Source organism: Elgaria multicarinata, chromosome 1, assembly GCF_023053635.1.
Source record: "Elgaria multicarinata webbii isolate HBS135686 ecotype San Diego chromosome 1, rElgMul1.1.pri, whole genome shotgun sequence".
Classification (NCBI taxonomy): domain Eukaryota; kingdom Metazoa; phylum Chordata; class Lepidosauria; order Squamata; family Anguidae; genus Elgaria; species Elgaria multicarinata.
Window position 1 is genome coordinate 9668799 of NC_086171.1, and position 102077 is coordinate 9770875.

A 102077-nucleotide genomic window follows, 5' to 3' on the forward strand; every position below is an offset into this window, starting at 1 on the left:
ACTACTCTGTTTCAAATGCATGGTTACAGACTGCCACCTGTTGTCTTGGAAAGGAAGCTGAGCTAAGGTTGCTGAAATTCATCATCAGTATGGCTATTAAAGGGCTTGGAAGGAGAGCCCTTCCAACTCTACTGTTCTATGATTCTATGATTCTCTTTTCAGTTTTTGGAGCTGTTCAACATGGCAAAGAGTGTCGGCAAAGTGACCTGGGCCCTGAGATAATATTAACCTCCCTGCTCTCCTCCCAATTCTATGGCTCATTCACAATGAATTCTCTTCCAGCTGTAAAATTCTAGGATTCCATGATAATGGAATGCCTGGCCATACAAAGAACACAGGGAGCTGCTTTATACTGAGACAGGCCATGGTCCATCTAGCTCAGTATTGTCTACGCAAGCTAAGAGGAAGTACTTCTTCACACAACACAGAGTTAATCTATGAAATTCACTATCACAAGACATGGTGAAGGCCAACAGTTTGGACGGCTTTAAAAGGGGGAAGGACAAATTTGCTTGGTGCCAAAAAGATAACAATGTTGATGACAGGCAACCCTCCATGGGGAGGCAATTTCACAGACATGGAGCATGATAATGGAATAAGGGAGTGGGGTTCCAGCTGACTTGGAAAGAACTCACTTCACTTTCTGCATTAGTTTACTCACAGGGCCTGTCAATAAACTTCTGGGCTAGTTTTAAAGTTCTGTTGTGAAATATCAACTTGGGACCAGGTTTCCTTAGGGATCACCTCAGCACTTATGTCCTGCCCAGTCCTCAGGAGGAGCACTCTGACAATGCCACATACTCCTGAGATTTGCCTCAGGAGCACTTGAAGTAGAGCATTTGGTGTTGCAGCACCCACCTTCTGGAATGCTTTACCAGCTGTCATTAGACAGGCCCACACAATTCTGGCATTTGGACATCTTCTCATGGCCCATTTCTTCACACTGGCTTTCCCTGAGGGGTGACCCAGCCAGTACTGTTATAGTCAACCAGTGATTATTTTATTGCATTTTTGTTACTATATTTTAATCATTTCTGTTAACTGCTTTGATGATTTACTGGAAAGTGGTATATACATATATGCAATGAATAATAAATAATAGTTATTAGGGAGCAAGTCCCATTGAATTCAGTGGCACTGAGGTAAATAAGCTTAGGACTGCACTACAATTTTATTCAGTCACATGGCTTTCTCTCAATGCAATCCAATATAAATAACAAAACATCCTGGTTTTGAGCAAAAATGCCAAGATAAATTCAGTGACAGATGCCACATTCTTCTTGATTGTTATGAAAATGTTTGCTTCACTAATGCAGACGCTCAGACTGGGGCTGCCTGGATCTTTGAAAAAAATTCCATGACTGTACTGCAGGTGCAGTTTAAAATTCACCAGTCAAAATACAAAAACCCTTCTCTTTCCGAGGGGTGGCAGTCTTCACTTGTATTTCAGCCTAGAGAGCAACATTCTTTGCTTCTTGGAGTTTTGTAGTAAGTACCATTTGTTTTAAATTTTGCATGTATTTTTATTTTATTCATTTATGACAACTGTATGCTGCCTCATGACATGAAGTTCTCTCAGCAGCTTACAATAAACAAATATGAAAACAATTAAATACAAAATAGAATATAAAATACAACATGTAACTAAGGTACTGTATGTGTGACTATTTCTCGCATGAACAGACATGGGTGCAGTTGGTACACTAGCCAGAGTTGTGCGAAAGCGCTCCTGGCCACTGTTGAAACTTCAGTTAAGGGCTGAATCCAAGACTAAAGCTAAACTGCAAACCTGAGTCTTCAAGGGGAGCACGATTCCATCTAGCACAGATTGGATTCTTATTCCTAAAGAGTTAGAATATGCTAAATGAAAAATAAACCCATGGCTCATTGTTTTATGTTTTTATGAGAGACTAAAAATGCAATCTCAAATCGTTACACATCATATAATGTGTAAACATGTTTACAATGGCTTTGCCATGGTTGAAAAGGCCTTAATGATAGACAAAGGAAATTCTCCTGTAATGAGGATATTTTTGAGAGTTATTAATTCCAGCCAAAAGCAGCACATGTTCATACTGCTTTGCCAAATTTTTAGAATATTTTGCAAATAAGGAGGCAATTCTTGATATTTATTGTTTTTTTTTTCTTACTCTTGTGATGAGAAAGCTCCCCATAAAGTTTGAGGAATTGTTTATCACTTGAGAACCTTTCAGTAATTTTTTTTTAAAAAGGTATTTACATAATGTAGTACAGTAATGCTCATGTTTGTTGAAAATAGAGCATGACTAGGAACTAAAGAATTTTTTTATTTCCAACAACTGAATGCAATGAAGAGAGTCATAAGACATGCTTGTGTACAAAGAAACGGCCTTTCTGGCTTCTTACTGAATGGGGCATTATTTAAATGAGACATCAGTGGGAGTTTATGAGAGATGTGCCTCAGGAACGGAAAAGGTACTATAAGGAGGATAATGTAGCTTGGGCTGCAAATATATGTACACTGTACAATTATTCAAATTCAGGTATTGTCTACTGAAGAGAAAATTGAATGAACTATTTTCTAATCTCATGGCTCTCAAAGGTGTAAGACAGGTCTCTATAAGCAGGCTTACACAATTATAAGGAATAGCTCAAATTTTTACTAAGATTTTGAGTATGAGTTAACTAATTTTGAGTTGCACAGGCATAGCTCTCTTCGATGTGGGTTCTCTTCGATGTGGGTTATTCTTCAAGAAACATTCACTTTCTCCTGTTCATATACTTTGCCTCCCTTTTGGCTTTCCATGTCCCAAAAGAAATGGACAATATCACATTGAATGACTGAGCTATTAGCATACCTTGTGCCATGATGACACATTTATTAATTTGAATACATTCACGTCATACTTGGACTTTGATTTTATAGTGTTGCTGTATTACTGCATAATAATTGATAGCATCACAGCAAACAAAACACTATGTAATTTGTTTTATTTCAGTGTGGCTTGACAATTTAGAGGATATGTTCAGCAATTATGGTAATCACATAAGCATAGCTACTGTAATGCACACATTAAGTTTGATTGTTTGCATTTTCCTTAAGTGTGAGTACTCCAATAAGTGAAGCAGCAAAGGGCAGGAAAAAAAACCTAGCAGAGAAAGGCTCTCTCCCTTCCCTGCTTTCTACCCACTGCAGTCTTCTGAATGTTGCTATTAAAATTCTGCTAAAGCATACTTGATTTTGGCCACCCTTCAGGTCTGCATGTTGTCATGTGAGTGCCCAAAAAGAAGACCCCAAAAAATCATGAATTAGAGCTTCATCAGATAAGTGTTTTATTGCACACTTGTTACTAGGCTTGTTTTATTGCACACTTGTTTTAATCTTTCTCTGTCCTCTGGTTCATTTCCTTCTGCTTTTAAACATGCTACAGTCTCTCCCATTCTCAAGAAACCTACTCTTGATAGGCTATCTCTGTCTAACTACCGACCTGTCTCTTTGTTGCCGTTTGTTTCAAAGATCCTGGAGCGTGCGGTCTACTCTCGCTGTCTTGACTTTCTTTCTAGTAACTCTGCTTTGGATCCATTTCAATCTGGATTCCGTCCTCTGCATTCCACCGAAACAGCCCTTACTAAGATCACCAATGATCTCCTTACTGCCAAGTCTAAAGGCCATTATTCCGTTCTTATTCTCCTTGATCTAACTGCAGCCTTTGACACGGTTGATCATGATCTTCTCTTAGATTCCCTTCATGACCTTGGATTTTGTGGCTCTGTCTATAACTGGTTTGCCTCCTATCTAGCGGGTCGCTCTTTCAGCGTGTTGACTAATGGCAGCTCGTCTTCCTCCTTTCCCCTTTCAGTAGGGGTTCCGCAAGGCTCGGTGCTTGGCCCGTTGTTGTTTTCCTTATACATGTTGCCCTTGGGCAAGCTTATTCAATCTCATGGTCTCCAATATCATCTGTACGCCAATGATACACAACTATATCTGTCATCTCCGGAACTTTCTCCTGATGTTCACGATCGTATCTCGGCATGTCTTTCAGATATCTCAGCTTGGCTGCTTCATCGTCGCTTGAAGCTTAACATGGCAAAGACTGAATTGCTTGTTTTTCCTCCTAAACCTTCTCCTCATCTCTCATTCTCTCTTACTGTCAATGATGTTACGCTTACTCCGGTCAAGGAAGCTCGTAGCCTTGGCTTTATCTTCGACTCCTCGCTCTCCTTTATTCCTCATATTGAGGCAGTAGCTAAATCTTGTCGATTTTTCCTGTATAATATTGCCAGGATTCGATCATTTTTGTCTGTCTCTTCTGCCAAGACGCTTGTTCATGCACTGGTTATTTCACGGTTGGACTACTGCAATCTTCTTCTCTCTGGCCTTCCTTCTTCTCACATCAGTCCATTGGTTTCTGTTCACCACTCTGCCGCAAAGATCATCTTCTTAGCTCGCCGCTCCGACCATGTTACTCCGCTTCTGAAATCTCTTCATTGGCTTCCAATTCACTTCAGAATCCAATATAAACTTCTCCTGTTAACCTTCAAAGCTTTTCACGGTCTAGCTCCTTCCTATCTCTCCTCTCTCATCTCACACTATTGCCCCGCTCGTGCTCTTCGCTCCTCTGATGCCATGTTTCTCGCCTGCCCAAGGGCCTCTACTTCCCTTGCTCGGCTTCGTCCATTCTCGTCTGCTGCCCCTTATGCCTGGAACGCTCTTCCAGAACATTTGAGAACTACAAGTTCAACCACAGCTTTTAAAGCTCAACTAAAAACTTTTCTTTTTCCTAAAGCTTTTAAAACTTGATGTTGTGCAGACTTCTACTGTTACTTTCTACTGTTAGTTTTTCCCTACCCTGTGCCTGCTTACCCTTCCCTGTACCTGTTTGCATTCTCTTCCCCTCCTTATTGTTTTACTATGATTTTATTAGATTGTAAGCCTATGTGGCAGGGTCTTGCTATTTACTGTTTTACTCTGTATAGCACCATGTACATTGATGGTGCTATATAAATAAATAATAATAATAATAATAATAATAATAATAGGCACTCATGGATTTTCTTGGATCCCTTTCATAACATCACCTGCCTCCTGCATGCCTCCCACCCCTTCTAGCCTTCTTTGCGCCACAAAAAAACACCCCAACAAGTCCGACTTATTTTTAAAGACAGAAGTTGCCACAGCAGGATCAAAATGGCCCACTGAATCGGCCCCATACACGTGGTTTACTTCCTCTTCAAAAGAGGAAGTAATGAGGGACAAACATACTGGCTGAGAAGCAACAGTAAGCAAACGCGATTCCCGCACCTCCCTTCCCCCCCATGTGATGACGCTCTCTAACTCTGATTGGCTCTTGTCTCTGCCTATGAACAAACCTCAAGGAGATAATAAACATCACCTGATATTCTAAAGTGCAATACATAGCTACCATTTCTTGTATCCCCTCATCACTATAATCCAGAACTTTAACTAGCAGTGTTTGCATCTTGAGTGAATCCTAATTTTACAACAAATTGGATTGGCGACGGCAGCAGCAGCAGTCTGTGCAGGACCTGCTCCATCGTTTTCAATGGGACAGTCGCAATGTGCAGTAAACTTCAGAGCATCTCCCATGCTTTTTGAGCTTTATCCCGCTCTTAAAAAGATCGGAGATAAGCTGATACAAACGGTAATGTGTATTGACAGCGTGGAGCTATAGCACAGCTGCTAAATGGCCTGTATAATGAAACGTATAGAACGTTGCTGAGAAAGGAAGTTTTCAATTTAAATCACGTGTCTGCCATGTAACGATATCCATTGTAGTCCCGCAAAGAAACAAGAAGCAGAAAATCCCAGTGGTGTGGTAAAGAATCAGCCAAATGCTTTAAGAATTGTATATAATTTCTGATCTCTAGGGGTGAGTGCCCACACTTATGTAACCAAAATGGCAGTGCCTGCATGTTTATGGGGGGTGCTGTAAAATTGGGTGGGAGGAGGAATGGAATAAGGAGACTGGAAAGAAGCATTACAGAGGAAGAGACACATAAATATAAGAAATGTAGAAAAAACCATCTCATTGTCTGAACAGGTCATTTCCTGGTTTACATGGAAAAACTATTTTGAAATGTTGCCAAGACCAGAAGTGAGAGCTGCCCACAGAAATCAACAGAAAACGCCAGTATTTTAATGTATGTATTTTATGTAAATCACAATCTAATCTAAGGGCTCAGAACAGTTTTGGGCAGGTATCCTAAATATGAATATGAATGACTAAATTCAATGGGACAGTTTCTCCAATGAGTTTGGGACTGCAACCTCAATTCTTATTGAGTGTGAAACATCTTTAAAAAAAATAACCTTGTTAATGCAATTTCCAAAGCAAATGCAGTTCATTCTTATTGCAGGCTGGAAGGGCTACGGCTGGAAAAGAGTGGCTTATTACAGCCCTGAAGTACAGCTTGCACTGAATACTGCAAGCCAGACTTTGAGTGATTTACAACAACCTTGCTGTGCTAATAGTATTGCACTTTGTGTGTTGGGCTGTTGCTGTGAGACTCAACCCTGAAATGTTATCCATTGCTTTTTTCCCCCCATTGCAGATTGAGCTGAGAATGTAGTATACAACAACCCTGCAGCATAGTCCACTATTATAATACTAGTACAGCCCTGCAATGTAATTCACTGTCAGTATTGCAGGTTAAAGGAGAAGCTGAGGCTGCCTTGGATATCCAGTCAAATCCCACCTCTCAGGCTGCAGCAACCTAGGGCTCATCTACACCAAGCAGGATTTTCCACTATGAAAGTGGTATGAAAGCAGTATATGGTATGTGTCAATGGGCCCCAGCAGTTGTCAGTGCACTTCAATACCGCTATAAAGCATTAGTGTGGCTCCTGCCTTTTATATACTGCTTTCATAGTGTACATTAGGCCTAAATTGCCCCCTCACACCTCTAAGGTCAAATCAAGCCCTCAATTGCGTGCAGAAGTTTCATGCTCCACTGACTTGCATGCAGACTGGTTGTACCTTTAAATGTTCAAAAGCATACCAACCAACAAATAAATAACATTTGCAGGGGAAGTGAGACCCAAGTCAGAGCAGCGGCTCCTTCCTGTCTTTGATGCTGTTTTGTTTTTTCCACCTCTTCAGCCACAGGCGAAGGTAACACAAGCATATTGATATAAATAATAGTTAACTGTTCTCTATCAGGACACAAGCAGTAAGGTAATCTTTGCCTTGTCAAACATGCAACCTAAGCGAAGAGACCATATACACAGCTGAGGTCAAGAGGTAAGCGCGTTATCTGGGAAGACCCAGCTCAGTAAACAGACAAATACACAATGAGTTTCTGCTAAGAGTAGTATTTGCAATGCTATGAGCTTCCTGTGGAAATATACCCAAGCATGACACTGTATGACCTAATATGTAACTTGTTTGCAATACAGTATAAAAGTCCTGGATGAGAAACATTCAGGGCTGCTGCTGCTATTCCTAAATTTGAAGCAGGCAGTCTTTTCGCTGCGGTAAGATCAGGCTTTGATCTTACCCCCTGTCTATTTGTTATTTGGTTCCAGCGGCTAGACATGATCCTAGAGAGAGAGCTCAATTTGAGGGCTCTTACCACAATATCAAGGGTGGATTCCTGCATTGAGCAGGGGGTTGGACTTGATGGCCTTGTAGGATCCCTTCCAACTCTGCTATTCTGATTATTGCAATGCTTCATTGTGGTCCCACTGGAAATAATAGTTTTACAGAAGTCAGAAAGGATAGTCAATTTCTAAGGCACTGGTTTAAAAGGAACAATTCTGCGACTTCACAGCACCAACCCAAGGTTTTTGCTACCTGAGGCAGTGAGCAAATGGTGCCCCCGCAAGTCAAGGCGCATAACAGTGCCCAAGGCCGGGTAAATTGTTTTTTTGCACCCGAGGCAGAAAATCCCGCATAACTATTTGTAGCCGCACCTAAAATCAACTGCCGGAGGTGGCTGCCACGTTTGACCTTCATCCACAGGTGTGGCGTTAGCTTCGCCAGCCCAGCTGGTTAGGCAGGAGGAAGAGGGATAGGAAGCTGTTGTCGGGTTAAATATAAACTACAAAGAGAGAAACCAGCTGGACTGGGTAAGGGAGTAGACTGAATGAAAGAGTTCCTTCTTTTCTGAGTTGTTTCTGTCACGCACCTCCACATCTTTCACACAGTCCCAACTGCAGGTCGACCCAGTTTGCGTGTGAGAAACGAGCTGATGTCTGCGGTAGAGGAGGGGCTAGGCGGAGGGGCACCGCGAGGGGCGGTAGCGGGCGAGTCCCCGCAGCGGGAGAGGGGCGCGGATGGCTCTTGGGGCCAACTGCCGCCGTCGCTGCCGCCTCAGGAGACAGAAAAGGCGGGCGCTTCCCTGGCTGCTGAGGTGAAGCGAAGACGGCCGGACGAAGAGGAAGGGGAGGGGGCCGCGCTGCTGCCGCTGAGTAAGGCGGAGGGAGACGACGCAGCGGCGGCAGGGGGCGGCGACCACGACGGCGGCGGCGACTCGCCCCCAGCCGCGGCGGTGTCGTCAGCCTTCTCTCGCTGGTGGTGGCGGCGGCTGAGGCGGCGGCACCTCTCCCCTTCGCCGTCCCCACTGGGGACCGAGTGCTGCCCCAGTGCACCCGCCCGCTCCTTCGTGCACTGTTGTCATGGAGGAGCCAAAATGGCGGCCCTGGCCTACAACTTGGGCAAGCGGGAGATCAACCACTACTTCAGCGTGAGGAGCGCCAAGGCGCTGGCACTCGGCGCTGTCCTACTGCTCGCCGCCTGTCATGCCGTCTCCCGTCGGTACCAAGGTGAGGAAGGGGCGGCGCGTAGGCGGCGGCACAGCGAGGGAAAGAAAACGTGGCGTGAACGCCGGAGGGGGGAGGCTGTGGGGAGCCCGGTCCCAGAATGAAAATGGCAGAGTGAGGACAAGATGAGTAGAATCCGACAAATAGGGGGCCTTGGCTACCCCAAGAGCAGGAACATGGTTCCCCTCCCAGGGATTGAGGCGGTTGCCGCCGCCACAGTTCAGGCGAGCCCCGCCTTCGAGGAAAAGTCCTGAGGAGCTTCCCCGGGCTCCGAGGGGCAGCAAAGGGGGAGCGAGCCTACGGTCTTCTGTCCAGGTGTTTTGGTCCGGCCCTCAGGCCGGTGCTTTCTCCCCTGTGGCGGCGGTGGTAAAGCGCCGCTTAGTTGGGAGAAGAGGCTGGCTGACACCTGCTCGACTTGGCCACTGTATGAACATCCTGCTCCTCGCCGCATTCGCCTCTTGGTGCTTCCAGGCGCACCGTGAGATAAAAACAAAAAAATCTCGAGATGCGCAGGTGGTTCTCCCGCTGCAGGAAACGTATTTTTACCTGCCCAACTCAAACAATCCAGGCCTGAGAGAAAAACACGTATGTGTGTTTAATTATTACCGACGCAGGAAGTTCTAGCGGATTCAAGGCTGCAGATTAACTACTTTCCTGCCCCCGAGGTCAATGCGAGCTAATTAGGGCTGTGCGACATAAACAATGCAAGTGCGTGAGAGTGAGGAGTGTAAATCGTGCAACTTGGCAGCTTTGACATGCCATTCAGATCCTGTGGATAGGAAAGAGAAGGGCCAAGCCTTGTGCTGTGTTTCGGATCTTAAAATACATTAAAACTTTAGGGTCACTTGCCACCATTGATACAACCACCATTGTTGACACTGTAAATATAAATGCACATGCTTGTTTTTCAGAACAGCATTGTTGGCAAAGATAATGACCAGGAAGTAGCAGGGCTCCCTGGACAGTCCTGGGGAAGGTAGCCTCCATGTGAAACCCAAGTTCTGAATTAAGTTCCTGAAACCCTATTTTATTTGCTACATTTGTATCTTGCCTTTGCACTCTGTGGAAATCAGTTAGTTGTGAAGTGTCTTGGTAACAGCCACCTGGTGACTGTAATATTTGACAGGTGGGATACTTAAATCTGAGTTACTTGCATCCTAAACCAACTATTTGGCTGGATTCAAATGTTATGCTAACCTACCATGGGTTGTGTTTGGGAGCCAAGTACCCACCTTGGATACCCACCCTCTGCATTTGGGGTAAGGGACCCTGGAGTGGGCTACACAGAGGAGGGCCAGGATCTTTTCTCGATCCTCCCAGAGTGCAGGACATGGAATAACGGGCTCAAGTTAAAGGAAGCCAGATTCCAGCTGGACATCAGGAAAAACTTCCTGACTGTTAGAGCAGTACGACAATGGAATCAGTTACCTAGGGAGGTTGTGGGCTCTCCCATGCTAAAGGCATTCAAGAGGCAGCTGGACAACCATCTGTCAGGGATACTTTAGGGTGGATTGCTGCATTGAGCAGAGGGTTGGACTCGATGGCCTTGTAGGCCCCTTCCAACTCTGCTATTCTATGATTCTATGTCATTTGTGGGGCGTTCAGTAGGTAAATCTGGCTGCTCCATGTGAAAATCCCAGTGACCAGGAATATGGCTGCCTGGACCTTATAGCAACACTAGCACATGCAGCGGAATTCTATGGTTGCCATCACATAGCGCTGACTGAATCAGCCAGCGTGATCTGATTCCCACTACAGCAGCCTTGGGATACACAGCTACCCCTCTGGGACAACGAGGGGACCACCCTGCTCTATGTGGTTCTACAGTTGTGTGAGGGGCACACGCCTCATAGTTTTCTTTCCCCTTCCCCACATCATAGTTCCCCCACCCCATGGCCCTTTCTACACCTGAGGGTTATCCCAGGAAAATGGAGGGATCATCCCTGCCTGCTCCCGGGATCACCTGTGTGTCATTTGGATGCACAGGGACAATCCTGGGGGGGGAAAGGCAGGTGTAGGAATGGCCCATGATTGTTTGAATATGGCCTTTAGCTGTTGCACTACTGACTACCTTAAAAACATATAACAAAGACCATGTGGTAAAGTGGTTTTCAACAATAGTCTTAAGTTTGTAGGAGCATTCAGGTACTTTTGGCCAGTGCAAAATTAGGAGAATAGGAAAACAAAGGAGCAACACTGGGCTTTTCTCTGTGTGCAACCCAACATTCCCTATTCCTGTTATAGGATCAGATATTGATCACTACATATTATGTATTTTGCTGTGAGTTAGATATTGGTGAATTGTGGGGATTGATGTGTTGTATTCAAGCACTGAAATAAATTTCTGTTAAGAATCTACAGCTACATAATTTTTAAAAGATTTTTTCCTCATCTGGGATCCTTGTCGTTCCACACAACATGCCTTCCACTTCAGCATTAAGTGGTTCTCTTCTGAAAGGAATGTTTTCATTACTATTTGGTTCCATTGATCTTAAGAGAACCCAGTATGCCATTCATCCTTAATAAATTGTTTCAGTGAATGTACATGAGCACATTTTTGGGACTTGATATTATTCTGACCTCTAGTCTATACTATGCATGCCATCAGTTTTTACAAAGGCAACAAAGAGTCTTGTGACAAGATTAACAAGTTCATAAGCTTTCATCTAGTTTATTAGATACAAGTGTTATCCTCATTTGGCAGTATACACAACTAAGCATTTCCCAGCCAGCCATAATGGTTTGGGAATGCTGGGAGTTGTAGGATTCTTGTTTGTCCAAACATGCGTAAGATTGGGTTCGTACAATTACCACAGAGCATCATGGTTTATTTAAGTCACAGTGGGGTGCATGCCAGCTGTTTTAGGCTGAATTCGGATGACATATTAGGCAACGGAGGGGGTAATAGCACACTCACTGTGCATTATTCTCCTGGTACTCCTCCCACAACATGTTGCCCCTCCCCCGTTGCACAGCTGAAAGTCCCGGAGTCCTTCTGGGCTGCCAGTACTCCCTCCTCCCTCAGTCTTCCTGGTTGCATCCCAACAGCCATTGCGAGTTCTGCCACCTGTATAGGAGCAGCGGGGGTGTTTTAGGCCGCTCCTGCCAGAGAACTCAACGGCCAATGGAATAATACATTCGATGGAGGTGTGGGGAGCCCTCCACACAACATCATAATCAATTGATTATTTGATAAGCAGCAGAACAGCCCATTATTTCCCCTGTTGATTAAAATGGTGAAATAGTGCACTGTCAGTTGTGTATGCGTTGTGTTTCCCCCCCCCCCCCCAATAATAAACTCGACTGGCAGTTGCCTCCTTCCCCCCTCCATTGATTATCGTGTTATCATTTTAGAGTTATCTGAGTGTTGTTTAAACCTCGCATAAACCACGGTTGCCAGGTTTGTTTATACAATAAGCTAGGGTCACCACCGACCATGGCTTGAATATTCAAAAGGGTGGCTGGCACACGCCGCAGCCTGTTCCTTGAGAAAATATGGGGACAGAGTTTGGGCATCTGGGTTTGTTGTAGGCTCTAGTCCCTATGTCCACATTTCTGTTGGTTGATCTGTTGTTGCTGTTGAGTAACAGCTTTAGGTTAGGGGCTGTACCATCCAAGGCCACTGGATCCAGAAGTGCTGTAGATCATTGCTGATATATTGGAATGATATTCTGTCATTTTCTCTTCTGGGTTTGCCCTGAAGAAGTTTATTTTGGGGTACCCTTCTGGCCTTGTTCTGCTTTTTCACTTCATTGGGTGGGTATTATAGTCTGAGAAATGTCTGATGTTGTGAATCTTTCTGGCAAGCTAGAAATGATGTGATTGTATATTATTTATAATTAATAAATAATAGTCTTCACTTTTAAACACAGTTATCACTAAATGTTATTAATATCAATAAGGGATGAATGACTTGCTATGTACAAATGGTTTTTATTGATCCCATTACCATTTAATAAAAAAAGAAAAATGAAGAATAACTTTGGGAGATGGAGATCTTGGAAAAAGCATTTCCATGGGGGATGAGTGGATTGTGGTTATGTACAGTCCAATTTGCATTTTGAACCCCATGGGTGGGGAGCTATTTGTACAGCTGAAAAACAAATGGTAGGGAAAGGGCTAAGCTCCCTCTGCTGCAGTGCTTTTGCACTCAGAATTTGTAACCTGTTCATCCTGTCCTCCCCCCTGCCCCAGCTGCTTTTAAAAAAATCACAGTGGCTACATGTCTTTCTACAAACTTTTGTTAGCTCCTTAGTTAATTCAGTAATTGCATTTAAGACCATATTTTCTTCTTTAACTACAAGAGATAAGTTATTTCATTTCTATACTGCCCCATAGCTGAAGTTCTCTGAGCAGTTTACAACAATTCATAAAAATACAAAATACAACATAATAAAAATACTCTAAAATGTTTAACATAGAAAAACAATGTAAATACCTAAAAACAATTTAAATTAACAACATTTTTCTTAATAGACCTGTTCTAAAACAGCAGACATAGATGCCTCATCATTAACATTAAATGCCTAGGAGTAGAGGGTGGTCTTTACCTGACACTGAAAAGATGACAGTGTCGGTACCAGTTGGGTTTCAGTAGGGAGCTCATTCCATAGTGGTGGGGGGGACCACTGAGAAGGCCCCCTGACTGTACTTCTTTCAAATATCTCCTGAAGTTGTGCACTGCTTGGGAACTCAGGGGAAGAGAGCAGTGCAGCCGAAGTTGTGTCCAAGGCTTGAAAGGCGGTTCCCATATGGGCAAGAGAGAAAGCATAACGTAAAGAGAAAGTGTAAAGAGGAGAGGACTTACTCTGCCGACATGTGAAGATTGTGGTAAAAAATCAGGATCTGATAAAGCTACAACTAGTTTAAGTTTACAGCTTGTTTTTATAGTTTATTCCATTAAGATGAAATTCATCATCTTATTGCAAATCTACTATAAAATTGTAGTAATGTTCTTACTATGTAAAATGTATAAGTGTTTTGTTATAAATGGTATTTTTCATAATCTGCTTTTACAAATGTTATTTCTGCCGCACTTACTCTTATCATCTGACTCTAATAAGATGAGATAATTAAAAGTCCACAAGTCCTGATTCAGTGACCTCATGTGTAGCAATAGGCTACATATATCTGCATATGATAATTTCTTCTTCTGATTATTTGGGCAATGCTGTTGATCACCTGTTTAGAAAAGAAGGCTGTGATGGCAGCAATCAGTTTCCTGTACTTCCAAACAGGTGTTGGGTCTGGCAGGATAATCACTTGCAAAGTGGGATTTATATACTATATCTCAGGGATAGTGGGGCTTTCCCTATGTAACAACGCTTTAGTTTGTGCAGAATTGTATCCATAGGGACTGTGTCTATATAGGGAAGTCTGCTTCAGAATATCACAAGATCATGAAAAGATTTATTGGTATCATTTTATCAGTAATCTTTGCCACTAGATATTTCATTTTCTAAAAATGAAAGTTAGTTTCTCAGAAGTTGAACAATATCTATTGACAGTGCAATCCTGAGCATAAATACACAGAAGTAGGTCCCATTCAGTTCAATGAAACTTACTCCCAAGTAAGTCTTTTTAGAGTTGAAGCCTTAACCTTTCATTTCTTCCATGGAAGCTATATGTGAAACAATAGAAGTTCAAGTTAAGAAAGTGTTTTATCTAAAATATGCCTAGTTTCAAATTATCTTTTGAAAAAAGATAGCTACACTTTAAAGTACGATGTTATACAAACTTGATCAAAAAGGGATTATTAAGTAAACAAACCTATATAAATATGTTTCAAACCAGTACAAACACATTTTCCCTAGTAGAATGCCTATTTATTTCATTGAGCTTCATGCTGTTGCAGGACATGGAATCAGGCTGATAACTGATTAAACATGCCTTTAAAAAACTTGCAACAGCTGCAATTACATGGTTCTGAGATCAAGTGATGCTTCCTTGTGTGGGAAGACAGAATTTGTTGAATGTAGAGCCCCAGATGTTTTTTCTGATGAAAACAAGTTTACATCAAGTACACTTCTTTAGGAAGTTTTTTTTAAAGTGTTTATCTTCTCTATCAAAATATGGTTACCTGGGATGAGTTTATTTAAAGTATTTTTTACCCCACTTAAAAAGGCTCCTAGAGCAGCTTGCATATCAATAGAAAGGGGGAGGTGGGGGGAAAGCAGCCACCAGCTCTTAAAGTTATAACAGTTGAGATGGAAATGGTTCAGGGACAGGAGAAACCAAAAGGAGCTGGTCTTTCATAGAGCAGCCCTGCACTCCTTTCCTCTACTTGAACTTAACAGCCCTACAAATACAGGACTGTCCTCTCCAATATCAGGCCCATAGCCACCCTATGCCCTGCACCCTTATGGAACGGCTGCTGATAGAGGAGTTGAGGAAGGGCCAAAAGCTGTTCTAGCACGTTATGCACCGAGATTAAGTTTAGTTAGAATGACAGCATTGTTTAATAGCCATGGGGTATATGTTCATTCACTATTCTTTAATTGATTTGTCTTTGAACATCTTCAATAAGTTCTGTATTTTTATATTCTAAGCAGGAAATATCCTCTCATTATTTGTGATTGTTCTTCTCTTCTTTTACATTAGTAAATAATGTAATAATGTATTTAACTAAGGCTAAAGTTTTGATTATAGGGCACCAGTTGAGGGAATTAGAACATTTTCAAAGTACACAATGTAAGGATTGGATTACAATTTAGTCCTACTGAATTCAATGGAACTTAAATTATTCATAACCAACTTGTCCCATAGATTTCAGTGGGACTAAAGCATGACTAACTTAGAGTGATCCAACACTGAGAGTTGTAATTTATTTATTTATTTATTTATTACATTTATATACTGCCCCATAGCCAAAGCTCTCTGGGCTGTTTACAAAAGTTAAAAACAGTAAACATTAAAAGTATACAAAATTTAAAACATAATAACAGTATAAAAACAACAGTATCCATTTAAAAACAACAGAACAAGGAGAAGAAAAAGGTGGGAATACTTGAGGGAAGCTGAAAAGCTATAATTTAAAAAAACCCATATTGGCAATATTTTCAGCTGGTTAATTTTTTAACGTTATGAGCAGCTTGCCTGTGTTTTTAGTTAAAGCAGAATGAATAGTATTAAGTGGTTATATGACTCTCCAGGTATTTCATACACAAAAAATGTCATTATTTGTTTCATTTGTTGACAAGATCCAATTACAATCAATAAAACATTGCTAACTTTAGAAGCATTTATCTTAAATATATAAGTCCTTTGATACACAGCTTTTATTTATTTTTTGTTATTTACAGAAACAGTAAAATAATGAGTCAGTTTCAGCTGAAATGGGTGTTGGCCTTTATGAGATTGTTAAAAGCTGCAGAAACTAACATATTGATTCTAAACCTAAATCCTAGGGCACATGTGTGTGCACACTCAGACCTTTGCGCAAGCAGAGGCTGCCCTGTTCCCTTCAGTGTTGTGGAGGAAGGTCACATATATAGATAGGTGCTAATGTCTTTCATGTGATCCCATATCTTTCTGGACCAGAACCTAACAGTCCATCTTTCAGTCCCTGCTGTATGAGTCAAGTCATAATCAAGTCTCTTAATTGGGTAACAGCTGTTACTCAAATGAATCCTACACCAAACATATTCTCTTACCCACACTATTAGTTTTCAGTTAGTTTAGAAGCAGGCCAAGAGCAGGGCAAACATATCAAAATTGTTGCAACTGCTTGTGTTTCACATGGTTGCTAGGCAAATGTCCTTTGTTAGTTTTGTAGAGTTAGCTTTCCTTTAAACTACACAGCACAGGGCAGAGTAGAAGTAGTATAACTGTGTTTCTATTAGGATTTCCTAAACAGTGCTTTCCTGGCTTTTTTGCACCTTAGTGAAAGTGTTAATTGTTATGCCATTGCAATTTCATGTTTGTTCTCAAAGCAGTATGTTCTAGTTTTCAAGCAACAAATCAATCTTTTTAGGGTGTGTTTTGATAAATAAAATACACAGTTTGTCATCATTGTAAGTTTAAAATGTTTTTGCACAACTTGTTTTTGAACTGAAAAACAAGTATTTATTCAAAATATTTGTAGTGACCCTGTTTAGATGACACACTAAGCCATGGTAGTTAAGCATTTCGAGCAGTGGTTCCCAAACTTTTTCAGGTAACCGCCCCCTTGGTTCCACAAACTCATGCCCAGCGCCCCCTACCCTACCCTATAAAAATCATTATTCAGGGGTTGTGGCCTAACCATGGCTTAGCGTTTTGTCTGAACAGGCCCAGTATTGTGAAGGTATAAAATAAGTACTGTGGTGTGTGAGCAGCAATAAAAGACTAATGGATCGAAGTGCTCGTAGAGTCCGTGGTGCCTCAAAAACCAAATAACAAAAGTTCCAGGGGAGTCTTGGTGATTCTTGTCACAATAGACTGGAATTTTCCTCCTCTGACCTTGAAATAGTGCAGGTTTCCTACAGGAATCTAGAGCAGGGGCTGTCAAACTTCCTGCAGCAAACCTTAAATCAAGAACAATCTGTTTGAACGCCCTCCATATAAGTAGGGCAGAACAAAGAGGCATTTGTGGTTAGTGGCTATTTGCTTTAGATGGTCCCACAGAGGCATGGCTAGATGGGCCAATATCCTGGGGATCACCCTGGGATCACCAGGACATCCCGGGAACAAGGAGGGATGATTCCTCCCTTTCCCCGGGATATTGCCCTACCCTCCCGCTTTTTCCCACAGTCTTGGGATGATCCCGAGACCGTGGGACATGTGGCCTGCCGTTGTGTTTCCCCCCCCCCAGCTCCTCGCAAGTAACTGAGGAGCCGGGAATGGGGCACGGAGCTCCTCAGGAGCTATGTGCCCATCGGGGGTTGGGTGGGTGGGCATTAAGTTTTTAAAAAAACAACTCATAGTCTCGCTCTTGCGCTCCTTTTCCTTTTTTAAAAAAAGCCAAAATGGCGGCCGTGACATCGCACGACACATGTAGATGAGGGGAATGATCTTGCAATCATAAAATCGTGACATCATCCCCCTCAACCCCCCTTGTCTAGCCATGCCCAGAGCCTCTAAAAGTACAGATTGCAAATCAGGGATTCTTCCTTCTTCAGCACAGTCAGCACGTGACAAAGCTGCACCTAATTGATCGGTATGGAAGTCACTGGGCATGGGTTGTGCATGTGTGAGGGCCAAGCAGAACAATTGAAACTGGGGTACTCTATTTTAAAATACAGGTTAGCAAAAATATTTGCTGTCCTTATTGCTATATAGTTATATGTTAACGTAGGAATGATAATAAGCATTTTGGGGTACCCAAGTATTTTTTTATATTGAAGTCAAATGTTGGCCATTTCCTGCCTGTTAGCAAATTGACTCTTTTTATAATGTGGCTTGTGAACACAGGTGTTGACTAAAAGGCAATTTTTTTTTATTTTATTTTTTTATTTATTTAAGGATTTTTATGCCGCCATTCAGCCAAAAAAGGCTCTCATGGCGGCTTACAAAAGTTTTTCTTGACAGTCCCTGCCCACAGGCTTACAATCTAAAAGACATGACACGAAAGGAAAGGGGATTGGGAGGGAGGAGGAGGAGGGGGAAAAGGAAAGCAAATTCAGGCACTATAATCTTAGTTGCAATGAATTATAATGTAATGCATATTTTAATGTTGGATTCCAATATCAATCTTCCTTTTCCTTTCCTTCCCTTTCTTTTTTTTTCTTTTTTAGGTGATGATAGTTGCGATTACCTCCTCTCTAGTGGAAGATTTCTTGGAGAGAAAGTATGGCAGCCTCACAGTTGTATGATGCATAGATACAAACAGAGGTCAGATTCTTGTAAATGTGCACATATATATGTGTGGATGCCCTTTGTTTGATCCCATTTCCTTATCGACCAGAGCCCAACAATCCATCTTTAGATTCTTATCATGAAATTCAGTGGGCACAGAATGGCAGCATGTGTTTTGTCCTGTTTGTGCATGGTGGTACTGTCTCTGTTAGTGGTTTCCATTTATTAGCAGAAGTGAAACAGATAGTAATTATATCTTGCTCAATATGAAGAACCAGATAATCTTTCATATAAGGCTGCATATAATTGCAAACATATTAAGTCAGTGTTGAAAAATGATTCAGACCAATCTTTCCTACCTCATTCATTAGTTATCCCTCCCTCCCTCTCCCCTCTCTCTCTCTCTCTCTCTCTCTCTCTCTCTCTCTCTCTCTCTCTATATATATATATATATATATATATATATATGCAGTGCTGCATTAAGGTGGCTGTCAGGGAGCATGCTCTTGTGCTCTCTTGCCATTAAGGCTATAAAAGAAAAAGTGAGGGGTAAAACATATACTGTACACTCTATCAGTTTTGATCACACACTTTATTAGTAGCAACTAATGATTTGGTGTGATGTGGTGTAGTGGCTAGAGTGTTCGACTGAAGGGTGATCTAGGTTCTAGTCCCCATTCAGCCATAGAAGCTCATTAGGTGACTTTGGGCCAGTCTCAGACCAAGCTACCTCACAGGATGGTTGTTGTGAGGATAAAATGGAGAGGAGGAGGAGGATTATCTACACTGCCTTGGGTTCTTTGGAGGAAAAAAGGTGGGATATAAATGTAATAAATAAACAAACTAAGTATTATGTAAACAGGAGTCAGCTCCTTCTTTATCCAAAGTAGCTCTGTCTGTTTACATTGCCTTGGGGGATGGATATACCAGAGAGAAAATGCACCACTGGCCCTTCCTTCTTCAGTATAGCCTTACTTTTTTCATTATGTAATTAATAAGCTGTACCTACTTGAGTTGGGTTGGAGGCCCAGCACAGACTTCTAATGTTCCAGTTCTCTTTTGTTCCCTAAGCTATAAAATGTGTATAAGAAATGTCATTAGTTAATTGAATGTAAAAATGGTAGAACTTCATATAACTTAAAAAATTATTAAATGTATGTATTTGAAACATTTTCTTATTGAGCAGTTCTTCCATTAATATGGAAACAGATTTCCTTTTTCTGATTAATTAAGCAGATATATGAGTTTATTTTTATTGTATTTAAATACTACAATAAATAATGCAGTAAATAATTCAGATTTTTAATAACAACAGTCCTATACACCAGTGAGTTCATTATATGTAACTGGGGCTTCATAGTGAGATTGTTTGGAGAGTGTCACCTTCCTCTTGAATATAGCATTGATTTCATTAGACTTTCAGAGAAAATGAGTTTAGTATCAACCTCTTTGAAGAATCCATTCTATAAACCCTCATTTGAGTGAGTGGGATTTTCACATCAGTATACTCTACCTTTCCTTTGAATTTTGAGTCTGTATGTTAAGAATATTCTATACTACATTACAGATTTTTTGTGTGTCGATTACTTTTGTTCTATTACACTTAAAGCAAATTTATATTAATGTTTGTTTTTTACAGTGAAGCAAAAAAATGCCTTGAAGATAAACATATTGCATTTATAGGCGATTCTAGAATTCGTCAGCTATTCTATTCATTTGTAAAACTCATAAACCCTCAAATTAAGGAGGAAGGAAACAAGGTATGATTTTCATCATTTCAGCCCTCAATGTTACTTTTAGCTAAGATTGCATGTAAAAGCATTTCTAAGGAAAAGATAATGGCCCAGTTCAGACATCACATTCCCAGTTCAACAAATCACTGCTCATTGGATTAGGAATGTGCTGCATGTACTTCCTCTCTACAAGACTATCTGGTTTGTTTAAACCACAGTTTGATGTGATGTCCAAACCAGGAAACAGTGATTTTGAGCATTCTTACAAACCAAAGTTGCTAATCAAGGCAGCCTGAGAGGCCACAAAGGCCTGAACCTTAGCTGAGGAGAAAACCTTCATAGTGAACTCCAGTGTTGTAAGTAGGGTGACAATGGAGGTTCCTTACTAAGAGCTGGCCCTTGAATATATGAATCTGACAACCTTAGCTGCTATTTTATCAAAGAAGACTATACTTACCTGGGGGGAAATTCAAATATACATGAAATTGCCTGAAACTGGCCTGAGTAAAGGTGAAACTACACTTTTGGTTTTATGTCTTAATGTTTTTGTCTTTAAATAGCCACAAGGGGTCTCAATCAGTTTTGGGACCAAAATGAGTGGAGAAGGGTTTTTAAAACCTGTGCTGCAGTCCTGGATGAAGACCTTACACTTCCTCCACTATCTGCTGCTGTCTTTGTCCGGAAGGAAGCCTTCATGTGAGCCAGTGGCAACTTCCTTCCTGATGCAAACAGCAGCATCTAGGGGAGAGAGTGGTTTTTTTTCATGATTGCGATATGAGAGGATAGGATTAAAAAACCTTCCATCCATACAATGGTTCTGATACTGATTACTGCTCTATCCTCCACAATTGCTATTTAAAGTTTTAAAAATAAACATGCTAGACTAAAAAATAAACAAGCAAAGCTTAATTAAATGTTTAATGTAATGTGTATACCTCCATGGATTTCTAGAAAATGGTATAATTTGTATTTCTTATTTTCACAGCATGGGAACATCCCTTTTGAAGACCAATCTTCTTCACTTAAAGTGGTAAGCATTATCTGGTTTTTGTCTAAACAATTAAACAGAAAGGAAGTTCTTATGTTGATGAAAGTTGTACTGGTGTGTGTGTGTGTGTGTGTGTGTGTGTGTGTGTGAAGGGGGGACTATATGTTTATGAATAACCATGGAAACATATTCATTTCTTCAGACTTGTTTCATCTGGCTATATTCTCCTTGGTATCAGGAAGACAGTAAAAACAAATACTTTGAAGATTTGAAAGAACTAATCCTACAGAAACATAGAGCTAAATGTAATAACAATAAAAATGAATGTATTTTCTACCTTTGAAAACAATTGGGGATACAGGCAGATTTAGGTTTCTTCTTTAAGCATACTCATATTTCCCCCCAGCAAATTCTCATAGTAAGAGTAGCAGTATTTTCTGCAACGAAAGCATAAATTGTGGAAGGAAAATATGCATAAACATATGTCAGGGAAATATGAGAGGCCGAGGTTTCCCAAATGTGAAAAAAGGAGCTTAGAGCAATGAGTACATGTATATTTTGATTTGCATAGTTTCTGCATTTGCTATGGAAAACACTGATGCAACACTGCTACCATTGCAATGTTTACTTTTGCTTTTAGTCAAATGTATTTCAGAACTGTATCTTTAAAGCTCCTCATTATTTTTCCCTGGCTTATCTAAAAACCTTGTTTCAGAATCAATTGAAGTGTGCTTCCACTGTATGTTACACTTTGTGTGATACCCTCCCATAACCTTTTTCAGTCCCAATATAGTGAAATATCCCCCCTGCACATTAGATCGTGGTGGTAGTGGGGGGAATACAATTATAATAATTTTATAATGCCCAATTTTTATTTTAGATTTGAAAAAAGGAATCCTGGTGTTTTGTTTTTTTAGTATCTATTAATTTTCAAATCCTGAAACTCCATCTTGTATAATGGGGGTTGGAAAACTCAGGCCCATGAACCAGATCCAGGCCTCCTGGAGTCCCAGTACATCTTCCAGGGTTCCCCAGAAGGCCATGTCCACTTTCCTCCACCTCTCCTAGGGCTTAGTTAGCCAGTAAGAGCTTTAAGCTACAGCATTTTGGGGCCTACCCCTTTTGCCTTTAGCCTTGCCTGCTTTGCCTTCAACCCCACCTATCACTGAATTGTGATCGCTGAGAGCTTGTTTTCATTTTCTGTGGGGACAAGGAAAATCATGGCGGCAGCTTCAAGGCAGCCCTGGCCATGCATTGGGGGTGAGAGAGAGAGAGAGAGAGAGGAAAAAAACAAATTTAATTTGTTTTGAAGTTACCTCACAGACCTAGCATCAGCCTACCTTGCAGGGTTGTTGTGAGGGTGACAGAGGGAAAAAATAAACATAATTTGATTAAAAGTTAACTCACAGGCCAAGCACCAGTCTACTACTTTAATATGATAACCTCACAGACATATCCTAGGGGACCCAAGCAACGCCGGGTATATCAGCTAGTGTTGAATAAAATCAAGAGTAGGGGATGGGGACTGAATAGTGGCTTGCCTATAGTCACTGAGTTCATGACAGAGGTAATGGTTGTGCTCAGACATAAGTTTAGGCCTAGCCTCCCTCCAGGCTTGCACACTCCTTCCTCTCTTGTCCTCCAGCATGGCCACAGGGAGGAGATTGAAAGCCTCTGCTTCCATTTTCGATTAAGCATGGTTGACTGTCTTCTAAAGTCTAAACTGTGGTTAATAATTATGAAACTATTTTCATTAACATAAACTCTGGTTTGCCGTTGGTTTCTTTCTGTTAACCATAGTTGAGATTAGTCACAGTTTGTCTGGGTTCAGATGATACGGCAGCCTGCAGTTAACCTAAAATGGAAGTGAAGGCTTCTGAATCCTGGCAGAGGATGGTAGAGGGGCAGTATACAAGCCCAGGGAGAGGCTAGGCTCACTCTCGTAATGCTAAGTTATGTTTTAACATTATATCTGAACATTCTATTTGAACATTCTATTTGAACCAGGGGCTTCCTGGCTCAAAGTTCTATTTCTTAGCCATTAAACTTTACTTATTCCATTGAACTTGTGCATTCTTGCCAACCTGAGAGATGCATAAGCTGTAGCATAGCTTAGAGATGTGAGAGAATAGGAAACACAAGCATTTGAACTTCAAACCCAGGTTCAGGTTCATAATCTTGGAGTGCTCATTAATCATTAATTTTATAGTATTTGTATCTAATGTTGTTCCCTGCCTCGATCCAGAGGGAGAGGCGGCTAAAAAATAAATACATTATTATTATTATTATTATTATTATTATTATTAATCATCATCCATCTTGGGCCATAGCTAGACGAGGCGGTGGAGGTGGAGGATCTCGCGATATGATGATCATGAGATCCTCCCCCTCAGTCTACATGCGGTCGCAGCCCCCATTTGTTTGTTTTTAATTCGAGACGAGTGCAGTTGCATCCTTCACAAAGGCATTTGAAAAAACAAAAAAACCTCGCGCTCCCCACCCCACCCCTGATGGGCATGGAGTTCCTGGAGAGCTCCATGCCAGGGTCCTGGCTCTTCACGGTTACTCATGAGGAGCCAGGACAAAACCGCGATGGTGGGCCAACCTCCTGCGGTCTCGGGATCATCCCGAGACCATAGGGAAAAAACATGATTAAAGGGTAGGGCGTCATGTGGACGCACAGGGACAATCCCGGGGCAATCCTCGGGATATCACCCTGTGTAGATATGGCCTTGGTCACTGGAGGCAAAAGTGGTCTCTATGGCCCAGAATATCTTTTACCAGTTTAAGCTGGTATGCAGACTATAACTCTACCTGACTATAACCCTATCTTGCGTTAGTTATCCATGCCCTGGTAACCTCCCATTTGGGCTACCATAATTCATTATACATGGGACGATCTTTGAAAACAGTCTGGAAACCAGCTAATTCAGAATATGGCTGTGAGACTGCTAACTGAGACTGGTGGAGATAAGCACATCACTCCAGTGTTTCGCCATCTTCACAGGCTCCCAGTTCTTTTCCAGGTCAATTTCAGGGTCTTGGTTTTAAGGGCCTTCATGGCTTGCAACAAGGATTCCCAAAAAAACTGCCTATCACCTACCTGAACCTTGAAAACTTCAGAGGGCCTTCTCCAAGTGCCCCACCAAGTGAGAGAAAAGGCCTTTTCATCAGCTGTTCCTCAGCTGTGGAATACCTTCCGCCCACATTGGTTTACTTTTGGCACAAGGCTAAGACCTTTTTATTTCCCCAGGACTTTTAGTGTGTCTTAGGTTTGAATTGTTTTTAAACCTGTTACTGTTTTTATGCTGCTGAATTCTAAAGTGTGTTTAGAAATTCTAAAGTATTTCTTGTTGTGAGCCACCTTGAGAACTATGTTTAAAGGTCAATCTAATTATTGTTGATAAATAAGAAGCAAGCAAATATTATCCAGAGCAGGCCAGAGGTATTTTACATCACTCATTAGTTCTTCACTGTAGCAACAAAATGAAATTAAGCCTGGGTTCATTAACCAATGCAACACCTGTGAACGAATGAGAAGATAAACAGGTAGCTTCTTATAACGTACAGTTTCAAGTTTCCTTACACTTGCTAATAAATCTGTATCTTTTCCCACAGGATTTTCTGTGGTATCCGGAAGTCAATGGCTCTATGAAGCAACACATCAAGTCTTGGACTGAAGTGAGTTAGTTGTACTAACAATATATTCCAATGAGCCAATGGGAGTGTATTTCAGACATTTCTGGTCCTGAAATTAATTTCAGTATAGTATAAATAAGTAGTATACTAACCCTCAGTTGTACACATGTTTGTTTTTAAATATGCACTAAGTGTTGGTTATGTATATTTATTTATTTTTAAAATGCAAATCGCTCCTTCTGATAGTGGACTGGCAGCGAATGCTGACAAGATTGTAGCCAAAAGAAGGCTACTGAGAAATAACAGGGTGATTTCAGAATACTTGGGGGAACCCTGAAATTTGCAGAAATACAAAAATATTTTAAAAATAACCTAAGAGGACAGAATCCCGCAAATCCTCAGTGGTCACAGAATACTTAATGTTGGAGTGGGGGTGAGGAATAAAGGAAAGAATGTGTGTGTATGGAATGGATTATCTTGGAAGAAAGCACTGTTGGCTGGTTGAACAGGAGCACTCCACACTGCAACTTTTTGTCGCAGGTCTCACTTGTCTTATAGTATGGGGGTGTTTGGGGGATTGCAGAGGGAAAAGAAGCAATTGTGGCTTCTCCCCGCATGCTGTACGTGCACCCATTGTTCACATTACTCCCGCTACAGTGCAAGTTGGAGTGTCGTGTGATCCCGGCACTTGTTTTGGGTGGCTTCGTGCCCACCCTGCAACTTCTACTGCACATCCTGGGTTGTAGGGTGGGTACGGAGCTACCTCTGCTGTGCCACACACCGGGTTTGGATGACATGCCAAGCTTGCTCCAGCTTGGGTAATTATGTAAACAATGGACACGCACGTGGTATGCACAGGGGCAGGTGGAGAAGCCCTGATTGCAGATGTTTTGGATTTTGTATAGTTGAAATCCGGAAATTCCAGAGTAATGGCTCTCTTTACAGTATAATTAAGCTGATGGGTTTTATTTTATTTGACTGAATTTGATCAAACTTGCTAAGTAGAAAGCAGTTCCATAATTTCTTTTGTATTGCAATATTTTGACCATGTAATCTAGCAAGTATGTAAATAACTATAGGAAAAAAATGTTTCCAATACTTAGTGAGAGGGCAAAAATCTAGAGAAAACATGTGCCTTAATCCTACTGAAATCAACAGGCGCTTCATTAATCAGCCATCCAGTTCAATAGCTAAATTAATCTGGATAGAGGCCAGTACTTGTTAAAGCAATTAAATAAATGCAGCTGTTGAAGTACTGTATTTCAAAAAGCCAGGCCATACTTTCAACTTGCTGATTACTTCCAAATTGACATATTTGTACATAAATTGAAGTTTGTGGTTGAGGATTTTTTTCTTTTAAAATAAAGTTATTCAAACTTCAAATTATACAATACCATCATTGCTTGTAGACAAAATTTGTGAGAGGCTAAATATGTTATGCAGTATGTTTTACTCTCTATCTTCTTTGTGACTATAGTGAGAAGACTAACCTGACTTTCATTGTGTCCATAGGGTTCCTCTATAAAGCCTCACATAATTGTAGCAGGAGCTGCTACGGTAAGGAGTTCATATATTAGTGACTGTCATGACCAAATGAAAACTAGGATGTTGTCTGCTATTTCACCTCTTTAAAATTCCAGATTATCCCCTGCCTCTGCTATTACTCTTCCTTTCTTAAGCCATCCAAAGAACTTGTGCTATTGGACAGCATATAAATATTGCTAATATAGTTAAATAAAAAAAATGCTCCATGTTTCTATTTCATAACCCACCAACCTGATACCTCTGGCATGGGACACCACCTTTGTTCTTGCTGTCTCCTTTATGAATGAAAAATTACTTTACCTGATCTGTAGAGGGAGTTGATATATACTGTGGGTATTATTTAATGTTTAAAGGAAGGGGCTGTAGATAAGGGGGTAGTTATTGCAGTACTGAAGGGATTGCAATAGGTGTTGTTTATTTATTTATTTATTTATTTATTACATTTCTATACCGCCCAATAGCCGAAGCTCTCTGGGTGGTTCACAAAAATTAAAACCATAGTACGACAACCAACAGGTTAAAAGCACAAATACACAATACAATATAAAAAGCACAACCAGAATAAAAACCATGCAGCAAAATTGATATAAAATTAAAATACAGAATTAAAACAGTAAAATTTAAATTTAAGTTAAAATTAAGTGTTAAAATACTTCAGCTGGCGACAAAAGGAGTACAGTGTAGGTGCCAGGTGGACCTCTCTGGGGAGCTCATTCCACAACCAGGGTGCCACAGCAGAGAAAGCCCTCCTCCTAGTAGACACCTGCCTCACTTCCTTTGGCAGGGGCTCACGGAGAAGGGCCCCTGTAGATGATCTTGAGGTCCGGGCAGGTACATATGGGAGGAGGCGTTCCTTCAAATAACCTGGCCCCAAACCATTTAGGGCTTTAAATGTCAATACCAACACTTTGAATCGGGCCCGGACCTGGACTGGCAGCCAATGAAGTTGTAAAAGGACTGGCGTAATATGATCTCGCCGGCCAGTCCCTGTTAGTAAACGGGCTGCCCTGTTTTGTACCAGCTGAAGCTTCTGGACCATTTTCAAAGGCAGCCCCACATATAACGCATTGCAGTAATCCAAACGAGAGGTTATCAGAGCATGGATAACTGTAGCTAGGCTATCTCTGTCCAGATAAGGGCGTAGTTGGTATATCAACCTAAGCTGATAAAAGGTGCTCTTTTCCACTGAGTTCACCTGTGCCTCAAGTGACAGCTCTGGATCCAAGAGCACCCCCAAACTACGGACCCGATCCTTTAGGGAGAGTGCAACCCCGTCCAGGACAGGGCAAACATCACGTCACCGGACAGATGAACCACCCGCTAACAGTACCTCCGTCTTGTCTGGATTGAGTCTCAGTTTGTTAGCCCTCATCCAGTCCATTACCGTGCCCAGGCACTGGTTCAGAACAGTCACTGCCTCACCTGGATTTGATGAAAAGGAAAGGTAGAGATGGGTATCATCCGCATATTGATGACACCTCAGTCCACATTTCCAGATAACCTCCCCCAGCGGCTTCATGTATATGTTAAACAGCATAGGGGATAAGATAGAGCCCTGCGGAACCCGATGGCTTAGGAGCCACGGCACAGAGCAATAATCCCCCAGCATCACCTTCTGGAATCGGCCATCCAAGTAGGAGTGGAACCACTGCAATGCAGTATCTCCAACTCCCAGCTCAGACAACCTATCCAGAAGGATACCATGGTCGATGGTATCGAAGGCCGCTGAGAGGTCCAGGAGAACCAACAGGGTCGTACTCCCCCTGTCTCTCTCCCGACAGAGGTCATCCCACAGGGCGGCCAAGGCAGTTTCCGTTCCAAAACCAGGCCTGAAACCCGATTGAAATGGATCTAGATAATCCGTTTCATTCAAGAGTGCCTGGAGTTGTCTTGCAACCACCCGCTCAAGCACCTTGCCCAGGAAAGGGATATTAGCCACCGGCCTGTAGTTGTTAACGTCCTCCGGGTCCAAATTAGGCTTCTTCAGGTGTTCCTCCAACAGTTATATAACAGCCAGCAGAATGATTAGCACAAGCAACACTTTGGTTAATTAATTCGTAATGAGTTGCACGACACCTTGTACAAGTGGAATCAAAGTATTGGATTTGACATTTGTGCAAGGATGAAAATGAGATTTCTGCAAGTGGTAGAAGTTTTTCATTAGCTGAATGACACTATTAGATATAACCTGTTTTTTGAGTACTGTGAAAGTATATTTTGTGAATTTTAGCAGTATTTGAAGTAGTTGCTGTATTTTTTTAAAAAAATAGCAGTTTATAATATCCTACACTACATATTTCAGTGCATGTTCAGTATCTTCCTACATTTATATACTTCACCTGTTCATTTGATCTATTTTGATAAATTTGAAAGTATTTGATCAGTTCTAACAGATTACTGAATCAGCAAATAAGATTTATATGTACTGATTATTTTACTTTTAACATTCTTTTAGTGGTCTATCAAAATTCACAATGGCAGCAATGAAGCGCTCACACAGTATAAAATTAATGTCACATCAATTGCACCCCATCTGGAAAAACTGGCAAAGAACAGTGAAGTCTATTGGGTCTTACAAGGTGAGCATAGTGTGGAGACTTTGTGAATTAACCTCATTAGTTGAGGATGATTTTGTATGTAATCCTTGCAATTCTAATCTAGATCTCAGTATATTGGTACCAGTCTTTTTTCTAGGCTATATTCCATGAATAGCTGCTGATGTTTTGTCCTATATTGTGGTGGAGTTATTGTTTTGTACCCCATTTCTCAGTTTGTGAGAAACCACATTCCTTATTGGAGAAGAACTCTCTTACCCTTGTACCTGAACAAATGTTGCATAAAACATTGCCCTGTTTTGGAGTAGATTGGCTGGCTAAGCTGCAACAGATCAGCTGACTGGAAAGACTTGGAGCTGCAAATTCAAGTGGCCTTCCCTAGTCAGTGGATCTGCCCATGAGAAAACACCGTAAAACTTTCATTGAGCAGTGGTTGGATGAGACTGATTATCTGGATCCTTATATGTAGGGGTTCAGGCCAGGTTTTGGCACAGAAACAGTCTGGGTAGCCCTGTATGATGACCTATTTGGAAGACAGGTCTGACCCAATTGATTCTCCTTGATCTCTCAGCAGCTTTCCATATAATCAACCCTAGTATTCTTTTGAGTCAATTGTAGGGGGTGAGTGCCACAACACAGGCTCTGAACAACAGGCCCGGCCGCAGACACTACTCCCTGCTCAAGACAAGCACCACCGTTTGATATGCCTGAGGCGAGGGACAAACACCGCCTTTCTCCAAACTATGTGGAGAAAGGGGTTAAATGGAGAAGGATTTCAATAATAATGTGCTGTGAATTATATGTGCTGAGGGGAATTATTGTCAGAGTGGGTGTTCAATGAATAAACTTCAGATGACAAATGCCAAACAGACACGTGGGATTTTTGTGGTAGTTAAAACAAAATAGTTAACATTTATTTTAAAAGTTCACAAGCTTTGTTTCAAAATAAAACATTTTAAAATCTTTTTGAAACCTCTCATCCAATCCTTTCACCCATTCACATACACGCTTTCCTGTCACCCACACATTCACTCTTTAATTTTATTATCAGTATTGTTTATTTTACACAAACTGACTGTCTGCACACCCCACTCTCAAAAGACACCACTCTCTACACTGAACCTCAAACTCTCCAGAACTCAGGTACTCTACACACCAAGAACTAACATACAGAGCTAACCCAGAGAGAGAGCTCAAGCACTAAAGGCTAAAGACTCTAAGAGTACCTAAAAGTCTCCCTCAATCCCCTCAGTCATTCCCTTATATATCACTCCTCCCCCCTCATCAGACATTCTAACTCCACCCACCCAGGTCAACATTCTAAACACACCAGACTTACTAATGAGTCTTACTAATGCATTAGGGAACTGACTCGTGGGGTGTAACGCCACAGTGAGAGATACTACACTAGTGGTTTCACTCCTACGTGGATGGCTGTTTCCAGAAGGTGGTGCTTGGGGGATGTTGCTTGGCCTAATCAATTCTCCAGTATGGAGTTCTGCAGGGGTCGTTTTTGTCTCCCATGCTACTTAATAACTACATGAAACCATTGAGTTGGGTCATTAGGAGTTTTGGAATATGTTGTTATCAGTATACTGATGGCCTGCAATTCTATTTCTCCTTTTCATTTTCATCAGGTGATGTGTGGTGGATGTGCTAGATCAGTGCCTGGCTGCAACAATCCAGACTAGACTGATATGGTGCTGTTATTGGGTGGTTCTTCTGACTGGATGAAGGGTGTTCATTCTGTTCTGGATAGGGTGTCACTCCCCCTGAAGGAGCAGATTTGTAGCTTGGGGGTTCTCTTGGAGCCATCTTTGTCACTTGAGGCTCAGGTGGCCTCAGTGGCACAGATTGCCTTCTAACAAGCAATCAGTTGGTGGCCCAGCTAAGCCCTTAACTGTACAGGGATAACCTGAATTAAGTCGTCTATGCTCTCCAGTCTAATCTCCAAGTTAGATTACAGCAATGCACTCTAGGTGGGCTGCCTTTGAAGATAGTTTAGAAATTGCAGTTTGTGCAACATGTAGAAGCCGGAGTGATAGGAGGGACCAGAAGTTCTGAACATGTAATATTGATTCTGGCTTGAATTCACTGGCTGTCTATACATTTCCAAGCCCAATTCAAGGTCCTAGTTTTGATCTATAAAGCTTTACGTGTCTTGGGACTGCAGTACCTGCTAGAGTGCCTCTCCTGATATCAACCTACCCATACGCTAGGATCCTCCTCCAAGAGAGGTTCTAAGGAAGGCAGCAAGAGAGAGGGCCTTTTGCAGTGGTGGCCCACCAACTGTGGAATGTTTTCCCTAGTGAAGTCCAACTGGCAGCAATATTGTCATCTTTTGGGCACTGGGTTACAATTTTCCTCTACTCCCAGGCTTTTGACAGCATATGATAAGTCTTTTTAATAGCTCTTGGGATTTTTATTGTTGATGAAAATTGGCTATTGGGTGGTATAGAAATGTAAGGAATGAATAAAATGTCATATTAAGAGATAGATTAGGGTGCTTGCTTCATATTTGCTGGCTGGGAGAAATGATACTGTCTTTTCTGTGAGGAATTTTGTGCTACTAACATGCTCTAACTGGAGATGGTCATGCTAGGCTTATGTCAGTGGATCATTTTATAGATGAGAGCAATGTATCCTAGAGGTTTAGCATTTATTTATTGCTTTACTTGAAAGCAAACACAACATTCTTTTCAATTCAGATCCAGTTTATGAAGATATGTTGAGTGAAAACAGGAAAATGATCACTAATGAAAAAATAGATGCCTACAATGAAGCAGCAATCAGTATCCTGAACAGCAGCTCCAAAAACTCAAAAGCTAAAGTAAAGGTTTTCAGAGCATCTAGGCTGATAGCAGAAGAAACTATAATTCAGTCCACAGATGGTTTACATCTTCCTGAATCAAGCAGAGAAACAGTGAGTAACCGTTTTTGGAAAACAGCCTGTAAGATTAATAATGATAAAAGATTAGCATTGGAAATTTAAAACATACATGGTCATTTGTCTGAACTTCGTTAGTTTTTATGAGGTATTATTTTAAAGCTTACGTTCAAGTGTTTTACACAAAATTATTTACAGGGTATGCTTTGCAAAGTATTTTACACAGTATACCTAACTTGCACTGCATTATAATTATAATGTGATACTAGAAAACTTTGGATTGCTCATTCCTTGACTTATTCAGTTTATGGTTTCTTTTTTGGAGAAATGGATCTTAAGTCCCCCATATTGTCCTGTTTGAACATTATATGCTACCTAGTTGCAAACAAGACCTGTGTTGCAAAGCAGTAAGTCTGAACTGAAAATCCTTGGTTCAAACCTTATCCATTAACTTCTGCAAGCTGTCGGCTGTCAGCTTCAGTGCCACATCTGTAATGTGGGGTAGGGGGATAATACTGACTGTATCTTATAGGGCAGCTGTATGGATTGCTAATATACAAAATGTTATTTGAACACTTGTGGAGGGGAAGCACTCTGTAAATCAGGGGTGGGCAACTTGTGACCCTCTAAATGTTTTGGCCTACAACTCAAATCATTCCTCACCATTGGCTTGTTGTCTAAAGCTGATGGGAGTTGTAGGTCAAAACATCTGGAGGGCTACAAGTTACCCACCCCTGCTCAAGTTAAACCACATGAGATCTGATCATAGATCTCCCAACGGCTCATCTAGTTTAGCAATAAGAGAAGAGCATTATCTTTGAAAGACCAAAACATGGCCATTAAGAAACAAACCTGTCTCTCTTCTTAGGCCCAAACTAGATGAGAGTTTGGGAGATCCATAGTTGAATCTCTCATGGTTCAGCTTTTTAAAAAATAGCGAGGTGTGGGGAAGAAAACAATCATGGGAGGTCTGATCTCATTTGCTTTGGCTGTTAGATGACAGAATTAAATTTGTCTCTTGCCCATGGGTTTTTTTTTCAGTCTATTTTTTTTTAAAAAAAATAAATGGATCTAATAAAAAACACAATGCTTTTTTGTAGTTTTTTTTAGGAAATAAAAATAAAAATCCTGCCATTCATTTATTCAGAGATGAGATGGGAGATGAGTAGTACGTTCAGGAACAAAATCTAATGATTGGACTTTTGTTTTTTCCCTGAACAGAGTGCAATGATTCTCATAAACATCCACTGCAACAAGATTATGAAGCCAATTGATGGTTCATGCTGCCAACCTCAGCCTCCCGTAACTTTGATACAAAAGCTAGCATTTTGCTTTTTTTTTTTATCTGTAATTGGATATTTAATTCTGCTTCTCATTCGTAACAATCACCGGAAGAACAAGCCTTGCACTGATATGGAAAGTGGAGAGGAGAAAAAACCTGCCTCCAATACGTCAGCTGTCTCTACTCTAGAGATACTCTTGCAATCTTTTTGCAAACTTGGTTTAATTATGGGTTACTTTTACCTGTGTGACAGAGCAAATCTGTTCATGAAAGAAAACAAGTTTTATACTCACTCATCGTTCTTCATACCAATAATTTACATCCTGGTATTAGGAGTATTTTATACCGAAAATACAAAAGAGGTAAACCTATTTTCTTTTTGGTTTTGTTTCTTAATAAAAGATCATACTTGAACTGACCTTGAATAATACAAACATAAAAGGCAAACCTTTCCAGTGACCTGCGTGGTTTTTCCTCTCTTGACTATTGTTTTTAGACACTATAATCTGCCTTGAGCAAAATGACCAGATAGAAGTCTAGGGCAGAATCTTATACACACTTTCTTGGGAGTAAGCCTCATTAAAATCAGTGGGATTTGTTTCTGAATAAGCTTGCAGAGGATTACAGTGTGAGCAAACAAAGTCAGCACATCCCCCCCCAAAATGTAGTGCATAGAGAATGGATGAGTTGTGGGTGTTGACTTGATTGACAACATTTACTCAATACATGGCCCTGAGCCAAAGAGCCACCTTTGGGCTTTTCTTTTCTTCCTCCCTCCTTCAACAGTAACTCTTCAAACTGCATCAGGAGCCACTTTTCCACCTTTCAAAAGCAGCCTATCAATCAGTGTATACCCTGCTGCTTATACAATTCTCATTGTGCAGCCCTCTGGATTGCAGCTTCTTCCTAGTAGTTCAAAATACATAAAAATTACTCATTTGATCATTGCTATTATAATAATGAATATAGTTGTTTCAAAACTGTTTGGCTCATAGGTTTTCTTTTTTTAATTTTGTTGTTTTGTAGAGGTCTTTGTATTTGTTGGAATAGCAATGCTCTTATTTTATTTTGCACAGACTAAGGTGTTAAATAGAGAGCAGACAGATGAATGGAAAGGCTGGATGCAGCTTGTCATTTTGATCTATCATATCTCTGGAGCAAGTACTGTAAGTACTGGTTTCTTTAAAAGAGCAATTTATAGCATGCTTGTGATTAGCCACTCACAGAAGTTTGTGGGTCTATTACATAACATCGTCACCATCCAGGGCCCCTCTCGTGCTATTCGCTGGAAATCGTGGGTTTAATAAAACCAGAGCTAGTGCGATTTCCTGGATACTCCCACATTATCTCCCAGCATGTAAACTCAACATTGCACTATATTTACGCCACTATATGGTGCTGTCTCATTAAAGTGAATGGAGCACGCAGAGAGAGGAAGTATTCAATTTTAAACCACACTGCTGCCTGTGCAGTGGCACCGGTCATAAAACCAGAAAGAAAGTAGATACAGGAAGCCTCGGTAAGGCATTGCAAAAAAATTTGAAATCATAGAATAGTAGAGTTGCTCAGTGCAGGAATCCATCTTAAAGCATACCTGACAGATGGTTGTCCAGCTGCCTCTTGAAGGCCTCTAATGTGGGAGAGCCCACAATGTAGAGAAGCTCTATGTTACAGCTTTAACATAATGTTTTACATCAGAAATAGCCTTCTGCAATTTACCAATGAGACAGAAATTGAACAGCTATAGCAAAGCTTCTGTGTTTAGCTTCACATTGGGGGTATTAAGTTCTGTTTTGGAAGATGCACTTTTCTAAAACATGAAAATGTATTCTCTTGCTTTATCTATGGTGTGTAATACAATTGAAAAAAATACTTTTTGAAGATGTTGAATTTAATTTATGTATTTTGACAGTGCCATCTTTAGTGGATTTACTGCACTTCAATCCTGTAGTTCCCAAACGAGTGGGCCCTCTCGGGTAGAAAGGCGATTTGAGGTAGTGATCCTGAGGCAGGTAGAGACGCTCACCACTGCAAGGTGGTTTTGGATGTTCCAAGCAGAAGATACTTATTAATCCAAATTGGATTGTGGGGGTAATTCCGCCCCCCCCTCCCCGCAGCCTGATCATTCCAACCTGGTTTGGGAAGAGTTGCTGCTTTTATTATGATTCTCAGAGCATAGCTTTAGGAAGAGTCAGATGTCCTATTCTCTTCCTCCTCTAATGCCACTGCTGGATGAATACCCCAACCTACAGAGCCACACCAACTTACTTGCACACAACTATGTATAATGATGACTACTTACTCAGCTGTGGGACAGATAGTTGATGCTGGATTGAGAGGGCCGACAAGGTAGAATAATTTGGGGGTGGGAGTAGCTGAACCTTAAAATCCTATTAATATGATACTATTACGAGGCATACATTTACCATTAAGTTGGATTTTAATATTTTTAAATAGCTTGATGTTTTTAAAAACATATTTTTATTCATAGTTTCTGCCGGTGTACATGCACATTCGTGTGTTGGTTGCTGCATATCTGTTCCAAACAGGTTATGGGCATTTTTCATACTTCTGGATTAAAGGAGACTTTGGCATTTATAGAGTGTGTCAGGTAAGAAGTAAATAGTTCATATATTATAAATAGTTCATGACTGTCTATCACAAATGTTATTCCCTATTTCCATGCCACTGGAAGAACTGTTCCATGTTGGGTAGCTTCCATTCTACTTTGAGTCTCTGGCCTGGCTTTAAAGGTGACAGACCCCTCCTGTGCTTTCCTAAGCAGGAATGCTTTTCCATGTAAAAAAATAGCAGAATACTGGAGTGTCTGGCAGGATTTCCTGGAATCCCGGCTTGGATTTCATGGGCTCCTGACCACTCGCCTCAAGTTCAGTTTTGGGAACCTGGTCCAGCATCCCAGCTAGTGGTACAGCAGCCCTACACTTGGCTGGCTCATCCTCCTTTGACTTTGAGCTCAAGGTCTGGGCCAGTACCTTGAAAGGAAGGGGTGACATTGCTTGGGAGCTATCCTTCTCCAGTATTTAAGGCTGTAGCATAGACATACTTCACATCTGATTGTTGGATTGTTTGAGGATACAGTATCAGCAAGCGTGGGGAGGATGTTTCACTGTGCTACATGCCAAGGAAGTATGCGGATAAGATTAACTTGTCTAGCTGGAAACCATCCTGTAGTCTGTTTCAGTCAAGGGTATGAGTTTTGGAAAGAGCAGAAGCTTTACATCAAGTAGCTGGAGCTCAGAGTCTTATGCTACTGAAGTTCCAGTATCTGTTCAAAGATAGAGACATATTGATTCCTGTGGACAATTTGGAAAGAATCTTTCAGGTGGTACCAAGTCTGTCCTCATGTCAAGGCCATGTTTCATTTCTTCTGGATGGTACTCATCACAGCCAGGGCAGACCATATCAGGCATTGCAATTGTAGCAGACTAGCTCAGTTAACTTCTTGTCCTGAAGTTAGTGGGCCTACCAAAGCATAGAGCATTCCAGTTGTTACCAGCTCACTGTGTTCATCCTACTGACAATCTATTTGTCCTTTCCCAAGATGGAATAAATTTCTTTGGTATCATGGAGTATTGTACAGCAGCAGACAGAGTAGGGAGTTACACTCACATGCTTTTGAGGTTTGGATCCTATACATAGCATTCTTACAGTAGGGTTTCTCCCCACTTTTTCTTTGGTCGAAGATTCAGCCAGCCAGGCTGGTGCAAAAGAATGGCTCAGGAAAGCAGACATAGAATTGCTGAATAAGAGGCCCTCTGAGTACATATTTTAGTCTGGAATTTGTTTTCAGAACTGAAGCTTGCTCACAAGTGCTATCACACACACACACACACACACACACACACACACCTTATTCTTGTTTCTCTCCAAGCTCACTTAGGAGAGAGAGAAAGGTTGTTGTTGCTAAACGGTTGAGAGTAGGAAACTCTTGCTGATCTACTGCAGATCATCTGGAGATCTACCAAGAGTTCCAGATCGTCCTCCTTCTGACACTGCTGCAACTAATCCATAATCTGCTCTGCTGAATTGGAGTTGTATAAAGCTCTCACTTGTGGACAAACGGGGCTCCAGGAGTGAATGGGAGTTCCCTTGACTAGACTCAAGGATCTTTGGTAAAATCTGCCTTCTGCTTTTACTAAAGATCCTGAACAAGGAAACTTTCTATTATAGAGTGGTACACAGTAATAACTACCAAAGATTGTGCAGGCTGGTGTGACTGTGTGTGTGTGTATGTATGTGTTGTCTCTGTGTGTGTTTTTAATTTTACAATATAAAGATAGAAACAGAGCAGTTGTATAGAGCAATCTAGAATACAAGGTTAGTTTCGCTAAACTGTTTTCATTTAAGTTAGGAAAAGCAAACTGCCTGATCTACAAAATGTTAAGCGGCCATATTGTTTTAAAAATTACTCAAAATTTTTACGCTCCCTTTAAATAAAAGTAATTCAAATGACTTCCTTGAAGTTGTTTACACTAAAATATGCACACACACAAATCACCTTTCATTCCTTATGTTTCATGAAGAAATGCTTCTTTTCTTCTCTAATACTTAACAGGTTTTATTTCGGCTGAACTTCCTGGTTGTGGTACTGTGCATAGTGATGGATCGGTCTTACCAGTTCTATTACTTCGTTCCTCTAGTCACTGTCTGGTTTATGATCATATATCTTACATTAGTTTTGTGGCCTCAGATAGTCCAGAAGAAAGCCAATGGTAAATATTATTTCCCTTTGTATAGAAAGCTGTTGGTTTACTAAAATAGCTAAGTGCTTTATTTTGCATTAAACTTCTAGTTGTTGTTGTTGTTTTTAAATGGATACTGTTTTTATACTGTTTTTATGTTTTTTTTAAAAAAAAATTGTATACTCTTAATGTTTACTATTTTTAATGTTGTAAACCGCCCAGAGAGCTTCGGCTGTAGGGCGGTATATAAATGTAATAAAATAAATAAATAAATAAATAAATAAATAGTTTGGTGTTAACAATGAAATTTGTAGTTATTGGTACTCTCAGTAGTTAATCAAACCTTTCTTCTGTAAAGCAAACCGTGTGAAGTATCTAATAGGGTGTATGTGTGAGTGGTCAGTCCCACTGGGTCGAAGTCCATGTACGCCCAGCCTCACCAGCCCAAGGCTATGCACAGCTGTGATACAGCACTTCCAGGGGCAAGCCCTGACGCCCACAAAAATACTTGTTTCTGAGAGGGCTTCTGTGTTAGGTATAGTACAGATAGTTCTGTATTATGTATAATATAAATTTAGAGTACTTATCAAAATGGTAACAGGTTGTTTTTAAAAGTAACACTCTTCCTTACTGCTCTTTTTCCCAGGAAATTGCTTCTGGCATTTTGGTTTACTGCTGAAACTAGTTTTCCTGTTCATCTGTATATGTTTTCTAGCATATTCTCAGGTTTGTATTGTACAAATTGTATATTTTTGTACATAGAATGATAGAATCCAAGTATCTGTTTAAGACTATGAAATATTTCATGTTAATTCAAAGAAAACACACTTGCAGCTATGGGACTGTCATGGGAATTATCGGGAAAAAATAGGCTATGGTGTCTGTTGAAACGATTGACATGCCTTTAGTTTTGTTTTAAATCAATTAACTGTGTCCCTAGAAATGGGTGTTGGAATGCATGAGTTCATCCAAAGGCCTGAAGGTGGAGCATCCATTTTAACAAGGCATATCAGCCTGTGCCTGCATCCCAAACAGGCTGTTTTGTTTTGGGGAGAAGGGATGTTTTTCTGTTTTAGTTTACTTGGTTATCCTTGGAAGTCTTGGCAACTAAAACTTTCCTAGTGAAGGAAAGACATGTTAGAAAATGGTTGTGCTTTCTAACAGTAAGATAAAAAGGAGTTAGAAAAACATAATTTTCTTCTTCTGTGTTTTGTTGTTGGTTTTAAAATATAAAAATTTAAAAAATCAAACCAAGTAATTTCTGCTTTCTGGTATTTGACTAAAATGTAGCTCAATTGTTTTTTTAGCACACGATTGGAATATGTGACCTTATTTTCATCATTTAAATGAAATGAATAAGCAAGCATAGTTTTCACAACCAGCTTTACAAAGCATTTGCAACCATATTAATTCCAGGTTTCTTCACACTTCCATGACTTGGAATGGTTAATTTGCACTTCCCCAAGATTCACAAGTCTTCCAACCATTTTCTCTGGGAGAATTAAAGATTTTATTTGACTACAACTGATCAAAATATCTTTTGATTTTAAGAAAGCACGCTTATATATTGCAGAAGCTTTTATTGTTTTTATTTGACTCCCAGTGAACAGGGTTTTTTTTTTCCCAGCAAATAAATTCTTCAGCAGTTTCACGAGCATAAAAAAGAAAAAGAAAAAACGTGGGTTGAGAGGGCTGGTGTGGGAAAACAGGCCTCTTGAGCAAGAAAAGCACTCAGCCTCTAAAAGAGACCTGTGGCCAACTTTGGCTCTTTCAGCTCTCCTGGAGCAAACTCTTCTGTCAGCCTGAGCACAAAAAGCATCTTCTGATAGGTGATTCATGGCGGTGGGACACACTGCGTGGAAGGACTTACCCAATGCTGGGTGCAGTGGCTGTTCCTCTGAGTGCCCCTAAGAGGCTCTGTGTGCTGGAGGTTACGCATCCCTGTGCTAGCCTCATATTGGATGTAAATCCTGCATTATAATGTTACAAACATCCTTGAGCATCCATATTTATCTGCTGTCAGAAATGGAATCTTTGTGCTAGATGGCCCATTGGTGTGACCAAGCTGTTATAGCATTTTCATGCTTGTTTCTTACAGGGTATATTTGAGAAGATTTTTTCTACTTGGCCATTGTCCAAGTGTTTCGAACTAAATGGGAGTGTCTATGAATGGTGGTTTAGGTGGAAATTAGATCGATACGTACGTAAAGTTTTCCTTTAATTTTTATGACTTTCATTTGTATGTGGCCTGTCAATAAGTTGTGGCTGTGACAATTATGTAAGCAATAGCAAACTGTGTTGTCAATTCGCAATGAAATCAAGAAAAAGCTAATGAAAAGGAGCTAAGGAAGTTGCTCAAGTCAGATATGTTGCTTGCTGCTTCCATTTTTGAAAAGTGTATCCTACAACGCTTCAAAGAGAACAGAATTTGTGACTAAAATATTGGTTTGTAGTTCTGACTATTAGACAGTATCTTAGTAAAACATCATTTGACTGTTAAATGGGGAACACCACTCATTGTGTGTCTGGCCTAAAGAGACTCACTTCATTTCTTGTTGTGCCTTATGAGACTGGAAGTGGTTCTTAAAATTCAGGTGTTATACGTGGGCATACATATTTATGCATGGGTGCCTTAAGTGTGCTGTGTTATTAAATACACCTTTGTTAAATGCTGACATTGAGTATTCTTTCCCTTGCAGGTCGTTTTTCATGGAATGTTGTTTGCTTTTATTTATCTAACGTTTCAGAAATGGCAGGTCCTCTCAGAAGGAAAAGGAGAGCCGCTCTTCCCCAACAAATTTTCAAATATTTTATTATTTATTTCAGTAGTTTCTTTTTTGGTAAGTGTCCCAAATACTTTATTCAACGGATGTCTTTATTATCTTTATATGAGTTACTTGGGGTGGGCATAATCTTAATGAAAACAGATAGTAAACTTTGAGCATGCCATAAGAAGCCAGGCTGTTGGCCTGCTGACATTGATTTTAGGGTTTTTTGCTAGCTACAGTGAGAAAATGACATAGAAAAACTCTTAAAGAATTTGTCATGGGTGCTTGATTGCAGAAGTAAAAACATCTCCAAGTATGAATATTGACTCAGACATAAATCCTATTTGGTGGGACTTACTGCCATATAAATTTGCAAAGGTTTGCAACCTAAGTATAAATTGTAAGGCCAACATTTATTTTCAATACAATTGCTTCATTTGTAACGTTGGAAAAAATGGTTTGGTTGGGTCATATTTATGTTTTTATATGTTTTAGACATACTCTATCTGGGCAAGTAGCTGTAAAAACAAAACTGAGTGCAATGAAATGCATCCTTCTGTTTCAGTTGTGCAGGTAAATATATTCCCTTCCTTTCCTGTGATTGAAATCTTTGGTCTTTCTCCACAGTTCTAGTAAATTGGGCATAAAGTGGTAGGGCTCACAAAACAACTGATTAATCTGCCCATCACAAATAATAGCAAAGCAGGGTTAAACAATGTAAGGTTTTTGGTAGTCTAGCATATACAATTTATATATATATCCTCCTTCAGGACAAATAAAAGGAAGCACTTCTTCACACAGCGCATAGTTAAACTATGGAATAAACTACCACAAGATGTCATAATGGCCACCAATTTGGATGGCTTTAAAGGGGGGGTTGAATAAATTCCTGGAGGAGACCATCAAAGGCTACCAGCCCTGATGGCTATATGCTACTTCCAGCAGCACAGGCAGTATGCCTATGTACACCGGTTGCTGGGGAACAGGGGTGGGAGGTGCTGTTGCACTTGTGTCCTGCTGTGGGTTCCTGGCTGACAGCTGGTTGGCCACTGTATGAACAGAGTGCTGGACTAGATGGACCCTTGGCCTGATGTTCAAACAAAGTAAGTGTTTGTATATTGTGGCATTTCTGGAATAGTAGTAGGCTTGTGATGAAAAAAAAGGCCTATGTGTTCGTATGTATATTAAAAGCCCCTCACCCTCAGTGCGGTGGGGTGGGGTGCAGTGAAAATGTCATGCACTGAAACCCATGCACCCAGTGAAGTCTTTCTCTAGAGGCATTGCCTTGTCAGGGGGCAGCATTTTTCCTCATTACAGAAGATGACATCCTTGTAATAAGAGGGAAGAACGCTGACCCTGAACTAGCTACATGAATTGCATCTGAGGTACCTTTGTCTGCCTACTCCAACCTCATGATCCATTTCATAGTCATGCTAGAGTGTGTGATGCTGTAGCGTGACTAAGAGAATGTTGGGATTCAGTATTACATAAATTTGTCCTTGGTGCCCAGTGAGACCCCCAACAGCCTAGTGTAATGTAATGCTAAACCATAGTTTAGCACTGTGTTAAGAAGCCTGGGTGAGCCTTGGGCTCATATATTCCCCACCCCGCTCTCTCCTCCTGCACAGCTGTGAGGAGACAGAAATATCAAACTACCTGCAGTATGTCAGTACAGCCAAAATGGCCCAGACTATGGTTACCTTAAACTATGGTTTACTGAAACAAGCTTTGTTCTTAACTTCTTTCAATAAACAATAGTTTAAACTTACCATAGGCTGGCCCAGTTCAGACAAAAGAACAAAGTGCAGTTAGCTTAAACCAGGCAGTAGATGCTTCCATTCTACTCACAAGAGGGGACGAGAGGGGGGCATGTGTGAGCCCGAGGACCACCCAGGCTTCTTCACATAATGCTAAACTGAGCGCATATGTGTGAGCACAGAGACCACGAAGAAGAACCAGCAGTTTTTGTGTTTAGGAATACGTGTGAAATATTAAAGTCATCTCTTTTTCACACATACCTTGATTTTGTCTTTCAGATTTTAGCTTTTGTCCTTATCAGGAATATACCTGGCTATGCTCGTTCTGTATATAGTTCATTTTTTGCCTGGTTTGGCAGAATTTCTCTTGAGGCAAGTAGCATAATTTTGTTCTAATTTTAAGGAGCATCAAGTCTAGTGTGTATATAAGACTTTGGTTGATTTGTGATCTGTCATTATGTGCAATCTTGAACATTCTAAATTGGTATTTCAGGCTGAAAAGCAACAAATGAACAAAGGTTGTATATATATTGTCATGTGAAATGGCAATGTTGTCCCCCCCCCGCCCCCAAATCAAGCAGCAGAAGAAAAATATATGCGCTTATTACAAATTAAGAGAAGCAGTGTTTGGCCTCCCCCTTTTGACTCCCTTCTGCAACCTGTGGCCACAATAGAGGGTTGTCTTTAGGTTTCCTGGGCAAAGAAGTGCTATCAGAATAGGAAGTCCAACTTTATTTATGACCTTGTAAAGTTTACCAACACAGTATATTAGGCAGAGCTTTTAACACTGAACGTTATATAATCGTTGAACAATGTAAAAGCTGCAAGCTCTTGCAAAGCACCTTTGTAGTATAAGAAGACCACATTTCTTCTGTTCTTTATTTGAAGCTTTCGCAAGTTGTGGGCATTACTATAAATCTTGGAGGAGCAAGAATAATTGCTCTTGGGGAGATTATATGGGGGTTGGATCCAGATTTAGTCATACCAGTTTATAGCTTATGGGTTGGGTCCAGACTTAGATCTAAGTTTTACTAAATCTGGATCCAACCCATAAGCTATAAAGAGTTTGTGTACTCACACCCATTGAACTAATGAGAGCTCTTTGATTCTCTTCTGACGCCAGTGTGGTAAATAACATTCCTTTTCACACTACTATAGCATTCTTCATTGATAAAATGTCTAGTCTTCAGAAATGTTACATGGTTTAAAGCATGTCATGATAGGTACATTTCCCCCTAACTTTTCTTTATTTTCTTTCCAGCTTTTCATCTGTCAGTACCACATTTGGCTAGCAGCAGATACCAAGGGGATCTTGGTCCTCATTCCAGGAAATCCCATGCTCAACATTATTGTCAGCACTTTTATATTTGTTTGTGTGGCACATGAAATTTCTCAGATCACAAATGATCTTGCACAGATTGTTGTTCCAAAAGATAATGCAATGCTACTGAAAAGGTTGCTGTGTGTAGGTGGGTTTTTTTCTGGACTTCTCTTTTTATCATCGGTTCAAGAACAATCAAAGCGTTAAATTCCAATAAATCCTTCAGGCTTACTTTGTGTCTGCCTGAGCCAAAATACATAATAAAATAAACTGGAATTACAAAAAAAACCCAAAAACTTTTATGCATCTGGGCAGCGCAAGAAAGATACTGGAGTGAATTCAACTTGAGCATATGTGGTGGAAAATCATTGTTTTGCACGGGGATATCCACCCACTAAAGAAAACAAATGCGCTGTACACAACTGCGGGGGGGGGGGGGGGAATACATATTTTCTACTGGAGCATTATTTCTGTTTACATCTTTCTAAAGGTAAGATAAAAAGTGAGTTTAGCTCAACAGAGGCATTTAGAGACTGATGCATCAACTTTAAATTGAGGCATTATCAATCCGTTAATAATTACTAGCATACTGAAGTTGATGTATTCATGTTTCAAGGAGCTGCTTTTATTGAAAGGAGTAAAATAACCTCTTTAAAGACAGTTATGTTCTTGTAATCCCACAGCTAACTTACAGAGGTCCATTTATTGTATGGACTGCACCATAATAAATAACTTAAAGACTGTGACCTGTCTTTAAAGAATCCAGCATTGCTGTGTGATCAAATTTTTCTTACAGTAATTGGAAGGTTTCTGAATTTAAAAAGCTAGTAATTTATTTTGCTGATTACTATTTTGGATATCGCTAATACATATCTAGGAAACCCTTAATCACTGGTGTGTGTGCGTGTAAATTATCACATTCATATATTCTTAATATCCATGTTTACAAACTATATAGCATACCATTTCAATGAAGGTAATTTCAGTAATTTTAAAAAAAGTTTCAGAAATGACATTTAGGTGGAATTTTTGAGTAGTCTTATTTTGGTTTTGCATAAAATGATGTTTTTTCACCATTTCTTTTCAGATTATGTAATAAGCTCTTTATATCATGCAATATTAGGATCAAAAGTTCACCGATCACAAAAAAGACCCCTGCCATTTTTCCTATCAATTTTCCCTTTTTTCTCTTGGCATACCACTCTTTTCTATAGGATGTGAATAATGAGGCAGCTAGAATACAGTTCAACTCTGCTCCTCTTTATGCCACTGAAAGTAACTCCATAGGAAATGCAGACTTGTATAACATACATGCTTCAGTAAAGAGGTCAGGTACTTGGCTATGGTTATCTGAAGCTTGTGTAACAATTACTGTTTTTGTTTGGCAGAAAGGTTTTTTTAATCTCAAAACTCATATCAGACTGCATGAGAAGAGAGAAGAAAAATGAGCCACAGTGTAGGACCTCAAAAGTGTTTTACCAATCACAGTTTAAAAAGGCTGAAAATGCATTATGTTAACGTCACCATAGTTTAAAAATATCCACAATCCTATAAAAATGTGTGATTTTCTATGCTTGATCAATCAATTTTTAAAGTGTCTTTAAATTCTAAAATGATAAATCATGTTCCTTTGGATAACTTTAATATCTAGTTTTATTTTCAGTCTAACTTTTCTCTTTACAATCTTAAGCATGCTGTGCAGATGTAAAAAATACAGCAGTTCAGATTGAAGGAGATAGAATGCAACTTAAATACTTCCAATTAAATGGAATTCACAAATTCTTTGTCCTGCTGAATTTATAATTCTGGCCTTTTTGGGGTGGATGCAGGGTAAGTTGTCATAGTAGAGAGTACAAATCGAGACAACATCCTAACATCTGTTTGAAACACCTGGGTCTTGATACCCATATTCAAATTACATGCTGACTTTCCTTTTTAGAAGTTGGCCCCTCCAAGTGCTCTTCGAGCAGGACCAATTTCAAGATGCAATCTGTGGATTGGCACATAGTTTATTTGTGGGGAAATAGTGTGCATACATCATTGGTATTCTTCCCCTTTAAAGGGCTCTTCATTCTCCATTGATGGAGATTTAAAGAGCATTTTAGGTTGCTCGGGAAGAGTAGCTTTTCTGAAGAAACTTCTGGCACATGCTCATTTCAACCCTGGCATTGAGCATCAGCAGTTTGTCCCTGTTATGTTGGTACGTTACATAAGGTTTTAGCACTTGAAGAATGAAGTATTGTTTTCTATGCATATGTGCAATTGTATGTAATGATAAACAATATGACTTTTAATTTATGGAAAGTGAGTTTTGATGTATACTTTGACAGTGGGAACTTTGGAATCCTGTCATAGAAGGTCATATATTGAAGTATAATTGTGGGGGGAAATTCCGCTAAAGAATGATGGATCCCAAATTGCTTTCATTTAATGCTTAACTTGAACCATCTTGCTCAGTATGTTAACAAACTACAGTGTGCAAGTTCTGTATTTTCTGTTACCTGTTTATTTCCAATTGTGTCAAAAGTTGTACTTTTCCACTAAGAATAGGTGCATTTGATTTGTTTCATTTCCATTTAGCTAAGCACGATAGTAATGGCTGGCAAGTCATGGGCTGCATGTACAAATAACATTCATAATATTAAGCGGCAAGAGACCTTTTGTTAGGGGTGGGAGTTTTGGTTATGTTTATAAACCAAGTGTTGTAGATATTTTATTTATCGGTTGTACAGTTTTGGTTAAAGATTATTTTTATGTTTGAAATATTGCACTTGTTTGCTATTACTGTATGTGGGATAAAATATATTTTCTTTTAAAGTTATGTGACAAATATGAAGTAATTTAAACATTAAAATAAATGTGCTGTAGATGCTTATTTTTCTACTGGAAGGAGCAACAATTAAGCAGAAGAATGTGTGTGTGTGTGGGTGTGAGTGTGTTTTAAACAGTTCAAAAATCTACTGAAGTGCTTGGTTTATTTGAATATTGTCTAAAAATACAGAGGCAGTATTCTTTTCAACAGTTCCACTAACATAAATTATGCTGCAGTAGATAGAGTAAACGGCCTCTAGTACAACACCAATAGCATTTGCTGGAGGAAAGTGTTGCTGTTGTTCTAGAGGTTGTGTACACTAATGCAACATAATTTACCGTAGATATAGTGTCGAATAGAATACTGTCCCCTGTATTCTAATATGAGAGGATACTGAATATTGCAAACACAAGGGTTATGCAAAATATTGTAAAGAATTTTTGGAAATTGAGCCTACAGTCTCTGCCAGTAGCTCAGCTTTTTCCTGTCTAACTTTGAATGGCAATGTACCTACAGAATCCAGGATTGTTTAACTTATATAAAGTTGTTAATAAGTCTGATAAAAAAAATGTGTTTTAGAAATACATATAATACCCTGTGTTGCAATAATATGGTGGGACTGGACTTCACAAATGGCAGTAGAAAATAATGCTTGGCCTCAAGGCCTGCCGGAACTTGTGGACCCATGGTTAAAAGTCTTGCCATTTGGTACACTTGTTTCTGGCACAAAACAAATATATAACTCTAATCAGTTTAGCTTCTCTGATGCCCATTTCTTAACATAACAAAGCTGATGTAAAAAGCAGATTAGGCACTGTTCAATGATTATCTTCCAATAAAATGCCTTCCATCAAAATTACAATTCAGCACACTGTGTATGATTTCCCCTCCCAAGGTCATTGCATTAGCTGCAGCTCTAGAAGGGGGCATCCAACATATCCTATGGTCCCTGGGATGCCCTGCCAGGGACCATAGGATTGCTTTGTAAATATGTGTACTGGGCTTTGTTAAACAGCACAATAAAACACCTAAAAATCAGGACCTGCCCTCCCGTTATGTGCAATACTGCTTAAAATGCTGTGCAAGAAAGAACTGACCATTTAATGTTTGTTGTTTATTTTAAATATCACCTAATATAACAAATACAAAAGTTAGCATTTTACAAATTTGTTGAAAATGTCCAAAGTACAAAAAGATACAGTACATTTAATAATATGGAAATGATAGCATCTGACACTGGAATATTTAATGCTGTAGGCATGCACAACTCATGCATCATTGGCGCAGATAAGGAAATAAAAGATGATCTTGGCTGTTTTATTTAATTACAAATTAATTGCTTCTGTAAGTTTCCTTTCCTCAGGGATACCATTTACCTGTAAATGACAATTCACAGATATGTGTTAGGGAAAAAAATAAACTGAATGTGCTGATAAGATATAAATAGAGAATCTGGAACCAGCTTTGCTCAGTCTTAAATGAGAAATCCTTATATTAGAACTTCAGAGATCATTACAACTGCTATGCAAGCCTTAAAATGCCTATTTGCATAGTGACTAGATCAAATCTGGAATAAACATGAAATTAAAGTTTTTATTCAGTGGTTTTTGACAGCTGGAAAGCAAAACAGGACTGAGGTAATACTTGCCTCCAATCTTTGGAATGTTGTCATTCGAAATTCTCCTTTATTCCCCGAAAGCAGTAATAAAAAACAACTATTTTTAATTCAGTGCCCCCCCAAATGGGTTCATGTACATGTTGAAGTAACTTGAGAACTCCAAGACCATCAATGTGTGGATAAATTCTTTCCTTGAATGTCAAAGATCTTAAAGTTTCTTCCATATTAATAATTTCCAGAATACTTTCTGTGCTAGCCTGTTCCACTAAAAATTAAGTCTTGTGGCACCTTGAAGTCTAAATAACAACTTTATTATAGCATAAACTTATGGGGACTAGAGTTCATCAGATTCATAAAGTGTTACCCTATGTTGGCAGCTAATATACCACTTCATCAGAAGCCAAATTGGGTAGGTTTATCTGGTGAAGAGGATGCATTCATAATAGGCCTGTGCAAGTCTCAGGCCTCAGATTACGACCTCATTCCTGGCCCCGGTAAATTGTAGGCTGTATAGGGGCTTAGGGCTCTGCAAGGAAATGGTGGATCTGTCATAAAATGGCCTCCGTGCTTCAGATTTCTGAATCCGAAGTCTGAGGCTTGCACAGGCCTGAGAATAAAGTCTCCGCTTCAGGTAATTTAAGCTATTCTTCCTCCAGTGTAGGATTGTGCTGGTGAACAAGTAAACGTATTCTTCAGGTCACAAAATAGCATTGGCCAAAGGAAAAATGCTAAAAGGCTTTCTTTACCATCTTGCCTGATGAAAGTTCCTAAGAACTAGAAAGCTTGCACCATATTTTGTGACCTTAAGGTAATTATGCTAATGGAGATAATAAAAATAATTTAAAAAAATTCTTACCCATCTCTCCATTTTGATAGAGCATTTTTGTTTTGGAGTTTTTCAGGTGCCACAAGATACTTCATTTGTTTTGTTCCATTTGGATGGTGGGTTGGTTTTTTTTGCCTTTTTGTTTTATGCTTATCATTCCTAAATGGTTATAGATTTCATTTCTCTCAGACTTTAATTGCTTTACTTTCATCTATGTTAAGGAAACACTTCAGCCCAGTTCCATGCAGCATTATGCCTTCCAAAGGTCATTGATTTCAACAGCACAGGTGCACAAAACTACATAGGTAAAAGACCTAATTGTAGTACTACAAAAATAGCATGGACCACATAGGCCAAGAAAAAAATGACACCTTGGAACCCTGTCTTGAATTCAGAATGCAATCTCCATCCATTGGAGTTTCACCATTTCAGCAGGATTGATGTTGATTGTACCGATTTCTGTTTTGATCCCAGAGGTGTTTCTAATTTTCTAATTTATTATGGCTTATAAACAATATTCATTCTACTCTACTTCCCCCCACCACTATTTGTCCTGGGAGAGTTGGTCCCAGAAAAATGCACTACTGGATGATTTTTTTTTTTTACTGCAAATGGTTCTGTGAACACTTTTTGATAACCTGAATAGTTTATATTCTGCGTTTTTGAAAAATAATAAAAATCACCTTCTGTTTGCTGCTGTGGAATCTGAGTCTGATGTGGCAGGTTCCTATAAATAATAATAATAATAACAACAATACTTTAGACTGTAATATATGCTATTACGAAATGTAAACAGTAAAAGCCAATGCTTCTGCTTTGTGATGTAATTCTCAATCCTCAAAAGGAAGAATGACATCAAAATACTGCATCTGTTCTTCCCTATAATAAATAGCTGTCCCGCAGAGATCTGAAAATCCTCACATGCTTAAAAAGGAAATATGTGCAGACGTATTCTGATTTTTATTCAGAGAGTACAATAAAGTCCAAAGCCAATGCAATGGATCCAGACTAACAGGGCAATCCTATAGTCCCTGGGACAACACCCCAAGGACAATAGGATAAATCAGACCCCTCCCCTCCTGAGATTGGAAACTACTGTTCTCTGATGCCCCCTCTTGCCCCCAGAGAAAGATCCAAGCTTCTGAGATCTCTGATGTCAGACAGGAGGAAAAGAGGAGGATTGGGGGAGAGGGAAGGCAGAACAGTGGAAGCATTGGGTCCATATTGGTTTCTCCCAATATGGGGAAACATTTAGACAAATCCTGGAACTGGTCTAAATGATCCCCCCTGCCATTGCTCACAATGGGAGGGAAATTATTTTAGAAAAACAGGGAGGGCAAGAAACACTGCTCCTTCCTCATTTCTGCCCTATTGGCAGAAACCCAGCAGGGCTTTGGAAATGTTGGAGAGCTCCAAACTATGAACACTGACACAAAGTCAGGATAGGGCCCTAAGTTAGTGGAATGTATCTCCTATTGATTCCAATGGGAACTAAGTCCTGACTAACTCGTCATACTAGTTTCAGATGAGACCCAAGTTACATTAACTTATTCTGGATGCAACCCAATTAAATTAATCTGCTCTCTGTAATTGTTAACGAGGTCAAGGTGCAAAAAGAAAAAGTCTTTAAACATTTGCTTCTTTTATCTGAAATTAAGATGGATTTTCCGTTCCCAGAGCTCCGCAACCATGTTTCACTTTGCTCTAGTAGTGGTGAAGAATTCAATTAATCTCAACTGGGATTGTTAGCCTGTAGTGGCATCTTTATATCTTTTGTGACAGGCAGAAAATGAAGGATGTTCTTAAAATGAGTTTCAAACTAACAATCTGATGCATTAAATCAAAACTAAAAATAATTGTTTGAAAAGATCATATTGTTACAGGATTGCCTTTGCTTTATACTTATAGCTCAACAGGTATAAATAAATAACTGTAATAACTTATTTCAGTTTGTAAAGCAGCCTGTCTTGCTTGCTCTGTCCATTTGTAATTATTATTTTTCTTTTAGCTTAATATATTTAGAAATATGTCATAACTTCTGGACCTTCTTAAAAAAAACTTTGTTTAATCAATGCAAAACAATTATTCCCTCTTTCAAAAGATGAGATTTCTTTTTAATTAAATATGATAATCTTATCACTGTTCCTTGCATTTCAGAGTATTTTGGGTCCAATGTCTATAAACTTTTCTTTCCTCTGTACCAATAAATTATATAAATGTGCCGATTGAAAATAACTATGTATCTCATACATTAGGCTCTAGTCTCCATGAAAGTGTAAGCCACAATAATATTGTTAGTCTTTAAGGTGACAAAAGGGCTCTTTGTGTACTTCAACAAAGATGGCTGATGTAACTCTGCAGGCAACCCACATCTCCCTCTAAAGTTGTTGGCAAACCTCCGGTCGATTACTTACAATTTTTAATTGCACCCATTGTTTTCTGATCAAATCCTTATTTAGGACCTCTCTAATTTTAGACATGAAGCAACAAGAACTACTTATGTCCATCATGCTATAATTGTAATTAACCATTTATTTCTGGGTCTGGTACATTGGCAATTAAATGTCTCTCAATATCCCCTAGAGGGAGTTTAGGACCATAAGATGGCATCTTGCATTTATACTTAAATCTTTCTTCAGCAAATCTTTGAATGCCAAATTCAATCTGGCCCAAGATGGTTCTTAATCTACCAGGCTCACTGTGGACACGTGACTCCTTAGTCAGGAACTGAACCAGATGAATTCTTAGGATGAAATCTCTCGTATGCCGCATGTAAAATATCTGGTAAGCAAACGTACATTTGCACTGGGTCGTTTCTTGCATTCCTTCCTATTAAGGCTGCTACTCTCCATTTCTAACTTGCAATCTTTAGAGAAGCATTAAGAAAGTTTCTCACAGAAGTGGGAAAGAGAGCTCAAGTCTCACTGTGATAGAGGGTGGGGCAGCAGACTTCCACCTTAGCAGGACAATGTGATGGGCTTTGTTCTGGCAGGCCCTGCTCTTTCCAAATCTCTGGGGCTCTGGCCCAAGGAAACCAGGCCACCATTAGGTAGTGCTAGAGCACGTGATACCTGAGCAGCCCAATGCAACGATGAAGGAGTAAACCTCGAGCAGATCCACACATAGGCTTTGGGACGCCCTGAAGGCGCTTTGGGGCTTCCCGAAATCGATGATGTGTACCCTACCTTAAGCCTTCCAAAAAGAGGAGGAGGAGGAGGAGGAGGCCCCTCGCGGGGACGGGATGAAGAGTTGCCGCGCCCAGCGCCTTCGCCAGGGAATCAGCTGCCACCCACCTACCCGCCGGCCTCCTTTTGCAAGCAAAAGAGCCACCCGGGCCCACCCCGGTCGGAGAGCTTGGCGGAAGAAGCCACCGCCGGCTTCCGCCCGGGTCATAGAGCTCGGCGGAAGCCAGCAGCGGCTTCTTCCGCCAAGCTCTCCAACCCGGGTGAGGCTGGTGGGTAGGTGGGCGGCAGCTGATTCTCCGGCGAAGGCGCCGGGCGCGGCAACTCTTCATCCTGTCCCCACGAGGGGCCTCCTCCTCCTCCTCCTCCTCCGCCTCTTTTTGGAACGCTTAAGGTAGGGTACACATCATTGATTTCGGGACGCCCCAAAGCGCCTTCAGGGCGTCCCAAAGCCTATGTGTGGATCTGCCCCTCATTGCTCTCAACACTTTGTCTAGTGGGTTAAGGGGATGATGGATAGCCAGATGTCTAGGAAGCAGGTTGGCCTGGCGCCTACATTGTGCTTATTCCGGCGCCTTGTACTTTTATACTGTTTTAAGCTTTTGTATTTTATATTGTATTTTATGCTGTATTTTGTGGCTTTAATTTCTGCGAACCGCCCAGAGAGCTTCAACTATTGGGCAGTATAGAAATGTAATAAATAAATAAACCGAGGACAAGCAAGCCACACTTGGGCTCCCTCTTAACGTGTGAAACACCTCAAACCTGGAAGCTTTTGTAGAAACTATTGCTATTCACAGTTAGTTGGGATCAACTCTAGTTCAAAAACATTGGGTTGGATCCAGATTTAAGCATGTGCTACTGGGCTGGTGGAAGCAGACGTTCCTGCCTTATCCTCTCCACGGCAGCCCCTTCAGCCCCCTGAAAATTCAGTGCAGAGAGTCTGGGGACCTTGCTGAATGAGAGGGGCTGTGGTGCAAGGGGGGGCAGGCAATTTCTGAAAATTGGGTGGAGACAGAGCCGACTCTCCCATGATGCAGGGTGAAGACCCCCTCCCCACCCATTGGACTGCAAGGAGCAGTGAGCTATGTTCTCCCTCTGCTCCATGGGGCGGGAGCTGCCAGGCACATTGGTGCTCTGGAGAGCCCAAGGGCTGTTCTCCCACTTTTGTTGCAGGGGCCACTTTTTCCCCTCTGAAATTAGGTGGTTGGGTGCCTCTCAGTTTGGAAAAGAAATGGGGCCACCCAAAAATAAGGTAACAGCTTCTACATACTCCGGGGACAACTCTATGTACACCCTGACAGCTTCTAGTCAGTTTCCAGAGGATAACGTTGAGGGGGATGCATTTTCCATCTCCAAAACTATGTGCTCTCAGCCCTCCTACTAAGTAGCTGTAAAAATGGGTTTGGAGCTGATTCTATATAGCACTTAAATGGTGGGGTTATACTGCAATGTTCTGTTGCAGGTCCTACTTGTTTGGTTATAATTTTCAAGGATATGGGCTTTTATTGAGCCTGTTCAGATGACTTGGTGTGTTGTGTGAACCATTCCTAACCATGGTTTCAACTTGCTCACTAACAATTTGCTGCAAAAGAGTTAGCAGTCTAATCATAGCGTGTTATCTGAACAGGCCCATTGTGTGATAAGCCCAGAAGCCCTTAAGAGCTTGGCTATTTTTTTAAAAAAAAAACAGCTGTATAAAATAAGCTTGTTGTCGTATGAAAATATATTACAAAGGCATAACAAAAGGCTTGCTGACTTCAGGGTGCTTCCTGATGAGGCTTTTATCCTGAAATTGCCCTGCCTCATTCATGGAATTTTACAGGGGATCCAGAAAGAAGTCAATAGGTCCATAAAGAAATTCAATTAATATATCCCGGTTGTAGACATCTATATTGATACTTACTGCTGTGTTTGCATCAGTGGCATGCTAGTATTGTCATAGCTGTCCGGGTGAACAGGTGGCACAATCTCACCAGTGACCGGATGAAACACGGGAAGTGTTGAGAGAGGCCAAGCTATCTCTCGGTTTTTTGACATTTCTCGAAGTTCTTTTGTGGATTTCTGAATTGCACTGTGGTGGACCAACTGGATGCTAGATCAAAACGAAACAATATTTTTCCACATTTACTAAAATGACTAGTTTTGTAAAACTGGGCAGTACAAAAACACATTTCAAGAAATTGGGTAGATTACTGTAACAGATTCAATAGACAAGATTTGTATATAACAAATACTTCATTTAAAATTATTTGGAAAGAAAAACCATTTTTATGTAGGGAATAAGCCATATAAAGCCTGCATGCTGCATCCAGCCCTCTAAACTTTTCCCCACATTTTCAGGTGAGTTGCCTGGGAGCCAAAATAGGCGCAACGTTAAATGTGTAATTGCATTTCATGTGTCCAGCTTTTCCTCCCTTCTAAATCACAGCTGCCGGGGAGGGGGGAGTGTCAGGTCAGGATGGGACCATATTATGCAGTGAGGTGGGCAGGGGGGTTAAACCGTTCCCCCCCCCCACTATCACAGTCCCAATGAAAATCCCTCCCCCGCACCTCTGTCAATATTGCAATTAACTCCAGGAGGGAATCTTCCATTGACACCAATGACAGCTTCTCTCTTGGGGCGAAGCAAGATTTAGGGAGGGAGGGGAACCTTCAACAGGAACCTTGTGGGGCAAAAGGAACTGCACACACAGAGAGACACAGATATTATTGAGAACTCAGACATATCAAATGCAAACATACATTTAACATTTAGATTGGCCCTTGACAGCCTCAGTATAAGCGCTGGCCTGGCATTGCCTCCCTGTGCACATCTAGACTAGACTATGAGCCTTCAGTGATCCATTACATAGATGACCCTCTATAGAAACTTTCCCTAATCTGGTGCCATCCAGAGGTGTTGGGACTACAATTCCCATCATTCTTAGCCAGCACGACTGAGGCAGACTGGGAATGATGGGAGTTACAGTCCAACACATCTGGAAGTCATCAGGTGGGGGAACATTGCTCTTTACAACTAAGTGCAAATACCATTAATTGCAAATTGGTAAGTTTTATAGGCCCCGTTCAGACAACACGCTAAATCATGCTACTTAACCACAAAATGGTTAATGGAATGCATTAAGGTTAATTCATTCCGTTAACCATTTTGTGGTTAAGCAGCATGGTTTAGCGTTTTTTCTGAAAGGGGCCACAGTGAGGCTTCTGGTGATTAGTTAACAATTATTAATAAAAGCTGCACTTTATACCTATAGGGCTCCTTCCACAAAACTGATTTTTTAAAAATATTTTCATTACCCTATAGAACTAGAGAGAGTAATCTCGTAAGCCACAAGGCTGAACTGAATATCAATATTTTTCATCATGATTTCATTTATTGTGAACTATTAAACCCTTTTTATTTAGACCTGCTCAGTTCCTCAGGACTCTACATTTTTTCAAAGCAGCCATCACAGAGATGAAGAACAAGTTAAGGAGGATGAGGATGGTATACATGTATGAAGCATGACAAGCTACTGAGAAATGAAAATTAAATGATGGGAGAAAATAACAGGAAAGAAGACACTTACTCTGGTGTTTGCATGTTTCTCTTTTCCCTAAAAATAAAACAAAAGTTATGAATTAAATAATAGCATTTGTATTTGAAACATTAAATCTAACTGCCGATGGAAATAGTACATGATGTGGAAATGCTGGTCCTGTTACAATGGATCATGATCCCAAGAAGCTGTATGTGTGTGCAAACAAAAACTGCATGTGCAACTGGAGTAGGCTTTGAAAATTTGCCGAAGCAGCCCTAATAGCTGAAGAGGCAAGCTGCATTTAAACAGAGGCTTGCTTCTTCAACCATGGGAGCAGCTATGGCAAAATTTCAAAGAAAGCTTTAGCTGTGCATGACGTTTTTGTTTATGTATTGATACAGCTTGTTTGAATCATGACCATTTAATGCAGATGAGCATTTGCCACGAGGTTTATGAGAAGGCATGAATGAAGGCACATAAAGAGATGATATAGATGAAAGACACATACACAAAGATGTGAATATGCAGGTTAAAAGGACAGATGCTTTCCTAGAACATGTGCATGTAAAATGGAAGAAATTCTGTTGCTTGCTGCTTTTCTTTTACGCTTTTGGCTTTTATAACCCTAAATTCAGTTCACAATCTCAATATGGTTTATTTTTATTGTTAGAGACTTTGTTACCTGTAATTAGTTTCAAATTACTGTCAGGTTAAATAATTTTATGAATGGGTTCCTCAGTTTTGGAGTTCCTTAATAAATTTTAAAAGATTTCTAGTTCCAAAGATGACTAAAAGTAGTAATTTGATTTTATTGCATATTTTAGAAAATATTAAAAACTGCTTTTATGAACTGAATTAAGCTCATTTACTAAACTTTTCATGTGCCTGTAAACTGATAAAATTATACAATCATTTATTAATGTTTCAAAGTACTCACACTCCTTCCCTTCGGCAGCACATAATATATGCAAGTATTAGAAAAAGCACCAATGCAATCGCAGACGGGACTGCTAACGTAATGAGGAAATCTGAATAATAATCTCGGCTTTTCAGATTTTCAGAAGGTGGCTTGTATTCGCCGCCATCTGGCAATATGCCTTCTCCACGGATCACTTCTTTATAGGTAGAAACATGCTGTGTTTTATCAACCTAACACCAAAAAGACAAGAGGTACTTTAGAGAGCAATACATTAAAAAAAAAAAAAGGGCAGTCGCAACCCAGTGAACAGTGCAGCCTCCAGACATTCCAGAAAAGATTAAGCACCAGACTTCCACAATCACAATTTATTTTAAAGTACGCTTTGTACCACACACTTTCTTTGCAGAAATCAGGTCATAAAATTAAAGAAAGTGACACTTTTGGTTTCAGAACCGGTCCAAGACATTTTGCCGCCTGAGTCAAAAGACAAGTTGTCCTGCCCCTCCCGCTACTATTGCATGTAAGTAGACTGGACTGTCATTTGAATCTCACTTCCACATGAATGGTGGGATAGTATCCTCCACACCGGAGGGCAGCAAGCCTAGATTAGGGGTTACAGGACAGGTCATGTGGTCCGATTGGAGTCCACCAGGAGAAAAGCCTTAAGTGTGGTGGCCCCCTTCCTATGGAATTCCCTGCCTTTGGAGGCCAGGCAGGAGCCAACATTGCATTGCTTTTGGTGCCTCCTGAAAACATTGTTGTTCCAGGAAGCTTTCCCTGAATGACCGGCCACAGTTTTATCTGAACTTTGTTCTTTTAAAAATATAATTTTCAGTGGTGTTTTTATTCTGTTATTGTTCACCGCTCCAAAATCTTTGGGTAGGGAGCAGTATAGAAATATTGTACATAAATAAATAATGTGGCACACACAGCTCTATCCTCTTATCATAGGGAACAGACAGCGGCGACCTCTATTCCCTAGCAACTGCCTCCTGAGGTGGTTACCTCACTCTGCCTAAGAGTAGGGCCGTCCCTCTTCAGTCTTTTTGTACTTTCTGTTTAAAAGTACATAATACAGTGTTCACGCATAACACTAAATCATGGTTTAACAAAGCTTTGGTCACTCATGCTCTCCCCTCCCCAACTCTCCACCCATAGCCAAGAGGAACAAACCAGCATTCAGTTTCGCTCTAGCAGATTTAGCAGATTCCTGGCTTGTCATTATGTGTGAACCAGGAATTGTTTAAAACAAACTCTATTAAATTGCTAAAGAAGCCGCCTACAAACACTGGATTGTTTTGTTGGCTGGGTTAACAAACTAGAATTTATTTTAAAAGTACAAGTCATGGTTTGTACATAACAACAAGCCAGGAATCTGTTTAAGAGAAACTGAATCTAGATTTATTCCTTCTCTTGTCTGCTATACTGTTCTCCTGCACAGCTAAACTGTGGCTGAGGTTTATATGCAAATGTAATGGTTAATGTCATTTGGTTAGTGACCATTTAAAAAATAATAATATAAGAGTCATTGTAGAAAACTGGACAAGATTTTAATATTAAGCTGCTCCATCTTAATCGGCTTTTAAAACTCCTCCACATGATGAAGCGTAGGGATAGACAGTAAGATACTTATTTAAGTACATAAAATGCAGAATTGAAGGCTGACATCTGTTACAATGCTCTACCATGTTTAATAGTTAAAGACATTGTAAGGAGACTTGAGTTCCTTTAACTGAGAAAGTCTCTTGACGCTCTTAAAGAACATCAGAGAAATGGGATCTGGTCCAAGCATGCACACGTCCTGTCTAAACAGTTTCAATTGCACCAAATCACCTATTTAGCAATGACACCTGAGCACTATCTCCGATTATCTGAGAAAACCGATGCATAAACAGCCTCAGCTGCTGGATTGTGCTGTGGAACTCTGTGCATTTACATACATGATTCCCCATTCAACTAAGGGAGGGGTAGGCAACCTTTTCAGGCTGTGGGGACTTTTGACAATTTAAGACTGTCTTTGGCACCACCACAAAATGGCTGCCATGGGAGGCACAGCAAAGGACAAGTAACCTGCCCAAAAGAATAAGCACAAAGCAGAGGAGAGGTCTGTACCCCAACACTCTAAACAATTCTCTCGAACCTACAGTTTTTCAGCACCAACAGAAAACTATTTCAGCTGCCAATAAAAATGTATTCATTTAAAAAAATAAATGGGAGGAGTAGGGCACCTTGGTGAGCACCAAGAACAATGTTTGGAAGCGTATTAGAGCCTATGTTGCCTATCCATGAGTTAAGGTTACCTATACTGTTAGACCCCATTCAACTAAGGGTATACATATATGGAGTTGATCCAGATTTATTCATGGCCATTGATTTCATTGGATCTACTCTAAGTATGACTAAATCTGGGTCCAACCCATGGACTTTATCTGGATTGGGGCAAAACTGGATTGAGGGAATTGGACATAAATGTTGGACACAAACATCCTGAGGAACTCTACAATTGACTTTAAAGCAAATAAACCTGGTTCTCTCTCTTTATATCGGCCATTTACAGTCCTTGAGGATCCTACATACACATACCACTGAATCTGATTGAAATTTTAATTGTTCAGAATTCATCAAAACAGTAATTTGAAAAAGAATCCTTAATAGGCAATGAGGAAATGGCACACAACCACTAGTAAAGAATTACCTACTGGTTATTACCCTTAAGGATTCTGTGTCTTGAGGAACATCACTCTTTGAACAATACTTACAGAGTAAGTACTATGGTTTAATGAGCTATCCAGTGTTCTTTCTTAAAGTTTTTTCTTAACTTTAGTTCTTAAATAAAGACAAGTTTCAAAGCAGTTTCATAGGAACATAGAATGCCAACTTATGCCGCATCAAACCAATGGTCTGTCTAGTTTGGTACTGCCCACACCAGGGGTGGGCAGACTTTACACTTGCAGGATCTACTTTGATTTTGACTAGAACTCCGAGATCCAGCCAGCCAGGTGCGATATAGTGGCTTATGAAGGCAGACATAGACAAACAGAACAAGGGGGGCTCTGAACACATACTCTGCCTAGAATTTGTTTTCAGAACTGGAGCTTACTCACTAGTCCCCCCCACACACACCTATTCCTGTTTCTCCCCAAGCTTACTTAGAAGGGAGAGAAAAAGTTGTTTGTTGCTGCCATTATTAAACCTTTGAGAATAGGAAATTGTTGCTGATCAAGTGCCAGTGGAGGCTGGTGGCTCCAAGGACAGTGAGGCACTGAATCCACTCTGGGTTTCAGTCAGAACTCTAAAAGATCTATCCAAGGTGCAAAATGTTTTGTGCATTATCTACATACTTCTTTAAAAATAATAATGAAAATATCCAAATATTTTTTAAAAATGTAAAAATCCCTTTAAACATTTCCAAGTACTGTGTATTCAAGCCACGTTATTTATTTATTTATTTTAGAAATTTCAATCTTGCTTTTGCTCCAGTAGTGGAATTCAAAGTAGCTAAAAGCACAGAAATACAAATATCCAAGACAATATCAAACACCATGATGAAACAGAATAATAAAAGAAGCAAAATAAATGATCAGCCCAGCTTCCCACAATGGGCTCTAACAAGCCAGGTCTTTCTCAGGAACACATATAGTGATACAGACGTGTCAACGCGGGAGGGTATTCCAGACCATTGACCGCATAGCAGAAAAGGCCCTATTCCTTATGTCCAGCCACTAAGCCTCATACGATAAATCAGAAACATGTTTGTGGAATTTACCCTCCATAAGATTATTTTAATGACAGAATGTCCATGCGGGTTCTGCAATACTGTCAACCAGTTAACTCACCAAAGAGATTTTACACCAGTCTATGTGAAACTGAGTGCGAAACTTTTTATCGCAAGTTATTACAGGTTCCATTTCTTGACTGCATCTCAGCTGATTTTGTGGATTTTCGACTTCCCGTAAGCAGGAGGAGAATGTAACATCTGCACCAACCATAACATAGACACTGCGAAAAATGTTGACAGTTTTAGGATGGCCACTGACAAAATTTTAATCAATGAGTTTGATCCAAAGGTTCCCTTTTGTGAATGAAAGGGGCTTCTGTTACTCAGCGTCTTCATTAGTTCATGCATAGAAGATTATTAATAATAGCATGAAAAAGTGTATCCTGCAATGCAGACTTGTCAAATGTAGGAACATGAAAGCTGGGAGCAAAATACAATGCATGCTTTATGATTCTCTTAATATGTCACCAAAGAACTGTTTCTAATAGCACAAGTCAGTTTTCCTAAAGATGTCAATAAAATGTAGAGCAGAGCTAAACAAAAATTAAAAGTTTTTGTTCTGCTAAAACACCAATAAACTGTTCTTGCCCGCTCCCAAAAAGTCTTGAAGAATTAAAACTAGTTTCTTTTCACATAAATGTGAGCTTTAGTAATTCATTTCTAATTAGCAGTACATTTCTATAGTCAGGTAAAGTGGGTACAAGGCTGCAGGCTAACTATGTATTTCTCAGCATGTTTTTACCAGTTCCAAAAAAAAGTTAATACATTCCTTTAATGGACTGGTAAGTAGATCCAAAACAAAACAAAAGGGCCAAAGTTGGTTCACCACACAAAGCTGGTAAAATGCACTCTTCATTATTGCCACTATCCAGGGTGGTGTCTTCACAGCATCAGGTTCCTCAGAAACCCCACACTTTCACTCCATAGGAGCAGCGTCAAGTAATCCAGACTCCAAGGAGGGAGCATGGGGCTTCTGGGTGGCTATCCAGGGACTGGAGCCTCCCCTACCCGCTTCCTGGTGAAAAGCGACCAATCATAGGTCGCCTTTCACCAGGCACCGCCCAACCATGCCTTTGCTGTGACTCCGGAGCGTGGCTTTGGGGCTGTCTTGATGCCATCTTGCACATCCTCACCTTGCTCTCGAGAAAAAAAGTTGGGATAAGTCCCCGACTTTTTTTCTCTGCAGCTTTGATGGAAAGCCCCGGGGTGGGTGCGCGCTTGCAACATCGTTGTACAATCGCTGCCGCACCACCACACACCCACTCTGGGGCTTTCTGGACATTTAGACAGCCTCCAGGCTCTAGAAGTAAAGCAGGTCCAGACAGGGTGCCACTCTTTAACCCCGAGCAGGGTATTTCCAAACCAAAGACCAGAGGCCTCCCTGCCATCAACATCTCTGCCTCTGGGAGTAAGCTCTATTGAAACCAACGGGCCTTACTTCTGAGTAAATATGCATAGGAGTACACTATAATGCTTGCATTTCTGTGCCCACTCACCTAGGAGTAAGCCCCGCTGAACACAGTGGGACTTACTTTCAAGTTAACCTGGAAGGGATTACGCTGCACAAGGTAAATTGCTTTAAGTTCCTTGGAGAAAGAGTGAGATATAAACACAGCAAATAAATAAATATCCTCCTAAGCAGCCTTTTAACATCCTGGTGCCCTCCAGACGTATTGGACTACAATTCCTAGCATCATATGGGGGCATCAGATTGGAGAAGGTTGCTCTTAAAGATCCTTGCTGCTTATTTGTCTTGAAAATGTCTACCTTTCCTTTCAAGTGATCCTCAAGGCAATTTACAACAGATTACACCACCAACGAAAACAAAACAACCACAGTCCAACTTAGCCCTTGTTCCTCTGGATGGTGGAAGAGATCAGAATGACTTTTCTTTCACTTCTGGCAGGGAGAGGAGGATTAAGCTCCCTGCAGCTGCTGGTTCACGGTTGATCATCATCATTATCTGAATGAGTATCCAAATGCAGATGTTGTCCATGGCTTTTTATTGGATCATTCGATGGGGGGAAATTCTCTACTGCTCAATTTTAATGGATATTAAATATTTAAATAACAAATAATTGGACAAAATATCAGAACATCTTCCTTACCCTTCTTTCATGTCATTAATAGGAAGTGGGACTCTGCCTCCCCTGTCAAGAGCTGAGGTGATGTTTATGGCATTCAGACGCTCCGGCTGCCACACATTTTTCACAGCTCCAAGGAAGTCTCCAAGAACTTCACTTGCCAACATTTCCTCTACATTCATGTTTTTAATATAGAATTCTGCTTGATATGGGAAAGGAAAATCTGATTGCAAAGAGAAAAGCAATGGTGACTTAGATTCTTTGAAATGTACAAAACAGCCAGAATTGTGCAGAAATACAGCAGTATCATTTTATAAATATGACTGAATATGAAAATATCTTAAGATCTTTTATTAATAAACCAGTGAATGGTCTTTGCTTTGCACGGGGTGGCACAATCCTTAATTTGATTCAGAGAAGCCTTCAAACAAACTTACACCCCCTGTCAAAGTTGGAACCATTGTGCCTGCCCCGTCTGAGTAAAGTCATGCCGCTGGCATCCCTAGGCATGAACCCTGCTTTGGTTGCACCACCACAGCTCCTCGAAGGCCTTGATTACTAATCAATAAAGCGCTCTCGAACCCTCTGTCACTGGAATGGTGGAGTCGTGCTTAAGGGCTGTTTGGATTTCATCCTTGGGTGAAAAGAACATTGATCTAACAGGGTCTGTCCCACTCCATTCCTCTGGAGGTGGGACTGTCCCAAAGCAAGGGGGTGGGTGAAGCCATGTAACTCTGTCCCCTGGCCTACTCATTTCCCCTGGATTCAAACTGTATCGACTGCAAACCGTGTGCTCGTTAGGGAAGCCTGCCCCTAGTAGCTGAACATGTCACTACAGGCTTCCACCACATGGACTCATTAAAATTAATTCATACATTAAAAAAAACCCCAAGGTGCACAACCCTAGGGTCCCCTTAGTATGCATGCCAAATTTCAGGTGTTTAGGTTTCTGGGCCTTTGCACTATGGCACTGATGGACAGACAGACAGATTCATCCTCTTTATTATTCTAGACCTAAGATTTACAAAGTAACTGCCACAACTTTTCAAGGCTCTTCATGCAATTGAGAACAGTGATTTTCCACAGATACAGAAGGGTCTCTCTTCAGGACATTGCTCTCCACAAGTATAGGGCTACAAAAATGCCCAAAGGGTGTGCTCCCTCTCCTGTCCTGTTTAGTATGCTCAGATTCAGAACACCTGAATAAGGCATTCCAACATCTAACATTCCTTTGAGGTGCATGCATGCTAGGGGGGTTCTTTTAAGACTGTTTCTACTCAATTTACCCAGGAGCTGCATGTTTGGCACTGTTTGGCACTCCCCAGTTTTAGGCCAGGTCTACTTTTCAATTACAAGCTGTTGTTGCAAATGAACGCATTTCAGAACTATTTTATGAAAATGAAGGAGTCCTCTTTAATAGAAGTGGCTTACAAATAGTCAAATAAAGGCAAGATAAAGTTTTGCATACTTCTTTTGAGTCACAAAACACTTTTTGCATTGCAGTTTTGTATAATAATCTAACACATATACTTATTTATCAGTTGTATAAATACTGAACAAGTTCTTGTAGATATACCTTCTGATGACATTATATTAATAACCAAATTATGTCTTGCAGTCTCAAAGGTACGCCTGTTATAAGCAGTGATCTAGTGAAGAAAAAAATGTAAAACAGGAACTTGTTACTACGTTTCTGAAAATCATCATCAGATAGGCATCAAATCCCATTATTGTTGTTTTTAATTTGACATATATGTTGAAGGAGAGACAAAGGCCACTGGTCACTCAGTTGGTGGAATAAAGCTACTTCTTTCCTCCCTTTGCACTTCAGCCTGGGTGCAATGGAATGGGACTTAGATGAGTAAGGGGCGCTTCGACAATTGAGAGGTATCTTCTTTCTCTCCCTTCCTAGCCTTTAGCATTGCTCTTGCTCTCCCACTCTTGCTGTTTATTTTGCTGTTCCGCCCCATTCCTTGCCCCTAGCCTTGCTCGTTCTCTCACCCCTCTAACCCTTTTTTCTTATTTCCCATCCCTCCCAGCCTCTAGTCTCCCTATTATTCTCCCCACACCTCTTTGGACTAGCGAGGCCCCACAGCAGCCATTAGTCACATCCCCAATGGGAGTCATTTTGTGAGGGTGCCCGCAGCAGTTTCTCAAATTCCCAAATGTGCCCACAGAGCCAAAAGGGTTGGGGACCCCTGGTCTAAAATGTGTGCGAGTTAAACATAATGGGTTGGCTCCAAACGTAAGTCATACCTAGAGTACACCCACTAACTAACTTATCCCATTGATTTCAGTGGGTTTACTCCAACCATGACTAATACTAAAGTCATACTAAAGACATGCTTTAGTCTTAGGATCCAATTTGGATCCATTGGATCCAACTTAAGCTAGTTATGCTTTCGTTCTATAGAAATCAACAAGACAAGTTAGAACTAATGTAAGTCCCACAGATTTCAATGTAACCAAATCATGACATAGTCTGGATCCAACCCAACGTAAAAAGCATTGTTACATTCCCTGATCTACCAGGCAATGTAGAGGAAAGGGAAAGAATATGCAAGATAAGATAAACGAATGCCACAGTCAGGTCCTGACTGGAACAAGAGATGAACACAATGGGTTTTGTTGTTTCTATTTAAAAAAATTAAACTTATTCAGATAACTGTTTTTTGATATTCACTAAAAAGATTGCTACTATAGACTACATAGTTACATTACATATAATAGGATATTTGATTCAAGACATTTGGTGCAGTTTCCAAATAAATATTCTGTAAAGAACATACCTCAATTATGGTTGGTCTTCCCACGTTTTCTATAGTTGGTGATCCATACAGCACTCCATCACTGTATGGTGTTCTCTGAATATATCGTAGCCAACCAGGTCTATCAGGGTACCCCATTAGGTTTGTGTTAAATGTTATAGGGTCATTGTTTATCTCACCTGGATAAATAGGACACCCAATTAAAAATATGATTTCACCATATCAGCAGCGTAGTATTTTTATGCAATTCCAAGGGTAAAATCGGGAAACCACAAGCTGTCAATTACTATTCCCATCAATGCATTATGATCATGAAAGAATCATAATTCTAAATTTCTGCTTATTTTACTATTTTTTATTATTATTATTATTATTATTATTATTATTTATTTATTTATTTATATAGCACCATCAATGTACATGGTGCTGTACAGAGTAAAACAGTAAATAGCAAGGCCCTGCCGCATAGGCTTACAATCTAATAAAATCATAGTAAAACAATAAGGAGGGGAAGAGAATGCCAACAGGCACAGGGTAGGGTAAGCAGGTACAGGGTAGTGTAAAACTAAGGCTTGTACTGCAAGCAAAGCTCTTTCCACACTCTTAGCATTCAGAGGGCTTCTCCCCAGTGATTTTGTTGATGCACCTTAAGGCTTGAGCTGCGAGAAAAGCTCTTCCCACACTCAAAGCATTGATAGGGCTTCTCCCCAGTGTGAATTCTTTGATGCTGCTTAAGGTGTGTGCTCTGAGCAAAGCTCTCTCCGCACTCTGCGCATTTATAGGGCTTCTCCCCAGTGTGAGTTCTTTGATGCCGCTTAAGTTGTGAACCCTGAGCAAAGCTTTTTCCGCACTCTAAGCATTTATAGTGCTTCTCCCCAGTGTGAATTCTTTGATGCTGCTTAAGGCTTGAGCTGTCAGCAAAGCTCTTCCCGCACTCAAAGCATTTATAGGGTTTCTCGCCAGTGTGAGTTCTTTGATGCCGCTTATGGCTTAAGGTGTGAGCAAAGCTCTTCCTGCACTCTAAGCATTTATAGGGCTTCACCCCAGTGTGAATTATTTGATGCCGCTTAAGGTGTGTGCACCAAGCAAAGCTCTTCCCGCACTCAAAGCATTTATAGGGCTTCTCCCCACTGTGAATTTTTTTATGCAGCTTAAGTTTTGGGCTGTGAGCAAAGCTCTCTCCGCACTCTAAGCACTTATAGGGCTTCTCCCCAGTGTGTATTCTTTGATGCTGCTTAAGGCTTGTGCTCCGAGCAAAGCTCTTCCCACACTCAAAGCATTTATAGGGCTTCTCCCCAGTGTGAATTCTTTGATGTCGCTTAAAGGGTTGTGCTCTGAGCAAAACTCTTCCTGCACTCTAAGCATTTATAGGGCTTCTTCCCAATGTGAACTCCTTGATGCCGCTTCAGGCTTGTGCTGTGAGGAACGCTCTCTCCGCACTCTAAGTATTTATTGGGCTTCTCTCCAGTGTGAATTCTTTGATGCTGCTTAAGGTGTGTGCTCTGAGCAAAGCTTTCTCCGCACTCAAAACATTTATAGGACTTCTCCGCAGTGAATTCTTTGATGCAAGTTAAGTTGTGTTTTGAAACTGAATTGTTTTTCACAGTCTAAGTATTGAGATCTTTGATATTTGCTAAGATTAATCTTCTGAGTCTTTATGTACTGAGAGCTTTTCCTCTGTGTCTTCCTATTGTGAATGTTCTTTTTTCTTGTTGCTTCTAGTATTCTAGCATCACAGACCTCTGATCCTTCAAAAGAAATGGATTTGTTTTCCCTCTTTTTTTCAGTTTCAGTTTTCCTTCTCTGATTTTAACCTACTGCATGGTGTTGTGTGACCCTGTCTCTCTAAAGATGTAATAACCAACAACCATCAATGACAGAATCGTGATTCCTGACACTACAACCATCTGCACAATTTCCAGTGAGATGTGTGATGCAGTCCTACTTACTCAGAAGTAAATTCTACTGGATTCAATAGGATTACTCCTAAGTGAGCATTGGTTGCAGCCTAAAGAGGTTAGTCATGACTAATTCAAACCCCATTGATTTATAAGAGAAAAGCATAAGTGACCAACATAGTCTGGATTCAACCCATTCTTATACTTTTTTTAACAACAACAACAACAAAAATATTTAGGGCCAAACAAGGTTTCTTGGGTTATGCATCTTTTCCCCCTATGAGCATTTAAAAATGTAAAGCTGTCTTTGCATTTGTAGAACACTTTATCATTTGGCTTCCATGACATTGAGGCCGTTGCCAGACGAGGGTTTAGCCCAGGTTGACACCCGGGCTCACCCCTGTAGGTGCAGATGATGCACAGGGGATCCCAGGGTCAGCCCGGGCTAAACCCTCCCTTGACCCGGGATAACCGGATCCACTTGTGGCCCGGTTTTTCCACAGCCCCAGGCTCAGCCTGGGGCTGCAGAAGGTCTAACTGGTTCCGTGGCATTTCCTGGCTACACGGCTTACTCACGAGTAGCCGGGAAAAGCCACGCACTGGGCACAGTGCTCCATAGGAGCGCTGTGCCCATTGGGCTGGGTGTGTGTAAAATCACGGGGGGAGATGGGGGCCGGGAGGGAAAGAGCAGACCCGGCGGGAGAGATGGGGGGGGAAGAGCAGAGCCAGGGTGGGGAGATCATGGATGGGGGGAGGGGGCATCAGACATGGCAGATGGGGGGAAGAAGAACGGGGCCAGGGCAAGGAGATCGGGGATGGGGGAGAAGAAGAACGAGGCCAGGGCAAGCAGATTGGGGACGGGGGGGAAGAAGAACGGGGCCAGGGCAAGGAGATCAGGGATGGGGGAGGGGAAGAAGAACGGGGCCAGGGCAAGGAGATCGGGGATGGGGGGAAGAAGAACGGGGCCAGGGCAAGGAGATCGGGGATGGGGGACAAGAACGGGGCCAGGGCAAGCAGATTGTGGAGGGGGAGGAAGAAGAACGGGGCCATGGCAAGGAGATCGGGGACGGGGGGGAGAAGAACGGGGCCAGGGCAAGCAGATTGGGGACAGGGGCGGGGAGAAGAACGGGGCCAGGGCAAGGAGATCGGGGATGGGGGGTGAAATAAGAACGGGGCCAGGGCAAGGAAATCGGGGGGGAAGAAGAAGAACGGGGCCAGGGCAAGGAAATCGGGGGGGGGGAGAAGAAGAACGGGGCCAGGGCAAGGAGATCGGGGATGGGGGGGAAATAAGAACGGAGCCAGGGCAAGGAAATCGGGGGGGGGGAGAAGAAGAACGGGGCCAGGGCAAGGAAATCGGGGGGGGGGGAGAAGAAGAACGGGGCCAGGGCAAGGAGATCGGGGATGGGGGAGAAGAACGGGGCCAGGGCAAGGAGATTGGGGACGGGGGCGGGAAGAAGAACGGGGCCAGGGCAAGGAGATCAGGGACGGGCGGGCGAGTGAGCGGGGGGTGGACATGGCGAGTGGACATTGGGGGAGAATCGAGGGCAGGGGGAGCGGGGAACCCTTTATTTTTTTAAAAAAAGACTTAACTTTTCATTGGTGCACTCCTGCGCACATGGCCCCTTTAAGATAAAAAAATGGCCAACGCAATGGGGCTTTCCCTTACCCTGTTGCGTGTTACGTCTAGCTAGGAGCGACGGCCCGCGCTAGCTGCAGTGCGGCCTCGCCCCTATTCCCCACCGGATTATCAGGTAGGTCTAGCAAGGCCCTAAATCCTTATTTCACATTGGTTAATCTAGTTATTTTTACAAAGCCCCAATCAAGTGAAGCACTCAAGCATGTGAACTATTCAGAGTGAAGAATCAGGGGTTGTTGCTTTTCTGGAGCAAGCCCTTTAGCATGACATTCTGTCTATGCCATAAATTCTGAAAGATAACACATTTTAAATCATTCCCACATTCTGTCACACACAGTTTAAAGATAGCCTTCAAATGTATAATACCTTAGAATTATTTTAGTACATTAGTTGGTTTGAAATGTCTAAACATTCATGGTTTATCAGATCATCATAATTAGTACATTTTCCCTCAAAGGATCCTGGTGATTTTTCTCTTTTTTTTTAGCATGTATGCTAGCTTGCATTGGCTGCCTATACGTTTCTGAGCCCAATTCAAGGTGTTGGTTTTAACCTATAAAACCTTACACGGCTTGGGACCACAATACCTGTCGGAACACTTCTCCTGACATGAAACTACCCGCTCACTGCGCTCTACATCTAAGGTTCTCCTCCGAGTGCCTACTCCGAGGGAAGCTCGGAGAATGGCAACAAAGGAGAGGGCCTTTTCAGTGGTGGCCCCCCAATTATGGAATGATCTCCCCGATGAGGCTCGCCTGGCGCCGACATTGTTATCTTTTCAACACCAGGTCAAGACTTTTCTCTTCTCCCAAGCATTTAACAACATATGCTAAGTTTTTTTTTAATGCTACGGGCATTACACTAGAGGTCCCTTAGGCTAGTGTAAAGTAATTTACGTTAGCGCTCTTACCACCTTGGATACCTCCCACTGGAGGCTAGCAACCATTCCCATTCATTGCAGTGACGCAAATAAAGGAACAACAGTTCTGAATTTGGGATATCCTGGTTCACAATTCAGGCCCTTTACATTGCAATCCTAAACTCGCTTACTAGGGAACAGGGGGTGGAATTCAAAGCGTGCCATGGAGAAATTCAGAGTGGACCTGGTTTACCTACTTATTTTAAAGGGTGGGCCTAGTCTATGTAGTTATTATGTTGGGATCTCCGTATTTCACCTTTTATTTGTATTAGAGTCTCAGTATTTAACTTTTTCATACATTAGGTTAACAAAACAAAAAAAACAGAAAAATTTAGAACATTTGTGCTGCAATCCTATACACACTTCCCTGGGAGTAAGTCTCATTGAACTCAACAGCGCTTATTTATGAGTATACCTGCATAAAATTGCAGTGTAAATGAGATTATTTTTTATTATACTTTAATCATATAACACAGAGAAATACAATTGAAAGACACACACCATAAAATCCAGAACACTTTAAAGTTCTGTTTGGCTCGTATCTTGGCCTGGGTGATAAATGCTGAATGGCAGCCCATAAGGAGCCACAATTTGATGTAATGTGTTCGGTTAAATTTCTGAGCTGGAGGTCCATTCACTTTGATGAAGAAAGTAGTCAAGCAAGCCATATAATGGTGAGGGAAGTATGTTATTATCATCGCATCTGTGGAGACCTACCTTCTTCTTGAGTTAGAATTCTAGTTCAGCTAGGGAGTAAGTCTCACTGAACTTAGTAAGAAGGCAGAGGAATGAGTAATGGTAGGCTACAATCCTATGCACGTTTGCTAGGGACCAAGGCCGTAGCTAGACCTAAGGTTTACCCCAGGATCATCCCGGGTTCGTCCCTGCCTGAACGCTGGATGCCCTGTGTGGCACTTAGATGAACAGGTTTGACCCCAGGACAATCCTGGGATAAACCTTAGATCTAGCTACGGCCCAAGTTTCACTGAATTTAGTGGGAGTTACTTCTGAGCCTGAACAGGCTCAATGCAAACATAATGTTGAGAATCCTGCATTGAGCAGGGTGATTGGACTCGATGGCCTTATAGGCCCCTTCCAACTCTACTATTCTATGATTCTATATATACAATGCCCTGCACATCACTCTGCTACACTAGCGCTCTCTCGCTCTCCCTCCTTCCCCTCAGAAAAGTAAATTAATTTAGATTACATAACATTTTGATGCATTGTTAAAATTGTAAGCTTTTCTTACCAGGCTTTGGATAAGGTGGAAACTCCCCCTTAAAGTACTCCCTCTCCAAAACGTGAACAAACAGCACTCCAGCAGAAGGGTACACATTCCGATCAGAGTGCACCTTTGAGAGGATTGTGTACACTGAAAAGCAGTGGAAGACAGAACAGACAAATAAAGAAAAAGTAAGTTACAACCAGTGCTATACAGTGGTGTAGTGGAACCGGGGCTCACAGGGTCAAAATGCAGGGATTTTTTTATTAGCAGGAACAATCATGGCATCTGGCACCCCCTTCAATCTCCCCTGATTTCTCTGAGCTGAGCAGCAGTCCTCAGAGTAGCTGGTGGGAAAAGCAATTTTCCCAGCAAAATATATTGTTGTGAGCTATCCCTGCTATAACGCAGAGTATTTTCAGGTGGCTTAAGCCAATATCCAACTGTGTCATTCTGTTAGTGCAAATGATGCCTCGCTAGCAGAGACTATGTGTAACAGAGGAATCCAACTGAAGTTACATCTGTGCAAGCGGGTTTGCATTATGCTTGTGCAACCTGTTGTGCAACCAGTTGAACATAACTCTTGTGCAACCCGTTGTGCAACCGACTGCACATTCCACCTGTGCGATCAATCGCACAACTTCTTGCAGCCATTGCATAACCCACCGTGCAATCTGTTTTGCAACTGCTTTGCACCCCTTGTGTAATCTGGAACGCTCTTCCAGAACATTTGAGAACTACAAGTTCAATCGCAGCTTTTAAAGCTCAGCTAAAAACTTTTCTTTTTCCTAAAGCTTTTAAAACTTGAATTGTTCTGACTTTTATACTGCCTGTTTGGTGCATTCTCTTACCCTCCTTATTGCTTTATTATGATTTTATTAGAATGTAAGCCTATGCGGCAGGGTCTTGCTATTTATTGTTTTACTCTGTACAGCACCATGTACATTGATGGTGCTATATAAATAAATAAATAAATAAATAAATAATAATAATAATAATAACTAGTTGTGCAACTGTTTTGCACCGTTGTGTAACTTGTTGCACGATCACTTGCACAACCAGTTGCACAAGCGTAACGGGCAACCACTTGCACAACGGAAAGATTCCGCAGAGCTCTGCTAGCGCTATTTCAATTTGCGGACTGTCACCGTTGAATACTGGCCATAGTCTTGAATAGGTATCCAAGACAAATTAGCTACCTGCAAAAGATAAGTATAATACACACAGAGAGAAAGATGGATAAGCACAGTTGCCTGAATTTTTTAATTTTTCCTGAGGGTGTGGCTATGGAGACTGTCATAATGAATGCCTGCACTTCAGAATTTACCACTACATCACTGTTCAAAACAATGCCATATACAGAGCAATGGCAACTTCTGGGAAAAGCAAAGCAATTAATAACAAGTTAGGTGAAAGGTGACATTAACAACAGAACACATACAAAAACTTGTTTCTCCTTTTTATAGATGCTACAAGCTCCTTTCCATGTATGCAGCAACCGAAAATGAATGATTTAGCATTTCACTGACAACGCCGAAGCAGCAATGATAATGCTTTGTCATTATGAATATTGTAAAGATATATTATTTATTATTGATATCAGTTAAATATGTATCCTATCAGAGATTATACTTTTGCACACTTTGATAAACAGAAGAAAAGTAGTTAAATGGTGTTTATCACCTTAAAGACTACCCAAACCATGTTTACTCAGAAGCAAGTCCTATCCATTTCAATAGGGTTTACTTCCAGTTAATCAGGACTGCTGCCCTAATTTGTTAAACATGACAAAAGGAGACTTTCATTTGAATGAGAGACCTTTCGGAAGGCATTTGAGTACTAAAATGTATGGCTATACATATACTTTCCATGTTCTCTGCAATTCCGTTTTAGCAACATTTTCCATCTATACGGGAATATTTTCTTGCGGTGTTATGTAAGTAAGATGTGTTTGCAACTGATGGTGTTTTGTTTCTGGACTTGTGTGGGCTGGGTTGGTAACCCAGCACACAAAGAAGTGCTGTTGGCATAGTTCCTGCTGCTGTCAAATTTGACAGCAGAAATCACCTCTTGAGGTGATCACTGGACTGAAGCCAGACACACACCCAGCCCACCAAGACATGTCTGACAGGTAGGTGTACACAGCGGGTTGGATCCAGAATCTGCCTTCCGTGACAAGAAGAAATGTCCATGAGAGAAAGAGCTCTGCTTGGGTGGGGTCCCTACACCAGATTTAGCTCTCCCCCCCACACCATTCCCCTACACCACAGCTCACAACATTCAGCAGTGCAGCTGATCCAGCATAAACCTGGATCCAGCCGAGAGCTATGTGCATCCGAGTCTTGCATACCTGCCTCGGAATTAGGGCCAGTATGAGTAATATGCATGGCACACCTTAACAGTCTGCGTGGGATGTTCTCTTTAATAAGGTACATCTATTCCTATCTTCAACAGTGCCCTATCACCATTTAGTGATAAATGTCTAAAATGTTATTAATCTAAAAGCTTCTCTGTACTTGAAGAGAAAGCAAGAGAGACTCCAGTCAGAAAGTGAAATGCCCATACAGCTATCTACACCATTATTCTGCATGCATAAATCTGCAAATGTAAAATAAGAGGCTGGTTTTAAACACTTGGGCCTCAAATGCCTATAGTACAGTCTGTATCTTCATCAATCAATACTCAATATACTTTAGACTTTGATAGCTTATTCGGTTGTATAATGTTAAGACTGAGGGACTTTTCATTTTAGAACTGCTAAGTTCCTCATAAATAATGACAAGGATGAGCAAAGTATCAGCTGGTTTCTAAAAGTTCACCATTACAAACTGTTGTCAAGTAGTAATAAGTAGTATTCAAATGTACTAGTGGCAAGTGGTAATAAGTAGTATGCAAAGGTACTAGTACAATTAGGTTATCACTTGTAACAAATCTTTCAAAGATGAAAAAATAATATGTATTTCCTAATCCTTGTGTCTTGGGAGATATACAACTGAACTTCTCCGTATCCTTTCATTGAATCAGTGCATATGCTGACTGGCCTCAGGAGAGAATATGTGATGTCTAAATTAAGTAACATGCATTATTCATTACTTACGATACTCAGACTCTGCTGGGGGAATATGGGCTCTTGTTTAAGTTCCCATATCCATCATAACAGCACAAAATTGTTTGCCATTTTGACAAAAGTGGCACTGATAGTGAGCCATATTTCTAATTATCTGGACCATGCTGACAATTTAGGACACCCCAGGCTACCCTGTCAAAGCTAAAATTCCATTTTAAATGCAAAAGTTGTCAGCTAACAAGCCAGTAGCGCTTTTTTGTGATCATGTCAAGTGATTACATTAAAGAATGCTTTAAACATGTGACTGATTATGCACTAGAATTTGTGCACACTGGAGACAGTTCAGCCCCTTTGGCATGCTGGTCCATTGGACACAGATTTTACCTACACTTGTGTGCAAATGTCAGGAAGCACAACTGAATGACAGGACTGATAAGTCCAATGTAACACCATGGCAAGGAAACCTAGGCCGTAGCTAGACCTAAGGTTTATCCCAGGATTGTCCTGGGGTCAAACCTGTTCATCTAAGTGCCACACAGGGCAGCCAGCGCTCAGGCAGGGATGAACCCAGGATGATCCTGGGATAAACCTTAGGTCTAGCTACGGCCCTAGTTAGCACTCACTACAACTCCAGTGTTTCACTCTTCATAGAGGCACTGCTGCCAGAGAACATTGATTTATTGATTTAGGCAGATAAGAAATGTAATAAATTAATTAATTATCCAGACATGCACAAATGCACGCGCGCGCACACACCAGTATGGTCCCTAGATAAGCAACCAAACTGCCTGATTTTATCCTGGTTGTGCTTTTTATATTGTATTCTGTAGTTGTGTTTTTAGATTGTTGGTTGTTTTATTATGTTCTTCATGGTTTTAATTTTTGTGAACCGCCCAGAGAGCTTCGGCTATTGGGCAATATAAAAATGTAATAAATAAATAAATAAGCCCTTTCTTCTCCTGCTGGTGCAGATCTCTGAAACACCACATGTCTCTCCCCTCCCACCCAGAGAAGCTGGAACTTCCCCAGAACAGAATGATTACAGGGTCCTAACAGGATAGATATGGTCAGTCTGTAGGCTGATCAGATCATGCTACAATGTAGTTCTTTTTCCTGATTCATCCCAAAGAGGATCTCGTACTCTAAAGTCAGATTAAAAACATACATGGGGATAAACACACACATCTCCAGCTTCTCCATTTGGAGCTACTCCCCACATGATAACCATAAAACTGTTCAAAGCATGGACATAGCAGAAAGAGAAGTGCATTGTCCATGCCATCTTGCAATTCTATGCATGTTGTCATTCATTCTGACAATGGCCCTTTCTACACCTAAGGATTATCCCAGGAAAATGGTGGGATCATCCTTGCCTGTTCCTGGGATCCCCTGTGTGTCATTTGCATACACAGGGATGATCCTGGGACAATCCCTGGAAAAAAGACAGGTGTAGAAACGGCCAATGACTCAAGTTCAAATATAACCCTGGAATGGTGCTGCGAGAACAAGGCTTCCATGAGCCTTGGACTCATGAATACCCTCCTCTTCTTCTTTCCTTAACCAGCAGGCTGCAATTTATTTCCTTCCATGGTTTCTTCTTACAAATGAACAAGGAATCGGCGGTCTGTACTTCCCCTGTGAGGATTGGATTGTAAACTAGGGTTTGATCCTAGCATGTAATCGTGGTTTGCAGGGCAACCATAAACCAGATTTCTGGTTTGGATGTGACAGCAAGATGAGGCTTGCCATAAACTGGAAGGGAGTATATCTCAGCACATGAAGGGAGGGAGGAGGAGTGCACTACCCTGAGGCTCCTTCCAGTCCCCTTCACAGTGCACTAAACTATGGTTTGGTGTTCCTTATGAACCAAGCCAATGTGTTTGTAACTATCATTAGAAACTGTGAAAATGCTCCAATAGTGGTAAATTATAACGTGTATATTAGGGTCTCAGATTACACCTTATTCAGCAAAAAAAATATTCCATGTCTACTGGACGCTATAATGGGCTTGTTCAGACAACGTGCTAAGCCATGGTTAGGCCGCTAACCCTTTTGCAGCAAGTGGTTAGTGAGCATGTTTAAACTGTGGTTATGTAGCCATCATGCTTAGGAATAGTTCCCACGACATCCTAAGCTGTAATGTTTAGCTCAAAATGCTTAACCATCATGGTTTAGCATGTTGACTGAACACGGCCAATGTCTCTTTGATAAGGGTTTGTCTAAGTCAGCTAATTGCTGGAAATGTAACACAGCTAATGCTTCTTTTAACCATGTGTTTTGGCAATGCCCAATGTTGCCTCTCTGAGGGTTAAGATTACTATACAGATAAACCTTGTATTGGAATGCTCTTTAAAATTTCTTGATGGACATGTCCTCTTAAATGATCTACCTGCTTCCTGGAAGTTAACACATGGTCAGTGCAAATGGATTCTTCCTTTTGACAGCTAAAAAAAAAATGACATTACAACATTGGAAGGATAAACTCACACCTCCTATAATGCAATGGATTGAGGACCCAACAACACTTTCGAAATCTGAACAGGTGGTATTCTGACAGCACTTGTAAATAGATACTTATATGGATATTTGGTCTGCTTTTGTTGATTATTATGTATGCACTTATGTATGCATAAAAACTGTATTTTCATACACACACACACACACCATATGCATGCATTGAAATTGATAGATTCAAATTTATGTAGCTACAATTCTTTTATTTTTTGTTTAGTTTTGTTGGAATTTCACACATTAAAAAATCATATATATTGGCCTCTACATCCGTTCTTGCTACTTTCTAGCTTCAGAAATGAGTCCTCTTGTACTCGGTTGCATATTTTCCCCTATCACAACGTAACCGAAGTTGCCTTCTATGTGTTTCTCTGCCTTTTTCTCTTTCTGGCTTGCCTTCCCTCTCTTGATCTCAACGAACTCTTCATGCCTAAAACAGCATGACAGGTATGTCACTTATGCTACTTTTGCTACACCCACCAGCACCATTCTAGGAGATGTCACAGTCACCAACGTAACTGTGAAGAAGAACAACAGTTTCCACCAGAATCTTTTTCTCCTGTTGTAACACAGTAGTACCACGGTAGCACGATGTAGCATTGTGCTCTTGGAATCCTATGACAGGTCTGATGCTTGTTAGATGGAGGGCTCCAATCTCAAAGTCCTCTCCTAAGCTCTGCCAGCAAGAGCCAGGAAGGGCAGGAGGAACAAGGGAAGATTTTACAGCCTCCCCATCCTCCTATATTTTAGGTGCCAATTGGCCGTTTGCTGCCCACCTATGTTGCTGCTGTTGATTCTTTTCTGGGTGTTTTCTACTTTGATTTATTCCTAATTATTTATTTCTTCAATATTTTACCTTGGTTTTCCACTGTGTTGAATATGAGGAAGAAGGGTGGAGTAATATAAATGTTTCAAATAAGTAAAAATATTCTGAGGCACACTATTAAAAAAAAGCAAAAAGACTCTAACGTGATAATGTTGCTTTAAACAGGAGTATTTAACTACTTCTTTTCCCCAATTGATGCTGACGTTAAAAAAACCTACAATAAATTATGTCAATTTCTACAAATGGGTAATTAAAATGACACAAATTAGCATTATAAACAAGTTATTATTGCACTCAGCAAGTTGCTAATGTGTTTAAGTAGACACCAGTAACAGGGAATTCATAATATTTTACACATAGGCATTATTTTTAGCAAAGAAATCCACAAAATATGACTGTAAATTTAGTGGCAAACAAAAGATTAGAACAAGGAATATATTTAAACCTTTGATTAGGAAATTATATAGTTATCTCCATGTCATGTTATTGGTAAAATACATACAACACAACTGTTACATTAGGTCTAACATTCCAAGGAGAGGTTAATTAATCCCAAACAATTACAACCTAAACTCACCATTCTTCTTAGCAGCCTTTATGCTGCTGCTAACATAACTGATGACGTGTTTAGTCTTCCATTTAACTGTTCCATTTATGCCATCAGCAGAGTGTAACAAAAACGCTTTCCAAAATAAAACAGATGTAAGACAAAGGAATTAATATCATGTCAACAGATTCTCAGAAAATAAAGGCCACCAGTCAGAATATGCAATATAGAAGATTCTATCATGGACTAAAAGTACTCGTCTGCAATGCAATCCTTTACCTGATTAGCTTGGAGTAATCCCCATTGAACTCCATGGGTCTTACTTCTGAGTAGACCTGTCTAGGGTTCTGCTGTTAATCACAATCTAAAATTAAGATCTTCAACAGTCAGACACACAAATATCTAGTTTTTAAAAGTGTTCCCAACATTTTTTCCTCGATGGAGAATGTTGGAGGTGGAATATGGATAGAATTTCTAACTGTGAGCAGTATAATGGAGGAAGAGTTTAGTTGAACTATAAAGTCTTACTGGAACCGAAATGCCTGTATCTGATTTCTATATATTTTTAAGTACACTTTTACTTCTTAAATATTTCTTCAATTCACTTGCTCGGTTCCGGTCTAACTAAGGCCACAGCTAGACCTAAGTTTATCCTGGGATCATCCAGGGTTCGCCCCTGCCTGAGCACTGGATCCCCTGTGTGTCACCAAGATGACCAGGTTTGACCCCTGGACAATCCAAGGATAAATCTTAGGTCTAGCTATGGCCTAACTGTGGTTTGTTTGACTGGGAATGAGTTCCGTGACTGGGGGCTCCCTCCTTTCTTCTCTCAAGTACTTAATTCAATACTTTCTGGTTTCTCAAACCAGTTTCCCAGCTCAGATACTAAAAAAACTGGTTTAAATAAGATGCAAAATACAGGAGAGAAGGAAATTCCTCACATACAGCTTATCAAAACTTCTTTGGATCAGGATTGTTATATCTGAACTGAGTCATTAGGAAAAGGGCTAAAGATGCAATAGTATTGATATGTGGAGTCGTTCATAGTAGTGTTATTGTTCCTGGAATCTAACTATGACCCAATCGCATATCGCAACAACTAGGCTATAACAAGCCATGGGTTGTTGAGAATGAAGCTGGAGCAAGTAAGTGTGCTAGTTCTTGCCACCCAATCACTCCTGTTGCAGCTGGATGGAGCTAAAAAACCCAAGGATGCTCCATCCCTGAGTCGTTTATAGTGTTACCTGAAGCCAGAATCAGGGGGAGGAACAATCCAGATTTGTAACCCAAGAGCAAGCTATTGGTTCCACGTCTGTGTTCCTCCCCACAACAGCCACTTATTATTATTATTATTATTATTATTATTATTATTATTATTATTATTATTTTCAGACATCATGATAATTAGCTCAGCAGGAATGGGTGGCCAGCCAGAAGCCAACACACTTACTTGCTCCATTCGTTCATGACTACCCAGGGTTTAAAGAAACAGGGGTAGCCATGATGACTGAACCAGACCCATAACTATCTAAGGCTGTAGCTAGACCTAAGGTTTATCCCAGGATTGTCCTGGGGTCAAACCTGTTCTAAGTGCCACACAGGGCATCCAGCGCTCAGGCAGGGACGACCAAGGATGATCCTGTGATAAACCTTAGGTCTAGCTACGGCCCATCTGTAATGACTGAAAATACTCATGTTCAAAGGGCACTGATCAATAAAAGACTGCCCCAAGTGTCAATCAAGTGTATTTGCATAATTGGCTATATATATGTTCCAGCATTTACTTCCTTTTTCTCATTCTTTCTTGATCGTTTTATTTTCTCGGGACAGTGAATGAATATTGGATTTTACCATATGCGATACTTCAACTTGTTATTTTTAACTTGTTATATTGATTTAGGAGGCAATGTATACCATTTTTGTATTATAATAATTCTTAGGTTTCCTATCATGTAATGATTATAAACTAGGACTCTTTAAGGGAATAGGCTGGAGAACAAATAAGATGAGCCAGACAACCTTACGGTCCCAAAAAGCAGGTGGCCAACTTATGCTGGGTAACATCAGCATAATTTAAGGCACAATCCTATGTGTGTTTAGACAGAAAGAAGTCCCACAACTCCCATCATTCCCAGCCAGCAGTGCACTCCAGACAGTACTGGCTTCCAGTTTTTGAGGGCCCTTGGGCAGGACACCCTCAATGGCCCCCTCCCTCCGTGAGTCTCCCTTCTCACCGCCATTGCCACCAAGTGCTATTGCTCCTCCTTCTCATTCTCACCATTGCTACCACTTGCTTCCCTGACAGGCAGACAGCCAATGAACAAGCAGGCAGTGGCATTTACTGCTCTTTGTTCTCACCACCACTGTTGTCTGGCCCAGAATGAGAAGCACATGAACAAGCAGACTGCAGTACTGAAGAGGAGGAGCAACTTGAGGGGGCTCTTATCAATGGGCCCATGCTTGCTTGTGGGCCCTCATCAGGTGCCCAACTATCCCTACCCTTGATGCTGGCCCTTACTCTCAGCACAGACGCTGAAATGGAAAACAAACATTGTAAAAACTACAGAATGCAGTCCCTTGCTAGTCACTCCCTCAGTATCCAAGTCAACACTGCCAATTCTTACCAATCACAGAGCAACATGATGAAAACATCCCCCTCCTAGGTCAACCCAGTAACGAGGGAGACAATGTGAATATGGTAGCAGGGAAACACCCCCATAACTAGGGATGTTGGAGAAATCCATAACAGATTCAAATGAGTTTGGATTTCTATGAATTTGAACCTGCAGATTCTGTAGCAGACCTGCTTTTTCTGAGTCACATCGATTTTGCAGACTTGCAGACTTGATTTGTGTATTTGTACAAATTCACACTTGTACAATCATGTGCACTTGCGCTAATTCACACTTGCACAAATGAAGCCAGTGTGGTGTAGTGGCTAGAGTATTGGACTGGGAGTCGGGAGATCTGGGTTCTAGTCTCCACGCAGCCATGGAAACCCAATGGGTGACTTTGGGCCAGTCACAGACTCTCAGCCCAACCTACCGCACAGGGTTGTTGTTGTGAGGATAAAATGGAGAGGAGGAGGATTATGTATGCCGCATTGGGTTCCATGGAGGAAAAAAGGTGGGATATAAATGCAATAAATAAATAAATAAATAAATAAATAAATAAAATTCTCATACATTCATAAAAATTCCTGACAACCCGCAAAGCACAGACGGAATGGACTGAATAAAATCCATACATTCCTACTCATAACTGGCATCCAGTCAGAGCACATGCAGAAAAACTCACAGTCTGCCAGACACAGAGACACCACATTGTGCTCTACTGCATGAGCTGCTATAACTCACACAGCAAGAACCCAGCAAATAAAAGCCTTCAGGAATCCCTAAACACAGTGGTTTGAAGCCCCGATACCATACCACACACACAGACAATCCATAGTCACACTTGTGGCAGCAGGACACAATGGATGGGCACAGCACCCAAATAGCTCCCCTGGGATTCAAGGTCCACGGCGGGGGGGGGGGGTGGAGGGTTAGAATCAGGAGCTTGCTGCCAGGCAGAGAAATAAAGAAATGAAGCCACAAGTGCACTCTCATAGGAACAGCCCCCATTAGTTCACTGTGCAGATTGCAGGGTTGGAGGACAAATGTCAGTTCAAGCCTCACTAGTGGGAACAGTAGGGGCAAGGTGAAATTTTGCTTGCCCGGCCACCAACTCATTAAGTCAGAGGCAAAAGAGAGGATGCTGGGAGAACAAGAACCCACAGCTTCTCCCCATTTATTCAGCTACATGAGCAGACAGGAAACATACACATCCAGCCCTATTAAACAGGCCACATACCCAACCACATAACCAGCCCCTTGAAAATAGAGCTCTAGTCCTGTGGAACAGCACAGGTCTCACATGTCAGAGGCCCCATGCTCAAGCTCTGGATATTATTTATTTCGCAGTGGCAGTATCGTAGCCAATGAGGTTAATCTGAGGCGCGATTATTGCTAATTGAAACTACTACATGAATGTATATGCTGCTTTCTAGAGAAATCTCAAAGCAATTAACAGGAATAATAAAAACATAGCACATATAACAATAATAACAATAAAATAATTGCTGGCCAATTCTAACCATACCAGCTGGGTCACCCCAGTGTTGTGACAACTCCACACGTGCATATCTACGAAACCGTCATGCCAGCCAATTAGGAGTGCTGAATGGGCAAAGACTTGATTAGCTAGTTACAGATGTGATCCATCAACCATCTCATTTAACTCCACCTCCCCACTTCCATGCCAATTGATTATCTCATTCGCAGAGTTGCCTGTGCCCTGCCAGAAACTTTCCACTGTGCTGGATGTCAAGTGGGCACAGAGTGCAGCTGTTGCAAACACTGGGCCTTGTTACCAGAGAAGCCCCTAGGCTTCCTCCCAGTCAATCTCATTTTGAAGCCAGGTGAGATGAGCAAAAATGGGGGGGGGGGAGTGCTGCTCTGGAAATTTACCGAAAACCCCCAACCCACCTCCTTTGACAAAGAAACAAACAACTGCAATGAATTGAAAGCTTTTATTAAACTGCATCAGAAATGAGGTGGGTTCAGAAAGAAAGACACATGGATGCATGCCAGCCCGTGCTTTTGAAAGCTGCATGATAGACAGCAGAGTAGCTGCCTGTCATGCTGTTGGTGTCTGTCATGCTGTTGGTGCTGGTCATGGCTTCACCTGTTATATATCTGTCTGCCAAGGTCAAGTTACAAAGACACAGGAACCCATTGGAACTAGAAGGCTGGTAACCCCGGAGAATAACAGTTGGAATCACACTGGTCACGGCTGCTGATCTTGCTATAGGACCGACTTGTGGTCTATATGACATGGGAAGTGGGGAACATTTTGTCATTTGCACCTGTTGAAGCACTGCCTGTGGAAAACCAGGAGAAACACAGAGAGAATAATGAGCAATGGTTAACAGCACATGTAGTCTCAGGACCTGTTTGTGAAGATACTGAGTAGCTTCAAGTACGGACACCCAGATGCTCATCTAGTGCCACTGTCTCAGGAAGAAAATGTTGGGGAGACAATACCTACCCCTTCCTTTAGGAAGTTGCAATGGACCTTGTTCTGTTTCTTGTAGACAGGCTGTGAACTTTCAAGACAAAACGGGCCATGACTGTATTGTCTGCTGTAGTGATGACTGAAGAAGAGCGCCTGACATTCACCACAGAGCTTACCTGCATTAGGGATGGGTGATAATTTCAGTTCAGTTCCATTTTGATGAGAATCTATCAAAATTTGCAAAGTTCTCCATATTCAAGATAAAAAGAACTTGAAATTTTCTTTAAAAAACTGAACGTTGGAGAAACCAAAACTGACGTAATTATACACTGATTTCAAGGGCTTTGAGTGCTTTGCTCTTAAAAGTCTAGATTTGAATTCCTGTGTATTCAATTATGTTAGTGCTTAATTAGGGTTGCCACCTCTTTTTATCTGACAGGCTCATCCATTTTAATAGCAATATAACAGGCAGATGTCTCATGGTCCTCTCCATGCTAGGAATAGCAGTAACTATTGAATTTGACAGATGCAAATAGGGTAGAATTTCAGTTTAGCTAATTTTTGATTATATATATATATATATATATATATATATATATATATATATATATACCCAAATTCGCAATGTTAAAAATATTGAATGCCAGAAAAAGCAAAACTTGTACTTTCAGCCATCCTTAACTTGCGTATAGGGATTCATGGCCATCCCTTTCTGCAAAGTTCGTGTTTAGCCTTGTGCCTCCTGCATGGGAGACTCTGCTACTAGCTGCTGAGGATGATTTCACCAATGCAGTTTAGCTAACACACTGCTTATATAATAGTGCAAGGCAGGGAAGAGTCATGGGGCTCATTTGCAGCAGTTATACTTCTAACCATAGATTCCCCCTTCCCTTGCTTACCTGTGATGGGTACTTTGTCCTTGCATCCCTAGTTGTAAGAGTCAAATAGGTGTTGCTGTTGGGTGTTTGTGTTTGGAATCCTGAGGCAAGAATACCTGTAGGGGTTCTGAGAAAACAAGTTTTAGCAATGTGTTCTTCTTCTATGCATCCTGAGCTAGCCTGTCTGTGCAAAGTGTCCTTAACCTATGAAAAAATGCCCTTTCTCTATAGTGCCTATTGTTAAACTTATGGCTTATCTCCCTTATGTTCTGTCAGTGTGGGAGGACATAGGGACGGTGGGGTTTTTGCATGCTATTGAGATCAATGGAGAGTTATGACCTCCACTTCCACTTTTGCTGGCATAAGATTACAGCAGTTTAGGGGACCAAAGCAGGATCTGAGAAAGTTTAGGATTTGGCATATGTGTGCTCTTATCCCAACACTTCCCTGTTTTAGCCCCTGCACCAACACAGTCCTTCCATTGAGCTCCATCACACCGGGGGAAACACACTCCCTACCGTCGCTTCTCCACCCATGTTTTCGTTCCTCAGTTACTTCCTCTTTCAAAAGAGGAAGTACCCAACGAGGACGAGGACCATTCAGTCAGCTGTTCTAATCGTGCTGCTTCTCCTGCACACAGCAGGAGAGAGCAGCAATTCCGTGTTTAAAAATACATCGGACTTCATAGAGAGTTTTTTTGTTGCGCAAGGAAGGCAAGAAGGGGCGGAAGACGCGCGGGAGGCAGACGATGCCATGTGAGGGGCCTGAGCAAACTCCTTGAGTGTCCAGTAATAAGCGTGCAATAAAACACTTGTCGGATGGAGCTCATTATGCTGACATACCTTTTCTAGCAGAAGCATATCTCAACCTACACAAGCATAGGGGGTTTCTGCCAAATCCTAAAGGTCCCCTGGTGGCAAATCTGCAGTACAAAATTGCACCTTAAATCTATATATTAACAACCTCAGACGGCCAAGAAGGGAAGGTTGGACCAGGCAGGATATATATATATATATATATATATATATATATATATATATATATGGGCAAGCAAGCTTGTGGAATGTCCTCCCTAGAGAGGCTCACCTGGATGGTCTTTTTGGTTGCAGGTGAAGGCCTTTTTATTTTCCCAGGTTTTCAGCCCTTCAGTTTTTATTCTGTTTTAAATTAATGGTTTAATATTATGTTTCACTATATGTTTCACTGAGGGACAAAATATTAAAACAGAAAAAAATAAAATAAGGCCACAACATGATAGATATAAAGAAGGAGTTTTATTTATGGTGCCATAAGCCCCATCCAAGAGATGCCTGTGAAATTAGCACAATCCCTATCCTGATAACACCCTGAAATGAGATAGCTGAACTCAAGAATAGGGAATTACAATTTCCCAGCAATTCTAAACTACAGTTTCTGTGCTGGGAAAATGTGATTTTCCTCAATGGATCAGCAGCCTAGGAGAATGTCCTCTGGTTTTCCCATAACAACTATTTTCCAGGGAATATTTTATCACAAAATATGATAACATTCCTTCTAACAAATTATCAGTTAAAATGATAAGTTAAAATCAGTTAATTATCAGTTAAAATTATTTCAAGTCCTATACGTCTCAGCAAATAATTCAATACACAAAGTTATTTCCGAATCAGCCCCAACAATAATTATCTTCAGATCCAACCCAACCATATTCCTTCAAGTTTTATCCTGTAATTCTTACTCAAATTATACAGCATGTATAGTCCAGTACAGCAGTCAAGCAATATATTATATTTGATATTACAAACTGATATATCTTGTTTTTAAAAAGTCTCCAGTGTTTTACTAGAGTACAACTGTGCTCCATTGTCTTTTCAAACTCATGCCTAAAATAGCATATATATCATTACTGCAGTCCCACAAAAATATGTTGAAAACATAGGAGTAGGAGAGGCAGTGACAACAACCATGGAAGACAAGGAAGCGGAGCAGATCTTGGCTGAATGGACAGAAGACAATACTGAGTAGACCAGGGTAATTATAGAGATCTAGAAAGTGTGGAAGGAAAGCCTATACAATGTCTATACGTTGTAAGAATGTAATAATTTGATGTTTTCAGTTTGAAATATTGAAATATTACACAACTAGAGGTTAACTGCCCTTTCGCATATTGTGGCCACGGATGCCAGTATGACCTCAGACATCTCCCTTGATGCCCGCAGAGGCACTCAAGCTCTTCCAATTTTGTCACTTTATTCCCCCCCCCCACTTTGTGGGGGCTGAAATACCTTTAAAGCAAAGCTCTGGGCTTTGGCTGTCACCATCTTCATTTGCCCAGAATGTCTCTGGGTCCAATGTGTGCCCAGAAAGATTATTATGATATGAAGGTTGCAGGTGACTTCACTTTGCAGTGTGCCCAGCCATCCAGCAAAAGGGAAAGAAAACGGGACCACCCACCACCTAGTATACTTGTAGGGAGGGGTTTCGTGAGCAGCAGGGAGGGTTAGTGGGAAGCCAGCAGGTGGGAGTTGGGAAAGGCAGCAAGGGGGCCAGAGCAAAAACCCAGTAGCAAGTTTGGAGAACCCAGCGGGAGAGTGATGGAGAGGAGTGAGAAGCCAATTTCAGAGGCAGTCAAAAACTTTTTTGTCCCAGCAGGCTTTTGGAAATACTCTGGACCTGTGTTAATGTATTTTATTTAATTTTATTTTTTATTTGTTACTGGTTTTTTTTAAAGAAAGAAATGTTTTTAATTTTACTCTGGGTTTAAGTCTATTTTAACTTTTGTAAATTTATATTTATATGTTTTAATTGTACATGTAAACCGCCTTGAGTTCCAGTACTGGGGAAAAGGCAGGATATAAATAAATATTATTATAACAACAACAACAACAACAACAACAACAACAGGGTTGGGAAGCCAGCAGAAGGTTGAGGACCAACCTAATTTGGGGGGAGGGAGTCTGAGGGGGAGAGAAAGATGTGTACAATTTCTGTGAATGGGATGTGTGAATGGATGGGTGGTATGTCTGTACATAAGAAACAGAGTATTTGAGTGATCCAAAGTGTGTGTGTGTGTGAGAGAGATTTGTTTGCATTTATAGTGTAGGGTATTTTTTTTCAGTATTTGCACTGGGGTCGTTGTGGTGGTTGTATAGTAATTTATGTGATTGACCACATCCCCATGAAAGCCATTTGTGACTTCCTCTGGCAGCCATTTTGTGGAAATGTTCACAACACTTTCTCAAAAATCCAAATGTAACCATAGGCCCATCATAGTCACAGACACCAAGATCAGGGTATCATATGATATCAACCCAAGCATTTGGGCTGACTAGATACTTCTGATAATACAAATACGGACCATTTTCACCCTCCTTAAATCCATCACTATCTCCCTGCAAAATACTTCAGTAGGGCCAATACTGGTTTCAAGATTGACACTGGTTGTGCTACAACAAGCAGTTTTGCTGACATACGATATTATGGTACTAGTGACCTAAAACATTTTGAGTGCCTCATGACTACATTAACAGATCTATAACAGGCAGTTCCAAACTTAGTCTGTTGAATGAAGTTGATTGTCTGAAGCTTGCTTTGAAATTCTCAGCACATACTAATCAGAAAGGAATGGACTGAGGGCGGTTATATTTATGACCAATTCTGCATTTATATACCCTCATATTAAGGATAGATTCTTACGAAGATGCAATCTGTGCTAATGCAGCAGAGTAAACATAATAGTTGAATGAGTAAGGCTTATTCCGGTGTTCTAAACCTGAGTGGGGCAAATGGACAAAGAGTTTTCCAGTCCTGACCCCCTCCATGTGCCATTTGTTGCCCTCAACCCGTGAAGAACGATTGTCTGAAGAGAGCCTCCTGTATCCGTGGAGGCTCTCCATGCAAGCCAGAATGTGGACTCTTTTTTTTTAGCATACTTTCTCCAAGGATACAGGAGGCTCTCTTCAGATTAAATACAAAAATATGAGCATTCTTATTCACCTCTATTCAAGACATAATGGAGAATGGCCATAGCTGTGGTTAAGCACATGCTTCCTATATAAAATGTCCTAAGTTCTGTCCCTGGCATCTCCAGCTACTGTTTGGAAAGATTCCTGTCTGAAACCCTGGAGAGCTGCTGCCAGTCAGTGTAGAGTCAGCAATCCTACTGGTCTGATGTTCCTATGACATCCATATTACCAATGGGGAAAGCTCAACTGCATCAGGAAGTTAAAGCTTCCCTCACTCCAAGCATTCCTAACCCAGCACTCTTTTCCCCACCGATCAGCTGGACAGTGGGGAAAGTGGGCAAAAGCATTCCAGGCCACACAGAGAGAAGCCGAAGTATACTGAAGAAACAGGCTTACCTTGCCTTGTATTTCTCTCTGTCATTTGAGTACTTAACTTCGTGTATCCTTAACATTCTTTTCATATTTATGAAGGCAAGCAGTTACTTAACAACAAATACTATGCACAATATGCAATACAACTACGCAATATAAGCAGCTGCAAACATAACCAGTCTTTGGGGTCCAGGGAACAAGCAAAAAGAATGTTTCTAGCCTCCTGTTAAAACCCACCAGGTACCAGTGGGATACTTTCCCTCCAAGTGTGTTCTCTGTGTTATTAGACTTCATGATGGTTTGCTCAGGAGACTATTTGCTATGTCCTAGTTTACCCTAGCAAGCATTTAAATGTGTTCTCCTTTTTTGGTAAGTAGTATATTCAGACTTGAATTTGCCCAACACTTCCCAGCTTGTATCAACATAACCAAGGATGGAAAATGACCTGCCTCTTATTTTGAGCCCTGGGCTGACAAGACAAGCATTGCTGTTGGGTGGTCTAGTCTGCAACAGAGGGACGTGGTTTACATTAACCATCATCTGCAGCCCTTGGGTGATCTAAACACACACAACCTGGTACTGTTCAGGGAGGTGAGGGGAAAGGAGGGGAAAAACCCATTGAAATATAAACGTATCTCTCCCTTCCGAGTTTCAGTATTTCTAAACCATATCTATTTTTCTATCACATGTAACAGATGGATATCAGGAATGCCCCTGTGCTTTTCTCCATATACTTAAAAGATCAGTCTTTAAAATTCTAAATGTGATGCTCATTTTAAGTCAAATATGTATTATTCATCTAGCGTTGCTTATTTTATGCGTATCCCTCACCCCGTTCTACTCATTTCAATTATTGTTCGGGATTCCCGTTGTGCATGTTTGAAAATCGTGAACGAGAGATGCCTTTGTTTGTTTGTTTAAAGAAAAACCGCTGCAGCCAGCCAGGGAATGTGATACCTTCTTCCCCTGGCAACCGTACCATTGCTTCTTAATAAATATTATAGCCGCCTCCTTCCTTCCACCACAACCACCATCCTTTTTTCCTCTGCAAAGGTTGAGTAACAGCCCCCATGCCCACCCAGCCAGCCAGCGTGGTAACTGCCTTGGAAAGGGCGCGGGAGTCGGAGGGGGGTTGGTGTCAGCCTATTCAGGGGTTGAGGCTGCTGATGGCACCGAGAAAGCAAGAAGTTGGGCCGGGCAACAGCAGGGCAGCGATGGAGCCACGGCTTCGCCAAGGCTTGGGCTGCCGAGGGACTTCGCGGCTAGGAGGAGGGGGCTCTAGAGCAGGCCGTAGCCAGAGGATGCGCAGTCCGGGCGAGGGGGGGCGCTCCCGTCGCCCAAGCGGGGAGGGGGCTCCGCAGAGACCAACCTGTCAGCAAGAGGGTGGCGAGGGCGCCTCCGCTGCGTCTGTTCTGGGACTGGGACCAGCAGGGCACCGCTCCACAGCGCTGCATGGTTCCCTGCCGCCGCCGCCGCTGCTGTTGCTGCTGCTGCCGCCGCCGCTCCTCCTCCGCCTCCTGCTGCCGCCGCCGCTGCTGTATCCTCCGCCTGCTTCCCGCCTGACATAACCATACTCACCATCTCCAGCAGCATCCCTCCCTCTCTCCCGCCCTTCCATAGTAGGGACGCTCTCTAAGGCAGCTCGGAGGAGGGAGGGAAGAAGGGAGTGGCGTAGGTCGGCTCGTGGCGAGCCTGGCTTGGCCTCGCCTCGCCTCCTCCGTCCTCTTGAGGCGGTTTTTATTGAGGGGAGTGTAGGGTGTGGGTTTGTTTTCCCCCTGACTTCTGGAGTTGGGTGTAGCCCGCAGCAACTGCTTTCAAACACCATGCCTTCAGCACTTCAGCTTCCTTTTTGCTACATACATGCAGGTCTAGCCATAATTCTTAATTGGGGCACGGGATTTCTTATTATTGGTTGTTCAAATGGTTTAGACATGTATGGGTGTGTTGTCTGTTTATATGTTTGCATGTAAATGGCGTTTATATTATATACATTTGTATTTTTAAGATTTTAAGTCTTTGTAAACTACTCACAGAGCTTGGCTGTTGGGTGGTATAGAAGTGTAATAATTTAATTGTCTGTGTGTGTATTGAGAGAGAGAGATGATTTGTACCTTGCCCCGCCTCATAGGATTAGGGCAGGTAACAAAGATTTTAAAAATAAGAATAAAGGCCTGACAAGGAGCAGCACGTGGAATGCATATGGGTGCACGTCTGCACGCACTCACAGATCAAAATGCATAGTACTCTAAAGCCAGCCAAGTTATTTTGGCAATTTAGGCAGAAAATCCCACAAATACCCCTCACTCAATAAAAATGCAACAACTTGCTGCCCTTTCATAAAACCCAAAATCAGCTGCCTAAGACATCTGCCTCATTCTGCTTCATGGTCACATCATTAGCGTAGCAGTCATGGGCATAGGGGGAATAAGAAAATGTTAAAATTAAGAACACGTGTTACAGCAGCAGCAGATTTAATATTTTTATGGCACTTTCAAGAAACTAGTGCCTGTCTCCACTTTAAATCTCAGGCTCATCCAATAAGAAAAAAACTCCTTAAGGGTACATCAGACCTCTGAACTTCTCTTCTGCTTAGACATAGATACTGAAGATGATCCCAGTGTTGTAGACGCAGACTGGCAGCAGCTCTCTAGGGTTTCAGACAGGATTTTCCCCCTGCTCTGTCTGGAGATATCAGGATCCATCCTGGGATCTTCTGTATGCAAAGCATGGCCCCTGTGCTGTTATATTTTTGGAAAGATGCAATAATAAGAATCAATAGGGTAGGATCTACACTACTGCTTTTTAGCGGTATTGAAGTGGACTGACAACAATTGGGGCCCATGACACAGCTATACCAAGCAGGATATAACACTATGAAAGGGGTATATGGAATGTGTCATGGGCCCCAACAGTTGTCAGTGCACTTCAATACTGCTATAAAGCAGTAGTGTAGATCCTGAGCTCCATCACACCTACTTTTACCCCCCCCCCCTGAGTCCGCTGTTTCCCCCTCCATTTCCTTAGGAAATCTAGCGTTGGGCACTTTCATGTCTGTGCATTGTTGCGCTATTTCAGCTCATGTATCTTTTCACCTGTATTGCTACTGTGCCAGCGAAATCTCCCACCCCGCCCCCTACATTCTCCTTCCCCATGAAGTTATACTGCGCAAATACAATAGTACGGCAGGCTGTAACTGCACAATTACAGTAAACAACACACTATGCTTTCCCCTAAGATATTAAACAATATAAGTGAAAAGAAAATATTACAATTAGTTTTTGGAGAAGTTTGTGGTCAATGTTGGCATGGCAACAGGAAGCTGACAGTGTTCTCGTCAGGAAACTTAGACATGCCTACTCAGGAGTAAGAACCATAGCGTTGAATGGGACCAAGTCTGGGCACAGGCAGCAGCTGCCTTGCACACCTTCTTTGTGGGGTGTTCAGGCACTCTCCCTCCCCCTTCACAGTTGAGCCCCATTCTCCTCTTTTGTCAGCAGGACCACCCTTCGACACACACACACACACACACACACACACACACACACACCAAAAAATGGGATGGTCCAATATACCGCAAGGACAGCAATACATGGGACAGAGGAACAGCTTTATTGTGCATGGAGGGGGGGAAATGGACTTCCCCCCCTCCAAAATAAGACAGAAAAGGGAGGGGAACAGGCGAGATGAGCATAGGACAGTGACAACGTCATATGTGTACCGCGCTGCAAATACACATACCAGACATGGTGAGAGTGCAACCGCATATAAAATGTATAGCTTCGCTCATATCTACTCCATAGCATCATATGCACGTATGTGCACATTAGTAACTGCACTACAAAAAAAATTAAAAAAAAAATCAGGAGATAAATCGCTGTTGCTGCTGCAGTGTGATGCTCTTTGCATAGATTTGAATCTACAAAAACTCAGGTTTATATTCAATGAGGAGCAATCCCGTTGTCGTATAGACAGGGGCCTGGTGTCATGGGAAATGGAGAAACAATACAATTTTCCTCATCATTTGACAGGGCGATGCAGATGACTGGTTACCCAAGAAAATGATTACTGAGTGTATACGGCATATATGTGAGGAACTCCATGCTCAAATCTCTGCTTATCCATACAACTCAGTGGAAGATCCTGTGCTTTCCAGCAAATATAACAGAGAATTACCAGCACCCTCTTACTAAACGTCACTATTCTGAATAAACAATACAGCTTTCATAACATTCTTAGGACTTCTTTTCTTTTGTGCTGGCCAGTGCCAACTGCTGACCTTCAAAACCTCCCCACAGATTGAAGTAATTAATCATAAAGGCAGTTCCTTTCATGCTATTTCTTATGCATTGCTCCATAAGTAAGTGTTGCTGTTGCTTGTTATAGTTGCTTAAACAGTGCAGCAGTTTTAGAATAGCCCATATAAAATAAAACTTTGAGTTTTCCCTTAGAAATTGATTTTGTCAACATATTGCTATTTTATTTGGGCATGTATCAAAAGGAAACCTTTGCCATTTTCTTGACACATTTCTCAAACTGAAGAGAACAGACAAGTATCATCTTCAAAAGTTTAATTTTAATCAAAAACTTTCATTTAGTTGTGCTTTGCATTGCATATCTCTGTTTTTCTGTAGTTCTTGTTTTTGTACAGTACAAGGAACTGAATTGTGGGAAGAAGCATTACTAGCCTGAGCTTGGCATATCTCTTGGAAAATTTATCACGAGTTCAGAGAGAGAGAGTGCAGTATGTACCCAAAAATGGAAGCAATGAAAAACTCTTTTTAATTCTTGAAAAACAACTTCATAGGCAACATCAAGTTGCTGATCCAGCATTTTTGTAGCCAAACCACCATACATCTTTGTGACACTGACACAGTGGTCATCGCTTGAGCTAGCTTGAGTATTTCTATACAGTTTCTGTAGCATTTCATAAACAAAAAAATTGGCATAGATAGCACTGGCAATAGAAGAGAATCATGGTAAAAGTATAAGACATTTGGAATACTATAAGAGATATGCCTTATTTAGATACTGCAGCTCTCACTGATTGATGTCCATGGTACACCTTCCAGGAAGATGCAGATTCAAGGCAGATTTGAGCACTCTGACATTTGTGTTTTTACAAATTAAATCCAAACAGTTCCATAGTCAAGTGAACATATAAATCTCAAAATAAATCTCTTTACTATCCAGGTGCTATATGACCCATAACACCTACAAGAAACTTTGAATAGTACTGCGTATTATTTCACTTTGCCATGTGTTCTATGAAGAATTTCTCCAAATCACCATGGGCATAATGACTTGGCATAGCGAAGTCCTACCATGAAATAAAAGGACTCTGAATTCTAAGTGCCTACAAATCTCCCTCCGTATTTTCAAAAGTGCATTTACACTTGCCCAAAAGGTATTATTTCATATGGTGAAGTTTCTGAGAAGAGCTCTCATTTTAAATGTACATAGAGTTGTTCTTGCACAGTTAGGCTGTGGCCTGGTTCAGATGTAACACAAACCATGCACAAGTTAGCACAAATTTCAGGTTCCTGCACTCCCATCCCTTTCACATGCAAGGGGAGCTTCTGATCCTGGTTAGGAACAAACCACAGTTTGTTACTGTGTCCTAACAAAGTCAAATAGTGGTTTATTCAAACCACAGTTTGCTAACAAGCCAGGATATCAAACGTGGAAAAAAACCTATTTATACCTGAGAGACTGACTAAAAGCACACCAGATGGGAGAAGGCTAGTTACTTCCCTCCCTGCTGATTGCCACTGCCATATTAATAGCAGCAACTAGGCAAGTAGGAAGCAGGAGGGATGAACAGGTGTAAGAGAAGAGGAAAAGGAGAACGATGGGGCATGTGGTGGAAGGACTTGGAGCCTTCCAGGAAGATGGAAGAAGAATTGTACCCCATTGTGTCTCCAACTAGACTTGCCCATCATTAATTTAACTGAAATAATTACATATACTTCCTCAGTTTATCCCTGCTTCCATTTTCTTCTCCTTCCACTTTTATCTCCTTTGTGTTTGTTTTTAGATAAGTCCCTTGGGGCAGGGACCTACCATCCCATTCATTATTCATGAAGTGTCATGTACATAAATGATGCTATGTTATTGTTGTTAAAATAACGAGAGTTTTGACTAAAGCTGCCTGTTTGCTTTTATTTTCTGTCCTCTCAGCACTCGTAAGTTCATACATTCACTCTTGTCTGCATGGTGCAATAGCCTCCAGAGGTGAAACAACTGTAACCATAGTTTGCCGGTTCGGGTAGCTTAAAACACTGCTTCCACACCTCCTTCAGGCCATAATATCAGATTCTGTTTTGCCAGCTGATTGCAAACCATGGCTTGTAAATTCAGACACACACAACCCCCTTATTAGCTTATTAGGTGGCCTTTCACAAGCTACACAGAATAAGGCTTGAAATAACAGCATTAATAATTCTGTTGCAGATGAAATCTTGGGGTCCTTGGTGTAGTTGCTGCAGCTCCCTGACCAAACAAAATGGGCACATGATAACTAAAAGCAACTCATTGTCTTTGTACTATTTTTCAGCATCTCTTACACAGGGAACATAACTAACACTAACACTGTCTCCTCATCATCTTTACTTCTAGGATTCTACCTCTGCCCATTTGTGGGTCCCCCCCCCCCCCCCGCCGTTCTAATTTACCTCAGTAACTGCTGCTCTGGAGCCCTCTGTAGGCCAAGCACAGTAACTGAAAAATTGGTGGTGATGTGCATCATAGTATAAAAAGCAAACTGTCAAAATACTGTACAGGAGAAATATATTTAAAACTTCTAGGGATCCATAAACTGACATGGTCCTTTAAAATAACCCTTCAACCATAGGAGCTTGCATTTTAATTTAGAGCAAGGTGAATGGCAAATGTAAAAAGGTTAAGGACGAGACAGGAAAACATTAGCTTTATACACCTACAAGCAATAACAATAAAATGCTCTGATGTAAATACTGAATGTCACTCAGCTTCGGCTACTTGCTTTGTTGTTACAAAGACAGAAATGTGATTTTCAGGATTCTTCTGATTCATTTTGCAACAGCATTGCATTCTATAGAATTAACTGATATTTTAAGCCTGTACTTATGATGAGATTCTGGCCTTAGCTAGACCTAAGATTTATCCCGGGATCGTCCTGCGGTCATCCCTGTGCATCTAAATGACATACAGGATCCCAGGAGCAGGCAGGGACGATCCCAGGATGATCCCAGGATAAACCTTAGGTCTAGCTAAGGCCTTAGACATATAGGGCACAATCCCATGCATGTTTAGACAGAAAAAAGCCCTACAGCTCCCAGCATTTCCCAGTCAGCATGGCTGGGGATTGCTGGTACTTATAGGACTTTTTTTCTATCTAAACATGCACAGGATTGTGCCCTTAGAGTTCTAGATGCATTGTTTATGTTGAGTTATGATGAGAGCGGCCCTGTCTTTTTTTATTGCAAAAAGGACTGTTGGTAGTAGTAAAGGAACTATGAAGTCTAAGTATAGATATGAATATTATGGATGACATAAATTACATTATTTTTAAAGTGTTGTCTCCCTTAACATCCTACAGCCTAATGATTTCTGACAATGTTACTCTGAGACATAGACAAAGGGTGTGCTAGAAATCCAAATTATTGCACGTTCCTTTTGCCTGACTTCAGGAATTGCCTAAGCATTACAGCTGCCTGCTTCACATGTGATACCAAGAGATATCAGCCTTCAGCTTCAAAATTCAGTCTTCTACAAGACAGCTAAAAATGTATAAATATTTCAAAGTGTGTGCATATTTCACATAGCTCATAAGATTCTGCCACTCTGAGAAGTGGTATTATACACTACACCAGCATTCTTCAACTGAGAGTCCACACTGGCTGGGGATTATGGGAGCTGCAGGGTAACACATCTGGAGAGTACCAGGTTGGGGAAGGCTGCAGTGCGTGCGATATTTGCAGCCTTGGGATTCCAATCTGAATTCCTGTTACCTGCATTCATGAGCTATCATGAGGATGTAAAGGGAATGCTGTGGGTTGCTTGAAGCAAATCTCCCTTGTGCCAGACTTGGTGTGTAAGGGGTTGCATATTCAAAATGGCATCCACACCCTCCACACACACATGCTACAGCCTCATCGTAAGTTAGATAACCCATGTTATGCTGTCTTGATATACGAACAGCCCCACTTACTTCCTGCTATACACAAAGAATTCCCATGTGTCTTTCCCTTGTGTAGTGAGGGGAAGAAAGATGAGTTATCTCCACCCAACACTTATTCCTTTTTGGACCATCCTAGTTCCCACTGAAACACATCACCAGAATGTTGCCTGCTAAGCAACCATTCTTTGTCAGGTCTTCAGAGGTATTGCCTCAAGGCATCCACACCGATAGCACTACTTACAGAAACTTAAGAGTGAAGAATTTCCAGAGGTGGAAGGGATCCTGAATCTCTTTGCAATCATATTGACTGTTATATATTGTTTTTATGCTGTAGTGTTTTATCGATTGTTTTATCTTTTTTAAATTATTTTTAACATTTTTATGCTGCCTAGGGTATTTTGTATATAGGCAGGATATAAATTGAATTGATGATGATGATGATGATGATGATGATCATGGAATGTAAGAGATACCTTAAAGGTCATTCAGACCACCCCCAAAATAATAACAATCTATTTCGTGTAAGACGCTACCCACTGTTTACTTTTTATCCTCCAAGCCTGCGAGCAGGGACTGTATTTTTTGCTAATTGATTCTAAATTGTTCCAGGTACCTTTTCTGGATGAGAAGAGGGAATAAAAAATACTTTAAATCAATCAATCAATCAACGAACTGAAGAATTGATTCCACTGTCTCTATATGAGCTAACAGCCTATCACTGACACTGCTTGCTGGACACCTACAATGTTATCCTTCACTCAGACACCTGAAGGGTTCATTTTTGCCATTACGTACCCTAGTTGCAGTGCAAGATGTGAGGATCTGACCTTGCCCCTTCACACAGAACTTCTCCTCCCACAATTTCCGTTTTCTTCCCTTCTGTCAATCTACGGGACAAGGCATACAGGGCTCAAGATACCTAGGGTCTGATAGACATAAAGAGTGTCATCACACGAGGGAAAATCGCATTTGCTTACCGTCGCTTCTCTGCCTGCGTGTTTGTCCCTCATTACTTCCTCTTTTGAAAGAGGAAGTAAACGTGCACGTGGCCCATTCAGTGGGCCGTTTTGATCATGCTGCTTCTCCTGCACACAGCAAGAGATAGCAGCAACTTCTTTCTTTAAAAATAAGTCTGACTTACGGTGGGGGGGGGGGTTGTCACACAAAGAAGGCTAGAAGGGTGGGAGGCACAGGGGAGGCAGATGATGTGAGAGGGACCTGCTAAAATCTGTGATTGCCCAATAAGGAGCATGCAATAAAACGCTTGTCTAATGGAGCTCAAAACCATGGGAATCCAGTGAAGGTACTGGAGAAAGGAAAGGAAAGTATCAAACACAAGGCAATGTATGTGACAAACTCACTGTGAGTCATAAAATTCCAATATTTTACAGTATGGCCATCTTTGCATTTGCATCTTTAATTTGATTGGTTATATTTGTAAATCATTGATAATTAGGCACCTCAAACCTTGTTAACAGTGCTAAAGTAGCGGCTTGAACATGTAAAATTCCTTAGAGATTTCAGCCTTGCAGCAACTTCATTCTCACCATGATTGTTGACATTTTAGTTCTACAAATGACACTGGAGATGGTTTCCATGGAAACTGAAGATCCAGCCGTACGCATTCTCAAAACAGCAAATAAGAATATCTGTTCCGTACTACTGATCAAATATTGAATGTCACCCATGTTTACTAGAAAGCCCTGTAGTATAAAGAGCCTTTAGGAAAGGGGTTGAAAGAGGACCACTGCTTCCATATTATATATATTAATAGCCAATTCATTATCTGAGTGCCAGTTCTTATGTGGTCAAAACACTACCATTCATACACAAGAGGGAGGTATCAGGAGGCTTGAGGAAATTCCAAGCTTTGCAGAAGTACAAAAAAAGGAAGCAGGTACTCTAGGGATTAGGGGAAACAAAAAATAGTAGAATGAGGATTGAACATGTTGAGTGGCCATAGAACCTTGAGGGTGCAATCCTATGCATGTTTAGACAGCATGCATAGGATTGCATACTGTTTGTCTGTAGAAGGTTGGGGGCAGAAAATGGGGGGATGGAATGGAATATCCTGGAAACAGGCATGGCTACTTGACGGGAACAGTGCACTCCATATTGCAACATTTTGTTGAAGGTCTCGTTGAGATCTGAACATTTTGTTGAAGGTCTCATTTGTTACACCTGAAGATGCATATAAAGATGAAAGACCTTGACCTGGACGTTCCTTTAGGGTATCAGAATTCTCTATTCCTGCATGGAAGGGCTTCCCCACTCACTTCAATGAAAGAGCAACTCTGTATGTGCAAAGGGATGTGCAGAAATGTCTCCGCCATAAGAAAAAGTACTATTATGAATATACTGTTATAATGTCAATGAACTGAGATCTGAACTCTACCCAAAGAGCTTCTCCTTTCATGCTACATAACCTCTAGATGGCACTCTGCTATAGCAGAATAGCTCAAATATACAGGTTGGAAACTACTTTTTCTTTTTCTTTCAGAAATAATATCCCATTTCCCCCACTCTTAAAATAAACTTAGAAAGGGCTCTTAAAAAACAGAAGCGAAACTGGACGATCACTACATTGTCTAAAGAACCCATAAACAACTGTAAGAAAGCACGAGTGCACAATAAATGCCTTGTGTTGAAAAGTTTTAAGACATGTGGAAAAGACAGTGACTAGACAAGTGAGGACATAAGAACATGAGAAGAGCCATGCTGGATCAGACCAAAGGCCCATCTCTTCTAGCATTCTGTTCACACTGTGGCCAGCCAGCTGACAATGGGAAACCCACAAGCAGAGCATGAGTGCAACAGCACCCTGCCACCCATATTCCCCAGCAACTGGTGTACATAGGTATACTGCCTCTGATAGTGGAGGTAGCACATAGCCAGCAGGACTAGTAGCCATTGATAGCCTTCTCCTCCAGTGATTTATCTAACCTCCTTTTAAAGCCAACCAAATTGGTGGCCATCACCACATCTTGTGGGAGCAAATTCCATAGTTTAACTATGTGCTGTGTGAAGAAGTACATTGTTTTATTTGTCCTGAATTTCCCACTAATCAGCTTCATGGGATGAACCCAGGTTCTAGTTTTATGAGAGAGAGAGAGAGAGAGAGAGAGAGAGAGAGAGAGAGAGAGAGAGAGAGAGAGAGAGAGAATTCTCCCTATCCACATTCTCCACACAATGAATAATTTAGTACACCTCTATCACACCTCCCCTTACTCGCCTTTTTTCCAGTTAAAACAATCCCAGCTGTTTTAACCTTCCCTCATAGGGATGTTGCTCCAGCCCCTTGATCCTTTTAGTTGCACTTTTTCTGCACTTTTCCCACATCTACAATAACTTTTTTAAAGTACGGTGACCAGCACTGTACACAGTATTCTAAGTAATGTTGCACCAAACATTTCTGTGGACCTCACACATTCTTGCCACCTTCCATTTTGAGATGTGAAATAGGAGTAGAACATCCCTACCAAAGTGATTCTATTGTATCTCCATGAAAGCCTTCATTCTATTTGCAAGAGAAAACAAGATTTTCTTAAAGAATTCTCATTCTGATGCAACTGTTGATGTCATAATAAGGAGTTCAGAGAGCTACTTTTTTTTTTTTTTACATTGCTCCACAATAAGTAATGACATCTACTCATGCAGAGGGGAGAAAAACAATCTAGGATCTTCAGCAGTAAGTATTAGAGAGAAAATATGTTTTCATTTTGCACTTCTTTATTATATTTTGAGTGCTGCTCTTTTGATGTGCAGTATTTTATTTCATTGACATTATAACAACATATTTATACTTAGAAAACTGGTAATGTTTATATAAGGCAAGACCACAGATACCATGATCAGTTGATTTATTCATGCTTTCTGGCACACACACAATTTTGAAGGGTAGGATAAACATCAAATATTTAATTAGGTTGGATACAACCTAAGTCAGTCGCATTTAGATCCCCGTGAATCCAATGGGGCTTGACTTAGTCATGGGTAGCTTTTCAGATTGGTTTCAATAGGACCAAGGTGCAACTCACTTAGGTTAGAGCAAACCCAATGTATTCAAGTAGGATGACACCAAAATAAATGGGATAAAATGTTCCTTCAGATATAGCTTTCTGACATGCAAGGATCATTTTGCAGGGTAATAAAAAGAGCTTTTGATGAATGAATATTGCTGAAATATGAAAATAATTCATTTTCAACCATTAAGGAGTGAACATTTAAAATCTATAAAAACTATTGACAGCGGGTGACAGAATCATACTCATGATGCATTTGGGTCTGATGTGTATTATTATATATGTGACACACTATTTGAAATTTTACCTGGATACAGGGATTATACCTGTAATCACATACACATTTATCTGGGAGTAAGTCCCATTGAACTCAGTAACAGCTACTTCTGAGTAGACATCCATAGGATTGCATCACCTATAAGTCACTCCACATTTTGTAGAATGGATTGTGCATTTATGACTCTGTACATGCAAATATGTATGAGAATGAGCCAAGGAAACCTGGTATCTCTAAGTCATTATAGTCAAACCCAAGAGAGTTTTTGCTAGTTTTGTTAACTGCATACCTTATCACTGACAGCAGATTCGGTATGAGATGACTCCATCAGAGGGATGCCAGAGGGTGTTATCAACAAGAATTATAACATTTGTGCAATCTCTACTCTCTCTCTCTCTCTCTCTCTCTCTCTCTCTCTCTCTCTCTCTCTCTCTCCAATGCACATTTTTCCAGCCTTAAAATCACTGGTTACTGAGATAGCTTAACGATAAATAGATTAATAACATCATTTTTAAAAAATCAGAGACAGTTATTTCAAACACTCCTGGCAAACTACAAGATGATGGAGAATAGTGAAGAAGGTACTTCATCACAAGACGCTCAGTTTCTAACAAACTCTAACAGTACGCAGACCTTATTAATTCTGAGAGAATATCTCTGTTCTCCTCCCTTCTCCTTTGACAGAATAGCTTCTGCCCCAGCTGGTTAAAAACAATAGTGTAGGTCATGGCTAGCATAACAAGCAACTGTATTATGTCAAGCTTCCCTCAAGCCACTGGAAGTCAGTAAGGACACAGTCCTAAGTATGTTTAGACAGAAAAAAGTCCTACATCTCCCAGCATGCCACAGCTAGAATGGGTGGCTTTTGTCATACCTCTGAGATCTCACAGTCTTCTGCAGACATAGTGGGTTCGACTAACAGAACAATCTTAAGAGGTTCATCAGACAAGCATTTTATCACACACTCACTACTGCCCATTTACGGATGTGCACACATCCTTTAGATAATGATGTCCGCCTCCTGTGCACCTCCCGATTGTTTTTCCATCGCAAAATAGACCCCCCAAAATCTGACTTTTGAAAAAACAGAATGTGCTGCTATCTCCTGCTGTGTGCAGGAGAAGTAGCACGATCAAAACAGCCCACTGAAAGGGCTATGTGCAAGATGTTTACTTCCTCTTTCAAAGGAGGAAGTAATGAGGGACAAACATGCGTTCTTCCTCCATGTGAAAATGTAAGGTCTGTCGAAAGCAAAATGAAAAAGGAGGAATGGGAGGCTGTTTTCTTGGAAACAAAGAAATAACACCTACTTGCGACCTTAACCTAGTTGGATTCAAGCTGAGTTATCGCAGTGCGTTGCAATACACATTCAAATGCACCGCTTTCTGCATTCAAATGTACTGTTCACCCTACAACATTTGGTTTCTTTTGTCCTCTATTTTCATAACGATTATTCAAAGTGTTGGTATATTGTGCTGCTGCCAAAAGCGTGGGAGAGGGACATTTAGGAAATCTACA

At 41.0% G+C, this 102077-nt stretch overlaps 2 protein-coding genes, 1 non-coding gene and 1 pseudogene across 5 annotated transcripts; 2 read left to right on the plus strand and 2 right to left on the minus strand.

Annotated features, from left to right (window-relative positions):
- The first annotated feature begins 8522 nt into the window (after positions 1-8522).
- Positions 8523-47381, plus strand: CASD1 (CAS1 domain containing 1). Its single transcript, XM_063123151.1, has 18 exons — positions 8523-8764; positions 18475-18571; positions 20175-20295; positions 21254-21298; positions 24875-24937; positions 26408-26452; positions 28896-29019; positions 31704-31918; positions 33104-33526; positions 34241-34330; positions 35656-35775; positions 37741-37897; positions 38514-38593; positions 39966-40067; positions 40567-40707; positions 41131-41208; positions 42672-42764; positions 43654-47381. Exons 1-18 carry the CDS (start codon positions 8632-8634, stop codon positions 43918-43920), a joined length of 2394 nt encoding a protein of 797 aa, XP_062979221.1. The 5' UTR covers positions 8523-8631; the 3' UTR covers positions 43921-47381.
- Positions 47382-47661: 280 nt separating this feature from the next.
- On the minus strand, positions 47662-89563 carry SGCE (sarcoglycan epsilon). Of its 3 annotated transcripts, none has more exons than XM_063123177.1 (11): positions 89472-89563; positions 70930-71052; positions 65246-65403; positions 64033-64105; positions 62481-62679; positions 60431-60593; positions 56613-56824; positions 55724-55750; positions 54058-54246; positions 49653-49696; positions 47662-47901 (listed from the first exon to the last, which is right to left on the minus strand). In XM_063123177.1, exons 1-11 carry the CDS (start codon positions 89554-89556, stop codon positions 47885-47887), a joined length of 1290 nt encoding a protein of 429 aa, XP_062979247.1. In that variant the 5' UTR covers positions 89557-89563; the 3' UTR covers positions 47662-47884. The 3 variants fall into 3 exon arrangements, with proteins under 3 accessions (XP_062979247.1, XP_062979232.1, XP_062979240.1); XM_063123162.1 differs by lacking the exon at positions 47662-47901 and adding an exon at positions 47945-48208; XM_063123170.1 differs by lacking the exons at positions 47662-47901; positions 55724-55750 and adding an exon at positions 47945-48208.
- LOC134413352 (zinc finger protein 501-like) lies at positions 65835-70375 on the minus strand (annotated as a pseudogene).
- Positions 81804-81940, plus strand: LOC134413464 (U4 spliceosomal RNA). The gene has a single exon (XR_010026477.1). It is a non-coding gene; the product is annotated as a U4 spliceosomal RNA (small nuclear RNA).
- Positions 89564-102077: the final 12514 nt, after the last annotated feature.

Bases quoted from the DNA above. Each gene is read 5' to 3' on its own strand.
- SGCE (XM_063123162.1), bottom strand. From the start codon at position 89,556: ATGCAGCGCTGTGGAGCGGTGCCCTGCTGGTCCCAGTCCCAGAACAGA. The intron at 55,751-56,612 runs GTGAGTACTTTG...TTTTATTTTTAG, and splicing joins TGCTGCCGAAGGGAAGGAGT to GGAAAAGAGAAACATGCAAA. The intron at 49,697-54,057 runs GTAAGTATCAAT...TATTATTTATAG, and splicing joins CCACTGATGCAAACACAGCA to GAACCTGCCACATCAGACTC.
- CASD1 (XM_063123151.1), top strand. From the start codon at position 8,632: ATGGCGGCCCTGGCCTACAACTTGGGCAAGCGGGAGATCAACCACTAC. The intron at 26,453-28,895 runs GTAAGGAGTTCA...ACATTCTTTTAG, and splicing joins TTGTAGCAGGAGCTGCTACG to TGGTCTATCAAAATTCACAA. The intron at 38,594-39,965 runs GTTTGTATTGTA...TGTTTCTTACAG, and splicing joins GTTTTCTAGCATATTCTCAG to GGTATATTTGAGAAGATTTT.